The following is a 144,179-nucleotide window of genomic DNA, read 5'->3' as shown; positions in this document are numbered from 1 at the left end:
AATCATTTTCAAATTCGTCCAAAAATCTTCAATTTGAATTTCATTTTCCATATTTGAAGAAACAAAATGCATCTTGTTTAGCAGCATATCGCTTTACTTTGCATTAATTGATTTGGTTCTTACACATAGATACAAACAATAAAGTTATTTTGTTTTGTTCTTGCATCTATAATTAATATAAATAACTTGTATTGTAAAATTTGGTGTTCAATGACATTTGACGCCAAATGACATTTCATTCCGACCGAATTGAGCGCTACCAAAAAGAGAAATCTTTTGAAAATTAATTTTTTTTCACCGAAACTCACAACGGGCTAATTGAAAAAAGAGTTTTTTTTCGAGTGCAATCTTGTTCACGTGAATCTCACAATAGGGCTGCATATGTAATTCTTTGTTGTTTGTAAGTAGTTATATTTTATATAACAAAAATATAAGGGATGTAAGTTCTATCTTCAAGACTTATTCTAAAAGACTTATTAAAGATTTACATGTAACTCAATCTTCAATTTTAAAGAAGAGCAGCTGAAGATATATATTATGTATTCCCAAACCCAAGTGTGTGATAATACCCTTGTTGTTTTTGTATTCAATATATAATACAGTGAGAAATTTCCAAATTAAAACGGTAAGTAGAAGTCCGGGTTTTTATAAACGGTGTCCATCAGCGAAAATCTTCAACTTTAAATTGTGACTATCGAAATACTAGCAGATTGACGTATAAGCAAGAGTGATTATTTAAAGGAACCTACTACGCATTCGCTGGTGTTCAAAATGCTTTAATTCTAAATCCACCTTAATCCATTAGGATGATTGCGGTATCCACAGGAATACAAAATATCAACTTCCACCCTTACAAAATGCAAATTGTTTAGTATCTCAACGAAAGTGATTATCCTTTGCAAGAATCTTCTGCAAGAATAATGTTGGAATGTTTTCGGACAGCATTTACACCTGGACCCATGTTCTGTAACTCTCACATCGAATGACTTTTCGCATAAACGGTGCGAATCAGACCAAAAACACTGCGGAATAACACACAATTCTGTTTCTCACACTCAACTGTTTCTGTAACTTTTTTTCACTCGATCACGAACAAAATGGAAAAAACTATTGGAAGTATTGGAAAAATGTGAAAAAACCGTATCTGTAAGTCTGAAATCGATACAATCTTTCGATTTTTCTATCAAAATCATTCGACCACTCTGATATAAGTGAGAACAAGGCAATAATAAAAAAAATAATAAAAATCAAATATGACGGAAAATAAACAAGAGGTAAATAACTTATTATATCTCTTTTACTGGGCGAGAGACCATCGTTCTGCTGATAGGTACTAAAAAATCTTGTCCGATATCCCTTTTAAAGGACCCAGTTGCAAAAAATGCAGAGCAGCACACATTCGGATCGGCTTAGGAATAAAGGTGTTTCGAACTCCTGTAACAAAACATTAGATGTGGCTTTTGTGAGGCGGTAAAGTTCAGGAAATCTTTCTCCAGGCATTTCAAACGCATTAGTGGTATCTCGTAAATGACGTCTGTGAATGCGTATCATATTTCTATTGTCACTTTGTTCACTAATTACAAGCACACGATGCATTTTACTCGTTTTAAAAAATTTAATTACAGCAAAATAAAAAACTTGAACACTTCAACCTTTTCGATATAAAAGAAAAAATAATTTTAGTTAAATGTGAAATAAATTGAAGCTGTCAGTTTAAGGGATATGTAAACATTTCTTCCATTGGAAACTGGAAACTATGGTTTTCTCACAGGGATGTTTTTGTATCTTGTTACAGACACAGTTCATTTTCCAATATAGAGAAACGATGAAATTTTTCGTTTCACCTCTAATAGCCTGCGAAAATACTCGACCGAGTTACAGAACATGGGTCCTGAAAAGATTTTATTCAGTGACGAGGCGTATTTTCATATTGATGGATAAGCCCCAACAACTCTAGAGAATGGCATTAAAAACGTCGACTTTATTTAAAAACGAGATTTTGACGTGTCATTCCAACCCACTTTGCCGACGCGTAATCTGAAGTGGAAACGTCAGATTGAAAGTAATTTGTTTCTATATTGAATTTTAAAGTTAACAATATTCCCCTGGACACCTTTTATTTGAAAAAAGATACAATCGAAAAAATTTCAGAATTATATAAAGAATTTAGTGAAATTCAAATCAGAACTTATTTTAATTTTAATAAAATGGTAAGTTTTGAAGATTTTTACATTATTGTCTAATCAAGTAGGTGTTTCTTAAAATACAACATATAGGACTATCATTTTAGTTTTGTTAATATTTAATATTACAAAATAACTAAGGAAGCGTAGTGAGCTCAAAGATTTTATGGATTTATGCTGAGAAACGTGCAAAACAAAAAACTGTTTAAAAGACTGTTTACATTACGACCGATGAACGAATGAATAAATATGATTTTAAGCAATTTATAAACGTAATTTCAATAAAAAGAAAATATTCGTATAGAATACCATCGCGTCATCGTCGATCAACTCTTTCTACATTAATAAAAACAAAAACGCAATTAAAACAAGTATTTCCAAATTTATTTTTTTATAAAGTATTGCCACCATCAATTAACCAAATCATCACCAACTTCATTCGCGACGAATTAAAAACGCTCATGTGAAAGAAATGTCAAAATCAACGAAATCGTTGGTCGTGCTCATGTGAATAATGCTTTGGTATTCTTATATAATAAAATTTGATTGATATTTGTACACATCTATTGTGAATGAGTCCAAGGAAAAATGGATGCGTTGTGAAGCGTCGTTCTTAATTATTAAATTATATATTTGTCCCTTTCTATCAACAACGTGACCCAAACTTAGAAATATATTTTTCTCCTTTTAACTCTTTTAGCTTTGCTTGGTTTTAAAAAAGTAAGTGTCAGTTTTGTTGGCGGTCGCTCGTAGTTCTGCGAATATTTTTCTTTTGCCAAAAATAGAAATAAGATCGACCCAAATTTATTAGTTACATATTTTATGTTTTTATCTAATGATATAATAATTAACTTTTCCTTTAATCACAATATCTAAATGTTTGATAATAATCATCGAACAAATTTGAAATCCAGAAAAAACAATATTCTTAGTGTTTTTCTTTGAGGTTCTTGTGCTTGGAAATAAATATTTTTAATTGTGTACAAATAACAATTCATACAATTATGGCACTGACTTCAGTTGCCACCAATTCTGTGGTGGACTTATCTGAAGAAAATGATAATTCTGCCAATCACGCTCCAGGTTCGTCAAACACAACTGCATCTTTTGAGCGTTCCTGCGACAATCCAGAATGCTCTGCACCACGGCTGATATCTATGGTCCAGAAACCTATTGCATCTGAGTTCGTTACCGAGCCGATGGTTGTCCATAAACCAACTCTCATCAATGGATTTACCACAGTGTTCCAGATTGATGGGATCGGCACTAGAATGGAAGACATCATGAACGAATCCACAGCAAACAACAACATCGGTGGAAATCACAAACCAAAGACAGTGTTTCGTGTCGTCCCGAATACTCACGCGCATATTGTCAATTATGTTGTTGTAGAAGCTGCCGCCGAGACTATGCAAAAGATCAAAGCAAACGATCCCGAAACCATGTGTAAGCTGCTCATTTCACAACGACTAAGTGCCGAGCAAATGCTCAAGAAACTCATCGGAAAAGCCCTCGAGGTACCCTCAAGAGTGGACACTGCATCTAATGCTCCATCACAAATCGCAGTTCCACCACCAATCCTAGCCCCGGCACCAGTTGAGATCGCAAAACCCCAAGTTCCACCCAACATAACTAAGAAGCTACCCACAGTTGCCGATGCAAACAAAACTTCTAATACATCTACAGACAAACGTATTCCTAAAAAACCAACTACCGAACATAATAAATCAGTAACTACAGCAAAAGGTTTGAGTTCTTCTACCAATCGGATTGCCGTAAAACCACCATCCCAACTGAATAAACCAAGAAAACCAGTACCAATTGCTCCAAAAAAACCCATCACAAATTCTTCGCAACCCAGTGCTGTCGCAGAAACTAGTCCTCGCCCAACGACTTTAACTCCACGTGTCATTCCAGCAAGTAAGCCGGTTGTCTGGCAGGCTATTCCGCCATCTCCAAAAACTACTTCGACACCCAATATGCCACCGCCTGCCGTTCCTGCCAAGAGCACTCCGCCTGTGGTTATTACAACATCAAATCTCAACACTTCACCACCACAACAAGATCATGAATTGTTTGATGTCGAAAAAGCCATAACCTCTACCGCAATTACTGTCCACCGAAGTCCTGTCGGATCCAACATACAAGAAAACACTCTCAAGAGGAAACTTGATGCAACACAAGCATTAGAGGTAGTCAAGCGTCTTAGACCAAGATCCCCCGTCAGAATGCAAAATCTAACTCCTTTGGCAGATGACAGCAATGTATCCATAGTGAAATTTTCTACGCCACTTCACAAGAAACTACCCACACTTCCCAAACCTCCAAAACAAACAGCTCCTCCAATGAAAATTCCACCTTCTCTCCACAAACCGGCAGTTGGTAGAAACTTGGTAAGTCAAAAGAATAAAGTTAAACCAATTGAGGAAAAACAAGTCAAACCGCTGCCTACACTTTCGAATTCAATCGAGAACGAGGTCTCGGTTGAACCTAGTCCGCCAACAGAGTTGGATACATCTGTGCGGCGGAAAAATAAACCACTTATGGGGCCGGCTTCCAAAATGAAAGCTCTTAAAGCGATAGCTGAAGCAAAAACAAAGGCTTTAGAAAAGGATCCATTGCTTACATGCCAAAAAACGGCTATAACCACAGAATCTGGACAAATGAAAATTGGGGAAACGACCATAACCCGAACTGGTTCGTCGAAGGGCATCGCAAAAGAGAGTCCCAAACCTGCAATAACTCTAACAAAGCCCTGTTCTGTGGCAATAACCGATATCGCCAAAACCGGTACAGCAACGGACTCTGACAATGATTCTCTGAAGTCTAATAAGAGATTAAGGCAGAATGTAAGGCCATCTGCCGAAAAGGAAGCACCCAATACCAAAAATAAAAATGGAGGCGACGAATCGGAAGACAAGTTTAAAGGACGATTTACAATGAAAAAGGAGGATGATAAATTATCTCGTAAACCGTTTCTCAGAGCAACCAGATCTATGGCATCGCCAAAATCAACCAATAGAACACCTCATAAATCAGATGCGCCTGATGAGGATATATCTGACTCTACACTACTGACCACACCATCGGCACCATCAAGAGTCTTGAGAGTTGTACTGCCCTCAACAAAGAATGGAATTGTGAATAATCCATCGACAGCACCACATCCCAATTTGAAGATATCTTCGGTAATAAGTGGTGGTGGAACGACGCTAGCTGCACCCATGATGGAAGTCGACAGGGAAACTTCTCCTTTGAGTATCGATGATGATAGCAAGTAAATAATTAGTTTATTTTAAAAATCTACATAATATTGTACTAATGTGTAAATCATTTTTGCAGCGGACCTGGTATCGAACAATTGCAAAAAGAGTTGGCCGATTTGCGACGCACCGTCGCTAGACTTACTCAAGGAAGGAAAACGTAGGCCGGGTCAGTTGAAGAAACTGAAAATGGATAGAATCTATGGTTTTATGTTACATTCACAAAGTGTCAATGTATTTTGTTTTAATAGAAATAACATTTATATTATTCATCAGACTGAATAATTCAGTTTGTTAGTAATAATCATTTCGTTTTTTTTTTTAAATGTTTTTGATTAATAAAGAATGTGAATCAAAATTAAACTGCGCCTGACTGAAAGGACAGTATTCAAACACATAATTCAAATGTTTTTACAGGGATTTGAATGTAACTGTCGGTTGCCGTATTTTATGCCTCAATGGACTAAAAAGATTCTTTTTAATTTATTTTAGAATTTGGCTTAAAGTAGACTGATTCTCTGCTGCGTTTACGTAAGAAATGTTTCTTTGGCCATCTATAGTTAATCCATTAATTTTACGATTTAGAAAAATTAAAAAATAGCATTCGCAACAGCAAAAAACAAAATTGGAAATTAATGAAAAGTGGTGCAAATAAAAATGGTTTTATACTATAATCATAGGGAACAATTGAATTAAAACCTGCGCAAAATACAAAGTCTTTGAATCACAAAGCGCTCTATCACGTGGCTAAGGTAGGTAGAGAATGCGGTCACAAGCCAGCTGGAAAGCGCTGTTGTCATACCATTAACTTGTTAGACCTACAGTTGTGCAGCAAGTTATGGTCTAACTATTTAATTTGCATGACTCATATGAAAGCATTCTAAGATTCAAACAGTTGTCTAAATACGCCATATTTAAGAGCTAATATACAATAGCTTAGAGGGTTTTTGGTGCATTTCGCGCAGAAAAGTTGCTTTTTTTCCAAAAACAAAACACACTTTGCTTGTTTTCATTTCTATTAATGCAAATGTTCTCTGTAAAAAACTTCAAAGCCAATTCAATTTTTCTTCATCGTCCACAAAACTCACAAAACTCATATCTTCTTACTTAAATTGTAGATCTCAAGCAGTTGTTTCTAATAATTCTATATCAGACTTTCTTCCACTATCCTCAGGTGTACCACAAGGCTCGATTCTTGGCCCAATATTTTTTACTATGTACATTAATGACTTGCCTAAGTTCTTATTTAGTTCTTCGGTTGATATGTATGCAGATGATGTGCAGATGCGTAGAAGTTTTCCTTTGGGTCTAGTGGAAAACGCTGCTTGTGAAGTAAATGAAGATCTCGACAGGATTCTTCAATGGTCTCGCATGAACTGTCTCCATTTAAACCCATCCAAGTCAAAATGTTTGGTTATTTCCAGAAAACCGGTAGATACTTCTTATTTTCCGTATATTTATCTTAATAACAGTCCTATCGTTTTTGTGGATTCTGCAAGAAATCTAGGTATAACTTTTAACAAAACTCTTACATGGAATAACCACATCAGGTTGACTTTGGGTAGGGTTTACGCAGGTCTTCGCACACTTTGGGCAACACAGTCGGTAACACCTTTTAAAACCAGATTAGTTTTAGCTAAAACACTAATCATACCAATTATTATGTTTGGGTGTGAGCTATTTAATAACTGTGACTATGAACATAAGCGGAAACTCAATGTGGCATATAACAGTATCGCACGCTATATTTTTGGATTGAAAAGATATGACCACATTTCCACTTTTTCAAAATCTATTTTTGGTATTACACTTGATGATCTGTTTAAAAAGAAAACGTTGACCTTACTCCACAACGTCATCCAAACGCGCCTACCAAGGTACCTATATAACAGGATCTGTTTCACCCAATCAATGAGAACTCTTGATCTCATACCAATACGACATAGTTGTTTGATTTCCGAACGACAATTCTTTATCCACGCGATACGTTTATGGAATTCCCTTCCCCGAGCCATTAGGCTAATAAGTAGTATAACCTTGTTTGGGATTAAGCTCAGACAATACTTGGAGGCACCCAGATGATGATTAGATATTCGAGTCTTTCTTTCTTTCTTGCTTTCTTTCTTTATTACTTTCTTTCCTTCTTTCTTTCTTACTTTCTTTCTTTCTTTTCTTTTTTTTCCTTCTTTATTTATTTTTTGTTTCAAAAAGCAATGTTATACTTGCTAATTAAAAAAAAAAAAGATAATTACATATGGTGTAATAATAATTATAAATATATTTATTTGTCATTTTTACATTTAATATCTTTTATTATAAATTGTAACACATTCACTTAAATATTATAATTAGAATTATCAATGAAGCTTGCACTATCAAATGAGATATTGTATCTTACTGTGTAAGTTATGAAAATAAAGTTTGAATTGAATTGAAAAAGAGCGCTAAAAAAAATTCAGAAAGTTAGAGAGGATCTGATATGTAAAAATGTCGGGCTTTTTTTGATGTAGTTTTTTTCAAAATCAATTTCCAGGAGTCTCTTATTGCTCGCGTTATCAATCTGATTACTCGTATTTTGATCTTATAAAGGCGTCAACAAAACTTAAAAATTGTAGAGACAAAAAGGTTTGATTCTTGAATTCAAGGAAATAGCTGCATTTAAGTACATAATTTCTCTAAAAAAAAAATAGATTAAAACAAATTAAGGTACGTAAACAAATAAGTTGGGAGGAAAGGTTTTGTAGTATCACAAATTACACGTTTCAAAGCTTTTATATCAATAGATATGAAACGTTAATTATTTTTTTCACTTAGCCATTAATTTTACAAAAGTGCCACTTGAATTTTTTGGGACATTTGTATTATTAAAATTTATGTTTGAATCTCAGTTCTAGAGCATCCAAAGCAAATCCACTTCAAAAGTAGATTTATTTAATTTTTTTAAATCTTTTGTATTCAACAGAAAACCAATTTTTAAAGAAATGGGTCGCTAGAACTTAATAATTTCTTCCAAAAAGTCTGTTTAAAAATTTTTCCTATATTTTAAGATTTAAAAATGTGCCTGCAAAATAAGTTTTTCTCAAAAATTTAAATGCCATTTCATTTGTTAAAAAATCTAGATTAACCCATTTTTTTTCAAAAATCATTCTAAATTTTGTCTTAAAAATATTTTTGGTATTAGCACTTAATAAAGAGCTTATAAATAAATGCAAATTTTACATTAAAATTTCGTCAAAAAATGTTGTCCCCTTTCTGAAATATCGAGTTTTGTAAAAAAATTAGTATTTTATTAAAAATAAAAAAAAAATTACCATACAAAATCGTAATCAATTTTATTATTATTATTTATTTGCACAGAAAGGGAAGAATTTTGAAATCGTTCCATTAGTTCCTGAGAAAACTTAAAAACAAAATTTGGGTTTTTTTTAATGGTGCCTTTCTGGAGCAATACGAAAATATGTTTTTCTTGTAGAAAGAAGCCAAATTAGAGAACGTTTTAGAAAAATCACATCTTGAACCAAAAAAATTGTGTGGGGACTACTGTTATTTTTCGTATTAATAAAATAAACAAAACTCCTTATACTAATCGGCTGAAAATCTTAATTTCAATCAACACAATTGTTTGGACTGTAGGGGCCAGGAAAGACAGACAGACGACAGTTATCGAGGTACCCACTTTTTTTAGATTCTCTACCGCCGTAATGTCATATTTGATTAAAATCTCTTAGAAATTGTTTAATTATGCAAAACTTGATATATAGTTCCTATATGTCGCAGTAAAAATCACTTCAATAATCACTATTTATGTGTGTCAAAAAAATGTAAAAATAAAATTGAATTATTATACAATTCATGATCTCTTATTCAAGGTTTCTTCTTAAGAACCTGAATATTTGCTCTTTTTCTTAGAAATAATTTTTATGAAAATAATTTAAAGCATGACTAAAGTTTTTTCAAATTCTAAATTGAGCGAAAATCAAAATTGGAGTTGTTTTTGACAGCAAACCACTTTTTGGTGAATGTAGTTAAATTACTAATAAATTGTTACTTATACAACTTAACTGTTATACGCTTTTTGGCTCATGTGACCCCCCCCCTGGATCGTCAATTGGTCAAAAGTTGATAAATTTGTGTTTTTTTTTTTGAAATAAGGCTAAATATCCGATTCATATTATGTTCTTGGTCCAATGTTCAAGCAAAAGTAGAACTTTTAGTACAAAGTTTAAGGAAGTTAAATATATAAATGGTGTTTTCATATACAAAAAATATATAATTCAAAATATAATGGGGTCATATCCATTAACGCAATGCGATTAGTTTTGAATTGAAGGGAATTCCTGCGAAAAAGCAACAAAAAATATCTCCCAGGGGGGAGGGGGTCATGACCCCTACGACCCCTCCTCCTGGATTCGTCATTCCCCTATTACCATTGGCGAGTCGAATGAATAAACGTGTGAGTGTGAGAAATTTGTGTTACCGTAGGAGAATTGAGAACCGTTGATTCGACTTAAATGTCATACATTTTTCGAAGATTGATCTCACTCTATTGCCGTTATCGAAAGTTCGTGGATTTGAACGTCATTTCTTTTATCAAATAACATGAATCAATGCATTTTTATTCAGTTTCAAGAGAACTAATAAAAATTAGTACTAAAAGTTAGTCGAGCTGATGTAATCGAACCCGAATGTAGCGTGTGGTGTTGGAGAGTTTGGTTTTTCAAAACAAAAAAAACCAATAGATTGCGACCAATTTGCTACAACCCTCAACTCACTTGGGTCACCTACTCGCGATGGAAAAGACAAATTATTGAACGACGAAATAAAAATATAAATATTTCCTTGGTAGTTCTCCCCTTTGGTACCACGTTTAAAGAACTGACTTAAGATTACTGGAGTTCCATACAAAAGAATCAAAGGTTGATCCAGGATATCTTGAGTCAACATAACGAATACACATTTTATTGTCACACGCCTTAAGAACTTGCACTAAAAACCAAAAGATACTCTGGAGGAACAAACTTACTATCATTGCGTTTTAACTGTAATATTAAGGAGTTGCTTGTTTTTTTAAATTGGTCTTACAACTTGTTTAATACAAATACAAACGCTTCCTTATTCAGTTGAAAATAAGATCTGACACTTAAGGAATTAATTAGAATTAAAAGAACTTAAAGTAGGTACAAAATATTAGTTATTATATCCATTAAACATTTCCTATGACAGGACTATCGGCCTGTCATCAGATAATCTAATAGAGACAACAATCCAACATCCAGTCCATGATCCGGTTATCGCAGTTTGGATTTTTCGAGCGGATCAAAATCCTGTCATCAAATTTGACGTTTGTGTTGTGTGTAGTGGTGAGCGTCCAACAACAACTACCGACACTAAAGGTAAATCAAAAGTAAACAACAGAATAACCGTTTCTAGTGGCAAATGTGACATTTGAGGTTGCCCATGGCAAGACATAATATGCCCAGTCAAAAAAACACTGGATTGCGGATGAGATTGCTGAAGAGAAGTTGAATGGATTTTAATCTTGTGGAGCCTCAGGGTAGTGAAAATATCTCACTTCAAACGTTCGATTTGCGAAACATAATAGGGGTATAACATTCTAGAACATGTCAGGACAAGACATCAACAGAATAGTAAAAAAAGTCGAAAAACAAATGGATTCGCAAAAGTTTCCTATTAAGTTGGTATCCGCAGCAACGGCACCTAAATGCTCTCCTATCGGCCAATATCCGGTACATATTTCAGTGATACCCTGGCTATATCATGCTTTCCTTTCGATAAAACTGTTTTTCTTAAAGATAGGCAATATCTTCCTGTATACAGTACAGTCCGTTTCTAGTATCTGATTGGCCAGCTCCGAAAAATTTGGCTTCCAATTTATTGGAAAGTTAGCCAAGAAAAATCTCTCAAGTCTACTTATGTCAAAATGACACCTAATTATGATTTTTCAATTAACTGAAAGCTGAACTGTATTACTTTGTTATTCATTTATTTTCTGCACAACTTTATTAAGTGCTATCTGTAAAAAGGTTCGTTGTCAATTTGGAAAAAAATAAGCAATATTTGTTTGCCTTACTTTCAAGTAATTTATGTTTTTTTTTAATCTGCCCATTGTGTGGCAATGCACAAGTGCTCGTTATCGCTTTTGTTTCGTAAATAATCCAGTTGTTTAAGATTCTTTGTATTTCAATTATAATAAAGGTCTTAAGGAGTATTTTAAGCCTTAGCAATAAACTTACACATTTTCTAAGGTTTAATTTGATTGTAGATTATTTGTTAATTTCTCACGTTTGTACTTTTTACTTTCCTTTTCTGTTGCCTTTCTTTGACCTTGTAAGACCTTTATAGGCTTTTCACACGAAACCCAAAACCCGGTTATAGAGAAATAATCGGTTCTTGCCAAAAACTTACAATACTCGTGAGCCACAATTTTTCGTAAAGAACAAGTTTTATATAAAACATTATCGCAAACTAATAGCAACTCAAAGATAAATTAAACAAACAATCCTTTTCCAAATTTTCAGCGCTAAATTGTATGTACGTAAAATAGCTGATGTCTGCTGTTAAGAGAAATATTTCACTTAAATATATTGAATTTTGGTCCACAGCTCCTGGTGACTTCAGCAGACAGTCTTCAACCCAATACAGAGATACTCCGTTCATGGAATTTATAGAAGACGGAAAAGTTCTTTTAGATCTAGTTCCCACTTTACTCATCGTACGCAAACAGATCTAAGAACTTTGGGTCTGCCATCGTTCAATGAATAATTCGTTTTTAAAAACTTTTCCTTGGACGTTTCCATTCTGACGCATTTGATTTGTTTAGCTATGTTTTTGTTGACAAAACAAAATCCAGTTCTTTGTTTAAAAAAATAATATAATTAAATTAAGAACACGTTTTCTAAAAAAAAACAGCAACTACAAAAATGAGTACAGAATTGTACGCTTCCAATAAAACTCAAATAGAACATAATGGTTTTGAAAAAAGTACAACCTACAAAACAAAATTGGAGCCAGAACTTATGGAATGCGGGAAAGTTTTTTTATGCTTCATATCCGAAGAATTTGTTTTCTTCTGTGGCTTTTGTAAAAATGAAACTTCTAAATATACAATTTTTGAAGAATTTGCTAATCACATCAGAAAAAGTCACTTAACGCTTTCAAATGATAACCATCCAAATGATGAAGTTTATAAAATGTGTACTGAAATGGAAGATAAAAAGGTTATATCTTAAGGCAAAACTTCATAGGAATGTTTGTATTTTTAAGGTTTCTTTTCTTTTTTACAGCTATCCCCTGAACATCAAGTATCATCGGAATTTGAAATAGAATACCTTAATTATGACGAAGAAATAGAGGTATGCATAGAACTTTTTTAAGAGATTCAAATATTTATCCTTAGTTTTATGTGTTTTTTAGAAAAACAATGTGAAAGATAATTTTGATAAGACAATAGAATTGGGTCTAAGTGATGACGGTCCCCGGACACCTCCTCAGGTAGGTAATATCTGATGAATGTTGTAGATGCCAAAACTGCACTAGGAAAATACTGACAAAATTAATTATGGTGCTTAAAAAGATTAAGTCTGGAAAGCTTCCATAATTTATTTTGAATTTTCAATAGTTCCGAAGGGTAACAAACAGTTGAGCTGCCCTTTTTTGAGAGTAAGCCAAGACTGTCATAAAGCGAACTTTCTAAAACACAATATGAATCCCCTTTTTTGTTAAAAAAAAGCTTAATTTGGTAAGACCTCAAAAGATTCTCAGTCCACTAAATGGGTTGGTATCAATGTTTAAAACATAAAACTATTTTTTGTTTATAATGTTAATTGCTTTTATTTTCTTCGGCCACGGAAGAATTTATTCGTTTTGAATTGAAGCCTTTTTCGTCGTAAATTATACTTTTTGGGTATGCCCACATGAGTCTGACAGCAAATATTTGTATTTACAAACCCAAAGAGCTATGTTTCATAGTAAACATTGCAGCAGTGATATATCCAGTTCCTTTCCTCCTGTCGAAAATTCGTTATACTTTTACTTCTGAAAATACCTACTTGTCTGTTTATATAAGAGCTTAAACTTTTGTATATCTCGTCTGGACCCAGTTACTACGCCAGAAGATATAACTTCCCACTTGGTATCTACCAAGAGCATACCTTCCAGCTCCTCTATCAGGTGTTCTAAGATCAGTAAACCAAAAAGCTTTGTTTCCTCTTTTAAATTAATAACGAATCCCACTTACTTTGATTCTATTTGCAATCCAAATATATGGCCCGCAAAGACTTAAGTCAAAGAATTTACTCAAAGTCAAAAACAGGGTGTTTCTTTGAAAAACAAATCAAAAAACTTAACAGGCTTGCGCTCTTCTACCAAAACGTAAGGGGACTCCGTAGCAACACTACTCACATTTTTCTTAACTCCCAATCATTTCCACACGACGTATTCGTTTTGACAGAAACGTGGCTTAATTCAAGCTTTTCCGACACAGAACTTTTTAGTCAAGAGTTCGAAGTTTACAGAAACGATCGTCATGTTGGTAATGCAAAGGATTTAGGTGGAGGTGTTCTCATAGCGGTAAAAAAATACATATTTCTCTTCATCTGTATCTTTTCCATTTGTATTATCAATTGAACTGGTATGTGTAAAGATAATGGTACAAAAAGTTTGGAGTCTGTTTATAACGATCCCTCCTTGACATTAGACTATCTTATAAATTTGTCCAACTGTGACACAAATATCTTACTTTTAGGTGATTTTAATTTACCTCACATTGACTGGATTCTATCCGAAGACGAATCCTGCCTTAAAGCCTCTCCTTCTTCTTCACAAATGGAACTGTCTATTCTCGATAAAGTCCTTCTTACTGACTTACAGCAAAGAAGCTGTATTAAAAACTCAAAAATCGAATTCTCGATTTAATCTTTTCTTTTGACGCTTAGTACTCTTGTTCTAGAATCTTGATCAGGAATCACTAATATTGACAAATATCACCCCCCTTTGAACACTTTTTTTGACTTAAGTAATCATTTAACTAATCAGAGTAATTCTTTTGATTGCTTATATAATTTTGATTTCAGAAGAGCCAATTTCCAGCAGTTGTCTGAAGATTTAACCATTTCTGGAATTGCTGATACTCTAGCATTTTCTAACATTGACGAAGCAGTTTCAACTTTTTATAGGATCCTTAATTATTGTTTTGAAAAAAATGTACCGATAAAGAAATCAAGAAATACAAACTTTAGCCGTCCTTGGTACACGAAAGAATTGCGTTTACTACGTAACAAGAGAAATAAGGCATGGAAAACGTATCTCAAAACTCTGTCTCCAGTCAACTTCTCTTTTTATGTTGAACTCTTTAACCAATTTAAATCTCTTTCTAATTTTGTATATGCTTGTTATGTTACTGATATGGCCAGCTCTTTGAAAGAGAATCCTAAAAACGTTTGGAATTTTGTAAACTCAAAGAAAAAATCAGATGACTTTCCAGTTAACTTCACTTAGAAGAACCTTTAGTTAGATAAAACTTTTGATATCTGTAACGCTTTCGCAACGAATTTCCGTGAGTCATTTGTTAATAGCCCTCAAAAAGTTGATGAAGTATATTTTCATAATCTTCACACTTTTTCGCAAACTAGCTGTAGTCACATACCTGTGCTACAGAGTACGGTCCTTGATCTTTTATCTGCGTTGAATGATGACTGCTCAGTCGGTCCTGATGGTATTCCCCCGATAGTACTAAAAAAGTGTAGTAATGCTTTAGTTGAACCCATTACGTTTTTATTCAAACTTTCTCTAAAAACAGGCAAATTTCCCAGTATATGGAAGAAGTCATTTCTAACACCAATTTTCAAGAAAGGTAACAAGTCAGATATATGCAACTACATGCCCATTGCAAAGCTTTCTTGCATTCCTAAAGTATTTGAACAAGTTGTTTGTGAAAGCGTAGCATATTTTAGTAAAAATATCATTTGCGAACAGCAACATGGTTTTGTGAAAAAAAGATCAACCGTTACTAATCTCACATTCTCAAACATATGTCCAAAAGCTTTAGAACAAGGTTATGAAGTTGACTGTGTATACACTGACTTTTCTAAAGCTTTTGACCAACTTAGCTACGGAATTATTTTATTTAAACTTAAGGCTCTTGGTTTTCCACCATTTTTGGATTAAGTCATACCTTGAAAACAGATCCTACGAGGTAAAATTTAGAAATTGTCATTCTGAACCTTTTGTTGCTCAATCTGGTGTTCCCCAGGGAAGTCATCTTGGCCCTTTTCTGTTCATCCTGTCTATTAAAGACGTACCGTCATGTCTACGTTGAAGTGAAGTTCTCATTTTTGCTGATGACATGAAATTTTTATAAGATTATAAAGTCCACCCATGATCGTGTCCTTTTACAAGCCGACATTGATAGTTTCACATTTTGGTGTGGAAAAAAAGCCTTGCCCTCAACCCTTTAAAACGCCAGACGATAACTTTTACTAAAAAACGAATCGTTAGTGTATTTGATTATTGTATTTCACAGCAAAAACCCTATCGGGTCTCCACATTTAAAGATTTAGGTGTACATTTCTGTTCCAACTTAGAGTTTACACATCACATTAATTTAATTGTTAAAAAGGCAAGCTCTATGCTTGGTTTTATAAAACGCTGGGCAAAGGAGTTCAATGATCCCTATGTTACTCTTTCTTTGTACAATTGCCATGTTCGTCCTCATCTTGAATATGCATCGCAAGTATGGACTCCTTATTACGAAATTTAAAGAAAACGTATTGAATCAATTCAACATAATTTTATTCGCTTTGCCCTAAAAGGTCTTCCATGGGAAGATCCTTATGATCTGCCTCCCTATGAACATCGTATTCAGCTTCTTCAAATGCAATCTCTCCATCAAAAGCATGTTAATAATGACTTAGTATTTTTTCATCAATGGTGAAATTGATGCACCTTATTTGCTTTCCTGTTTACATTTAAATTACCGGGGCGGAACTCATCACCTGCGCACATTTTATTTTATACATATTGACTTCCATAGAACTAGCTATGACAAGAATGAAGCTTTAAGTCGAATGAGCATTTTATATACATAACTTAAACTGTTCATCGATAGATTTAAAGAGTTTCACATTGCAACTCAGTTTCCTTTCAAAGCTTGTCCTCAAATAAAAATTTAAAATTCTGTACACTCAATAGCTACCTTCTCTAAGTTTGTATCTAGATCGTTTAAATCTTTACAACATCATATTTTTCAAAAGTAATTCATACAAATCTAGCAATTCTTGTATATTTTATCTGTTTACACATTTAACCTCTTATGGCAGTAACGAAAATTCACTTTCTGCTGAATGTTAATATTACGAGTTCAATCTTAGAACTTTCTTTCTAAAACTCTGACCTAAACACCAACTTTTTAACCTTTTCTAATCTTAGCTGTAAGGTATATACTAAGTAAGTTATATAAAGTAATTCTCAAAAACAAGTGACATTTCATTTTTTTCCAGACGAAGGATATGCTAGCCCAATGGCCTGACCAGCAAGTTCTACAATTCATAGAACTCTGCCATCAGCAAGAGTGTCTTTGGGATGTAGATTCTAAATTATATCACAAAAGCAAAGTGAAAGAAAAAGCCTATCAACACATCTTCCAAAAATTTAACGATCTCAATCCAAACGTCCTGGATGGTGTCGGATCAGTTAAAAATGTAATCAACGAACTACTTGACTTGAGTGATATTGGCGAGGAACAAGATCAAAACAATGAAGTATCATCAAGTCGTGAAATTTTTGAAAAGCTTCAGTTACTTAAAAATTCACCTAGGGCCAAATCAATCGATATTTCTGACATCACATATGCCAGTGAAAATGACCAAAATAGTTTTGACGAAGCGGACAGCATTGATCTAGATATGAATTCTGACAATGACAGCTCAATTGAAATGAATAACTTATCCGACACTGGAAAATTGTCTTCCAAAGTGAAATACTGCCCAGTTTGTCGTGTTAGTTTTGAAAGTATCAAAGATTTAAAAACTCACCTAAGTGACCTGTTTTCTAATTTACAAAAGAAATCCTGTGATACTTGTGGGGCTAATTTCAAGGACCGAAAAAGCCTGGTAGCTCACCTTCGCACTCATAAAAAGGAAAAACCTTATCTGTGCGAAGTTTGTTCAAAAAGTTTTGCAACATTGAATGAAATGGAATTACATTCTGCAAAGCATAGTGAAGAATTGCCATTTGTGTGTGAAACATGTGGATTGCAGTTTAAATATTTGAATAATTTGGAAAGTCATAAACTACTGCATGGCGAACCGTCATTTGAGTGTACCGATTGTAATAAGAAATTTTTCTTAAAACGTCATCTTGCTTATCATCTACTTAAACATGGCCCTACAGAATCGGCAACTTGTGATATATGCAAAAAAACATTTCGAAACAAGGATTCGCTTTTGCGACACGAAAGAAAAATACATAAGATCATGAAACGGCGACGACGTTAAATAAAAATAATTATGACTTGAAGAACCAAAGCAATCTGAATAATAAAAGATTGCCGTGGTTTGAGTACTCAGCATTTGAAAATAGTTTTAAGCTCAAAAATTAATAATTGTTGATTTTTTTTATACTGAAATATAACTTTTTTAAAACAATAAAGTTATTTATTTATTAAGAATAATCATTTTTAGAAAAAATACAAGGAACCAACAATTAGCAAGTCTAAATGTTGCGAAGGGATAACAATCATTGAAATTTTGGTGAAGTGAATTGTGAGCACTTAAAAGGGCTTCATGTCTTATTTAAAAACAATAATTAATTATTTATTTTCAAAACATTTATTTTATCACTAAAACTATCTTAAGGTACATACAAAATTAAATTATATTTAATCAATTTTTAAACAGAAACACAAAGTATAAATAATAAATGCAAAACAACTTATTGAAGAAAATAATTGCCAAACCATCTCTCTAAAATGTTAACGGAATTTTTAAGCTTTCTATTAAACAAAGTATTAAACGTACGTTGATTTCCAATTGTCTCTTGTGAATTATCGTTTCGAGAAATTCTATTTCCTCGCTTTTTTTGATTTTTCGCAGCATTTTCTGCTAAAAATGACATAGATGAACTCTTGGATTTTGGCCACCAAGTCGTTGGTTTTAGATTCGAAGCAGATGGTTGATGGTCGAAAGTGAATAAATTCAAAAGATTTTGTGGTGAAAACATTGGTTGAGAATCTTCAGCATCAGAATATGAGACGGGGCTTGTGTTTTCGATGTCACTTTTAAGTTCTTGTTTATGTTCTGATAGTGATGAGGAGTCATTTAGTTCGTTATTCAAAATTGATGATTCAGTTGGTGTAAGCTCGGAATCTTCGTTTTGGAATAAACTTTTCGTTGGCTCATTTATGAAGTCCAAATTTCCATCATTCAAATCAATATTATAACCTTCGTTTTCTTCCGACAGATGATTTGCCCAGTTGTCCATGAAGAGGCTATCTTCAGAAACTGGTGGAGGAGTGTTGTGTGTAGGAGAGGTGCTGCTGCTTGTTGTTGAGACTAGATCGACTTCGGATGAGCTTTCTGATAGCGGTAAATCTGTGGAAGTTTGGTAGTTTTCTGTTGTTTCCTCGAGGCTTACGATCTGTGTGGTTGTGATCACTTGCGGCTCAGTTGTAGTTTCGATTGCGGTTGATATAGATATTTTTGGTGCATCTGCATCTAAGGTAAGTGATCTTTTGATTGGAAGTGGAGGTTGCGGTGTAGTAGGGATGGGAATTGAAACAATAATTGTTTTAGGGGTTGTTGTTTGTTGAGCATAATCCTTGGCATTTATATCCTCTGTGATGATTTCTTCCGTCGAAGTTGGTATTGAAAGTTCCTCTTCTGTGGTAGATTCTAGATGTGGGAAGGTGTCGATAATTTCTTCTGGAAGTATTTCGTTTTCGAGTTGTATTTCATCGATTATTGACATCGGAGTAGTAGTTGGCTCTTGCATTGGAATCAAGGGATCTGTTCCGATGTACATGTTATCATTTTTTGAAATTAAGTTGTCGGTAACGCTTTCTAAAGATTCTGTCGTCGAGTTATCATCGTTATCGGATGAACAATCGCTAGGTAATTCCGTTGGTATTGTTAGCATAACTTAAAAGATACATTTAGTATTTTGTGTATTAAATTTACAACTCATGAATTTAAAAGTTACAAACTTACGTTTTTGAGAACTTTCAATTGGATAAACTCCACTGTTTTCACTCAAACTCACGCTATCCGTCTGACTTAACATGAACTAGAAAAATTCAAATAAAAATGGCCAAATTATATAAAAAAACAATCACTTCTTGAAACAATTTCTAACTCACCACCAAATAAACTAAGATTAACATTGTAGAAAGGATACTAAATTTAAACACACAACTAACTAAGTTATTTTTAATATAAAACAATAACTTAGTGATCTTAATGTTTATTTTCCTTAACATCGTCTCGAAGAGAATGGGGAAATATTACTGAACTATTAACTTGAGGAACATTTTAACTTCCATCATTAAATGCAATATTTTGGTTTTTCTTGTTGACACAGTGCACACCTGTTGCACATAGTGGAATATGTACATAAATATTCACTAAGCTTAAATTATAATTAGCAAAATATAGAGTAAGGCACTTTTCGATGATTCTTCAGTTTTTTTATTTTCAATGTCTAGTTTCCGTGTTATACTTATTTTGTTTATAAGCATACATATGGCCTTGGCAGAGGTAATGTAAAAATGTTGAAAGGTATAATGAAAACAAAACATGAGTCAATTTCTTGTATTATTATAAAGTGTAAGTAAAATTGGGTTGAAATTATTAATTTTATTAGAATAAGACGTAGAAGTGACTTAACTCTAGACATTTGTTATGAGAGTCATTGCGTAAAAAGGCATCAATAACATTTAGAAGATTTTATAATAAATAACCCTTCCCCCGTCTAAAAGGGGGATATTAACCCTCCTTTTTTCTTGTTTTGGGTCAATCTTCTCACACCAGATTGTGGTAAACTTTATGTTATGGCAAATTGTCTATTTTTATTATTTAAGTTTTAATTCGTCGATTTTTTGTAATAAACGTGTCTAGCTAATAAATTGAATGAACATCTGTATTCTGAAAACCATTTCCTCTACAGGCACAACTTTAGGCTCAAATTTTAGTTAATTTATTTTCCTTAAAATCGTAGAACATGATTGCATTCAAAAATAAAAAAAATGCTTCAGGGTAAAATATACTAAAAAGCTATTTTTGGACATTTTGCGTTCTTCGCTTGAGGTCGGAAACTTGGATTATTAATTAGGCCAATAACATAAACAAGTTACCAAAAAATCAGAACTACTGGTCTGTATGTATATAGCTACTGGGCTAAGCTGTAAAAAGAGAATACTTTTGGTTTAAAAGACAAGTCTCGATTTCAATTAAACGAATTAAACACACATTTTTAAGGAAAGTTATGTCTCTCGACTTTTGCCGCGTAAACTTTATGAAAACGCGGAATTACTAGATCACGACATCTGTTTGAGTTTAAAAATTTGAATTCATTGTAAAGATCCTCAGTTTGGGGGGTTAGAAGTATGTCAGAGAACAAGGTTATTGTGCGGAATTTTATAAAATTCTCAAACGACATCCCAATAAGTTCGGATGCATACTGCGAAACTCTATCGTAACGTCGCAGCACGTGAATATATCTTATTGCGCTATTAAATGCAACCGTTAATTTCCTTTTACTCTCGAAGTCTAACTTACAAAATATTTCACAGCCGTAAGTAAGCAGAGGTAAAATCAGCGTTTTCACTAGCAGGATTCTAATTGTTAAAGGAATAAAGTGCTGGGTTGACCATAGCATGCGTAGGACACCATACAATTTCCCAATTGTGTTGTTTATGTAATGTGTCCAGGTAAGGCTGCGGTTAAAAACTACACCTACATTTTTAGCTGAGTCGACATAAGCAATAGGACAGTTATTCAAAAGGATTTCTGGAAAGTAAGACACATCAATTTTGTTTTTTGAAACCACGAGACACTTTGATTTCTTTGGGTTAAGAAGTAAGCAGTTTTCAACCGACCAACGCTCAATCAAGCTTAAGTCCTCATTTATACAAGCTGCAGAGTGTTCAATACGTCCCAATGGGCAGCTCAAATAGAGTTGGGTGTCATCAGCATACAGGCGTATTGAACGTTGGCTTATAATTGAAGGAAGTTCGTTAACATAGATTGAAAACAACAACGGGCCAAGAATCGAACCTTGCGGAACACCCCTAACGACAGGTAAGAAGTTGGAAAGAGTTCTGTTAACCTCTACTGCTTGCGCTCGATCAGTAAGGTATGAAAATAAGAGCATGACTGCGGAGTAAGAAAGGTTAAAAGTACGTAAGAGTTTTTCGCAAAGTACCATGTGATTTACCATGTCAAACGCTTTTGAGAAATCGAGGAGTATTAAAAATGTGACATTATCCTCGTCTATAGCTTTCCTTATATCTTCCGAGACACTTAACACAGCTGTAATGCAGCTGTTTTTCTTTCGAAAGCCTGATTGCTTGGGGGTTAATAGACTGAACAGATTAAGAAACTCATTCATTTGTTTTTGTATAATTTTCTCAAAAACTTTTGATAAAAATGGCAATATTGAGATTGGCCTAAATTCGTCTCCTTTTGAAGTTTTTGGAATGGGTAATACTTTTGCCCTTTTCCATTGTGTTGGGAATTCATTTTGTATCAAGATGGAATTAAAAATATGGGTAATAACGGGCAAGAGCGTTGGTAATATAATTTTCAAAAACAAAGAGTGCATATTATCAAGGCCTATAGCATTAGACTTAATAGAGAGGAGTGCTTCTACAACATCCTGCGCAGTTATTGCAGAAAACGTAAATGAATTTGAGTTTGAGGTATGCGATGAAAAAATCTCTTCACAATATTGTATGGGATCTAACGATTGCTGGATAATAGCTGGGTTAGAAACGAAAGATTTGTTGAGAGCGTTGATGTCTATGTCTTCAGCCAAACCACAAGATACTTTTCCAACACCGATATTCTTCAAATTTTTCCAAATTTGCTTACTTCCTAAAGACGCGTTGATGCGAGTTGCATACAAAGCGGATTTTGCCTTTCGAATTTTTTGAACAGTTTTGTTGCGCAAAGAGGTAAATTTTTGGTGAAAGCTGTCAAGACGAAAGAGTTTCCACCGTCTATAGGCTAGGTCACGCTGTCTCATCAAAGAACGTATGTCATTTGTGAACCATGGTTTGTTGTGAGGAGCGCAGCTTTTGGTTTTTAAGGGTACATGGCTCTCAAATAATCTATTCACCCTGCTATTTAGAAAATCTACCTGCACGCTAGGGGATCGGATTTCCATGATATTATTCCAGTTTATGCTTCTAAGATACATTTCAAGTGAAGTATAGTTGATTTGTTTGAAATCACGGTATTCGATGGAACGAATATGAATCTCTACTTGAAAGTCGAAAGTTAAAAAAATTAAATCATGCTTTGAAAAAGCTGCCGTAGACAACTGATCGTAAAGAATCACTTTGCTTTGATCGGTCACAAGAAATAAATCCAACAGAGTGGGGTCAGAATTTGAAAAATGGGTGGCAGCACATGTGTTTACGGAGTAAAGATTAAGAGAGAGAAATTCGTTGAGAAAGTTATTTTCATCAAAAAGGTTGCAATTGAAATCTCCACATAGAATAATATTAGGATATGAAACTGAAATTTGTTCTAAGGTAGAAATAAGTGGAGAGATACTAATGTTTCTGTTTGGTCTGTATGTGGTACCTATAAGAAGCTTTTCACTGTCATTAGTTAACTCAACAAAAATATAAAATATAACCCTTCCCTCACATACATAGCAACGCCCCCTCCTCGGCAACGCACCCTATCTGAACGATACAACTTATAACCCGCTTATGAGCATAACTGGTCGTTTAGCGAAACATTAAGCCAAGTTTCAGATACACAAACTACGTCAACCTTTGAATCTTCGAATGTACAACGAAATTCGTCGATTTTACACATTAAACTTTGTGCATTAATATGGCACTCTCGAAGGCCAGTTTGATGAAATATTTTAAAGAAAGTTAGTAGTAGAACAACGAAAGACCAAACATTATTAAAAAAAAAAAAACAAAGTTACAGTTGAATACGAAAGCTTAACTACTCGTAATAAAACATTAAGTTCCTGCTATAAATACTGATTTTTATAGTAAATTGGCACATTCTTCACAGTGTGTTCCTGTTGTTTGGTTGTTTTTTGAACAATTTCTGTTCTTTAAGCCTAGATTTTAAGAATATATTATTTTGTTTTAAATTACTTTACTTATTTTTATATTTATAACAATTTCAGGAATTCTAAAATCTAAATTTGGCTTTTCTTAAATCTTCACACATACAAAGTTGTCCTATTGTTTAGTCCGTCACTGTATATGTTCATGTGAGAGTATGTTTTTATTTAACAATTTGAAGTAAGAATTTGATATGCATTTACGAACATACATTTCATACAAAAATATGCTTTAATTGATACACGGTGTGTATACGCAATTTTATTTATTCTTAGTTTGAAGACTCTTTAATAATTATAAACATAGCTTCTTAAGATTTTTTTGTTTTTGTAATTGCAAGCATCTTAAAGGCACTTGACAGGCGCTGTGCAACTCATCTAGTTTACGAGGGTCGTTTGAAAAGTCCGTGCAAAAATAAATACTGCTTAATTTTTTTGGATAAACCTTTTTTATTTTTCAACGTACAGTCTCCTTTCAGGCTTATACACTTCGTCCAACTCTGTTCTAGTTTGTTGATCCCTTCCGAATAATAGGATTTGTCCAAGTCTGTAAAGTAGCCATTTTTTGAGCGGATTCCCCTTTAGGAACCCTTTGTTTAGATTGCTCTTTGGTCTCAGGAGTGTAGTAATGTATCCATGTTTCATCAACAGTGATGAAACGACGCTTAATACCTGCGGATTTTGCTGGAACAGCTGCAAACCATTCTTGCAACACTTCACACGATCTCGTTTTTGGTCAATGGTGAGCAGTCGCGGCACCCACCTGGCGGACAGCTTTCTTATGTTCAAATGTTGAGCAAAATATTATGTACCCGTTCACTCGAGATACCCACAACACTAGCAATCCCACGCCCCTTTATTCTTCTGTCATTCATCACTATATCATGGATTTTATCAATGATTTCTGGAGTTGTAACCTCAACAGGGGGTCCAGAACGTTCAGCGTCTGTTGTGCTCATATGGCCACTCCGAAAATTTTGAAAGCACTTGTAAACTGTTCTACTAGAAGGTGCGCAGTCACCATCATGTTTATCAAGCTTCTGTTTAGTCTCCTGACGAGTCTTGCCTTTCATAAAGTAATGTTTAATCAACACACGAAATTCTCTTTCGTTCATTTCTTTGACTTCCTCAATTTAAACGAATGTCAAACACGAAATAATAGACCGACCTAGCTAAAACTTGGTGTGTATTCTTTCAAGACATGCTACTAACTGTAAATAACTTCGATAAGCACCAGTAGTGCCATCTGTCTGACTTTGCACGGGCTTTTCAAACGACCCTCGTAAATGATCCTTTATTTTAATTTTAAATATCCAAAGCTTTTTATAGTTTTTAGGTAAAGCGCAAAAGGGTTAATCGAATACTTTTTTCGGAGTTGGTCTTTTTATCTAATGTCATGACTTACTCCTGAACAACGTTTGCAAATAGTGCAAATTTATAGCTAATTCTGTTGGCTGTGCCCAATTCTATCGAAGAGGTGTTCTTTAACGATGGTAAACCACTGTGTAAGCTTTTCCATCTGTCCTTTTCTAAAGGTCCCTTTTCGAGCGGATGGAAAACAGCATTTGTTCAGCCTGTCCCTAAAAAAGGTGAATTCTCCTCCCCCCTAACTATTGTCCCTCCTTTGGAAGGTCATGGACACGCTTATTAATTTTCAGCTTAAGAAATATCTTGAAGAAAAAGGCTTCTTTATGACCGGCAGTACGGCATTCGTAGCAATAGATCCAATGGCGATCTCATGGTATATCATATAGCCCAAAGGATGCTAACAATGGTGTGCCACTAAATTGTTTCGATGATGACAGTACCCTCAACTTTTCATATTCGTTTTTAGATTCGCATCCTCGTTCTTCGGATGGGGACTACCAACGGCAGGGTATCATAAGTTCATTAAACTCTGATGTTGACAGCATTGTACAATGGGGAGTCAACAATCGTGTAGAATTGAATGCTTCGACAACTCAATGCTGTCTACTTTCGCAAAAGTAAACCCCTCCCGCAATGCCACTATCCATGAATGGTACTTGCATCAGGAGACTGAACAGGTATTAGTACTAGGTAGGTATGTGCATTACAAACCACTTGTTGTGGAGTGATAACATATTTGACGTCTCCAAAAATGCTGCTAAAAAATTAGGTTTTCTGCGACGATGCAAGAAGTTGTTAACCTATATTCGTCCAAAACTCGAGTATATTTCCCATATCTGGGTAGGTGTTCCTATAACCCACTTGAGTCTCTTGGACAGAATTCAAAATAGAGAGTATCTCTCGAGAACAGTCGTATGGTTCAATGTCTGTCTTTATTTTTTCTCTACTTTTATAAGCAATGCTCTAGCGAAATAGCCAGTTGCAAACCTCCCCTCAAACAATTCAACCGTAATACCCCTTGAGCCCATTTGCGAACGTACTGTAAAGTACAGAGATTCTTTCTTTAGTCGCACTACACGAGTTTGGAATGCTCTACCAAAGTCAATATTTCCCACTCATTACAATGTGCAGACATTCAAAACCAATGTGAATCGTTATCTCCTGTCCTCCCTTCCTAATTGCTCGCACTATGTTTAATCAATTTAAGGGTATTCCCCTTGGGTGCGCGCATAAAATAAAAAAAAATAAAAACCAGAGTCGGAAATTCGGCTAACCATGGAGTATCGAAAAAAAAACTCTAATGAGTCCACCCGTCCCTTGATCTTATGGAAGATTTTGTGGTAAGATCTTGGTTTGCGTGCTCACGTCCAAATCGTGAAAAAATTGCACATTCAAAGAAAGGGCCCAAAACGAGATGACCACCAATTCCGATTTTCACAAGGAATTTTTTTTTAAGTGAAGAAGCTCATTTTTGGTTGAATAGGAACATACGTTAATAAGCTAAATTATCGTTGTTGAGTTCCTACGCGCGCCGGCCGCCCGCGCTGTTACATCTTTTAAAAGTCACTGTTTGAGGTGCTCTATGGGCAGAAGGAATCACTCCATATTACTTCAAGAATGAAGACGGACATAACGTTGCAGAAAATAAGGAACGTTATAAAGATAATATTAATGACTTTTTCGTTTCTAAATTGGAGGATGTTGATATGGCATACCTTTGATCCCAACAATATTGAACGCTATTAAAACTTGACGAATTAAATTTATGATTTTTGGCAATTCAGAATATTGTTCTGAAATATTAGTGCTTGGCAAAGTTGAAGCGATGGGACTTCTTCTAGAAGTTCATCATGATGGTGTCAACAATTTCTTTTTGAGATCACATCACACTGTCGTCAATTTTGTCTTTTAGTTTTTAATTTAGGGGGTACACATTTTTTTTAAGCATTGTGGTGTGTATATGAACTCCAGTTTTCATTCCACCACTTCTGCACGATCAGTTGTTGGAGTTCCTCTCCCATCTGAATAGCGGTCTTCTTCTACTGCGCCATCTCTCGGGATTTAATTCGAAGACCTTCCGGGCTGAAGCTTTGGTGTCCATTCGCTCTACATGAAGCAGCCGTCTAGGTCGTTGTACTTTTATTCTTTCAACAAGTTCGTTGTATTTTCTACTCCATTTTCCATCTATGTAGGCGGGACCAAAATTCCCCAAATTGAATTCTCTCGGAGCTTCAAAGACGCTCTCATCTTTCTTTGATGCTCGAGAGATGACTTTACTAGTCAATTGAATTTAAGGTCTAAAAAACCAATTTTAACAGAACTATGTTAAAAAAGTATCATCGCCTTGTCTTAAACCTTTTATGACATCAAATGTATCGGTGAGATCTTTTCCGACCTTGATAGAGCTTGTAAGGTAGACATTTATAAAACTTAAAATTGGCATGATGGTTAGTGCGTTCGACTTTCTGTTCCGGACTCCGTTGGCTGGGGCCACGAGGCATACGTGCAGGAATTGGTGCAAGATGGTCATCGTTGATCTTCATGGGCAGCCATTAGCTGCAGTGAAGTAGCTTGGTATTTGGTTAGATCAGTATTTATATTTCGAAAGACATATAAATTCAGCTCTGACCAGGGCCAGAGGAGCCTTCGCTCTGACAAAACGGCTGTTTTACAGCAGTCGACTTGACCCCAGAGTTAAGTTAATTTGCTAAATGGCCCTTATACGGCCAATGATCGTTTATATTTGTCCTGTGTGGTTCAACGTTGCCCCTTCCACATATGGAGAAGTTTCGGGTGTTCGAGCGGCAGTGTTTACGACGCTGTACCGGTTTATATCGAACAGCCGAGTCTTCTTATGTGCATTACTATTCCAACGAGGTACTATACAACGGGGCTCGAATCAAGAGCATTGACAATTTCGTGATAAAACTCGTTCGAGGTCACATTGCAAGAGCTATGTCTTCGACCACCAATTTAATTTTCGGGGCGTTCTATCCGAACGACGAGTATTTTGAAAGTGCACGCTTGAGCGGCTCATTCCACCAGAGGCATTTCTATTTTTAGATAGATGCGGTCTGATACAGGATAGATTGGCAGTTCCGCTAATCTACCACGTCAGACGACGAACCGTGGATAGGCGACTCCTATACAATCGACACGTCATGGCACAAGGCGGAGCAGAGCTCCTTCGGTTCAGTAGGGCTGTGTTTGAACGGACACGAACTGTAAAGTTTTGGTGGCTTCAATCGGCACTTGATAGCGGGTATTCGGGATAGGGTTTTAAGCCTTGGCCGGCTTGCATACTTGTTTATAGATTTAGGGTAGTTTAAGTAAGCTTAAAGTTTTATATACAAGGACCTTATTTTAAGTAGTTTAAAGTAAAAATGAAAAAGGATCTTGATATTATTTTTTTTTTCTAATAAATACAAAAATAAATAAAATTAAATGCCGAAAGGCATTAGTTTTAAGTGTTATAATTTAACTTAGAGTGTATATATGGGACCATTAAGTAAGTTGCAAGTTATGGTTATTTAGGCTAGTTTTATGAATTTTTGTCTAGCTTTAAGATAGGTTTAAGATTGAATTAATAAAAATGAATTAAAAAAAAGTGCGTTGGACTGTCATACCAAAGGTCTTGGGTTCAATCCCTGCCTGTGCCATCTAAAAGGTTTTTCACGGGAACTGCCTCTTGCTTGGAATCGACAAATCTTCCAAGAGTAATAATTGTCATAAAAATGCTTTGCCAAATTAGCCGTTCGGGCTCGGCTTAAAAGTGTATAGTTCCCCTCCCTGAAAACATTACTCGCACACAGGAATGGTTGAGAGTTGTTGTTGTGACACCCAATTTATTTATTTATTTTAAACTTTAATTTATGTAAGGCCAGACAACACTCAAAGGAGTGTGTGCAGAAATCTTCGCTGAGTTGAACCACCTAACTCAGCTAGTCAACGAGCCCACCCGAATATCGGACGTTGAAGGTCGAGCAGAAAATACTCTTGACTTGTTCCTTACCTCTGACCCTAATAAGTACACTGTTAGTGTTCTATCTCCTTTAGGCACATCTGACCATTGTGTTATATTAGCAAATTTCTCGTGTCAAAACTGTTCAGTTAAAGAAAGAGCTCCTAAGAAAACCGTTTGGCAATACGAGAAAGCCAACTGGGACGGCCTCAATAATTACTTCAGGATCTTTAACTGGTCACTATGCTTCCTCGATAGTGACGTTGACGCCAGCGCTGATATGATCACAAGTTTAATTCTCCTGGCAAACTTTTATAAAGAACATTGTTAAAAGTATCAGACCCAAGGAAAACGCTTGGTTTGATGCGAGCTGTAAAGAGGTTATTAGGGCCAAAGAGGTTAGTTTCCGTTGCTATAAAGCCAACCGTACTGAGGAAAGCCGAAATAAGTTCAAGCAAGCCAGGAAGGCCTGCAACGCCCATATTCAACGGACCAAATTTTTACATGACCAAAAATTAATGCAAAAAATACTGCAATGTCCCAAGGGCAGTAAGAATTTGTAGTCCTCGGTTTTTCCTCAGTTCCTACGTTCGTTGTGAATGACACTCCATTTGCTAGATCTTTAGAGAAAGCAAATCTCTTTGCTAGGCAGTTCGCCGCCAATTCAACGCTGCCAGTGAGTGTTATGACTCCGCCTGTACTTGAGCGAGTTAGTGATTCTATGGGACCAATCTTTTTTCGCACTCGTACTGTGGCAAGAATCCTAAGAGATCTCAGCACACATGAATCCGCTGGTCCGGATGGTAACCTCGCTATTGTTCAGAAGGCAAAACCACAGCGTAAGCTTTTTCATCTATCCTACTCCTCAGGTCTCGTTCCGAGCGGATGTAAAAAGACATTTGTCCAGCCCATTGCCAAAAAAGGCGAATCTTCCTCACCCTCTAACTATCGACCGATTGCACTAACGTCCCTTCTTTCCAAGGTCATGGAAACGCTGATTAATTATCAGCTCAAGAAATATCTTGAAGTATGGCTTTCGTAGCAATAGGTTCATTGGTGATCTCATGGTTCATCTCACCGAACAGTGGAGCAAATCTTTACATCGTTTTGGAGAAAGTAAGATTATTGCATTAGATATTTCAAAAGCATTTGATAGGGTTTGGCTCAGGCTCTTTTATCGAAAATGCGTGCTTTCGGTTTTCATGAATCCCTACTTCATTGAATTAGTAATTACCTTTCAAATCGTTCAATACAAGTAGTATTGGATGTATTCAAGTCTGAAAACCACAAAATAATGGTGTGCCCCAGGGCTCTGTTTTATCTCCAACACTCTTTCTCATTTTTATTAATGATCTCTTGTCTGCAACTTCAAATCCAATACATTGTTTCGCTGACGATAGTACTCTTAGCTTTTCATATTCGTTTTTATATTCACGCCCCTCTTTTTCGGATGTGGAAATGCAACGACAAAATATGATAAGCTCATTAAATTCGGCTCTAAACAGCCTTGTACAATGGGGAATAAGAAACCGCGTAGAATTTAATGCTACGAAAACGCAATGCTGTCGTGTATCGTTAAAGCGAAATATACCCCCCTTGCCATTATCCATAAATGGCACTATCATCGAGGAAACTGAACATCTCGATATTCTCTGTGTGTGTATCACCAACCACCTTTTGTGGAACGATCACATACGCGTCGCCAAAAATGCTGAAAGATTTTTGGGTTTTCTAAGGCGATGCAAGAAGTTTTTCTCCCCCTCTGATCTGGCTAACTCCCATATCTGGGCTGGTGCTCCTGCAACTTACTTAAGCCTCTTGGACCGTATTGAACGTAGAGCATTTAGATTGATTGGTGATATTACCATCATAAGATCATTTACGTCACTTGAACATCGTCGAAATGTTTCTTGTCTCACCCTCTTTTACCGTTATTTTAATGCTTTATGCTCTAGAGAAATAGCCAGCTGCATTCCCCTCCTTAAACAGTTGAACCGTAATACTCGCGCTTCTAGGAATGTTCATTAATATATCCTCGAGCTCAACGACGGTCGTACTGTCAAGTACAGAGATTCGTTTTTTAGCCGTACTACGCGAATGTGGAATGCCTTACCACACTCTGTCTTTCCTAGTCTTTGCAATATTCAGGAATTCAAAACCAATGTGCACCGACATCTCGTTTTAAACCCTCTCTCCTCTTCCTAGTGCTTACACCGTGCCTTTGCATAATAAGGGTAGTAATATCACCTTGAGTGAGTGTGTATTATAAAAAAAATGTTTACATGTTTCTACTTTAAAAACATCGAATAATAAAAATACAACAGAATTTTGTTTGTAAGCTATGAGCTAGTACATGTTTTTCATATCAAAACCTTCATCTTGATTTTACTGAAACTAAACAATCTATAATTTTAAAAAAAGAAAACACATAATCGATTAAGAAATGGAAAATTGTGAACCACCCTATATACCATTCATAAATGTTTGCATCTAATGTAAAAAGTACTTATTTAAAAAGGAAAGTAATTGCAAAAACTTAAAATTTTATTTTTTTTACAATGAAAATACAAAAGGTATGAATATTTATTAACATGAATTTAGTGATTATGAAAAATGTATGAATTATCTTAAAATAAATAAGAACTGTTAAGGAAATACGTTAGACCCATTGCCATTGATGCAATTTATTTTTATTTTTGTGCTGAACTCTAGACCTGAGTTATCTGCCGTAAGAGCATTTTAAATTCCTGTTGATAATAATTCGAACTAGAATTTGTAAAGGTTAATAAAACAAACAAAATATATTTGTTCTTCGTTTTAATGCAATTGTTTTATGGATGCATGATTTGGTTTGATTTTAATGGGATGTCCTTAATTTTGTTTTATATAAAATTAAGCTTGTTTTAATCCGGTAGTTTGTGTTGATAATTTAGGAAGATGTTGATTTATCAAATTTTCATTTTTAACAAACTAATAAATCTTTAATTTCTAAAGAAACCAATTCAAAGTTCCAGCCTCTTTTTGTATTAAACTTTGTGTGTGGTGTTTAGCCTTTTCTCGCATCTAATGCCAATATCAACTTGGCGTTTTATTATTCCAAAATCTAAAAACCTTATCATTTACAAATACAAACGTATGCATATAAATGTTGAACTTAAAAATCTATACCAAAACCAAAACCGGTGATTTTAAATGTTTTGATAAGAGATAGTAAAGGTTAAGAGTTCAACATAAAAATAATAGCCCATTAAAATAAAACAACGAAATATAAAACTAAAATGAAGCACAATGTTCGTTAATTCAAACAAAAGGTGAAAAAACTTCACAATTTTGCAATGTTTGAACCTATTCTTAACCAACATTTCTATAAATGATGATCAGATTCGAAGAAATGAATTCCATTTTTTAAATAAAACAGACGACAGCATGTATTGACGTATGGACTTAAGATTAGCAATAAACAAATAACTTGTTGATATCTCCGAAGCAATCCCGTAAAAATATGAAATATTTACTATACATATACATATGTATGTTTGTATGTATTTGTACTTATGTACAACATCAATAAGAATTCTTTGTACTTGAATTCTTGAAGTACTTTATTATGCTTTTCTATACTTCGTAACGTTACTAGGGATTGTAAAGGGTCCGCCATCTAACGTTTTTTTTCAACTAGTACTTATTTCGTGAATGGTAACACTTAGCTCATGTCTGATTTGACAGATAATTTGTATCCTTCCGCTAAACGAATATGGTTGTGTATACGCTTGAACAAACGTTTGGAACAACGCTTAGAGAAGATGCCCCCACGCATACATTGAAAAGCAGATACACCCTAAACATGTCACTGTTTGGTCCAGATTTTGGTCCAAAGGCATAAATCATAATTGGGCCATTTTTCTTCGAAAACGAGCAAGGAGTGGCCGTTACAGTCAATGGCGATCGTTTTCGGGCCTTTTGAACGAATTTTTGCTCACAAAAATTGAAGAGGAGGAAATTGGCAACATTTGCTTTCAACAGGACGGTGTTACGTGCCACATAGCCGAAGCTACACCCGATGTTTTTACAGCGTATTAAAAAAAAATAATTTATTCGGCGGACCCTACACTTGAATTCTCCCAGAAGTCAAAAATCACTTCAATTCCTAATTTCTTTTAAAAAAAGAGACTGGGATGCGATCAACACTGATAACTTCAAGTACCGTCTTTCGATTGGTCTTGCTTAAAAGTTTGAAGGTTTTCGTGTTTTGTTAAAAAAGTTGTTAGTTGAATTATTATTAAAAATTACAAAATTACCACCAATATTTTGGAAGACGAAAACAACTTCCCGAACGTACGTAAACACGCACGCACAGACATCTCTCTAAAAATCTTTTATTACACTCTAGGGACATCGAAACGTCGAGAAATGTCAACATTTTCCTATGGGAGGTTAAAAAGCAGTGAATCAATAGTGAAACAGGCAATAACGACTATCTTATTTGTTCATGCGTCCAATGTTTTTCAACCTTTTTTTTGGGGGAAAACTTCTTTTTCGTTATTTTGCCAAACGGCAAACAAACTCAAAACTTATCTTCACTAACCTGTAGTACATCGTACAAAAACTACAAAACACACCTCAGGCAAGCTAAAAATCCATCACGATTTGTATTTTGCATTACAAAGAAATATTACTTATTTGTTTCCAATTTAATGCAATTGAATGAAAAAACATGATCAACTGTCATTTTGACATTTGTAGACTTGCCTTTCTTTCAAATCAATTATTTCGTTTAAAAAATCTGCCAATATTTGAAGATCTTCCAATCGTGTACATGCACACTTAGCTTAATAGACATTCGAGAACGTCAGTTTTCAACAATCTTAACGTTAATCTTTTGACCACAAAAAAAAAACTCGTGGGCCATAAACTTATACGCAGTAAGTTTACAGGCATAGGAATGTATGGCTTTTAATTTATAATCGAGCATAAAACCAATTTGCCTTAAATATAAAAAGGATTATGTTAATAAATGTTTTTGAAAAAGTTTTACTTCAGCTAATTTATCTTCTTAACGTTTCAGTTTGTTTGGCCTTGAAATGTTTTTTTTTTTTAAGTAATGTTTTTCGCGCTTTGCAAAAAACACAGTTATCATTGATAAACAATTTCTTAAAGTTCATTCCATTACCCCATAAATCCGGGTTAAAAGAGTATACACATAGTCTACGTAGTGTATAGTTTTGTGCTCAAATTAATATCATTAAATTAATCACGATCGCTACAAACTTCCCGGGTTCAAAAAATTGTACTAAGCTATAGATCATAATAGTATCAAATGATGAACATTGGGACAGGGACAGAGGGACAGTGTTTATGAACCAACCGCATAAGTCAACAACAGACACAAAGTATTTTTTTTTTAATTCTAAATACAAAGTGTAATCGATCTGCGAACAATAAAGCCCCTCAGCTAATTCTATTGACTTTTGATGATAAAAATATTTAACCTTTGGAAGATCAATACACTGATACGGAAATCAAGACGAGACTATATTTTTCATCTAGAATAAAGTAGTGCATAGATGCTTTTATAAATTTTCCGTATTTGGAATATCAAATAAATAAATATATACGGGAACATAGTAACTTAAATTTAAATTGATGTTGCCCTTAAAAATAAAAAGAACAACAAAAAGCAGGGTGAGTTTGAAACTTTGGGATTTTTTTTTAAATGTGAATAAATAAAATAAAACAAAAAATATTTTTCACACGCAACTAAAAATATATGAAAGTAACCAACAAGTACATTGAAAAGTTTCAAACAATTATTGACCAGCAGCTGTCAAAAAATTGCCTTCTAATTAAGGTTAATTTATTGGAAAGTCGACTGGAAAGTAAATGAAGAAAAATCGTCATGAATATTAAGTCAAGTCTACGAATATTTATGTCAAAATGACAGCCGATTATGTTTTTTTGTTTACTTGGGGTCTCCATTAAACATCTCCGATGACAGGACTATCGGCCTGTCATCAGATAATCAAATAGAGACCAACAATCCAACATCCAGTCCATGATCCGGTCATCGCAGTTTGGATTTTTCGAGCGGATCAAAATCGTGTCATCAAATTTGACGTTTGTTTTTTATTTAAAGGTGAGCGTCGATTTTCCGCAGTCTTTTTGAAATTAAAATTTCATTTCGTTTAAATTGTCGTCGAGTGCGCTAATACCTACATACATATTTTTTACACTAAGTACGTAAAATTAATTAAAGAAAATAGAAATATATTTAATTTCTTATATTGTTTAAAAGGCATTTTTTATATAATTTGTTTTAATTTTATTTTGTTATGAAACAACAACTACCGACACAAAAGGGGAATCAACAAAAAAGTAAAAAACAGATTAAACGTTGTGTCAAATGTGACATTTGAGGTTGCTCACGGCAAAACATAATATGTACAGTAAAAAAAAAACTGGACTGTAGATGAGATTTTGGGAAGAGAAGTTGGATTGGATTTTACCCTTGTGGAGCCTCAGGGTTAACTAAAAGCTGAATTATATTCCTATGTATGTAGTTATTTTCTGAACGATTCCATTTAACTTATTTCCTTGGTCTAAATGTACGTTCAAAGATTGATATTCTTTATGTTTTCTAAACCTGTCTATTCATATGTAACATATACGTCAATTTTATCCAAAAACCTGGATAATACTTATAATTTTGTTATTTAACTTTTTTTGAAAAATATAGAGAAATAATACAACACAACTAATAAACATTTCGTATTGCATCTTAAGAGTATGTAACTTAAACATAGCTTATAAAATCATAAAATAATTTGTTGGCTCTAAACTTATGAAGGGGAATGTGCCATCAATTCAAGGGTACTTATGTCACAATATCAGCTGATCATGTTTTTTTATTCAACTGAAAGTGAACTTCATAACTCTGTAATTTATTTAAAGTTTTTGAAAAGGGTTCCTTGTCATATTGAAAAAGGAATAACCACTTTTTCTTCACAATACAAAAAAAAACAAGCTTATATGGAAAGAACATAGTCGACGGCAATGCCATGATTATAAATCATTTATTGAAATCAACTTTAAGACAGCATTTATAGAATAGATTTCAGTTAAAATTGGTACTCCAAATTTTGCAATCACCAATCATTTGGCCGACCCCATTTTATTGCAATCATTTGGGAATGCATGCAATCTACATGCATTCTCTGCACTCACTTGAAGTATTGAAATTTCACTACACAAATATTCTGAAGTGGCCAATACACCTTGTACATACATTTTAAGTGTCGGGCACCGATTTTTAAAATCATGATTTAAAAATTGTGCAGTGAAATTTCAGTTAAGAGTGCAAAACCTTCAAACAAACCGCAAAGACTTGAAGTGAATGCAAAGAATGCATAAAGACCCAAATAATTGTATTGGAAAAATTAATGCGGTCTTTTAAGCTCAAATGATTAGAGATTTGCAAAATTGTTAGTCCCGATCTTTAAGTAAATTAAATTAAAGCAATTTTTATATTGAATTCATAAAAGATTGCATTCCCAAAAGATTTTATTCTTTTATAAGCCTGTCTTTCCGTTACCTGAAAAACTGTCGGTCTATGAAAAAAAAAGAAAAACTACGAATATTATTACAAAATAGTCAACTCGGTCCGTTTTGAAACTTATTTGTTTAGAGCTTCTTAAATATTAACCATGACAATTTTGACGTTTAAAATTGTTCAAAATGAAAATATCACCACTGATATAGACATGTCTTGAAAGACGTCAGTTATTTGGATGTAAATTACTTTTTAACCATTCACATTGAAATGTTAACACATCATTCTGTTTTAAAAACTATTTGTCCACATAACCCTTAAACCAAGTCATTAAATTTATTTATTTTTAAGTTTGCGTTTTTAAACGAAAAAGGATAGGATCCATCAGAAGAGAGAACTTTTAAATGAAAAAAAGATGTCCATCCTCTCCGTATTGCTCTTGTCAGTTTTGTTTATTATTAGAAGTATTGGAATTTTGTATAAGATATTATGTTTTTGTAAATTCAATTCAGACAAAAAATATTGATTTCATTAATTGTGGCAAACATGCATTCCTTTTGAAAGCTTTTTTTGATTTACTTAATATACTCGTACAATGGTCGCATTCACAAAGCTAGTGGCTACGTAGTAAAAATTCAACTAGCTTTATGAATGCATTACAACACTACAAAGCTAATCAATCTGGAACTGTCATATTATTGACAAATGCAAATATATAACATAAGAAACATTTTTGATTTGATAACTTAAACTTATCTTTCGTGTTTTTAAATTCAATAAAATCAAACTTAAGACACAATTTGAATGATTTATATTTGTATTTAAATATGGAACAATTTATTTCATTTTGAATTCGTGTTACTTTACCGAGCAGCTGATTGTGAAACTTCAAAATCATTCTCCACTAACTTTGTAGCCGAATTTTTTACACAACGTCGGAGGGGAAACTTCAACTTCTTTTATAGTTAGATTAAGCCAATCATAATCCTTTGAATACGTAGCCACTAGCTTTGTGAATGTGACCAATCCAACATCAAGTAAGAGAGTTGACAAAAAGTCTCCCACAAATAAAATGTATTAACAAAAATTGAGTCAATTAAGCAATTGTAAAGATCAGAACATTAATTCGGACAAGTCCATAATGTAAACAACTATTTTGTTTTTGGATGTAAAACAAACTTTATTGATCAGTGTAAAAAATAACTCGTATATAATTTTACAATCATCAGTGACACCCTATTTGTTTGATTATTTATGACGACTTTTGTGACTACTAAGATCTACATATTGTAGACGATTTGGAGAAGCACACAAAAGTCTCGCATCATGCATATTATAATTATATTGTCTTATTTTGCTGATAAGTATGATTCAATTAGATTCAGATCGAATATAAAAATGTATTTCATCTCGCTTACAGACGTTAGTCTTGTGTTGCAGTTACCCGTAGACGGACTTGAAAATCATATCTAAGATGTCTGGAAAAACTTTCGTCATTATTTGCTCTCTGCTTTTCGTGCAAGTACGTCTCTTAAAAATTCTTACATCGTTTTCTGGTCCATTTTATTTACCAAAAAAAAAATAATTATTTTAGTTGGCTTTTGCCAGAGATGTTCCCGCAGCACAGGAAGCCGAATTACCGTCTTTGGCTGATTTACTTGCCAAGTCGGGTGATTTGTTGAAGGAGGTCCAAGGTAAGGTATTCGAAGCTGTTGGCGTACAGAACCAAGATCAATTTAACCAATTCGTTGCTACTGAAACTAAGGCTTACGCCACCAAGTTGGATGCCTTTGCCAAAGATTTGAAGAAGACTGTAAGTCAAGTTATTTACCTTTTTTTTCTATTTTGAAATAATAACAAAATTATAAAAATTTCAAAGGCTGATGAAAACATTGAGAAGATCGGAGAAAGTGATGCTGTCAAGCAATTGCGTTCCCGTGTCGATGAAGCTATCAACAACCTCAAGAAGGAAAACCCAGAAGCTGCCAACAATGTTGTAAGTATAGTTGTTTGAAAAAAAAACATGCTTTTCCACTGAGGTGTGAAATTATTATTAAACAAAAATGTATCTTAGGATCAACTCACCAAGACTACCAAGAGTTTAATCGAAGGAATTAGCAACCTTGGAGACAGTGAATCTGCCAAGGAAATTAAGGATATTGGTAACCAAATTTTGCAAACCACCGTTGATGCATTGAAAGATGTCAACAACAAGATTCAGGAATCCACCAAGCACTAATCATTTTTGAACTCAATATAATAAAAAAATGTACACGTCATCCGAGCATTTTTAAATTTCTTATCAAATATTTGGTATTGATTACATTTTGTTTGTATAGTCGCTTCGTCGTTCAGTTTTGGAATATGAATGCTATGTTAAGCTTATCGTTATGAGGGCTTTATTCGAAATCTTGGCTAAGAAACAGACCATGAAATAAAAAATTTGCTGTTTTAAGGGACGTTCAACCCCAATTCTAGGGTCGTTGTTGACCTTTGACCACTCGGGTTAAATTCCCAAATAAAATTCGTACATCAATTGAAAAACGGTAGGTATTTATTCCAAAAAAGACTAATTACTAACTAGTCAACTTGAAATTTTGTCTCCTGACGATAATCTTCAATCCAAAAAATGACAAAAAAAAAAATGGAGGGATTATCTTACATGCTTTTTATTTAAATATGTGCTGCCACTGGACGGAAATTATGAGCAACAGTATAATTAAATTTTTAAAGCGGAATTGCAACTATTTATGAGAATTTTAATTAACAAATCTGACAGTTGTATGGATACCTTTAACCTATTATTTTGAATAGCACTTGATGAACTGAAATTAGTCAATTAAAATTAAATGATATGTGGATCAAATATTTAATTGGCCATATACTATTAGAAATAAGAGTGTTTTGATTTAAATATGATACAAAATTAAACTATAATTAATATTGTCCTAAAATCGCCGTTCAATATTTAAAGCGTAGCTTGAAAACATCTGAACCACGTGTGTGCTGTTCTACTTTATTAGGGGCATGTTATAGGCCCATTTATATATATCTGTAAAGCGCCTTATCTAAGTTATTTGATTGAACTTCTCTCGAAGGTAGTTCTAACTAAATCCTACTAATGTAAAATTGAATTTTCCTGTGAATTTTACTTTCTGCATTGACCTAATGAATGTGGACAGCTATTGCCAACTTTGAGTTGATATAATCAATTAAAATAATGCTACTGCCCTTTTGTTGGTTCAGTTGAAATATAGAGTAACTTTTGGAACTTAAATTTCGTATTTTTTATATTGTCAGACTTTATAATAGCAGCTGTCCTCAGTTTTTTTGTTTTAAAGGTCGTTGGCCAAGACGCATTAGATGGCGTTTTATGACTAATAATTATTTTTTTCCAACAAACATACAAGAGGGGATGCATGGCAATTAGATGGAATTAGTTTTAAATGTGACTTTCTATGGAGATCCGAATGGACTAGCAGTTCAATATATATTTCAATGCTTACAATACTTAAAAATTTTACACCTAGCCAATCAGTCCATTTAGCAGCAAGTAGCTCTGTGATTTTACTCACTTTCGGAGCACTATTGTGTATGATGCCAAATTCAGTGTAGTCAAACCTTATGTAAAAGTGGTTAACATACAGTCTTTTTTGAATGCGATAATTATAAATGATTTTGTGGTATAATATTTCCTTTTTGAAGATATAACTTTTTTTTAAAGATTACAAAATCTATTTCGATTTACTTCAACTGGCTTGGGCGCGTCAGGAAAATAGAATGCCCGTTAAAATACAAATTTTACAAGAGCGAGCCAAACAACTTTTGTCTTGGTTCTATGTCTCAGGTTTCAGTGTTTCGAGCTCAGAGTGCGACATCTTTTACTTATATAAAAGATTGCAAACTTTTACATGTTTAATATTTACTTTTATGAGTAGGTAACTCCAATTTTACTACAGATTAAATGATTATGTTATTCTAAAGTGTGCTCATACCCTTAACAGATAATAACTAAATTTTGACATATTCTAAAAGGGAACGCATATTTCAAACCGCACCACCCGAACACATCCCATCAAGCATCATACAGCCATGACAGAATCAAATTTTTTTTCAATGCGACTGAAATTAGAAATAAATTCGTGACCGTGCGTGTGTTCCTCATTTAAAAGTAAAAAAAGTGGTTCAAAAATCTACAAAAAAGATAAAATAAAACGATATATAACAACTTCACTTGTTGATAAACGAAACAATCGAAAAATGGTAAATCCATTTGCGAATTTAGGCCGTGAATAGACACAAATCCAGTGACCTGCGTCAGGTTGTTTCTTTGTTTCCAAACAAAGATTATTTTCGACGACTTGTTTTGGTTAGAGTGACATTGAAATAACATCATTACTTGTGTGTTTTTCATCTTGTGCTAATAAAAGAATTTTCATTCTGTTTTAGAGAAACTAAGAGAATCAAAAGAATGGCCAATCCAGACGTGAACTACAAGTCTCTCAATGAGGGGGGCAATCCCTTTAGGAAAGATGAAAATTTGGCCGATATTGATAGTCCGAATGAAAATGAAGATACCCCTCGAACTAGTGGTATAATGATACACATCGTTCCGGAGACAAGTAGAAGTAATAATAACAATTGTATGCCTTGATTATGGTTGGTAATTTTTTGTTTTTGTTGGTGTATCATTTCAGCTAGATGGAATCATATTGAAGACCTTGATTCGTTCTTTACTCGGATGTATAACTATCACCAAAAACACGGATTCACTGTAATAGTTATGGACGGAATGTTTCAACTTATTCAGTTTGGATTTGTTGTATGGGTTCTGACTTTTACAGTGTACTGCGTTGATTATAAAGAGTTATTTGGGTATGATTCTTTTTATTATATATTTTACCAGCCCCTTCTTGTCTTATAAAGTGTCCATTTAGATGCGATTACTTTGACATATCCTCAAAGACTAATTCTCGTCATGAAAAGCGCTTCCTTAAATAAGCTGTTCGTATTTTGCATAAAAGTATGGTTGAGAGTTGTAAGTCGCCAGGCCATGGTTCACACGATCTGTTACGCAACCTACTTAATTAAATCACTAGTTTTTACCACTTCTTCATTTACTTTTTGATTTAGATAAGTACATTTTTTTCAGATTTTTTAAATAATTAATAATAATAACGATTTTCAAAACTTAAAACTCAAATTTTGAAGATGTAAATACACATACAGCAGCTTTTTTTTGTTGATTCTGAGGTAAAATATTTATTGTTTATTATTATTAAACAAGTATTTTGAAAATCTCAATTTTTTAAATTTGGTAAAAAGGTAAATTTGGAAACTAAGTTTTTTTTCAATTTTACCACTTTGGTTTTTACATTGATTCCTAGTGCTTTTTTCAAAAAACAAAAAAATTAGGCTTCTTTACGGAAACTTTTTGGACTAAGTGTATTCCTATAACGGCAAGGCATAGCTTTCATTATAAATTTTCAAAAAATAATTTAACAAAACAATCCTCTTTGCATAACAATATTTAAAGTTATGTTCCAATTTGTTAAACATATTTGGTCTGAACTTTATGAGTCTTAATTTTGGGGCGAAAAAAGCTTGATTTTTTTATAACCTAAAAGTGAAAATTCAGGGAAAACTGTTCAAGTTTTGGTTACACATGATAAAATCGTTTATGACACTTTATGAGATAAAAGAAGATATTTAAATTTAAAACTCATAAAATTTATTAATATTTTTCTTTATAGCGATGCTGGACGGAACAAAACTTCTATAAGCGACGTTACTAAACCTATTGGAGAATGTGTTCAAGGATTTACAGGCATAACATTTTTGGTTTTATTCATAGCAACTTTATTTTTTATGGTAAAGATGATCAAAATGATTTATCATATAACGCAATACTCAGATATGAAGAAATTTTATAATTCGGCTCTACAAATTGAAGATGTGAGTATTTTTTTGCAATAAAATATTAAGTTATGAATAGTTTTTAGTTAAGTTCCTTCATATCCATTCTTTAACTCGTCACTATGCTTCCTCGATAGTGACGTTCACGCCAGCGCTGATATCATCACAAGTTTGATTCTACTGGGAATGAGAACTTTTATCCCGAATGGGGTTAAAAGCAACAGACCAAAGGAAAACGCATGGTTCGATGCGAGCTGTAAAGAGGTTATTATTTTTACATGACCAAAAATTAGCAATGCCCCAAATTCAGTAAAAATGTTTGGTCATTTGTAAAAAAATATGAGGAATTCCTCCTCTTAATCGGTTCCTACGCTCGTTGTGAATGACACTCCATTTGTTAGCTCTATAGAGAAAGCAAATCTCTTTGCTAGGCAGTTCGCCGTCAATTCAACGTTGCCAGTGAGTGTTATGACTCCGCCTGTACTTGAACGAGTTAATGATTCTATCTGGCAAATCTTTTTTCGCACTCGTACTTTAGCGAGAGTCCTAAAAGATGTTAACATACATAAATCTGCTGGTCCGGATGGTATCCCCGCTATTGTTCTGAAGAGGTGTTCTTCATCGCTTGGAAAACCTTAGCGTTAGCTTTTTCATCTGCACTTATTGCACTTGATATTTCAAAAGTATTTGATAGGGTTTGGTATCAGGCTCTCTTATCTAAAATGCGTGCTTTCGGTTTTCATGAATCCCTCCTTCATTGGATTAGTAATTACCTTTCGAATCGTTCAATACGTATGTATTGGATGGATTCAAGTCTGAAAACCACAAAACAAAATGCTGGTGTACCCCAGGGCTCTGTTTTATCTGCAACACTCTTTCTCATTTTTATTAATTATCTCTTGTCTGCAACTTCTAATCCAATACATTGTTTCGCTGACGATAGTAGTCTTAGCTTTTTATATTCGTTTTCAGATTCACACCCCTCTTCTTCGGACATGGAAATGCAACGACAAAATATGATAAGCTCATTAAATTCGGTTCTAAACAGCCTTGTACAGTGGGGAATAAGAAACCGCGTAGAATTTAATGCTTTGAAAACGCAATGCTGTCTTGTATCGTTAAAGCGAAATATACCCCCCTTGCCATTATCCATAAATGGCACTAGCATCGAGGAAACTGACATCTCGATATTCTCGGTATGTGTATCACCAACCACCTTTTGTGGAACGATCAAATACGCGACGTCGCCAAAAATGCCGCAAGATGTTTGGGTTTTCTAAGGCGATGCAAGAAGTTTTTCTCCCCCTCTGATCTGGCTGTCATTTACAAGACTTATATAAGTCTTAAGTACTTAAGTCTCTTGGATAGTATTGAACGTAGAGCATTTAGATTGATTGGTGATATTATCATCATAAGATCATTTACGTCACTCGAACATCGTCGAAATGTTTCTTGTCTCACCCTCTTTTAACGTTATTTTAATGGTTTATGCTCTAGAGAAATAGCCAGCTGCATTCCTCCCCTTAAACAATTCAACCGTAATACTCGCGCTTCTAGGAATGTTCATTAATATACCCTCGAGCCCAACTACGGTCGTACTGTCAAGTACAGAGATTCGTTTTTTAGCCGTACTATGCGAATGTGGAATGCCTTACCACACTCTGTCTTTCCAAGTCATTGCAATATTCAGGAATTCAAAACCAATGTGCACCGACATTTCCTTTCAACCCGTCTCTCCCTTTCCAAGTGCTCACACTGTGTCTACATAATAAGGGTAGTAAATTCCTTTGAGTGTCCGCTTATTATAAAAAAATAATTGCTGGCCAAAAGTTGTGCTCACAAGCTAATTGACTTCAATAATTCTTAGGTTTGATTTTATGATTTAAAGATTGGGATTTTTACTTATTATACTAAGTAACACGTTGACGTAGTGAAAGTTGGATTCTTCATCCATATTTTTTGTATTGTGTTTAAGTGTGGGTAAATCGATTTCGTAATAATTAGTTTTTATGAATATTGATTGTTAATTCAGATTTTTGTATGACCCTATTTGCAAGTCTTTAATATAAAAGCCACGTTTTTAACCATTTATTTCAAATTCTCCATCTATCCAGTATAAACTAGTTCAAAATGCGAAAAGTTGCACAAACCACAATTGAAAAACTTTCTGCTATCATCAATCTTTTTAAAGAAGCAGATCATAAAGGCAAATTGCTTCGCAGTTAAAGGTATCGAAGTGCTTCGATCAACTTGCTATTGAGCCGTTTTTAGTAAAAACAAACAAACGAAACCGGCAAAAAACAGCACCGGAAATACGTGCGGAAATAAATACAATATAAAACAAGCCACTGTCATTGACAATGGTCAAAAGTTAGCTTAAAGATGTCCTGAACTATTAAGACGAGAGGTGGTTCGAAACCCTTTTCTTAAACCAAATGGCAAAGTGAAACGGTTAGAGTAGGCCAAAGAGCATGGAGACTGGATAGAAGAAGAATTTAGCAGAGTTTTATGGAGCAATAAATCTATGTTAGATGTATTTGGCACAAAAGTGACAATTTTCGTTTGACGCAACAATGAACAAAAGATTTTTCCCCGCTTTATGGTTTCTACCGTCAAGCATAGAGTTGATTTTGTAATGGTCTTTGAGTGGTATTGTAGATTTGACTCGCGTTATTGAAAGAAAATAACTATGAGGCGTTCAAGAAGATATTAGAAGAAAGTGCTGTGATCTTTGGATTAGGATTAATTGGCCAATGATTCAGATTTCAACAGGGCAATGGCCAAAAACACACGTTTGGACTTATCCGGGTCACTTAATGAGAAGACGAAGAAATCTAACAAGTCATAGCATGGCTGCGGCAATCACCATAGTGTTTTAACCTTGTTGAGTTATTGTTTGAGGAGCTTTAATGATTCGATATAAGAATCTAAATTGTTGAATATATTACAAAAGTGCTGGAACAATATAAGTACAACATAAAACAATTAAAAAACTTATTTATAGAATACTCAGAATTACAAAAACTCAATAAGCAACGTAACTCAATAAGTTCTGAGCTATATATTTGACGACGACGCCATCTTCATAAGTTTAGCAATAATCTACACTTTGAATTACATTTCGATCATAGTCAAATTTTGGACAACTGTGTAAAAGCAAAGTGTTTGTTTTTACTAAAAACCATAATTATATACTTTTTCTCTACATAATAAAATACCAAAAACAAACCTTCTTGAGTTTTGCACTTTAAAATACCCTTATAGATTTATTTTTGTATATATTTTAAGATAAGGTAGTTATTTATTTAACAGCTCAGTAGCTTCAATCTTATTTTTTCTAAAATCTTTTATTTTGTTTGTTCTTAAAGGAATAAAAGCAAATATTTATTTGACATACTTACCTTAATTTAATCTTGAAATATTCTATTTATATACATACATATGTATATATTCTATATTTTTGAATGGTTTATGTTTGTGAATGGCCTGCTATATTTACAAAGTACTTTATTTATTTTGTCAACACATTGTATATTTATATATAAGAAAAAAAGGGGAGACTGAGAAGCGCGCGTTCAAGGAGATAAAGGGATGTCATAACAAGAATGAGGCTCGTAAATTTTACCAAAAGGTGAAAAATAACACCTTTTAAGGGTATAAGGCTACAAGCCACTCACCGAAACCTGTAAAGACGATCAGAGGAATATCGTAGTACATCCGCATTATATTCTGAGAGCATGGTTAAAGGTTAAAGTGGTTGTCCATGATGGAATCGGACACACTTAGGCCAGTTTAATGGCCCATTGTGATACCACATGAATCTTGAGGCTTCCTCCTAAGCTCAATGCAACCAGTTTGAGCTGATTATGCTGATATGATTTAGATCGTTAAAGAAGAATTCTGCTAGGTAACTTGCGTTTTCGAGCCAGAACAGCGCATGTACAGAGAAGCTAAAAACTTGTTTCCTCCTCTTCCTCGTCCATACAGCTTCTATTAAAGTCATTTGAGAAAACGCCTAGCCGCGTGGTGTGCTTTCCTATTAGACAGTGTCCGGTTATGACACCTATTATCGAGCTTACATACGATTTGCTTAGAGATAGCAAGCACCGTGATCGCTTTAGATCTAGTGTTGGCCAGATGTTTTTTGTGACCTGACATGTATTCCACCTTGTGCTTGCATTGCAAGTAGCCATTAGTATGCCAGCATTTGCCAAACGTAGTAAAATGGGCTGTACTGTACCGTTCCTGGCCAGCTTATCTGCCTAACAGTTACCTGAATTTTCTATGGCCCGGCACCTAGCAAAGATCAATATTGAACTTTTGTGCCCATTCAACACGAGCGGTTTGCCGCGGTGTCCTTCCAGCCTTCTCAGCTTCTACAACTCGATAACTTCTACGTTCAAAGTAGAAGACACTATATAACGGCGTAACGAATCAAATTCCGCTGTAAGGGAGATACAAGTAGAACTAGCCTAGGCGACGCAGATCAACAATTCCGCCTACCAGGCCGAAACTGGAATCCAACAAAGCTGCTGGAGCTGACGGCATAGCTGCTGAATTGGAATTCTTCAGAGCAGCAGGCAATGAGTGAAAAGAGACCCTCTGAAATGCACCAACTACAGAGGCGTCAGTCTCCTGAACAACGCATATAAGATCATTTCTGCCGTATTATGTACACGTCTGAAGCCCATTGTCCACAGCCAGTCAGACCAGGAAAATCCACCACTAACCAAATATTTACATGACGACAGATCTTGGAAAAAATCCCAGGAACTTAAAATCGATACCCACCATCTCCTTATCGATTTCAAAAACGCATATGACAGCAATTAAAGGGAAGAGCTTTACAGAGCAATGTCTAGTTATGGCATCCCTGTCAAACTTGTTCGTTTGTGCAGAATGACGATGGAGAATGCACCCTGTTCTATCAAGGTCGCAAAAAGTCTCACCGATGCGTTTGATATCAAAAAATGTTTAAGATGCGATGCACTGCCATGTGACTTCTTTAACATCGTTCACTTCTAAAGAAGTGTGCAAAACTCTATTGTTCAAAAACTATTGAGATTGATATTTGGTGTGATGCTGTTAGTTGGTCACATCCAGACATTTGTATTTAATTGACTTCCATTGAAGATAGGATTCGCGCGCTGTTCGCATTTGTAAAGGAAAAAAAACGGTTTTATAAATAGAATGTAACGAAATTACTCCAAATTGTAATAAACTTTTGGTATGTGTTTTATGGGTTTTGTGTTTAAAATGGTATGTTTAAGGGGTGTAAATTAGTTTTACGAGTAAATACTTTTTTAAAATATATCTTCAATGATTTTAAATAACGTAAAAATAACAGAAATAGATCGCACTTCAAATTTATAAAATTAGGATATTTATTATTATTAAAATGTTTATACATACATTTAAGTTGAGGGTTGTAAGAAATTTATTTACATTTTTGATATTTGAGGGTGGGGTTTTTCAATACGTCATAGATCGATATATTTTTGAAGATTGATGAAAGGGCAGGTTTCGATGATTGACAGTTTTCGAGGAGGTGAGTTAAACTCGGTGGATTGTTTTTGTTTAGAAGGTGTTTGTGAGTTGCTGAAGTGTGACCAAGTCTTAAGTGGATGTAGTTAGAGATTTTTTGTTTTGATACGTTTGTAGGGTATTGAGGATAGGTTTTATGTTCATTAATTTTTTTATAATGGTGGTGGTATAGGATCCATTCGATATCTTGTTTTCTTCTCAAGGTGTCCAGTATTTAGGTTTTCAGGTCTTTTTTGGTGTATATATTGAATTTATACACAGGTGATTTGTTGGTAGAGTTTGCTGCTGTATCAGCTTCTTCGTTTCCACGTATTTTAGAATGGCCACATCAGTTTTATTTTATTCGGCTTCATTATTATCTTGTTCCTTATCGCGGAAATAAGATCTGAATCGTTGTTTGGACATTTAACTGCTTTCAGGACTGATATGCTATCAGAGCATATTACGAACTTATCGTTGGAATTCCTTATTGATTTGGTTGCTTGCAGAATAGCAAACGCTTCTGCGGTGAAAATAGAAGCATATTCCGGGATGCCAATATTGAGGATTTGGCCATCTTCAAATGTAACTGCAAATGATGTATTATCTTTTGATTTGGATCCATCAGTGAAGATAAATTTCCAGCCTTTAGTTTTAAGTTCTGATGAAATACTTGAGTGATTGGTATACTGCATTGCTTGTATTTGTTTTACTGTAGTGAGCGAGGCTCAATACAAATGAATCGGCTTTTATTTTCCATGGAGGATATGATATAAAATTGAGTATTTTGTAGTTTTTGTTGGTATATCCATTTCCCGAGCTTTGTCGAGGATTGTTTTTAAAGCAGATGAAATACGTTTCTTGTACTTAAGGTTCATAGCTTGATGAATGTCTTTATCGATAACTGAATTCGTGGAGAAGACCAATTTTACAACTAAGTTCGAGATGGTTTGTTCGAAACGTTGCTCAACAGAGGGAATACCTGCTTCCGCAAGAATATTTTTGAGTGGTGTTGTAGGAAAGGCGTTGATGCTCCTTCTAGCTGCTTGTTGGAAGCTTGGTTGTATTATTCATAGCGTTGTTTTTGGGGAACTGCCATAAATGTAAATTCCGATAAATTCGATTTTACTTAATAGTAACATTTTGGTAATATATGAGACAGTGTTAATGTGGACATGTACGTGGCAGAACCAATAGTCTTCGCAGCTAGGCTCTCTCCTTTTGTATGTATATTATCTTGTAATTTTAATTACTAGTTAATAAAATATAATAATAATAATAATAGGATATTTATGTTGCACAATGTAGTTGAGAATGAGAACAATTAAAACCAGCTGTAGACAAAAAATTTAAAACTTCTTTTCTAGCAATGGTCTTCGTGATCTTTTTTCGATTGTTTGTTTTTGGACGAGTAAAAGCTGATAACATATAATGTTTTTTTGTAGGCAAATATTTATGATTCATATGTAAATTATAATTCCAATAAAAACTAATTTAATTTTGACATTAAATATTTACTATATTTCAGAATGAACTTGACAATATAACATGGCATGAAATCAAAAAGAAAATCCGAGAAGTTCAATCGGAGCAGCACATGTGCATAGATAAGGAACAACTTACAGAACTAGATATTTACCATAGAATTCTTAGGTAAATTTGTCTTTATAGTTTTTTTTATCTTAAATTTGCATTGAATGTATATTCTTGTTTTCTTTTTAGATTTAAAAATTATATGGTTGCTTTAATGAATAAGAACTTATTGCCAGTACGTTTTCGTATACCAATATTGGGTGAATTTGTATCTTTAAGTCGCGGTTTGACTTATAATATAGACTTTATATTATTTCGTAAGTATTGATTTAAGTTTTAAAATATACAAATCCAAAAAATTAAAAAAAGAAGATGACTTTGCCAAATTGTTGTTCATGAATTATAACAAAAGTAAATCTAACTTAATGAATTTCAGGTGGTCCAGGGTCTCCTTTTCAAAACAATTGGCAATTACGGGACGATTACACTCAGCGAAGCAATCAAGTTGAATTAGCACAACGCCTTTCGAAACAGATTATGTGGGTGGCAATTGCCAATTTAATTCTTGCTCCAGTTATCTTCCTTTGGCAATGTATCTATTTTTCATTTCAATACGTTAATGTAAGTGAACCTAAACGATAAAAATAAACTTTCTGGTTAAAATCACATTTTAAACCATAATATTTCATAGATATTGAAAAAAGAACCAGGCGCCTTAGGAATGCGGACATGGTCAAATTATGGTCGACTTTATTTAAGGCATTTCAACGAACTAGAACACGAATTAGATGCTCGCTTAAATCGTGCTTACGAACCAGCTGACCGTTATCTTAGTTCGTTTTCCTCACCAATAATGAATGTTATTGCGAAGTATGTTTAAAGGGAACTATATTATTTGATTGTGAGCAAACAATAACAAAGCGTTTGGTATTTCGTTTCAGAAATATACTGTTTCTTTCTGGTGGTATTCTATTTCTCATCTTGGCTCTTGGTATCTATGATGAATATGTATTCCAAGTGGAGCATGTCCTTACAATTATTGCTGTACTGACTGGAATTGGAGTAGTTTGCAGGTAAGATTATATATTATTTATGGCGTGATGGTGAGGAAGTTATCGCATATCAGACAAAGAGGCCATGAGTTTAAACATGTTTCTATTTAAGTCACAAGCGTCCTATAATTTTCTTAAGTGAGGAGAAACAGTGGGAGGATGGAAATTCCATTTGGTTTCGATTGTTGTTTATTGTATTTGTTTGCAGTCGATGTTTGCGGCTTTCTGCATTCTTTGCAACACGTTGTTAGCTCAAACAATGTTTTTTCTTCTCTTTAACAGAGTGATCAGTTAAAAAATTCAGGTCTTTTATTCCGCTGTTGATATACATAAGTATAAAATTGTGTTGGTCTCATTTTTCTTTTAACCTTCAGACTAGGCAGGAATGAAGTTCGAAAGTTTAAGAGCAGGTGAAACGGAATTCACAAGTTCATAAACGTAAACATCATAGTGGAACAGCAGTCAATGGTGAGGATATGGAAAGACGACTTCTGCAGACTGTATAACGTCGATGTCGGACCGAATTCCGCTGTCAGTCAGGATGATCCATTCAAGATAGACGACGAAAACCAACAATCCCGACTTAGACGAAGTAAAGATTGTCATATCTAAGCTGAAGTCTAAAAAACCGCTGGAGCAGATGGCTTGAATGCCGAGCTCTTTAAATCAGCTGGAGTTAATTTGGTTATGACCATGCTCCAACTTATCTTTAAGATATAGTCGGAAGAAAGAATGCCCGATGAAAGGAACCTCAATATTGTTTGCCCGATTCGGAAAAAAGGAGACCCTCTAAACTGCACAAACTATAGAGGAATCAGTCTTCTTAACATCGCTTACAAAATCTTCTCTGCCGTAATATACGTCTAAAGCCAATCGTCAACAACCTGATAGGTCTTTATCACTGTGGTTTTAGACCAGGAAAGTCCACAGTCGGTCAAATATTCACATTAAGGCAGATTCTCCAAAAAACCCAAGAACATCAAATCGATACCCACCATCTTTTCATCGATTTCAAAGCCGCATATGACAGTATCTACAGGGACGAGCTGTATAGAGCCAAGTCTAGTTTTGGCATCCCTGCCAAACTCGTCCGTTTGTGCAGGATGACCATGGAGAATTCACGATGCTCCATAAAGGTTGGAAACCACTTAACAGAACCTTTCGATGTCAAAAAAGGTTTTAGACAAGGTGATGCGTTGTCATGCGATTTTTTAACATCGTACTTGAAAGAATAGTGCAGAGCTCTCACTTCAACACTAGAGGAACTATCTTTCAAAAGTCTGTCCAATTACTAGCATATGCTGATGACATTGACATAATCTGAAGAACTCAGATTGCTGTCAATGGTTCTCTTGTGAGTATTGAGGCAGTGGCGGCAAAAATGGGTTTAACGGTTAATGAGGGCAAAACAAAGTACATGCTGTCGTCAAGAAAGGACTTACAACACCGATGTCTCTTCCAAAACGCCACCATCGATTGACGTAATTTTGAAGTAGTCAAGGAATTCGTCTACCTAAGCTCCGCTATTAACGCAGAAAACAACAATAGCTCTAAGACCAAACGAAGAATAACTCTTGCTGACCCATGTTTCTTTGAGCAATTGAGTAGCAAAGTTCTCTCTCGAGGGACCAAAGTGTTGCTATATAAGACCCTCATCATCCCCGTCCTGCTATACGGTGCAGAAGCATGGACTATGACAAAAGCAGATGAAAGCACCTTGAGTCGTGATCTACGATCCCTTGTTCATAAAAAAGGAGTGGAGGAGAAGATGGAACGCTGAACTGTACGGACTATACAGCAGCGTAGATTTAGTCAGAAGGGTAAAAGTTCAACGACTAAGATGACTGGGTCACGTAGAGCGCATGAAACCCATGTTCCGGCTCGGAAAGTCTTCTAATCCACCCCCACTGGACAACGCATAGAGGAAGACCGCGGTTCAGGCACAAATGGAAAGTGACCTCACCCAACTTGGAGCGCGAAACTGGAGACATCTAGGGACCGAGCTAGATGGAGAAGTTTGTTGGGGTGAGGCCCCAGTTCACATAGGACTGTAGCGCCACCTTAAGTAAATAAGTTAAGATTATCCGAATAGACCCAAAGCAATACATTTTTCAAAAATGTACTACTCGGATATTATGAAGGGCAATATGTTTTCAATTTGTATCGTTAAATTAAGCCATAAGTAACAGAATTCGTAAGTATGTCGCAAGGTTCGTCCAAACGTGTACACAATTTCTTGCAGTTTATTTTGTATGCAACCCGTGGAACAATATAACCAGGATTGTTGTAAGATGAATCGAATATTGGTCAATGGCATAAGCTGAAGGTTTCACATAATTCTTTCTGTCGCATTTTTCAAAGTTGTTATTACCTCTTTATCAATACACCGGAAAGACCTAGAAAATACTTCGGTTGCCCTTAGACCATGACTGAAAACCTAATTTAAGAATACAAAAATGCATACAGTCTAGAGACCACCTGATCACCAAATTGTGTTTTTAGCTGCCTTTAAAAGTTATCTGTTATAAAACAGTAGTAAGCTTTCAGTAATACAACCTTTTAAGATATGTCCCTTATTGAGCAAAGTTCGCCATCTTCTTATTGACCATCTACTCGGAAAAGTTCCTCCAAATTTACCCAGGATTTCCCTTTTTTTTAAATAAACTCCAATTGGTGATAGTACAACATTTTTGGTGGAACAGTCCAATTATATTTTTTTATATTAAATAATATTTAATTAAATATAAATAACAAACAATTATTTATCTGATCACAGTCCCTTAATAAGTTTTTAAATTTCGTTATCCATTTACAGAACTCTTATTCCAGACGAGAACAGGATATGGTGCCCCGAGCAATTATTGACTGCAGTACTCGCACATGTACACTACCTTCCATCTGAATGGAAATGCTTCGCACATACAACTCAGGTCCAACAAGAGTTTGGACATTTCTTTCAATTCAAAGCGGTAACAAGCATAACAAAAAGAAATAATTCTTCACACAACCAATCATTTTTGTTTCTATATTTTTAGGCTCATTTATTGAATGAAATATGTAGCCCCCTTATTACACCATTTATTCTTCTATTCGTCTTTCGTCCTAAAGCTCTAGAAATTGTGAAATTCTTTCGAAGTTTTACAGTTACTGTAAAAGGAGTGGGTAATGTGTGCTCTTTTGCACAAATGGATGTTCGAAAACATGGTAATCCAGAATGGCAATTATTGAATGTAAACAAAGAAAAGATTCCAGCTGAAGATGAGGGTCAACACTATGCAGTGGAAAATGGCAAAACTGAGCTATCACTTGTACACTTTACATTAACAAATCCTGAATGGAGAATGCCACCAGATGCTAAACACTTTATGAAGGGTATTCGCAAGAATGCCATTCAAGACTTGATGCGCGCCAAGACATCAGAATTGGAAAATAATACCGCAATGGCTGAGAGTTTAGTTTCTTTCGGTACAATTGGTGAAGAGGTAGGAAAACGGTCTCAAATGATTTGTGTTTCAACTAATTTAATCGATACTTTTAGTATTCATCTGTTGCCAATTCGATATTTAACAATCATCACATTGTTGGAAGTGTAATTGGACGTTCGGTTCATCCTATTCGTAAGCCAACTCCTATGGCAGGTCCGTCTTCTGCTGCTGCTGCAGCAGCCGCTGCCGACTCCTCCACTAGAACGTTTGACTTTGAACAAATGTTGCAGCAGAATTTGGAAGATGCTTCTACAACAACCGAACAAGAGAACGATGATTTTTCCCCATCTATGATGCAGAGGTCTACCGCTCCAATGGACAGAAGTGTACGCTTTGGTGTGAGGAGAAGCGAAGGGCGTCCAGAGGGTCCCGCAGACAGTCTTTTATACAGGTATAAATCAGGTTTATACGATCAAAATTAAATTCTTTCTAAATTCTCGATTAACTTCAGCATCTACGGCCTGGATTCCCATTTAGGATTTAACCCAGCTGATCTGACTACAGCAGATATGTGTTTGAGTACGCTATATCTGCATGAAGTTCATCGCAGAAGGGTAAATACATAAGTTTGATGGTTAAAAGCTATTTATATATAATATTCTTTTTCGTTTAATAGATGAAATCTCGTCCTATAAGAAGAAACCTACCAGGACGGGGAGCTACAACTCAATCTGTAATAACAGCCAATGTCGCTGAAAGTACTCCGCTGCTACATACACACCGGTCATAGCACAAGGCTGAGTGGATCTGAAGTCTACTACCAAAACAAACTAAGAACAAAATAAGAAATAATATTTTTTGCTACCCAAATGTTTTATCATTAATAATTCTCAAAAATGAATCTGCCACCACTATGAATATTCGACCATGTTTTGTGGTAAGTTAAATCATCAAAAATTGCCAATTTCTTAACGATGATAAAGGAGGTTGAAAAAAAAGAAGAAGAAACAAAAAACAAACATAGAAGACGCCACAGCCATCTAGTCTAATGCTGCATTTCAAAGAAGAGAAAAGAGAATAACAAAATAATCACAATAATTTGAGACCTGTAATTGCAGCATAATATTTTATTTTCATACAAAAATATTTTTTTAACATGAGATATATACATACAAGTCAACGAAGGCAAAATAAAACATTTAGTTGCGTATTTAAAAAAAAAAGTTTAAATCAACATAAAGAATCAATCCGATTAAGATGTAATTTCAACTTATTTTTATCGTCCTGTAAATAAAAAGAAAAACGTTTATCATTAAAAAATGAATATTATAATTTGCTTTTATTTTATTATATACCAATCTGGAAAAAGTTAAACTGTAATTTAGAAGGTATGATAAAGGTGGTAGTAAGCCAGTTGCTTTCAAATTTCACGTAAACCATGGGACTTTTGGGAGTATATGGCAACAAAGGTTTTAACTATAGCAACATTTGTCCATACAGCGACAAACCTAAACTAAAGGAACTATTATACCAAAGACCAATCATAGCGAATAATTCACTTAACAATATGAAAATTCTCCTTTTTTTTTAAACGATTAACTTTGAGTGGATATAAATGTGTGTCTGGTGCCTTTCAATTTAAATTATGGACATACTATTGTAAACAATAGAAAAAAAGTATAAATAATTTAGTTTTTCCAGCTAAGTGAAGAGTTTTTGTTTTATTTTTTTCAAAAATAAACAAATTGTTCATAGTTTACTAAACGCCAAAGTACTTAGTTCTTTTCAAATATGATTTTAGTGCTAAGTTTAAAAAAAAAGTTGTTAAACCAGGTCTCAGGTCGGGCACTACGTAGACCAGGTCTCATATATTTTTGCCAGTTCTTCCTTTTACCAATACCCAAAAAATTGTATGACATTTTCATTTTTTTGATAACAGTTTTCTTTTTTTCACAATTCGTAATATTCCGATAACGATGGAATTCTTGATAGGGCTGAATTTTATTATAGTTTAGGCGCTTTGCTTAGGATGGTTAAAAGCAGATTTTATTTTAAATATTCAATTCCATAAATGACCACTCATTTACACGCCATTTTTAAACAATGAACCTTTGTAAACATTTATTTTTCATTTTTGAAGACTTCTGTTATATGTATAACAAGTAAAACACTTATTACTATGTTGTGCTCTTGACAAGGTCTTAACAGAGACTGCTCTTTATTGAGTATTCAAATAAAGCTTAACGATATCATATACATATACTTATATGTATAATATATAACATCTCCCCTTTTATATTTTAGATATAGATATTTACAAAATGAATAATAATCTTATAATAGAATAGGTAATAGTCTTAATTAAATTCATAATATTTTTTTTTTTTTAGTAAGAACATAATTAAAAGTTTTTGTAATTCAAATTAAGCCATTAAAGAAGCAAAGTTATTCATTGAACAATCTTCAATAATTCAATACAAATTTTTCCATTAAATTAAATAATATAATTAATTTTTTAATTTATCCATATTTAAATTTCTATTTTTTTTTGTTTTTAATTAATTTTATTTGTTAACATACATTTTAATATACAGTTTTTTACATTATGTATATTGCCACCGTTCAGGTTGCTTTATTAGTCGACCACTCCTTGTTGTATAATGTTTCTTTTGGTCGTTCTTGCTTGATGCTTCAACATTGACTAAGGTTGATTAATTATTTAAAAAAGATTTTTCCTTATTGACCGCAAAAATCGTTATAAAAAGACAAAATTTGTTGTTGTTTTTAAAATTTTAATGCTTTTTTGAATAATTGTCGTCCGCTGATGATGGTTCCGCAGTTGAGAATAATAATATAGATATATATAAATCTGACCACAAACCTGGCTAAATCATCACAAAATTAATTGTGAATTTAATTAATTGACTAAGGTTGGTTTAATTTTCAAGTTATCTTCAGTGACAAGGGGTGAATCGGATTGTGGTTCTGGATTAGGTGGAATACTTGAATTTAAGTTTGGAAAACTATTTTCATCTGATGTTTTTTTATGTGGCTCTAAAGATGAAGGTCTCAAATGCAAGGAAAGAAAAAACGCCTTAAAGACTTATCATATTCTGTTCTTAAAGTGTAGGATCTTGGATTTGTGTCTTTTTTTATAATTTTGGCTAGTTCCCATATTTTTCCATTTTGATATGTCACATTTTGACCTTCAGAGAATTCTTTTTCCTTATTTCGGCCTATCTTACGGCCATGGTAGTATTTATAACGATTTTGATTCTTTTTCAATTCTTCATCTATGCCTTAAACAACGAATGGAGTCAGACTTTTAGGACTAATGGGCAACTTTGGACATAATAATCTGCTCATAAGCATTTGAGATGGTGTGTATGAGAAGCCTGTAATTTGTGTATTACGATACGCTAAGAGGGCACTTTGAAAATCTTTGTTATCGTCTTCACATTTTTTCATAATTGATTTTGCAATTGAAACTGCCTTTTCAGCAAGTCCATTAGATCGAGGATATCTTGGACTCGAAAAAACAGTAGTAAAATTCCATTCTAATGAAAACTGTTTAAATTCAAATGAATTAAAGGGAACGTTATCGGTAACCATTATTTCTGGCACACCATGAGTGGAAAAGATCGATTTTAATTTTGTAATCACCTCACATGCAGTTTTGTTTTTTAATTGTTTTACATCTATCCACTTTGAATAATAATCTATTACAGTGAGAAACGATCTAGAACCATAATCAAATAAATCACATGCCACTTTATTGAATGGCAAAAGTGGTATTTCATGAGGAATCAGTGGTAATTTTAGTTTCGAAGTTTGAAACTTTTCGCATGTTCTGCAATTAGGTATGAGTTCATAAATGTCTTCATTAATGTTTGGCCAGTAAAACAGAACTCTTGCAGCACTTTTAGTTTTACATATTCCCATATGGCTTTCATGCAATTTTATTATTATTATTAATATTTATTAACAAGCAATTAAAATTACAAGCTAATATAAAATTTAACAAGCCTAGCTGCAGAGACTATTGGCTTATTTGCTTGAAAGTTCAAGTTACAATTTTTGCTTTTTTGAGAAACTCAGTAATATTATTTATATTTGTTAAGCTGGGATTTTTGAGGATTTCATATACGGGAATATTGTTGAAAATTTTTTTAATTATGGGCTGCGTCAACAGACAATGTACCAAAATATGTTTTAGATCAAGGTGGGTGTTGCAAGTGGAGCAGGTTTGAGGGTCGTTTTTGTTGAGGAGGTGTTGGTGGGAAGCAGTAGTGTGTCCAAGTCGAAGTCTAGCGAAGTTGGTTATTTTTTGTTTCGAACAGTTAGTAGGGTAAATCGGCGTAGATTTTAAGGGGTTTATATCCTTGTAGTGATGATGATATAGGCTCCAGTCGTGACTATTTTTTGCAGAAGATATCTTTCCGGTATGCTTGAGGAGATCGGATTTGGTGAAAATGTTGAAGGTGAGTACAGGTTCGTTTTTGGCTGAGTTCGCTGCACTGTCGGCATATTCGTTTCCAAGTATTCCAACATGGCCTGGAGTCCACATTAGTTTAATGTTTTTCAATTTTATGAGTTGATATCTGATTACTGATATGATTTCGGTGTTGTTGTTTGCGTTGTGAATTGCATTGATTACTGAGATGCTATCGGAGCATATAATGCATTTTTCAGAGAGATTGGCTGCAGCTTTAGTAGCTTGAAGTATGGCAAATGCTTCAGGTGTAAAGACGGAGGCAAAATCTGGGAGAATACCAATGCTTATGGTTGATCCGTTTTCATCAGTCACCGCATAAGATGTGGTGTCCGGAGTTTTAGAGCCATCGGTGAAGATAAATCTCCATCCGTCAGATCTAAAGTCAGAGGCGATACATGAAAAAAGTTGGCGATATGTGCTGTTTGCTGTTTTTAGTTTTTTATATTTGGTTAGATCCAATATCAGCGATTCAGGATTGATGAACCATGGCGGGTAGCGTGGGGCTGTGAGTCGTTCTCTTTTGGTTGGCAGGTTGTTAAGCCTTGATTCTTTAACAATTGTACCGATGGCGGATGGAATACGTTTAGTTAGTTTTTGATTCGATGTTTTTTTGATGTCGTTGTCGATGATGGAATTCTTGGAGAATACTAGTTTTGCGAGCATTCTTAAAGTTAGTGTATCTCTTCGTACTTCGATGCTGGGGAGGCCTGCTTCAGTTAGGATATTTTTTATTGGAGTTGTTGGAAAGGCGTTTATGCTTCTTCTAGCTGCTGTGTGGTAGATGGGTTTGATGATGTTTAAAACATACTTTGGGCAGTGACCATATATAACCAGCCCATAATCAATTTTACTTAGAACTAAAGTTTTGGTTATGTATGAAAGGGTGTTAATATGTACATTGCTTTTATATGTTGCTAAATATCTTATTATGTTAGTTCGTTCATGCAATTTATTTAACATTTTCCGACGCAAAATGCGAGGAACAATAATTCTATTTTTGAAAGATAATAAACTATTTTCAAAGTATATGTCATGCCGAATAGGCCAGTATTTTTTAATATAAGGGATTATTTTTTTATAATTTACAGGCCAGCCCTTACAACATGCATCAATTAAGGAAGCTAATTCCTGGTCTTTCACTGTCTCAGACTTAATCTCCTCTTGACGGTCATAACTAACATTAATGGAATAAACCATTTCATTTAGCTCGCTATCTACTTCAACAGAGTTGTCCTCTATAAATGATCTGGATAATGTATCTGCAATATATAAGTATTTTCCTGGAACGTATTTAACGGAAATATTATAGGGCAGCAACTTAAGTTTAATTCTTTGGAGCCTTTTTGAATGAACTTCACTTATTAGTTTATCAAAAATTGCCACAAGAGGTTTGTGGTCTGTTAAATCCTAAAGATTGCGCCATGTTATATAACAAGTAAAACACTTATTTCTATGTTGTGCACACACAGCATTTATTTAAACATTCCGAAAGGTTAATAAATACTCAGGTGAAATTCATTTAAGCCGAACGAATTAATGTTCGATAAAAGAGCTTTATGGTTCGGTGAGATAAACCATGAGAATACCAGTAGATGTTCTTACTCACAATGGTGCGAGAGCGGAAAAAAGTCTTTTGAAAAAGTCATATCTACCCTTTTAAACTTTATGTTTAAGTACTCTTAAATAACCCGAGCGTATGATTTAAAAATATTTTTTACACTTATAAATTGTATGTTCTGATTTACAAACCCTCAAAGTTGAAAAATAGTTTTACTCAAATCGCGAACCGTATTTTCAACAAATTTTGAGATGATATTTTCCAAACTTCCTTTAAATAAATTCTCTACCTTCTTTAATAATTTAATTGGTCCATTTTCGATTACCTAAACAAAAATATTGATTATTTGTAAAAGATACCTTCTATAAGTAGTTTGAAGCAGATGTGGAAGTTATGCTGAAAATGTTTCACTGAATCGGATTTCAAAAAACTCTTTGTTTACCAAAAAGTTTGATTTCCTCGGTTTTAATTGTCAGAATAAACTGGTTAAGCCCATTATTTGAAGAAAAAATATCAAACTTTATTTTAACAATAAAACAAAATTAATAACCAGGTCTGAGAATTTCAACCATTTATTTCTTTGAACTCAAATTTTCTCGAAAACATCACACGAAAAATAATCACCCTTATTGCGGTAGTCGTTTTACTAAAACGCCAATTGTCATTTTCAAATCGGTATTGCGTACCTTAAACGCCAGACTCCTCGTCGCTATTAAGTTCCAAATGCGATCCACTTAAACAGCTGACATTTTGACACAGACATTTTAATTTTGTTTTTGTTATTTTGTGAAATTTTTGTTTACAAATACAAATGCTTAAAAGAATGTATAGTGTGGCCAGCTATTTTTCATGGAGAAGCAGTGAGGACGACGAGCAGCAAGAGAAAAAACGAAGAAAGAAAGATTTAGTTTTGCAGAGGCAATGGATTCGATCCACAGCTAACCCTTTTTAAAGTACTCGTAGTTGTGCTCACAAAATTTTTACTGGAACTTCAATATTTAAAATATTTTCCAGGTTTAAAATGTATTTCTGACTCAATATATTTTAAACTTCATGGAAAGTAATTTTCCTGGGAGACATTCTGTCTCAGTACCGAATATTTTAAAATTAGCGGCCACCTTAAGGTTTCTTGCTGAGGGAGGTTACCAAAAAGGCGTTGGGAATGATTTTAATTTGGGACTAGCACAGCCTATAATTAGCATCATTCTTAAGGAATATCTGTGTCCATTATGGATAAAGATGGAACTCTAAGAGGAAGAAAAAATCGATGCTAAATTACACTTTTTCCACCTGCAACATATCCGGTTAGATTAACAATATCATGCAACGACAAAAGCCTTGCAATCGCTTCCTTAACGTCATTCAAACATTTTTGTTTGAAAACTCCTTCACCTGTGGCTTCGATTTCTTTTTTGTTAAATATCAGCTTTTGTTTGACCCTGAATTTGGCGTCAAACCAAACCTAAAAAAGCACTTTAATTCTTTAATCAAAAGTTTGACAATTTCTTACTTTCTGCCATTCCTTTCTATTTCGTGTCGGTGGTCCAATGCAATTTAGCTCCTTTGCCAAGGACTCCCACCCCAACTTTGTTTCCTGATTTGCGATTGCACCTCCTTTAAATTTTTTTGCGAGGTTTTCATTTGCCTCCATCAGCTCAACAAGGCGTTTCATTTATTTATGACTCGTAACTTTTACCCTAAAAAAACTTTGTATAACAATTATAAACAACAAAAGAAGAAAACCTACATTTTGAGAATAATTTAAGCTCCGTGTCGTTTGCAACTTTGTGAACTTCGAAATTTGGCTTTTTAAAAGACATTGTTATTTTCAAAACGACTTACATAATACGAAAAATAACTGCATTAAGACAAATGTCACTAAATGAATGCATTCCACACAAACAAAAACGCCAGTTGACATTAAACAACATACGTAGTAGTAGTAGTAGTAATTTTTTATTGAGTTTCTTGTTTTTTACACATTTGTTTTTCTTATAAATTTTACATTATTTCACTTAGCTATAATATTGCCGACTTAGAATTGGCCAGGCTACACAGGTTTTTATTTATATTGTTTTTTTAATATATTTGACAATTTAATTTAAGTATTTAAAGAAATGGCTTCTGCTGGGAAAAATTTATGTGTGTTCACTCAATGAGAACCACGCTTATTTTGAAGTATGTAGGGGAGGAGGAAAAGGAGATAACAATATAAATTAGAACAGGCGAGATAGATTCGATGAAGTCGAGTCTACTCTAACACAAACATGTATGTGTGTACAAGTGCCTGTGTTTTTATTTTTGAAATACAAAGTTAAGTTTAATTGGTATAAGAATTTTTGTGAGTTGTTTCACCACTCATACTATCATATTTTCATCGATTTGTAGTTTGTGTTTATGTTACTTAGGTTTTATGAATAAAGATACTTTAATAAGTTAATTTTACATCTAGTATAAGGTACTGTCAGTCTTTTTGTAGTTTGTAATTCATTTTAGTAATATATTATGTTTAAGCTAACTTAAGATAATAGTTCACAGCCCCAGTTAAGGCACTTATTGATGTTAGACATTTTCATAAGTCAAATTGGTATATATGTTCTAGACTTATAGCTATGTATACTAAGTTAATGGTTTTGTACATTTAGGTATTTGTTTTTGATTTATATATTATTTGTTTATACATTTTCGGATATATGTATATAGAAATATATTTATTTTATAAATTATTCTTTCAAGTAATTATTAGGAACCTAAGTTGCAAATGATTCACATTTTGAAAGGTATCAAATAATAATAATAAGATAAGATAAGATAAGATAAGATAAGATAAGATAAGATAAGATAAGATAAGATAAGATAAGATAAGATAAGATAAGATAAGATAAGATAAGATAAGATAAGATAAGATAAGATAAGATAAGATAAGATAAGATAAGATAAGATAAGATAAGATAAGATAAGATAAGATAAGATAAGATAAGATAAGATAAGATAAGATAAGATAAGATAAGATAAGATAAGATAAGATAAGATAAGATAAGATAAGATAAGATAAGATAAGATAAGATAAGATAAGATAAGATAAGTACTATGGTCTAACTTTAATTCTGAAATATTCTGTGATTATTCAATATAATTTTTTTTTCCATTACAAATTTTTCTTGTTTTTGTTTTTACCGGCACTAAAGACATTCAAGATGAAATCTCCTAGCCTCTAAAATTTTCTGGTGATCTTTTTTTATAAAAAGGAGCAAGAAACAAGTTGTAATCGTCAGAGAACAGAAAACCCGGGTTGGAACCCTCACTGAGAATGCTAATTGGCGAAATATAGTATCATCGATTTCAATTTGTTTTTCTGAGGATAAAAGGGAATTGACGTTAGCTGTAATTAAGTTTAGATTCATGGTGAAAGGGATGCGACAAAAAGCAAATAAGCACCAGGCTTCTCATTTTCATTCATTTTTTTATATGAAGGCCAGAATGACCTTATTTTTGAAATTAGCTGCCCAATCGGCAAACCAAACAATTTCTGAGACTCATTAATGAAATCTGAAACATCATTGCCATCAGTGGAACAAGGGAGGGGTTTATTCTGCCCTTTATCGCTATTTTTGACTATATCCGCGAAGGAAAAGCCCGTTTGCGGTAACCTATTATTATCACTGGTGCTAACTAAGTTATTTAAAACTAACTTGTTCTTTTTGTCAGGACGTGAAGTCACTTCCTCTTTTTTTTTTAGGTATAATGATCTTTTTGGGCAACCTTTGTAGTTGGCTGGATGCCCTGCCGTTCCACAATTGACACACGATGCAACTGATGTTTCATTTTTTGGTCCCAGACTACACTTGCCAACTTCATGACTGAGAAGGCATTTGACACATCTAGTTACAAACGCACAGTATTCCGAGAGATGACCAAACCTCTGGCATCTGTAGCACTGCTTCATTCCAGAGCTTCTTATTGTATCCCACCTTACTTTGTGTCTCAGTAGAGATTTGAGAGTTTTTATTTGAAGGAGACTTTCCCTATCCTCCAGAGAGCAGACAAACATGTCCAATGGGATTCCATTTTCTTTAGACCATTTGGTCTCAAAGTTTTTAACAGTCACCCTCAGTGAGGGCACCAACTTTACAATCTCCGACTGAATCTCTGACGGAGAGAACTCACTTGAAATGCCTTTTAAAATTAAATTGTATTTTTTTTGCTCCTTAGGAGTGAAAGAGAAAGCTTCTATTTCAGTTTTTCGAAATTCATTCAATAAGTAACTATGGAGATTTACATCTTTTACAAAAATTTTAAGTTTGCCAAAACCTCTAGTCTCAAATTTAACATTTTCAGAATTAAAATTAGACTTACTTATAAAATGGAGAAGATCCTTCGATGATACTCCTTTAGCAAAAATTGGGGGACACCAGTTCTTTTCCTCCACAGGTACTGAAGCTTTGATGTTTTTTGGTTGATTGATGATTAACGAGTCTGCTGTCTGCTGTACGGCTGAAGGGTTATCATTAGCGTCTTCATAATACTCCGGATCCAGCAATATAAAGCGGTTACTATTATTTTTTTCATTGGCAACTTTTTTTGCGTTGTTAACTGATGAGTATTGGCGTCTTTTTCGTGCCAAAATATTAGTGAATGTATCTTTACTATTCACAAGAATGCTTCTTAGAGTAGATACTGTATCTACATCTGTTGCTGCAGACGATCCGTCCGCTGCATTAGTATTTGTAGTAACGGCACTACCGATTACTACGCTGTTTTCAGGAAGTAGAACCTTGTCATCGAAATGACTGGCTCTCTCACTTGCACCAATAACTGACGCGCTTGCGTCTGTCTCCATTTCATTTTCAGAGGTTGGAAATGCGCTTGAAGGGGAAGCGCCGGCAATTGGCATCGACCACCATTCTAAATTTGTTAGAATCTGTTTTTTATCTTCACTATTTAATAATGATGAGGGTAAACTCGTAATTTTTTTGTTTTTTAAACACTTTGATAAAGTTTTGTCAGGGGGAACACTATATGGAGGTTTGCCCGCCTCCATGGTCAGATTTTCCAATTTCACTTTTTGTTTGTTGTTCACTTTAAAAGAGCTGCTACTAAACACGTCCTTCTTCTACAAGAGTCAAATCGAGAAACCAACAACATACGTAATTACAAATTCTTTTGACGTGTTTTGATATGTCGTTCAACGACTACCGCAATAAGGGTGAATAATAAAAAACAAGGAAGGGATCTTTTTTAAAAAATTGGCATGTCAATTGTGACACATGAATAATGTATTTGAATTCGAACTCGGGTTCGGGTTCGGTTACTTTCGGAAATTCAATTTCTGGCGTAATTTAATATTAATAGAATTGTTTGCGAAATTCTCCTTTTTATTTCAAATTGATTGGGCGTTCTGCAAGAGTTACGACCAGTTTCAATACAGCTACGTTTATCTTATTCAAAATCGAACATGAACTCTTCTAAGTGTCCAAAACCAACACCATTTTCGTTAGTATTTCCCTTGGATATCATTTCATAACATTGTCTAGATGTGGAGGGTTGCGGCTATTGTAGCTCTCTTTTCATTCAAAAAGGCCAAATGACTTGCTGAAGCTGAAGAGGAGAAAAAGGTTCTTCACCTCCTCTCTACCTGTCCACTTTTAGCTCAAAAACTTAAGCCCTACCTAGGAGAATTCTTCTATAACGATCCAAGGCACACTTATACATACATACATCAATAGTCTTTTACGTTACGAAAGTATCTTTCTTTTTGGATTCAATGAGATCAGAAGTGAATTTGGGATTTATATGGTATCGGAATGGGGAAAACAACTGGCTTAATTTTGTCCTACCCCATCGCGGACAGCCATTTTAAGTTAACGCACTCACCATCATTTCATATGACCATATGGTTTTGATAAAGGTGTTGTTTTGCAATTTGACAGGCACCGGGTTATACCCTGATGAAATAGTTATGATATTTTATCTTACAACTTTCATTATTACAATCTATATTCTGCATAAATATTCAGACAATCACAATGCATTAGAATACAGATTCAAATAAAAAAAAGCTCAGCTGAATTTAATTAAATAAAACAATTATATTTTAACTCTTATTTTTTATTACAATGTAGAATAATATTAAAAATAATAGTTTACTATAAAAAAAATATTAACTTTCTTTTATACATTTTAAATTAAAATTGAATACCAAATTGGTTTTCTTTGATTTTTTTATAAGACGATTTTTTCATACAAGTTTTAATTTTTCATTAATACACACGTTTCGAAAGCTATCTTTGTATACAAAACCACACTGGGGAAGATTCTATTTTGAGTTTTTTTTTCTTCATATTTACCCCGATTGTGTTATGTACTACTCTTTTTGTAATAAAATGGTTGGTGGGTGTTAGAAAACAAAGTAATTAAAAAAAAAAAACATATTCAAAACATCTTCTTCCTTATAAGTGGTTGCAAAATACGTGATGTGATTTAAAACTAAAAGTCATGCATAAAAAAAAAACAAAATAAGTGCTCGTGGTGCTGCATCATCATCATTATCATCATCAATCAACTAGCATTTTATGGGAAGGTGTGAAAAATACACATTTTGAGACTGTGACAAGCCCAATGCAATATTGTCTACTAATATAATTATATATTTAGAAAAAATTAAAACCTTTTGGTCACAAATTACTTATATTTAAGTATTATGCATTTTTTAAGTTATGCAAAAAGTTAAAAAAAAATATTAACTTTTGCTAAGATAAGATTTACAAGGTTTAAAAGTTTTAATATTTTAGTAACAACATTATAATCTTAGCTATATTTACGACCTAATGTTTATACACATCATACATCATATCTTGTTTATATAAACATTTTTTTTTTGTTTTTGTTTTGTTTGCTTGTTATAATTTAATTTTATTTTATTTTTATACAATCATAGAACGTTTAAAACGATTTTTTGGTTTCTGCTTCAAAATGAGTGGTGAATAATTTTTTTCTGTTTGTTTTAAGTTGAACACAAAACTACTGCTAGCAGATTATTATAATTTATTTTAAATTAAATTAAAAGAACAAAGAAACAAGAAATACAATCGAAAATACGGAATGAATATTTTTAGTTGTTGTTCTCTTTCCTTTTACTTAATACGTTCTTAATTATTATTATTAATTACAAATGAAAATAAAATAAAACTTAATGATAATAACGTTCTATATACTTTACTTTCTACTTTGAACATTTAACTGAATTCCTCGATTATCAATTTGTGGTGTGAAGGTGGTCTGCTATTTCGCTTGCTGTTGCGGGTAAGCTTGTTGAATTCGCAGTCTTTTCGGTGAGCTTGCCATTTGCTTGCATCAGGAGCTTCGCACTTTCTGAACTATCTGATATCTCACTGCTGCTAGATCTTATGTCACCAGCCATCTAAAAGGAAATTATATATGGAACAAAAATGTTTATACTTGAATTCCTTATTCTTTCGTTTGTTTAACTTACAAGTCCTTTTTTGATCGATTCAATTGCAATTTTAACAATCATATATGTCCACACTATATGCAAAAGCAGGAGAAGTATAAGCAGTCCATTGAAAATATAGTACGCGGGGAACATTGGCAGGATGGATGGTGCCTCAATAGATGAACTGTAAAAGGATTGAATATGTTGGTTACTCAATTCGAATTGAGTTTTAAAAAATACAATTCATACCTGTAGATAATCCGGGGGTAGAATCCCAGTCGGGATACAATCCAAACCACGGTAAAGACAGCAAATATACAATCACAAGTCTTTTGGAAATTAGCGTATTTTGTCAATTTAGCTGCCTGCAAGGAAATATTTTGTTTATTAAATATAATAAGATCTAAAAACTGAAACTGGTTTTTTTTGGTTCGAAAAAAATATTTAACGATTTAAAACTTAACCATCAAACAATGTCGCTACGGCCGATATAATGTATTTTTGCAATGTCGAAAGATAAGGACAGCTCGGTTCCATCTCATTTCTTTTAAACCTGTGGTTCGCAGACTACTTTTTTTTTCAAAAGTTCTTGCTATGTTTAACAAATGAATGGTTTGAAATTCACTCTAACCTGGAAACTTCAACATCAAAAATCAGGGACAAAATCAAAAATAAAGAACAATGAAAGTATTTCTCTGAAGTTCGGATTCGGTTGCTCAGAATTAAATGGCGAAGAGAAATCATAGGGTGTTTTATACTGGAATGTTTTCTACAACGAAGCTATGAAGCCTGCCAACATTTTGAGACAAAGCACAAGGAATAGTGAATTTTTTAACATAAAGTTACAGGAGACGGAGAGGAAAAAGAAATCATTACGGAAAGTTGCTACGGAAAGTATCAATGCAAATGCTGTAATTGCATCCTGCAAGTTTTAACTGATGATAGGTAAGTTTGAAAAAATTAATTTCGAGCCCAGATTTAAAATTGTTCCAAAAGAAAGATTTAAAATGGATAAACCCTATGAATTACAATTAAAAGAATCGATTGCAGTTGACTACTTCTGCACTCCAAACTTCTGCAACAGAATTGTCCGGCTGCAAGAGTGGTCTACGCGCTTTTGTTTAATGTGATAGTTTTCACACTCCAAATTTAAAAGCCCCCTTGGAAGATGCTAAGCCGATTATTATGTTTCACCCAGCTTGAAAAGCGATTATATAGTATTTGAGCGAATATTTTTCTTAGGCTACACAGAATTGATATACCTCTATAGTTTTCAACTAAGGATGCATCATCCTTTTTAAAAATCGGAAAAATAAGGGAATAAGGAATAGTCCTCGTTTAAGAAGACGTTATTAAAGAATATAAAAAGAGAATCATGAAAATTTGCAGTGATATTCTTAAAAAACTCAGCTGGTATGCCATCAAGTCCACAGGACTTGTTGTTTTCATCGTAGTAAGTGCGTTAACCAACTCATTTAATTCAATTGGTGCATCGAGATCTTCATCAACAACATTCGGAAGTGCGTATTGGAAAATTAGTGGAGAAATTCCTCCTGCCAGAAGTCCACCGAAGTATAATCCAAACGTTTCTGCTTCACCTGCAATAGCTGTCGATGGTTCACAGTGCCCTATTTCCCGAACTTTGTGCCAAAAAACTTTTGAATTTTTACAGTTAAATAACTCGTTAGCAATTCTCTTAAAGTAGTTACTTTGCTTGGTAGCACAAATGGCTTTATAGTTTTTATTACTTAAGACATAGAGATTCTTGAAATGAGTACTATTCGTTTTACGGAAAAGATTCAGTAGATTGAAGAACTTCTTTCTATATTTTATGCACTCCCAGTCATACCATTTTTCTTTATACTCCCTACTCTTAAAGTTATTTTTAGGAGAGGATATTTTTTGATGATATCTATCAGACGGTTCATTATTTGTTCACTTGAGAGATTGTGAAGACGGAGACAAGAATTTTTTTCATTAAATATATATATATATATATTTAATATTTGTATTTTCAAAATAGAAGTTGGCGGAGCTAATTATGTAAGTAAATTTAATTACAATTTTAACTGGCAGATGAGTTGAAATAGTCTCTGTGAGCACCTGAAAGTCCACAAGAACATCTAGCCACGCACCTTTTGACACACATCCGTGCTCGGTAACGAAGGTATATTCACCATTCATATCCCCTTTAGTTATACCATTTAGAAAAACAAATCCGTAATCTTCACACATACCCAAAAGGCGTCTTCCACAACTATTCGTAATTTCATCCATGGACCATCTCACTGTTGGAAAATCTTCAGGATAACCAGAGACTAACTATTGTTCATTATAGCAAAAAGATAAATATAAACAAAAAAAGCATCAAGAAAGTTCTTGATAAGTTGTTGATGCTGACTTGATTTGGAGCAAAAATGACGGAAAAAGACAATGAAAAGTATTTAATCAAAGTCTAAATTGTTAATGCTATAAATTAATTCGTTTTATGAATTTCAGGGAATATTTTACCGGCACACAAATTAAACTATTAATAGAAACCAGATTCAAACGTGAAGGTGAATTTATTGACGGCAGAAAATCAAAGTCTTGTGGAGAAAAGGTTTATGTGTGGCTCCAGATTTGAATTGCAATGAGAGTTTTTATTAGTATCACATCCATCATAAAGCAAAAGTAGTTTTTAAACGTAAAACTGTTTGTCAATCAGCATCACACCGTAATCAGCTGAGCAACGATCAGGATCGCAAAAAAGCGGTGATGCCTTATCACTACCAAAAAATTTGACATTTGTGAGTTTACCCTATGTAATAACATGCGCAGCATCCATTGACAGCTAATACTAACATGCTGAAGTTTTGAAACGGTTTTTCAAGGTTCGTTAAGAAACACCAATGTTTTTGGCAATAACAGTTAAAAAAAAAAAAAAACAATCGGTGACTTAAGAAATTGATTTCTCGGAAAGAAGATTTGAAAAAAAAGGATTATCCGCCATTTTCAACACTAAATTAATTTTTAACAAGTACCAACAATATTTAACCAGATTCAATTTTTCGAAGTTCTCTCAAACATTTCAAGGACCTGAGAAAAAATTTTCGGGAATACTTTCCAATTCCTGATAACAACAAATTATATATTAAAAAAAAAAAACATTTTAAATCGTCTTGAATCAAATGAGGACTTTATCAGCCTTGGATTCAGGTTTAAAACTTGTGTTTACAAATATGTTTACATTCTTTTTGAATTTTGGTTCAATGCTAGAAAGCAATATCCGAAAGAGCTATTAAGTCATAATTCTATTTCATATTTATGTAAAAAAGCGTTTTCAATTCTTGACTACATAAAAAACAAATATATATATAAATAAGATAAGAATCTAATTTAAGAATTCAGTTTGGTTCGTTTGTGCTAAATATAAATAACTTGGTACCTAAAAAACAACACCAGCCATCAATTACATTTATTATAAAAATAAAATAAATTGGGTGGCGCAACAGTCCGTTGAGAACTAGGGCCTAGTGACTTACAATTCTCAACCATTCCTGTTTGCGAGTAATGTTGTCACGAATGGACATTATTATACTTTTATAAAAACAAAAGGTATTCAATTTTCTAGGTATAACGATGATAATTTAAAGATTGTACACAATATAACAATCATTTTTATTAAATTCTAAATTCTAAAAACTTTTAAATTCGTTGCTAGGAGTTCGCACACTTTCAAAGGTTAAGAACTGTTTAACTCATAATATATTGTTGATAGATCTGCGATTGATTCAAAATTAAACAACATTAATTATTTTTTTACTATATTGTTTATTCTTTCAGAAAAAAAAAACCAATGACACAGATAAAAAAAAAAAACAACCCGAAAATTTACTAAAAGTTTACAGAAAATTAAAAATATTTATGCAAGCAAAATCAAGCCTGCACCAGACCAGTTGCAGGATAACCAATCACATAGATTACGCACAAATTCTACAAAAGTACATAGAAACAGTGTAAGCACAGTTTACATGACAACCTGTCTGTGCTTTAATAAACTTTTTAGTACTATTTTTCCTTAGAAATAGAAACGAATTGTTGGACACAAGAATGAGTCGACAATATCCATGTATGTATACTAATGGTTTGAAAACGGATACTGGAATAGGGGCAAATTTCATCCCTGAAACTCTCAATTTTGCCAACTCCTTTAGACTTCCCGATCAGAACAGGGTATTTTAAGACGAGGTATGGCAGTAACACACGCTTCGAAAAAGCTTCTTATTAAAATGGATTTCTGCCACAACAATCAAATCGAAGCTTGTACTGTCCCCAAAATCTAACGCAAAGCATGAAATTACACTCTTTAGGGTACCAGGTCGAACAAGATAGGTGGCGAGGATAGGTACAACACAGAACTAATCCAGTATAGACTTAACATCCAGTGATTTAAAACGCATGAATGGTAACAAGATATTCCTAGAAACCAATGAAAGATGGAAATGCCTTGAAACCTGTACCCAGTCAAGAAACTATGATCCAAATTTGACAAAATAATATCTCGTTCTATTATGCTCTAGACTAAAATCTTTACCACTACTTGCACTACTACCTGTTAGGTTACCATGACAACAAATTGCAGAGGCTGTTGTCGTTGCCCAGCACTATGTGACTCTTGAAATAAATTCTTAATCACACACTTCTTTAATAATCTTGAAGAAGATTATTAAAGAAGAAGATATTCGAGGAAACAGCCTATTAGGTTGTATCAAGCCCTCTTAAAAGCTAGAATAAGACAATCAATATATATCATAGGTCTAATCATTTATTTTTAGGGAAGTTCAATGCTTCACAATGAATATATGTACATTGATGTAAGTGTGGGGATAACCCCCTAACTTTAGGGGTAAATATTTAATAATTGCTTCAACAAAATTGATTTTTTCTTTTGTTTAATACTAGAGTCATCAAAATTACACAACGCCTACAATTAAATGCAAAGTTGTCCAAATCTCATCTCGATTCGTGTCATAAAATAAAAAAAAAACGAAATTCTAAATATATAAAAACAGGTATGAATTCAGTTGCTATCAAATTTCAACACACGAGACACCTAAATTAATAATATTGCACTTGCATGCAATAGTTAATTAAATATGGAAGTACGTTAGTTTTAAATTCATATAAATGTACTATATACGGACAATTAAATTAGCAATGGGTTTGTCATCTTTGAAGAGATTTAATTTGATTTCTCAATGACAGATACTTTATATGTAATAATAATTTATATAGACAAAGAGATATACACACAATTAATAAAGATTATTTAATGTGATATATTAAAAACAATATTGAAGAGAATAACATTTAAGACTCATGAATGCCTAAAGTTTTAGTTATTTCTTTTACTAAACGGAAAAGCTAATGTGGTTAGAAATAGATGCGAAAATTGAATTAAAACAATTGACACTGATAACAGACTGGTCAACTAAATGAATTAAAGTAGTTAGTAATTAACAAAAAACTCATAGTCCAGGCACATCAAACTTATCAACTGCAATGTTTCTAAACTGCTATTATACATGAAATTCTGTCAACTGCATCCTTTTAACTCAAATTTATTCAACTTTAGTGTATCATTAATTAATAAAGTCAAATTGATAGGAGTACGTCCAAATCATCGACTGATTCAAATCAGTCAATTTCAGCCGGCGTTCCCAAGAATTGGGTATCGCTGAGAACAAATTATGGAGTATGTTCAAAAGGAGGAGGAGCAGAGATGAAATTCCGAACTTTTATGAGCAGGTGAAACGGAATTCACAAGTCTATAAACCTAGAACCGAAGGCTGCAAAGACGAAAGTGGAAACAAGTGGAATCGCAGTCAATGCTGAGGATATGGAAGAACCACTTCTGCAGACTGTATTACGGCGACGACGAACCGAATTCCGCTGTCAGGCAGGATGATCCATTCAACTTAGACGACGAAAGCCAACAATCCCGTCCTCCCGACTTGGACGAAGTAAAGATCGCTGGAGCAAATGGCTTGAATGCCGAGCTCTTCAAAGCAGCTGGAGATAATTTAGTTAGGAATATGCACCAACTTATCTGTAAGATATGGTCGGAAGAAAGCATGCCCAATGAAAGGAACCTCAGTATTGTTTGCCCGATTCTGAAAAAAGGAGACCCTCTACATTGCACCACCTATAGAGGAATCAGTCTTCTTAACATCGCTTACAAGATCTTCTCTGTTGTAGTATGTGAACGTCTAAAGCCCAAACTGATAGGTCCTTATCAGTGTCACATTACGGATGATCCTGGAAAAAACCCAAGAACACCAAATCGACACCCACAATCTTTTTATCGATATCAAGGCCGCATATGACAGCATCTACAGGGACGAGCTGTATAGAGCATCCCTGCCAAACTCGTTCCTTTGTGCAGCATGACCATTGCGAATTCACGCTCCATAAATGTTGGAAACAACTTAACAGAACCTTTCGATGTCAAAAAAGGTTTTAGACAAGGTGATGCGCTGTCATGCGATTTTTTAACATCGTACTTGAAAGAATAGTGCAGAGCTTTTACTTCAACACTAGAGGCACTATCTTTCAAAAGTCTGTCCAATAACTAGCATATGCTGATGACATAATCGGAAGAGGCGGCAAAAATGGGTTTAACGGTTAATGAGGGCAAAACAAAGTACATGCTGTCGTCAAGGAAGGACTTACAACACCGACGTCTCGGTCAAAACGTCACCACCGAGAAACGTAACTTTGAGGTAATCAAGGACTTCGTCTACCTAGGCTCCGCTATAAACTCAAAAAACAACACCAACGCTGTTTCTTTGGGCTAAGAAATCAATTGAGTAGCAAAGTTCTCTCTCGAAAGACCAAAGTGTCGCTATATAAGACCCTCATCATCCCCGTCCTGCTATACGGTGCAGAAGCATGGACTATGTCAAAATCGGATGAAAGCACCTTGAGTCGTGATCTACGGTCCCTTATGCATAAAATGGGAGTGTAGGAGAAGATGAAACGCCGAACTGTACGGACTATACAGCGGCGTAGATTTAGTCAGAAGGGTAAAAGTCCAACGACTAAGATGGCTGGGTCACGTCAAGCGCATGGAAACTAATGCTCCGGCCCGGAAAGTCTTCGAAACCACACCCACACACCGCGATTCAGGTGGCGCGCACAAGTGGAAAGTGACCTCACCCAACTTGGAGCGCGAAACTGGAGACATCTAGCTAGGGACCGAGCTAGATGGAGGAGTTTGTTGGGTGAGGCCCCAGTTCTCACAGGACTGTAGCGCCACCTTAAGTAAGTAAGTAAGTTAGCCTAACATTATCTTAAAAAAACTATCGTAATATTTCGTTGTTTTACATGTTTGTTAGCTTTGTAGTTTTTTGTTTTGCTTATATGAACCTTGTCGTACACTAAATGTTACCCAACAAACAAAAATTTTAATTTCTTGAAAAGTGAGATGCCCACGAAGGCACACCATTTAAATTATTTGGAAAAATAGAAAACTATAAAAAAGCTATAAGGCTGACTTTTGTTTTTGCCTACTTCTTTTTGTTGGTCTTACATCTACTGACGTTAACTATAGTTTTACCTTTAGTTTGGAAATTATTAAAATACAAACTTGTATACAAAAATTGAAGTTTTTTATTTGTAGCAATCATTTTCATAAAAAAAAGGACAAACCTACCACATTCTAATCTAATAGAAGTCTTTTAATAATGATTGGGGCACAAAACCTATGGATTTTCATTCGGCGCTGTTTTAATTGCATGTTTCTATTTTTTCATTTAAATTTAATATTTTTCATTTAAAATCTATTACCTACGATAATTATCTTTTTTATTGAGTGTTCTAGTTTAATTGACCATACTTTGGACATTGAAGAAATATTTGAATTAATTAATTGCTTCGAAGACAAGAAACTGACAATCTACCATGCAGCTAAATTTAAATCGTTTTTATTGCATCATGAAGACATGTTTTATATTAAAGTAATATACTTTAAACTTTAACTTACCTCTAGGAATATATCAGCACAATCATGCACCACAAGAACCAAAGATCCAACTCGATGCAAATTACAAACCCAACTCAAGGCCATCAGCAATAACGTTACCATATGATGGATAAACATTTGCCAAAAGTCTTTTCTTTTAACATCAATAAATTGAGTTGCAGTTAGAGACCAATAAAATGACATAGAGATCATATAATACCACCAAATATCACTTTCAATTGACTGAAATTAAAATGTATAAAATCAATTAATAAAACGATAAGACAGAACAAACTAAACAAAAATGATTTACCTGATGTGGGTAGCCATACCAGCAATTTTTAATATCCCAAAACCAAGGTTTATCCCATAATACTATTAATCCAAATATAAAACTGTACGTATAATAAAGACAACGCCAAGTATTTTCACAAAATTTCACCAACGTCGATGGTTTATCTTGTGCTCTTCTAAGACGCCACCATCTTTGGATTTGTCTTTCAGTTAAATCTGTTTGTTTCATTAAACTAAGAACCTGGTTAGACAAATGAAAAAAAAATAGTGGTTTTAGGGGTGGAAAACAAAAACACGGTTACTTACGGTTTTGTGTCCCAGCCGACTTGATTTTTCATACGCTTCTTGTAAGATTGGATTTGGTGATGCCTTTTTTGGTCTCGAACTCCTGATACCAAGAGATTTTCCTATTGGAGCTATCCAAAATCTGGAAAAGAGATGCAAGTACATCAAAAAACCTATATTCTGGAGGCACTAACAATACAAAAAAAATTATTATCAAAACTATATTATTAAGGTAATAAAATTCAAAAGCTAAGAATATTTAATTAAGAGTAAAATAAGAAAGATCGCGGAACAACTTAAGTTGCGAATAATTCGCTTTTTTACAAGTTTCCTAATTCAATGAGAATTTACTTTTTTTTCATTGAATGATGGATCAAAAATTATTGATATGGTTGTTTAAGGCGTTTACTGAGTACCGCTAAAACTAGGCCTCTGCTTCCACTTTCGTAATCATTGTAGTATGTTCCAGGCTAGAGTTTTGACCTAGCTGAAAAAGATGTGATATCAACATCACCTAATCCAGCATTTCTCAGACAGTCCTGCTGATATTAGAATCTCACTAACTTTCAAACAGTTTATAACAATCATATTTACCATGCAGGATCATCAACTAACTGACTTACTTATTTTACTAGGGTTGGCTATAAGAGGACAAAAAATGCCTTTCTTTTGTTTGTATCTACAGTGCAATAGCTCGAAAACATTGGATTGCCCTGGGGTAATTCTAAAATAGTAACATAAATGATCCCATACTCAAGAGCATCAATAGCTTTTTACGGTTCTTCCCTTTAAGAAAAAGTCTATAGATTTATGTTGTAACCGTGGCGTGATGGTTAGTGCGTAGGACAGGCTTGTTAGAGTTTTTTGGTCAATCCCTGTCAGTGAAACTTAAAGTTAAAGCTGTTCAGTGATCATATTCGGTATAACGACTATGAAGGTTGACTATGACCAATATTATAAGCTAATTGCTTATTAGGGTCAAGAAGGTAAGTTTCTTTTTTTTTTTTAAAGCCAATCCAACTGAGGAAAACCGGAATAAGTTCAAGCAAGCCAGGAAGGCCTGCAACGCCCATATTCGACGGACAAAATTTTTAAATTATCAAAAATTACGGCAAAAAATACTGCAATGTCCCAAAGGCAGTATAAATGTTTAGTCATTTGTAAAAAATATGAGGAATTCTTCCTCTTCCTCGGTTCCTATGCTCGTTGTGAATGACACTTCATTTATTAGCTCTTTAGAGAAACCAAATCTCTTTGCTAGGCAGTTCGCCGCCAATTCAACGCTGCTAGTGAGTGTTATGACTCCGCCTGTACTTGAGCGAGTTAGTGGTTCTATGGGACCAATCTTTTTTCGCACTCGTATTGTGGCAAGAGTCCTAAGAGATCTAAACACACATAAATCCGCTGTTTCGGATGGTATCCCCGCTATTGTTCTTCAACGCTGTCAAAACCACTGCGTAAGCTTTTTCATTTGTCCTACTCCTCAGGTCTCGTTCCGAGCGGATCGAAAATGGCAATTTTCCAGCCTATTTCCAAAAAAGGCGAATCTTCCTCACCCTCCAACTACCGAACGATTGCACTTACGTCCCTTCTTTCCAAGGTCATGGAAACGCTGATTAATTATCAGCTCAAGAAATATCTTGAAGATCGAAAGCTTCTTAATGACCGACAATACGGCTTTCGTAGCAATAGGTCCACTGGTCATCTCACCGAACAGTGGAACAAATCTTTACATAGTTTTAGAGAAAGTAAGATTATTGCACTTGATATTTCAAAAGCATTTAATAGGGTTTGGCATCAGGCTCTCTTATAAAAAATGCGTGCTTTCGGTTTACATGAATCCCTGCTTCATTGGATTAGTAATTACCTTTCGGATCGTTCAATACAAGTGGTATTGGATGGATTCAAGTCTGAAAACCACAATATAAATGCTGGTGTGCCCCAGGGCTCAAACACTCTTTCTCATTTTTATTAATGATCTCTTGTCTGGAACTTCTAATCCAATAGATTGTTTCGCTGACGATAGTACTCTTAGCTTTTTATATTCGTTTTCAGATTCACACCCCTCTTCTTCAGCATTGTACAATCGGGAATAAGAAACCGCGTGGAATTTAATGCTTCGAAAACGCAATGCTGTCTTGTATCGTTAAAGCGAAGTATACCCCCCTTGCCATTATCCATAAATTGCACTTTCACCAAGGAAACTGAACATCTCGATATTCTCGGTATGTGTATCACCAACCACCTTTTGTGGAACGATCACATACGCGATGTCGCCAAAAATGCCGAAAGATGTTTGGGTTTTCTAAGGCGATGCAAGAAGTTTTTCTCCCCCTCTGATCTGGCTGTTATTTACAAGACTTATAAACGTCCAAAGCTTGACTATACCTCACATATCTGGGCTGGTGCTCCTGCAACTTACTTAAGCCTCTTGGATAGTATTGAACGTAGAGCATTTAGATTGATTGGTGATATTACCATTATAAGATCATTTACGTCACTCGAACATCGTCGAAATGTTTCTTGTCTCACCCTCTTTTACCGTTATTTTAATGGTTTATGCTCTAGAGAAATAGCCAGCTACATTCCTCCCCTTAAACAGTTCAACCGTAATACTCGCGCTTCTAGGAATGCTCATCAATATACGCTCGAGCCCATCTTCGGTCGTACTGTCAAGTACAGGGATTCGTTCTTTAGCCGTACTACGCGAATCTGGAATGCCTTGCCACACTCTGTCTTTCCCAGCTATTGCAATATTCAGGAATTCAAAACCAATGTGCACCGACATCTTTCAACCCCTCTCTCCCTTTTCTAGTGCTCACACTGTGTCTACATAATAAGGGTAGTATATCCCTTTGAGTGTGCGCTTATTATAAAAAAAAGGGGATGGTTTAGAATGCCTCCTCTTTAACATGGCGTTTCAGAAAGCAATTCGTGAACTCTGGCACGCTAACAAGAGGGTAACGTCACCAGGTCCAGCCAGATACTGGCTTACGCAAACGATATCGACAAACAAAGCAACAATTGTTCAAACGATTATTGATGTAGTACAATCCTTGAATACGTTGGGTCAATAGAAGCAGCCGATAACAACATACAAAAAGAAATACGCTGGCGGTTGATCATAGCCTACAAACCTACTTCCGTCTGTCAAAGCTTTTTAATAATAATAATAATTAATTACAATTACTTCTAAGCTGCAGCTGTATAGGACGATCGGTTCACCAATACTGACATATAGATCAGAGACCTGGTTGCTTAGTAAAAGGCTCCCCTACTTCTTAGGCGCGTTCGACAGGTCTTGCAGAGAATTGTTGCAACCATTATGTGAAGACGGACCGGACGGTTTCGCAGACACTCAATTAATAACTGCATGCGAGTAAAGATTGCTTATATTGACAAAAATTAAATTCGGTAGAATACGGTTGGCTGGACACCTAGCTCTTAAGATTGTAAAGTGAAAGTTCTTTAAAGTACATTCTATGGTAGTATTTTATGCCGAGGCAGACCATGCTTACGCTGGAGGGATTGCGTAGACCATGCGGTGAGCTATTGGATGGTGTGGGCTCGCGATCAGTATAAATGGAGAGTTTTGTTGTAAAAGGCCAGGACCGGATGAAAGTTGTAAAGCCGACTATTATTTTGTGTATGTCCCTCTCCTCCAGGAATGGTTGAAAGTTGTAAGTCACTAGGCCCTACTTCTCAACGGACTGTGGCGTCTCAATGGATTGCTCTATCCCTAACAGTCACTTCAACCTGCCTTCAATATTTTTTCAAGAGCAAATCGATGTAACCAATAGTTTTGTTTGTCAACCTTGAACTTTAATTCCATAAATCTTACATAATGCAATATTCCATACACTTATATGGATCATCATAAGTTGAGCATATAAGTTTCATATTAACCTTAAGCACCTGAATTTGACACTGAATCATTCAAACAGGCAAAATCAATTGAAATCTCTTGAAGCCGCCTTATGAATCATAAAAATGAATGATAAAAAAATCATATAAAACCATCGTTAACATACACAAATAAATAATAATTTGATAACAAAATAGAATCGTAAAATATGCCGAGAATAACTTCATATTAATTTTTTTTAAGTTTCGATAACGTGACAATTTATCTGTCTTAAGTTTTAATTTGAGAGTATATTGTAGATTCGTATCGGTCCTGAGAATGAAACCTATAAACGTAAGACACCCAAAAACAAAAACAAGTATTTGGAGTAAATAGGGCACCATCTATCAAATGACGGAAAATATTATGGTGATTTACAAATTAAAGGTAAACAAACATTAAAATAATTTATGTGATTCATTTTTGTATATGTAAAGTGTTTGGATATGTTTACTCACGGCGCGAACGAAAACCAAAAAGCTTTTTCTTGATAAAATAAAAAGATGGCACATTTTCGGATCTCAAATCATTTGAAACAATTTGACGAATACAAATTTTTTTCATGCACTAAAGATATTCTGCCCTTGCACAAACAAATACAAGCTTTTTAAAAAGTGGGTCTTAGTTGCCTGGTGTGTGATTGATGTTGACGAAAACTCAGATAAACGATAGGGCCTCGGGAGTCAGAAAGTACCATTCAATATTTGAAAATGTCAAAAGGTACCAAAAGCATAGAACATAAACCGTCGAGATGCTAGTTTATAGAAGTTATCTTTACTCTTAATGTGACCCTTGTTAATTTTTCGCAACGCATATACGAAGTCCTGCTTATTTGCCCAAACTTAAATCAATGGTCATTTTATATAGAACAGGTAATTTTTTTTTTCAAATTCCTTATACATGTGTCATGTGCAATATTATTATTAATATTTTATAAATATTGTATTTCCTCATAATTTACGTTTTTTGTTTTAGTAGTTTATATCGGATAATTTAATTTCTTATCAAATTGCCCCCTTTCTGTCGGAATAATTTAATTATTAGTACCTCTAAGATGACAACGCCCTCTTTTTACGATTACAAAATTTTAAAACAATTCAAATAATTTGATCTCGTTCTGAAGTAGATTAATATTAAGATGAACTTGAAATGCATTAATGAGATAAATAAGTTGGTTAAAAAAAGGGGTTATTCCTATCTTTCAATACTACCGACAAATATCAGTTGATAAGAAAATACAATATAAAAAATGTATCCAATTAATCTGAGGTACATTACGAAGATTAAATATAGGTGACACTTCATTTTTTTTGTTACAAACAAAAGACGTTCATTAAGTTTATAGTGTACTTAAATATATACTTATATCAGTTAAGGCGGTTTGGTCTAGTTATTATCAATAAATACTTAGGAAATATTTACTCTTCATTTATTTTTTTAGTAAATATGCGTAGCATTGGGATATTTTCCTGGTGTTCAAAGAAAATTATTATTCGAATACGCATTTAAATATATAAAAATATTCTTGATAATTACACTTGTGGGAGCTTGTCGAATAAAGTTTGAAAATGTTTCCTGACAAACTTGAGTACTAATGATAAGATGTTGAGGGACATCAAACCATCAACCAAAAAACAAAACAACAAATCGACTGGAACAGGTTGTTTTTTTTGTATAATTTGTAGGCACTCAAGGGGTTCTTAATATTCTTAACATGTTTACGTTCAAACACTGTGTGAGTGTTGGAGTGTAGGGAAGAATTCAAGAGGAGATACCGGTGCACATTCGTCTTAAAGCTTTGTAAGGAGGCAGGGTAGACGTAGAGGAACAGGTATCGGGAACCATTGGTATGGATGTAGGGTGCCATTTCATAGCGAGGCTGGATGTCAGCTGACATTAGGCAAATGGGGGAGGAATGAGTAGGATAGGTTTGGGCGAGGGAGGTAAATCTAAGATGGGAGCTAGGATAGGGATTGGGCCGGGGAAGGAATGTTTGTTACGGTAGCTGCGGCATGCTTGCGGTGCACAGCTGAGCTTGTCGGATGTTGGGGGGGGGGTACCCGGAACTCACCTCTTTACAAAAAACATAAATTATGCCGGATACTTCGATTTACTGAAATTAGGTGTGCACTACCACTACTTCATTTACTTTTCTCGGCGGCCGCTAGCACGTCACGGCCTGGCCTTTGCCCACCCTTTTGGGAATCTACTCGTAAAGATTCCCCTAAAGCGAAACCAGCAAAGTTCACTACCAAGGAATTACATTTCCGCCAAACTTGTTAGTTAGTTACCTAATACCGCACCCAAAAAAAAGGAACTCTGCATTTCATACCAATTTCTTTTTTTTACGAAGAGACTTTATTAAGAGAAATTTATCACTAAAAATACATATAAAACAATGAGAAAGAACAAGACTACTAGGGAAATTTCTTTGACATAAAAAAACAACAACAACGGGAGCTTTAGTCGCCGCAGCCACGCGGTGAGTTTTTGCTTCTCCAGCGTCCCGTATCTCAACCGTTCTTATATGAGTTTTTTTTGCTGTCCTAATCGGACCCTTATTTCCTGCCTACAAGGAGCTCGTTGTGGGTGGTTAAAAAAGGTGGGATGCAAAATATTGCGTCGCGAGGGACGTAAGAGGAACCCCTTTTTGCACTGGCGACATCGGCAACTTCTTCCCTGATCAAAACATCGCAATATACCCGATGGGTTCCGTCAATATAATTTATGCTAACCCAAATCTCCATCAGATGTCAATAAATCAATCGGCATACATAGTAATTTCAGTCGAAAACGTGCTTTAGATTCTGACGGACAAGACAACGTCACTTAGTTCACAACGATCTGATCGTAGTCCATCCGCGCACATTCATCATGGCGGACAGAAAAAATTGAGCAGTGTTGTAAATTCAACATCAGTGGTGGTAATTTTAGTGCGGGGATCGTTAAGATCGTCAACATCAATATTAAACTGGACACAAACTTTACCGAGCGTATCGACGCCGGGGCTCGTTTTCACGAGGTAGACCGATAACTTCAAGTTTCATATTGGCGACTAGTAGTGCGGGGGCAACGAGGAGTGCTGTTGAAAAAAAGAATCTTTATACTTGACAGTACATCCGAAATTGAGCTCAAGGGGTAAACTGATGAGCATTTCTGGAAATGTGAGTAAAAGAGCCGAATTGTTTGAGTGGTAGAATGCGACTGGCTAATTCGGCAGAACATTGTTTGTAAAAATATCGGTAAATCAACGAAACCCAAGAAACATTGCGGAGGTGTTTGAGCTTTGTAAATGTTTCGGTTATAGTTCTATCGCTTATTATATAAACTTGTTTAAGGGGAACCTTCCACAATATGCTAGCTTTGGCCTAATGATGGCTTTTTTAAACTGCAACAAGATCAGACGGAGTGAAAAATTACTTGCAACATCGTCGGAGAAATCCTAAGCACTTAGCAGCATTTTTGGCAATGTCGAATATGTGATCATTCTATAACTGGTGATCGGTAATACACATACCGGGCACTGTAAGTCGATTAGATTCCTAAATTCATGGATAACGGCATCAGGGGTGGGAGACATCGTTGAGCATTTGTAGCATTAAGCTCTATGCCGTTTATAATTCCAAATTGGAGAACTTTGTTGAGATCAGAATTTAATAAGTTTATCATACGCTGCCGTTGAAGTTCCACATCCGAAGGAGGAGGATTTAAGTATTGAAACGAATATGAAAAGCTGGGAGTACTGTTCAAACAGTTTAATAGATTAGAAATGACACATAAAAGATGAATATAAGGAAGAGAGTCGGAGACAATACGGAGTCCGCATTTATTTTATGAAATTTATTGTCTCAGAGAAATTGTTGTTTTTAGTCCTTCACATAAAATGACAACTGTGATAACGGGGTGAATGCTAATATTTTGACAGTTCCAAAATATTTAGCTGTGTTATATCTGCAAATGTTACAAATTAAATTTGAGTTTGGAGATGATTAGTCTGACATTTAAAGAAAATGCATATTTTATGGTTGAAAGAATTATTTCTTTGGCTTTTCTATCAGATTCTCAAGTTTTTTTTTGTTTAACGAATTCCTTATTCACAATTTTATACTGTCCCATTTACATCCAATACAATTCAGTGTTTTCTATAGATCATTGCCCAACGGCCTAAAAATTGCAATAAGATCCAAAAAATATATATGGGTTCAGGATTCTTGGATGGTTTTTGACGTTTCTCTTTCTTGCCTTTCTTTGTTTCTTGGCGTTGCTTTATTATTGTTATTATTACAAATTCTTTATTTGACTAAAACTCGAAATACATTTGAAAAATTATATAAGAACTTTAGCATGGAAAAATTTTAAAGACCCTCCCAACCCCACTCTCCGTTTAAAAAATTTGTTTCGCTTTCTGAAGATTGAGAAATCTTTTTGAAAAATAAAGTCTTCGGAGTTCTTGTAGAATTGGACAAACGGCTAAAAAGTGGCTGACATCTTCGATTTCATTTCGATTGCAGAGGTTACACCTGGGATTATCATCTCTGTGAGGTTTGTAATTCAGATTTAGCATCTCAGTTCTTGCTTTAAACAAAGCACCTATTTGATTTGCAGAAAGATTACTATTAAAATAATTTTTTACAAACAAAGTGTGATTGAGTTGCTTAAAGACCAATCTGCTTGGAGTGGTTCGAGCCCTATTCAAGAACTTGAGATACAATGAATCATCAACCAATGCAATACATTCATGAAACCTACCTTTCCAATTAGCAAGAGAAGTTGTACTAATGTTTAGATTAAATCCGTGCGCATTTGCTATTTCATACCATTCTTTGAACGGCGATAAATTCCTTCGGAATGCGAAATCCATCATTTGCTTATGAAGATTTTCATTTGACCTTCGCATTACTTTTACTATGTAATCGGCATTAAATTTAAGATTTTTTAAAAAAATCGGAATGATCTCTGATTCCACATGTATAGCCTAAGTTGGTGTATAGTTTGGAAGTTGAAATATTCTTTGAAAAAAGAAGCTTGCACTATCGTAAATTCATCGAGATCTTGGTAACCAAAAACTTGACTGGCATAGCATAAGCATGGCTTTATAGTAGCTTCAAAAACTCTAAATTTAGCTGAGATGCCTATGTTCTTATTGCAGAAGATTTTGTTCCATATTAGGTTTATTGCAGTTTTTGCCGATAAGCATTTTTCCTTAACATGGGGCCGGAAATCTAGATTGCTACAACATAGAACACCTAAATACTTAAATTGGTTAACCACCTCTATATGTTCACGATCAAATGACCATGCTTCTAGCGGGTTTCTCCTTCCCGGGAGCTTTAAAATATCATAATTTTTGATTTTGAGGTGTTTATATTCATGTCCCATTTATCACTAAAGTTTTTAAGTCTATTAATATGTAACTTTAATGTGGTGGGGTTGTCCGACAAAACAACAATAAGAACATTTCTAAACCTAACACCCCAGGAAAATCACGGGAGAAAAAATCATGAAAAGGGCGAAAATAATCGGGCTTAAGGGGCAACCTTGGGTGCAATCAGTGTTAAAGAAGCTGGACATGGAACTCACATTTGATACAGTAGCGCAAGTATTGGTGAGGAGAAGATTATAGAGTCTTAAAAACTTCGTCGATATACCTAAATTTAATAATTTATAAATTAGTGAATTCCGGTTGATATTATCAAATGCTGCCCTAAAATCAATGAAAAAGACAAAGTTTTTGTTTGTTATCGACGAAACGTTTTGCTATGTTGTAGAGTGCGAAGATTTGATCCACAGTTGAAAGACTGTTTTTGTTTCTAATGTTTCCGAGTAAACAAGAAATACTCCGCCGGACAAATTCAAGTGGAGCAAAGACCTTATAACCGAATTAAACGAAGGAATGATTGAAAGATTCAAGTTTGGTAGTTTAAGCTTTAGAATGTTTCACCCGTTGAAACAAAGTGATAGCAAACTTTTCTGTCTCTCAAAATTGTATTTTTTCGAATTTCGTTTTCAATAATGAACTACGAAAGGAGGTTAAAAGTTTCTTCATTCATCCCTATATATAATTTAAAAACGATGGTTTATCATTTGATTTTAGTTCATTTGTCAAGAAAATGAAGAATTCTCTCCAGATTTCAATCCAATTCCCTTTTTTTGCTTGGGTATTTTCAAAGCATCCTCACCAAGGTTTAACACATTTAACAACATTTCGGAATTATTATCCGTATTCGTGATGTCAATATTCATTGCTGTTGTAAAAATTGCAGTTTTCTTTAATTATATTCACACTTTAACTTTGTGGATGAGAACAAAAAATGAAAGAGAAGTGTCAAAAATACGCAACCGAAAAACATCCTAGTGTAATAATGTGAGATTGACGGGATAGGTGTTCAAAAGGAAATATGCGAAACACGCAGCATGCAGAAAGTTTGCTTTTATGAAGAGAAAAAGTACTGCAAGAATGCGGCAGATATATAAACGGTGATTTTTTAAGAGCTTGAGAACTTTAAAAAAAAAAAAAAAAAACGCATAAAATTACATATTATATAATATTTGAAACGTTAGATTGGTCCATGACATTTACTTTTTGAAGATAATTTCATTTAAATGTTGACCGCGGCTGCGTCTTAGGTGGTCCATTCGGAAAGTCCAATTTTGGGTAACTTTTTCGAGCATTTCGGCCGGAATAGCCCGAATTTCTTCGGAAATGTTGTCTTCCAAAGCTGGAATAGTTGCTGGCTTGTTTGTGTAGACTTTAGACTTGACATAGCCCCACAAAAAATACTCTAAAGGCGTCAAATCGCATGATCTTGGTGGCCAACTTATCGGTCTATTCCTTGAGATGAATTGTTCTCCGAAGTTTTCCCTCAAAATGGCCATAGAATCGCGAGCTGTGTGGCATGTAGCGCCATCTTGTTGAAACCACATGTCAACCAAGTTCAGTTCTTTCATTTTTGGCAACAAAAAGTTTGTTAGCATTGAACGATAGCGATCGCCATTCACCGTAACGTTGCGTCCAACAGCATCTTTGAAAAAATACGGTCCATTGATTCCACCAGCGTAAAAAACCACACCAAACAGTGCATTTTTCGGGATGCATGGGCAGTTCTTGAACGGCTTCTGGTTGCTCTTCACTCCAAATGCGGCAATTTTGCTTATTTACGTAGCCATTTAACCAGAAATGAGCCTCATCGCTGAACAAAATTTGTCGATAAAAAGCGGATTTTCTGCCAACTTTTCTAGGGCCCATTCACTGAAAATTCGACGTTGTGGCAGATCGTTCGGCTTCAGTTCTTGCACGAGCTGTATTTTATACGGTTTTACACCAAGATCTTGCGTAAAATCTTCCATGTGGTCGAATAACACAAACCCAATTGCTGCGAACGGCGACGAATCGACATTTCACGGTCTTCAGCAACACTCTCAGAAACAGACGCAATATTCTCAGCTGTACGCACTGTACGCATTCGTGTGGTTGGTTTAATGTCCAATAAAGTAAACTGAGTGCGAAACTTGGTCACAATCGCATTAATTGTTTGCTCACTTGGTCGATTATGTAGACCATAAATCGGACGTAAAGCGCGAAACACATTTCGAACCGAACACTGATTTTGGTAATAAAATTCAATGATTTGAAAGCGTTGCTCGTTAGCAAGTCTATTCATGATGAAATGTCAAAGCATACTGAGCATCTTTCTCTTTGACACCATGTCTGAAATTCCGCGTGATCTGTCAAATACTAATGCATGAAAATCCTAGCCTCAACAAAAATCACCCTTTATAAGTAATTATGGCTGAGTTCAAAAATGCAACTAGTTGCACAAGCCACGCCGACGAAATTCATGCAATGTGTGTTATTACACTCAGACGATTTTAGAAAGACGCAAATAAGTGCGAAAGAGAAATTAGGTGAAATAGAAATACTTTAAAAAGACTCAAACCGCAGAGTTCTGGGTTCAGGATTCTTGGATGGTTTTTGACGTTTCTTTTTCTTGCCTTTCTTTGTTTCTTGGCGTTGCTTTATTATTGTTTTTATTATTATTACAAATTCTTTATTTGACCAAAACTCGAAATACATTTGAAAAATTATATAAGATCATTAACATGTCAAAAAATATATTTTCCGTCTGCTTGAAAATTGCATAATATCCAAGTTTATAATATATATTTCTTCGTTACATCTTAGATAATGATACATAAATAAACATATATTTAAAAATTTAAAATAACACTAAAAAACTGTTTCGGTAATCTAAGGCATGATCAATAAAATTGTAAAGATCCTTCCAACCCCACTCTCTGTTTAAGATTTGTTTCGCTTCCTGGTAAATGAGAAAGCTTTTTAAAAAATAAAGTCTTCGGAGTTCTTGTAGAATTGGACAAACGGCTAAAAGAACTATTCAGGCCTATTCAAGAACTTGAGATACAATGAATCATCAACCAACGCAATACATTCATAAAACCTACCTTTCCAATTATCAAGAGAGGTTTACCAAGATTTAGATTGAATCCATGCGCATTTGCTATTTCATACCATTCTTTAAACGGCGATAAATTCCTTCGGAATGCGAAATCCATCATTTGCTTATGAAGATTTTCATTTGACCTTCGCATTACTTTTACTATGTAATCGGCATTAAATTTAAGATTTTTTAGAAAAATCGGAATGATCCCTGATTCCACATGTATAGTGTAAGTTGGTGTATAGTTTGGAAGTTTAAATATTCGTTTTAAAAAAGAAGCGTTGCACTATCTCAAATTCATCGAGATCTTGGACCCCAAAAACTTGACTGACATAGCATAAGCATTACTTTATAGTAGCTTCAAAAACTCTAAATTTAGCTGAGATGCCTATGTACTTATTACAGAAGATTTTGTTCCATATAAGGTTTATTGCAGTTTTTGCCGATAAACATTTTTCCTTAACATGGGGCCGGAAATCTAGATTGCTACAACATAGAACACCTAAATACTTAAATTGGTTAACCACCTCTATATGTTCACGATCAAATGACCATGCTTCTAGCGGGTTTCTCCTTCCCGGGAGCTTTAAAATATCATAATTTTTGATTTTGAGGTGTTTATATTCATGTCCCATTTATCACTAAAGTTTTTAAGTCTATTAATATGTAACTTTAATGTGGTGGGGTTGTCCGACAAAACAACAATAAGAAGATTTCTAAACCTAACACCCCAGGAAAAGGGCGAAAATAATCGGGCTTAAGGGGCAACCTTGGGGCACACCGCAATAAATGTTAAAGAAGCTGGACATGGAACTCACATTTGATACAGTAGCGCAAGTATTGGTGAGGAGAAGATTATAGAGTCTTAAAAACTTCGTCGATATACCTAAATTTAATAATTTATAAATTAGTGAATTCCGGTTGATATTATCAAATGCTGCCTTAAAATCAATGAAAAAGACATAAAGTTTTTGTTTGTTATCGACGAAACGTTTTGCTATATTTGAGAGTGCGAAGATTTGATCCACAGTTGAAATACTGTTTTTGTTTCTAATGTTTCCGAGTAAACAAGAAATACTCCGCCGGACAAATTCAAGAGGAGCAAAGACCTTATAACCGAATTAAATGAAAGAATGATTGAAAGAGTCAAGCTTGATAGTTTAAGCTTTGGAATGTTTCACCCGTTGAAACAAAGTGATAGCCAACTTTCTGTCTCTCAAAATTGTATTTTTTGTGAATGTCGTTTTCAATGAACTGCGAAAGCAGGTTAAAAGTTTCTTCATTCATCCTTATATAATTTAAAAACGATGGTTTATCTTTTGCTTGGGAATTTTCAAAGCATCCTCACAAAGGTCAAACACATTTAACAACATTTCGGATTTATTATCCGTATTCATGATGTCAATATTCATTGCTGTAGTAAAAAGTGCAGTTTTCTTTAATTATTTTCACACTTTAACTTTATGGATAATGCAGTGTATTTACATTTATGAACGCAAATCTTGCGTTACTGCTGCATTTTTACATTAATGAACTTACCCTATTTCTGTATACTGCGGCCGACTACTTACTCCCCTAAGGATTTTATCGAACAAGTTGAAAATAAGAGTTTTATTCCTAATTGCCACTAATCGTTCTACTTAAACATTTTTTTTTATTACATTTAACTTTAACAATATACGGGGAAATAAATAGAATTAAAACACTATGTTTCGCCTTTGCTGTGCTAATTTGATGGTAAAAAAAGACTTCACCAAAGCTTCTTTAAAAAGGAAACAAAACAGAGTCCTGCTTTTCTAATAAATTATACGATTTCTTATTTTTAAGAAACATCATTAAATGCAATCATGACATTTCATATTGTTCGTACCTCGTTGAGTTGACAATTTTTTTTTTATGTAAAGGATGGTTAAGTTTTAAGGGCCCATGTTAAATGTGAACCACACCTAAACGTGAAGTTTTGTTCTACTATTCATTTTTGTTTGTTTGGTGCAGATTATAGGCTGGCGGCATAATTTGGCCTTATTTTATTATTGCGAATTTTGTTCGCTACCTTGAGACGATAACGAATTTTGTATGGCTCCAATTGGAAAATATGGATGTAACAATGGCTCTTTTGCGCTACAAATTTAATGGTCGGGTTATCTAACGTGGTGCCGATGTCAATTGGTGCCAAGATCACTTAATTTGACACCATAGGTCTTCTTTGTTTGGGGTTAATTGAAAGAAAAGTTGTACTTCAATATACCAGCAAGATAAGATAAGATTAACAGATTAATGGAGTAGAACCTATTTTTGATGTTTGAACACTTTTAACCACGTTAAATAGTTTGCAACTTTTTTAAATGTTTAAGTTTTCACAACCATAAATAAAAAGGTAGCCATTTCAAGAATTCGTTTATACACTGTACGAAATAATGATAATTACACACCCAAATACGATTTTTTTAAAAATTATTATTGGATTTTTACAAACTAATTTTACTTTTAGTATCTTTACAACCAAATCTATGAGGAAAAACAAAAATATGAAAAATTAGGCTTTACTTTATTGTTTTGCTATGGGTTGTTTTTTTTTTTAAGTGAAATATTGTTAAGGCAATTCTTAGTTAAACTTAAAGTTTTTAAATAGTTGCTTGGTCCTTTTCGTTGAATAAGATCTCGTAGACGTCGGGATATTGAAATTATTATTTTTATTTGACACATATCAATTTTAGCTCACTTTTCTTGAACAATTATTGTCAAATAATTTAAAGTGTAAAATTCAAATTGCCCAAAAGATCTCAATTTATGAAACATAAATATCAGCGTTAAAAAAGCGCGAAAGATACATTCCGCAGCACATATTTCATCCGTATATTTTTGGGAATTTATTTTGATAGAAACAGCAGCTTATGGAAAACCAAACCATCTACGTACCACCTCCAAAATTGCAAGCATTTCTATGCTCTATTTCGGTTCGCTTGTCATGCCGAAATTGTTGGGCCTCCTCAAATCTGTCTCATTGGAAAAAATTGATTCTCTAAAGCTAAAGTCAACCTGTTCGCTTTTTGACGAGACATTTTGACATTGAGGTTTAAAATGTTAAACATTTTCTCGCGGCTCATCGATTAATTAATAATATGTATATAAATTATTTCGGCGTTTGATTTCTCCCAAGGTTTATACTCCTTAATTTTAAAACAGCTTTAAGAAAATGTCTATTACAGATTTACTTCTTGAAACCGATTTGGCTAGGTGTCTTCCTCTGATGTCGGTAATTAGCAACAAGATGGATTTCAGGAGGCATTACAATGATAAAATCATAACGACGTGTTTTATTCTAATAAATTTAACGTGATTAACAAAGTATTTATAACTAACAAATCTTTTTAATCTGAAGATTTTCTTATTTTTGGTCCGTTTTAGTCCTTTTTAATGATGATTCTTAAATACAATCACTTGGCCTTATAAGTTTTTCGTGTCGCAATAAAGATCAATAAATTATTGTTGGACTAACGATACAAGAGAGAGAAATTAAGTTAAACCGTTATAAAAATATAAAATCGAACAAAAGGGTTGCCACTCCTTCTAATAAATTCTCATAAAAACAGACGGAACAGCAGTGTTTTTTTGTTTGTCCTTATCACTATTTCGCAGAGTGTATCTAGTTCCAACTAACTAAAGTTAAATTCTTTTTCATATGCCAGAGGGCCCAAAGGTTAATCATTTAGGAGTATGGTTTGTTTTTTAAATGAAATGACCATTTTTTAATATACAAAAAATGCTTTATTTAAAAACTTTTCATATAAATAAATACTGCTTCGTGACAAAATCTTAATCTTATGCACTAGAAAAAAAAATGTTCTTGTCCGATGTTACATGCCATCTGATGCCGAAAATTGATTTGAGGACAAAGTTAACTCACATTCAAGCGACAAACCTGCAAAATTTATAATCTTTCCTTCATCAACAAGACCTGAACCTATGCAAAATTACAAAATTCTACTTTGCCGAGAAGTTCTTTCAGACAGTCACTGTTGCTAAGTTATTTAAATATGGTAAGATATTTAACCTGTGCTTGATCAGTTGATCAAACATTTATAGGAATCTAAAAACGGGTCAAACATCACTTGAGTAAATAAATAAATATGGTGCTACCAACAATTTGTGAAGAAAATAGGCCTAGTATTTAAAAATTGTCAATTCTTTTATTTAGAATGTTTTTATTCTGGTAATGATGCCAGAAACAAAGGAACCTACAATTGTATGCCTAATTTAATCCCAATCGATAATAAAGATTGGAAATAAGCCCTCTAAACCCACTACAAACGACTTCAGTTCGATCTACGGCGGCGTTTGGAGTAAGCTTATGTTAGGTTAGGTTATAGTGGCTGTCCAAGATGGAAACGGACACACTTAGGCCAGTTTAATGGCCCATTGTGAATCTTGAGGCTTCCTCCCAAACTCAATAGAACCAGCTTGAGTCCCTTACGAAACGTGAGAGGCTGATTATACCGATATGATTTAGATCGTTTAGATCGTTAAAGAAGAATTCTCCTAGGTAATTCTTGCGTTTTCGAGCTAGAGCAGGGCATGTGCAGAGAAGATGAAGAACCGTTTCTTCCTCTTCCTCGTCAATAAAACTTCTTCATAAGTCATTTCAGAATACGCCTAGTCTCGTGGCGTGCTTTCCTATTAGACAGTGTCCGGTTATGACACCTATTATCGAGCTTATATGCGATTTGCTTAGAGAGAGCAAGCACCTTGTACGTTTCAAATCCAGTGTTGGCCAGATGTTTTTTGTGGCTTGACACGTGGAGATGTTGTTCCACCTGATGCCTGCCCTCCTCGCAGCGTCTTGCATTAGCAACAATTTACAAGTAGCGATTGGTATGCCAGTACTTGCCAAACGTGGTAGGATGGTACTGTACCGTTCCTGGCGAGTTCATCTGCCTTACAGTTACCTGGAATGTCTATGGCCCGGCACCCACCAAAGGTGAATATTAAACTGTTGCGCCATCTCCATTAGAGATGATCGACAGTTATGGACTGTTATAGAGTTTGTAGAGACAGGCCGGCTGTCAGAGAAAATACGGATATCAGATGTTGATATCACGTTTTCTTTGAGACAAGACAAGACTTCCTTAATCGCCAAAAGTTCCGCCTGGAACACGCTACAATGATTGGGAAGGCGGAATGAGAAACTTAATTTCAGTCGTTCGGAGTACACACCTCCACCAACCCCTTCTTTGGTTTTTGAGCCATCTGTGTAAAAATGGATTGACTCATCCTCCAAGAATGTCCTACCCCCCAAAAAGATCTGGTAGGTATAGAAATCTGGAAGTTTCTGTCGATTGTAGTTGGGGGATGGTGTAGTCTGTGTGCTTTGGAATTGATTCTAAGTACCTTACAATTACGGAGTGGCCAATGCAAGGTAAAGCAAGGTGTCCAGTGCGGCAGACGGGGTCGTGCGAAGCGATCCGCTTATACATAGGCAGGCTGAACGTTGGACTTTATTTAACTTATCCCTGTTTATACCTTTCTCTAAAGCAGTCCACCATACTGCCACACCGTACGTTAAAATCGGTCTCATTACCGATGTGTATAGCTAATGCGTGATTCTGGGCTGTAAACCCCATTTATTACCAATAGCTTTTTTGCAAGAAAAGAGGGCTACAGTAGCTTTTTTGACTCTTTCCTGTACATTGCGTTTCCAATTTAGTTTTTTGTCTAAGACAAGACCTAGGTATTTAGCCTCGTCTGAGAATTTTAATTGGATTCCTTTAATATAAGGATGGTTGACAAATGGAATTTTGTATCTCCTCGAAAATAAGACCAGATCGGTTTTGTGTGGGTTTACACCCAGTCCACACCGATCAGCCCAAACTAAGGCATTTTGTAAGAGTTCTTTTATGATATTAAGATGCTTTCCTGAAACTGCTATAGCAACGTCGTCCGCATAGGCTATTACTCTGAGTAAGCTTACTTCATGCAACCTATTTTGGTATCTCATAATTTTCTCATCTATCATCTTATAGTGAAATAAAGGAAAGAGTGGGCAAATGCTGTTATGCTGAAAGACGAAAATAAGACGCGCCAAGTGAGTCCAATCGAACTCTGTTTCATATTTTGTCTGCGAGTTGCTTGCTCGGGTGTGTATTGTTTGTGGTTTTGTTGCCATAGCTTCCATATTTTTTTATTTTGAAATATTCTGAACTAGGACACATTTTGTTGATGATAATTAAAAAAATGTCTCATGAGTACATTTAAGAAACTGTCTAGTGCTGAAAACAACTACACTTCATTAAGTTACTCCATTATAACGAGATTCTTCTTTACGTATCCAATCAGCTACAGTCCACCTACTCATTTTTGACATCATCATACTCATAAAGCGATTCGCAAGCTCTTTAAGCATTTAACTTAAAATAGATTGCCAAAATAATTTGTTTTCAATTTGTTCTCTAAAATATTCCACAGGTGCTCAAAAAAGAACGGCAACCTTGCTTTTGTCAGTAAATTATGTGTGTCGGAGCAATTAAACTTTTAAAAAATTACCTATCTATATTTTTTATTGAGTCTGATTGGTTGTAAGTTCATAGAAACACCACACACATTGCTAACTACTCTTAGGTAGATATGCTGTACAATTTTAGTGAACCAACATGAATGGTCAATTAGAATTAACTTTATGAATCATCATCCATTGCCATCATCATCACCATCACCATCGCCGGCAATTGCACCTTTGCCTTTGAAAAGCCACCAAAAATCTTTTTATAGACCACAACACATACAATTTCAAAAGTAATTTTAGATAAGAAGTACTCCAAAGTTTAAGGCCATTATCATCTGTGCTGTTGTGCTAAACTTATCTCATTAGACCGCAAGAACAACAAATATGCAAATTCAAATAATTATTCTACAATTATTATTATTATCAACCACCAGCGACACACACACAAACACACACATCACCATTGCATCGTCAATAGGTCAACGTATAGAACGACCTAGTTTGTTTTTATAAGATTCAATTTAACATCAACAGTAAAGTAAAGTAATAGAAGCTGCCACTGCCACCTCCATGCAAATATGTAAAATCTTTTGGCAGCTCAAACAAATCTGTCACGCATAGCACGATTCAAGAAATATAGAATGTTTTGATGTGAATGAATGTAGCTACCTACGGCTACATAGAAACATATTTTTTCAACTTTAGCTAGACAGGCCGCACAAATAAATAAGATTTAGCATCATCAGCAGACATTCATCGGCGTCGGCTTTCAGCTTCGGCTGGTAAAACAGCCAGGTCACCATGCAACGTGATTGCTGCAGCGCAGCGCCAGCGATCGCCGTGCACAATCAGCATTTGCGACATTGAAACGAATGATAATTTTTATAACTTCGATTCGATCGGCAAACGAGCGGCCGCGGCGCGGCGACTGCATGTTGCACAGAAAATGTGTGTTCTTTTTTTCAATTTCAACAAGATCCAGCAAAAGAAAAAAATAAGAAAAACCCAAAGAAGCCTCTCAATGTCTCATTACCTTTAAGAATGTTTGGGCGTTTCCAATGCAAATGGCTAGGTTATGATGGTCCCCAAGACGAGGAGAGAGCACGTACCTAAATAGGCAGTCTCGCGTCGTTTGTCAAGAAAACTAAAACTTAAACTCAACGCAATTCAAGGCGGAACAACCTCGCCAGAATCCAGGAAACAATCGCAGAAAGCCATATTTCGACTAATAAGTAATTCTGATAGATTCAAGTACATACCTTTCTAGGGTGTAGCGTATTGCCATTACAATTAAGGCTAATGGAAGCGGCCATATCAGATGCCTGTAGTCGGCGTGATTAACATCTGGACGGGATCCCGGTGCTATGTCCTCCCACGTTACGTTCGGCGGAAGCCATATATTTGTTGACCAGAATGTGTCCCCAATTATTCGTACTATATCCATTTTGTTTTTGTATTTTAATATAAAAGAAGCAGGTTTATAACTTTTTCAGGGGTTTGTTTCCTTTTTGTTAATTTGTAAATTTTATATTGTAAAACTTTTCTATTCTTTCTTTTCTTCTTTTTGTTTTGAGTGGTGAGAATTGAGACAAGTGGTTGTTGGGGGTTATGCGCACAGTTTATATTTACACAAGAGTTTATTAATGTTTTTATTTAAATGGTTATTCATATTTTTTTCTTTTTAATAATTGTTAATGATTCATGTTAAGCACACATCGCGTGAATTTTTGGTGACTTACGATTTCAAGAAGCAAATTTGATAAGCAGCAGCACACAACCGCTGAAAATTGGTGCTGAAAAAGTACTCATCGACTCGCCGCGCTCCGTTGTTGGTTTTGCAGTTTTCGTCGCATGGCAACGTGTGGCATCGCATGCATGATACGTGACAGCTGTCAGTGTGGCATTTGACAAGGGTAGTGAGTGCAGCTGTGATGCCATTTTGTTTATTTAATGGGCCAGTTTATATTTCTAAGAACTCAGAGATATCCATATTCTCAGAAATTTAAATTTATGTTTGTCAGAGAAACTTTTCACTTTTTCTGTCAGAATTCTGAGAACAGAAATTTGTATATTTCAATTTTTGAAGAACTCCCTCCACAAAAAGGATGAAATGAATGCAGGGCTTATTTGATTGCTAGGTGACAACGAATAGTGAATTGTTTTTATATTTAATTTTCCTGACAAAGCAACAATCCGTCTATGAAAGTTGTCAGAAATCTTAGAAAATAAACTGGTCAGTTGTTATTGCTTATATTCTCTTTGAGTTTGTCAGAAATGTTTTTAAAATGAAGAATTTGAAAAATTGCTCTCCACTTCGAAACAATTACTGTGAGAAAATACACTAATAGGAGAAACAGATTGACAACGCAACTTTAAAAGTAACGAAAACTTCAAATGAGATAACGAACTGGTTTTGACAGCATAAAAAAGGCTTGCACCTTTTGTCGAATAAAATGAGTTTTATTTAAGTAATTCTAAAACCTAAAATGTTCTTCCATTCTCAAAACCAAAAAAATAGACGACACAAAATGATGGTTGTCACATTTTGATTTTAGTGCTGATAAACCTGTAAAAATTCGCCTTAAAAGTTGGTAGTATTTGGACAGCGTTATTGATTTTAGGGTTTGGGTCTGTCTTACGTTGATGTCGATGTTGTTGTGTTAATGTATTAAAAGCCACGTTTATTTGGACTAATTTTTAGCTACATTTGAGTCAAGTTGACTATATTTATTTAAGATTTATCTTACAAAAATTAATAAAATTGATCATACAGTACAGAGTACGCATTTTTATGGAATGAAAATGTGCAAATAAACAATTTTCTTTTGTACTATGGAATAGAATAAAGCTTGATAAGAACTTTAAACTTAAAAGGAGTTGAAGCAAAACATTAAATACAAAATTTAAAGGGAATATAAGCTAAAATCTGTTCTGTAAAATTGTGTACATTTTGTTGTAAAGTAGAGTCATAACATTTTGCATTCATTTTTAAATACGCTTAATGAAATTTTAAGCGAAACAGAGGGAAGTTAACGATATGGAACTATCGCTATATCCATTATTTACCTCCGGAGTAAAGAAATATATTTGTTTTTGAAGGATAACGTTGTTCTGAATTTGAATCTCCCTTTAAAATGTTTCTATTACAAAATGTTTTTAAAAAATTACCCTTTAAAAATGGTAAAGACGGTGTTTTTAAGATTTACCTAAAAACAAAATATCACTCAACGATAAATTTACAAATCCTCGTCTTCTTAGCATTTAAATTTTTTATTATGTTACTCAGCTTCTGGAAATTCTCTTTGATCATGGGTCTTAATTTCTTGAAATCTTGAGTTTAACATTATTTTTTAAATATACCCGTGGCGTGATGTCGACTGTCCTTCTTAAAAGTTTCACGGGTACTCCCTCTTGAGAACAATTGAAGAAGAGAAGAAAATTCTAAAAGAAATTCTTGTCATGAAAAGTTCTTTCTTATATAAGTGGTTAATTTTTAGGGCTGATTTCGAATATCCATCTTCAACATTATTTTGAATTGACGAAGACTTGTTTAGAGGATAAAAACAAAATAATTACTTTCAAACCAGGCAAACAGATTTGACTTTTTCTGTTAAAAAATAGTGTTAGCATCGCGATCGCGATGTCATTTTCCGTTCTTAAAATTAATGATAATATACAAAAAAAGCAGGAATATACAAAAGTCAATACGTGCATTCAAAACTTTTTTGTTTTTAAATTATAAGCTTGACATAACGACCGAGTCAATTGGCTCCAAATTTGCCCGGCATACATGACAAAGCCACATCCACTTTGATAGATTGATTATTTTTATGTTTTTCATTTCGAGAAAAAACAATTATATTTATGTCTGCATATTTTTCAACATAATAAAGGAGTTTTTATAAAATAAATAACAAAATTCGAGCCATTTGTTAAAAAAATATCTTACAATTATGAAACTTGTAAGCACAAAAACATGGTCGAAAATGGCAACCAATTTGGGGTTGTTTGTAACTGATTCGGAAAAAATAAAAAGGGGAAAAGTGGCATTAAGGATTCGTTCCCTTGAATTTTTGTATGAAATTGACTGCGATAGTTAAATAAGTATTAGACAGCAAGCTAATATTGTGTAAAGAGACAGAACTATTTGCCTCGTTAACTACACAGGGCAGATCCGAGTCTGGCTCAGGGTCGTTGATTTTTGTCTTGCTGAAAATCCAAATGAATCGACTGAGCCAAATTGAGCCACCTCAGTTTTTCCACACACGGTCGATTTTGGATCGACTGGAATCCATTTAGATCTGTCGTTCATGGCCAGCCTAAGAGACTAAACTATTTTTAAGAAGCTGATCACTAGTAAATAACACGTAATTTTCTTGAACTATCAGATTTTAAAAACACGTAACTCTATAACATGTTTCAACTCTTAACTTTTTGCGAATGTTACAAAAATGTTTTTAATGAAAAAGTGCCTTAAAAATACAATTCGAAATATATGTAAGTTCTTACATTTTTAAGAGGCTTAGTTTAGCTTTAGTTTGCCTTGACTTTTAATGTTGTGGTAAGGTTCTTTGTAAAATTTCCATACCACTTTCCGTAATTTTAAAATATATTTTGACACAATTAATACAAAGACAACTTTTTTATACTTATTTTTAAAAATTATAAACATGACGTGTTTTTTTTTGCTGTTTTAAATTCAACATCTGTCAAACTGGAATTCGACATCTGTCAAACTAATGGATCGCTAATCTACCGCACAACGCATACAAATTATTAAAACCTATTACAAAAATGGTGATTCTACCACAGCCACATATCGTTCCTTAAGAGGAGGTTATAGCTTAGACAATCTTCAAAGTACGCAAGCAATTGGCAAAAAGATGAAGAAGTTTTAAAAGACTTGATTGGTTACAGATATTGTAAATCTTGTGCATCATCGTTTTGCTCGTACCACTTAACTGCAGTAAGTGAAAGTGTTGCAGAAGACCCGAATGAGTCAATTCCTCTAATTAGGGCTGTTTAACAGCTTATTATGGGGTATTTTGCATGGATCTGTACCTTCATCCATATAAAGTCCAGTTCACACAACAACTGAAGCCAGCTGACCATTCACCATTCAAATTGCACCGAAGAAGGCGGTGCAGTGGCCGGTGATTTATTAAAAACTTTTTCTCAACGACGAAGCACATTTCTCACTCGGTGGGTTTGTTTATAAACAAAATTGTCGTACCTATTTGTGGTTCTGAGAATCCGGAAGTAAATGAAGACAGGCCATTACATTCACAAAAACTCTCTTGTTTGGTCCGAAATAGCGATTGGGCTTTACTTCTTCAAAAACGACGATGGAATCACTGTCACAGTTTATTCGGTAGCCTTATGTTCATATGAAAACCGATCTTTTTTATGTATTGAAGAATACGACTTGAATATATGGGTTTAACAAGATTTTGCCACATGCCGCACAGCTCGAGTGAATATGGCTTTATTGCGACAGAAATTTCCTGGTAGCGTAATTTCTCGTCGTGGCGATATCAACTAGCCACAAAGATCATGTTATTTGTCACCGCTGAACTCTTTTATGGGGCTACGCGAAAGGGCGATTTTATGCAGATAAATCTTTGACTCTTCAGCACTTAAAAACCAACATTCGCAAAGTTTATTTTATATTTGTTTAACTACCACAAAAGATTCGAAGCTTGCAAACAATTCGCCTGGTTGCCATTTAAATGGTGCAATGTTTCACACGTTTTCAACGTTCGAAATTTATAATAAAAAAGGAATATCATGAACAAAATATTTCATGTGTTTTATTTAGGCTTACTTTTCAAACAGCAAAATTGATAACCCTGTACTTTTTTAACATTGTTAACTTTTCCTAAGACTCTGGCATATTATTCCAAAGGCGATTAAAATAAGAATTAGAATTTTCCTAGCGCGAAAAAATATACAAATATGACACAGTCATTCGCTGCGTTCAACCTCAGACAGGTTGGGTATCCGAAAACCTTTTTGTTAATGTGTTATGTGAAAAATAACAGCTGGTCAAAAACAGCTGAGATGTCAAAAAAAGAATCTTAGACCTCGATTACACGGGATGTTTTTTCGTTCGTTTTCGTCTTTTTGACAGGTACCTACTCTCGTGATTACACCTTTCCTTTTGTCGTTCCTTTCGTTATTCCTCTTTTTGACGTTTCTGAAAAAACTGTGGGGGAAGAATTTAATTTTGTTTCGTTGTCCGGGCAGTAATAATCAGAGAGTACCTACAAATTATAATAATAATTTAGTGAAAAATAAAACAAATTTATGGAAGATAATACCAATAAAATTATTTCTTGCTTATGAGCTGCTATGTGTTTACTAGCAAAGAAAAGAAAGAAAAAAAAACGAGAGTGGGTAAAGAAATGGAAAATGAGGAGGGAAGATCGTGGTTGCTATACTTTACTCACGAAAGAACTTTTAATTGAAGACAAAAATGCTTTTAAACAGTACTTACGAATGGACGATATTTGCCTTTACTACACCGTACTCTGGAACACTGAACATATAGCTGTAAATTATGCATTTTTTTTTATTGGTTGTCAAAGAATAAACCAAAAAAAGTCCATACATTATCAGGGCTCTTTTCACGACTTTTTTCCCCCTACGTTTCTACACCCCTCACCCGATCTGTCAAAAAGACAAAAGAGGAAACAACTGAAAAAACATCTCGTGTAATCGGGCACTAAATTGGTAGGAATAAAATGTCAATTTTGACATTTAGCCCATAGCTAATGGACAGGTTCAGACAACATTAGGGAGGTCATTTGCAGTCAACTGCATTCTTTGAACGTGAATTTTGACAAAGGCAACTAGTTAATTTTCCAAAAGCCATGAATTTCAAATTTAGAACTTTACTTCACAAACCTCTACTTTAAGTTCATAGTAAAAAAAAAAAACAAGCAAAAACATTAGTGTCTACAAACACTCCTTGTATTTGTATTTTGTATTGTAAAGAAATATTACTTTTTTCTTTTGCATTTAACCTTACACCTGCTTCAAACCGTATAGTGTTAAAGTTCAATAAAATCAATTTTGGAAATTTGGTCTTATTTCACTCCGAATCTATCTTCAACTCATTCATCAGATTTTGTAATCGACATGAGTGTCAACCGGAAGTGACAATCAACATGGACATATTTTTCTGTAAAATATACATAATAATAAGTTACGTGCAAGACCTTACATTCGTTAAGGTAATTAATGTTTTCCAAAAATAAAAATAAGGACTGATAAACTATGAAAAGTTAAATATTTTCCGTATCAAAGAATTTTTGAAAAAGTCGACTTTTCCTCTTCATATCATATCTAAACTCAACGGAATTTTGTATATCTGAATAGATTATACGTTCGTATGCATAGAATAATAAATCTTGAATCCTAATTTATCATGATAGCAAATAAATCTGAAAACTTCATCAAACAAACCACTCAGTGTGCTAACTACAATATTAACAATTCATTACGAGCTAATTAGTTCATAAACAACAAATCTCATTAGAGACCTACTTGTCAAGCGTTTAGCTTTTAGCGATAAGATTAACAATTCATATATTATTACAAGACATGAATGAAAACAATCTATTAACGTTCTACATATTATATCCTTGTCCAAGTCCATGTCCCTATATAACTATACAACTAACTCTATCTATATGACAACATTGAAAGCTTATAAACTCTCCTGATTCTCATATGGACTTCTCTTTATTTTAATTGTTGTTAAAATTAATGCGCAGGTCCAATATTAAGTTCACCCTAAGTTTTGTAGTTTTTTTTTTGTTTGTATATAAAAACAAAAATCCGTTTTTATTCATAGGCTTGGGCAATATAGGCTAGGCATATATTATAGGTACGAGAGCTTGTTTGGGAAACATTAAAATAGAAAATAATGTGGTGAATCTAAAAGATGTTTATATTTTTCGCTCTTCGTAGGAAAAAGCTGCCGTCGTCAGTACAGTTCTTCCATCTCAAATGGCCGATTTGACGTTCCAAAACGTTTCCGTCGTCGTCGTCGTTCTAGTTTTCGTCGCCTCGTATTGAAATATTCTTCCTGTTTCTATGTACATAGTGAAAGTTATGTATGAAAAAAATTACTATCGCAAAATGGCATTATTCAATAAGGACTTAAATAGTTCTTCCTGCTGAAATTGTACACTCAAGGAATTAATATCACAAATCTTTCCTGCTAGAGCTGCTGCCGCCATCCACCCTGCCACACAGTGAGTTTCATTATTTATAAAGAAAAAGTTTAATTTTATGTTTTATTTTTCAAAAATGTTGCCCATTTATTTTTAATCAAAAACTTGGCTCATTTTATCTTAAAAAACAAAAACAAAAATGATTCGTAATTTTATGTACTTTTCTAAAGGTTTGTGATAATAATTGCTAAAAAGTGTGCCAATCAATAAAAATATAATAATGTGAGAATAATGAAAACATTTTAAAAAACTTAAATTAGAGAACTTAAAGGTGTGGCAATAGTGTTGACGGCAGATGAACATACGTGTATAGATTATGTGAATATTTTTTAAACATACATAACATTTGTATGTATGTATGTACATATTTTAAATATTTAAAACAAGGAAACGAAAACAACAACACGACATCTTCGTTTTCAATTTTGCATGTGATTTGAATATTACGAAACTTCCGTTCTTCCTGAAATCCTTTTAGAATCCTTCAAATATCCTGAAGCCTATGTATAGTATTTTCTGATTTTTCTTGTTGCTGTTGTTTGTGATAATATCTTTATATACATATATGTATATACATAAATGTAGGTAGGTAGGTGTATTTGAAGAACAAAAGTTTTATAGTGGGTTTTAAGTTTGACGAGTGTTTCCTTTGACTTAAGAGGCAAATGGATACTTTTTGCAAGCCTCTCACATCACAACAAATGTTATATTTTTCAAGGCCACATAATCTTAAAGGATATAGCTTGGGGCATAAAACCTAACAACAATAAAGAATTTGTGCATGCAACAGTATATGGATTCTTGATTCTTATATAAAAATCGAGTTCCATACAAAAACAAAAACAAAAAAATACAAAAGAGGAAGTCACGAGTTGTAGATAAAGGTGTATGTTTTCTTTTTGTAGTCCTTCAGGATTTTCTTATATGGAGTCTTTTGAGAGCGGTTGGTTTTATTTTAAGTGTTTTAATGCTTAAGGAGAGTGACAGGAAAAAAGTTGACTTTGATAAACCGAATGAATGTACATTTGCAGTTTTTCCTGGTTCCTGGAAATACTCTAATGTATTCCTACTCGTATATTTTTCAAAAACTTTGATATGATAAGGTTTAATTAATGAGGTCTTGAGAAAATGTTACTTTTCTGGCCTTACAAGTTAGAATATCACTTTTCTCAGATTTTCTTAAATCTGATTTTAAAAAAGAGGCTAGGATGCGACCCACGCAAAAAACTTCCAATGCCGTTTTTCGATTTATCTTTCTTGAAACTTTAACAAAATATTCATATCAACATTTTGAAGTCAATATCTTTCTTTGTTCTCCTAATATTTGAGTCGAAAATCATTTCTTGTCAATCTTTTGTTGTTTTTTGTAAGTTTTCGGGTTTTGTTAAAAAAGTTGTTAATTGAATTTTTCTAAAAGATTAAGTATATATTCCCTATTATAAAATAGATTGATTCTAAAATCTGGTTTGGTTTACGAGACTTTTAGTCGAAACCCAATTTTTAACAGATAGATGGTATCATTTATTGAAAATGTGTATTTCTTGTAAACGGTGATTTTTTAAGAGCTTGAGAACTTTTTTAAAAAAAAAAAACGCATAAAATTTGCAAAATCTCATCGATTCTTTATTTGAAACGTTAGATTGGTCTGGTTTGGTTTACGAGACTTTTAGTCGAAACCCAATTTTTAACAGATAGATGGTATCATTTATTGAAAATGTGTATTTCTTGTAAACGGTGATTTTTTAAGAGCTTGAGAACTTTTTTAAAAAAAAAAAACGCATAAAATTTGCAAAATCTCATCGATTCTTTATTTGAAACGTTAGATTGGTCTACGACATTTACTTTTTGAAGATAATTTCATTTAAATGTTGACCGCGGCTGCGTCTTAGGTGGTCCATTCGGAAAGTCCAATTTTGGGTAACTTTTTCGAGCATTTCGGCCGGAATAGCCCGAATTTCTTCGGAAATGTTGTCTTCCAAAGCTGGAATAGTTGCTGGCTTATTTGTGTAGACTTTAGACTTGACGTAGCCTCACAAAAAATAGTCTAAAGGCGTCAAATCGCATGATCTTGGTGGCCAACTTACCGGTCCATTCCTTGAGATGAATTGTTCTCCGAAGTTTTCCCTCAAAATGGCCATAGAATGGCGAGCTGTGTGGCATGTAGCGCCATCTTGTTGAAACCACATGTCAACCAAGTTCAGTTCTTCCATTCTTGGCAACAAAAAGTTTGTTAGCATTGAACGATAGCGATCGCCATTCACCGTAACGTTGCGTCCAAAAAAAATACGGTCCAATGATTCCACCAGCGTACAAACCACACCAAACAGTGCATTTTTCGGGATGCATGGGCAGTTCTTGAACGGCTTCTGGTTGCTCTTCACTCCAAATGCGGCAATTTTGCTTATTTACGTAGCCATTCAACCAGAAATGAGCCTCATCGCTGAACAAAATTTGTCGATAAAAAAGCGGATTTTCTGCCAACTTTTCTAGGGCCCATTCACTGAAAATGCGACGTTGTGGCAGATCGTTCGGCTTCAGTTCTTGCACGAGCTGTATTTAATACGGTTTTACACCAAGATCTTTGCGTAAAATCTTCCATGTAGTCGAATAACACAAACCCAATTGCTGCGAACGGCGACGAATCGACATTTCACGGTCTTCAGCAACACTCTCAGAAACAGACGCAATATTCTCTTCTGTACGCACTGTACGCATTCGTGTGGTTGGTTTAATGTCTAATAAAGTAAACTGAGTGCGAAACTTGGTCACAATCGCATTAATTGTTTGCTCACTTGGTCGATTATGTAGACCATAAATCGGACGTAAAGCGCGAAACACATTTCGAACCGAACACTGATTTTGGTAATAAAATTCAATGGTTTGCAAGCGTTGCTCGTTAGTAAGTCTATTCATGATGAAATGTCAAAGCATACTGAGCATCTTTCTCTTTGACACCATCCCGCGTGATCTGTCAAATACTAATGCATGAAAATCCTAACCTCAAAAAAATCACCCTTTATAAAAAAAATATAGATTCGATTTTTCTAAGAACAATATCTTATGTTAACAATAAAATTTAGAACAGAATTATATCATTTTGAAGGCAATAACTTTATTTATTCACGAGTCTTAAGTTCTAACTTTAGTTTGTTTAACGAATTCAATAAATAAATAAAAAGAGGCTGAAATGCGACCCACACTGATAACTTTCCATCACGTCTGTCGATTTTTCTTGCTTAAAAGTTTGTCTATATGTACTTGTATCAATTTTTACCAAATATGCGTACTATTTTTTTGTAGATTTTATTTTTAATTTAATTTTTAAAGCCAATGTTTTTAATTCTTGAAATTCTATTTGTGTCGAAAGTAAATTTTTACCAAGTTGTTTTTGTTTTTTTTAGAGTTTTATTTTTTGTAAAAAAAACTGTCAATTCAATTTTCTTCAAAATTTGTCCTAATGTTCAAAACGATATTTCTTATGAGTAAAAATTAGTTAGAATTTATTATCTCAAATTTTTAAAAAAATATTTGAGTCAAAAATCATTTTTTACCAAATTTTGTAAATTTTTTTCCGGTTTTTAATTTTTTGTAAAAAAACTGTAAATTCGATTTTTCTCAAAATTTGTCCTGATGTTGAAAACAATATTTCTTATAAGTGAAAATTAGTTAGAAGCTATTATCTTAAATTTTTGAAAAGATATTTGAGTCGAAAATCAATTTTTACCAACTTTTATACATTTTTTTGTTTAGGTTTTTATTTTTTGTAAAAAAATTGTCAATTCGATTTTTCTCAAAATTTTATCAGATGTTAAAAACATTATTTTTCGTTGCACAAAATTGTTTTGGAGATGAAATCATATTTTAGTCGTAAAATTTTGGAGGTGACAAATTTTTTTTTAAGTTTTATTGATTTATAAAAAAAACCGTTAAATGGATTTTTTTCAAAAAATATATTTCTTTAATATCACGCTTCAATATATTATTTAAAATTTAGTTCAAGTCTCTAGCGTTTTTGGTTCGTAAGATATTTAGGGTTAACCAAAATGTTCACCTTTTTTTCAAACTGCTATGGTAAAAAAAACCACCAACGCTATTTGTTTCAGAGCCCTTTCTGCATCTTTCTGCCTTATTATCTGTATAACAAAATGTATTTGAAGTTGATATCTCTTCTGGTTCTTGAGCTATGGACAACGAAAAAAAAATCGCAAACGTACGGACGTACGAACGTACGCACGCACAGACATCTTTCTAAAAATCTTTTATTTCGACTCTAAGGACCTTGAAACGTAGTGAATGTCAAAATTTTTAATTTTACAAATCGGACCATTTTCAATAACTTCCTATGGGAAGTTAATAAATAAAGATATCGAACACCAATTTTTACGACTGTTGGATTTGTATAGCAAAATCCGTACAAATAAATGTACGGAAGTACGAAATTACGTACGAACGCAAAAAATTCTTTTATTTAGATTCTAGGTACCTTAAAACGTCGAAAAATGTCATAGTTTTCAATTCGACAAATCGGACCGATTACAATAACTTCCTTGGGGAAGTTAATTAATAAAGCTGTGTACAGACAATTGTTAGAATTATACTAATTTGTTTGTTTGAACGCGTTAATTTAAGAAATTACTTGTCAATTTCTTTCAGTGTTAGATAGCCCCTCATTTATTGAGAAAGGCCCTTGGTTATACAACATCACTCTAAGACTAATACGAGAAGAGCACCAATAAACAATATTTCAAAATAGGGGATTCTTTTGAAAGCTTCCACTGCCTGGTTAAAGTTTTTTTTAAATAATATATTGCAGAATTGTTTCCCTGTAATCATTCTAAAAATAAAGTCCGCTATAACATGGTTAGCTTCAACGGTGGCCGAAAATCATCGGTGGACTCTTTCATCTCTATGGTTTGCCCATCCGCATTCGGAAAGCCAGAGTCGAGTCTTTTAAGAAAGTTCTCTGACCCTTCCTTGGTCATTCGGGGCCCGTGATGTTAATTCGGACTTTTGGTTCGTTTTTGAAAGCCACATTGAGGTCTATTTAGATTTTCAACCAGTTAGATAACAGCAAATGTCTATCTATTAAAGTTGGATCACTATAACTTTAATTTTTTTCTTACCAAATTTGATCTTAAATAAAAGATGCGAGTAAAACTTCAAGACACAGCTAGTCTGACAAATTAGATGAATGAAATTAATTCGAGAGACATCAAGAACTGAACATCAATTTTTACTAAGTTTGCGTACTATTTTTGTAGATTTTATTTTTTATGAAAAAACGGACTGTTGGATTTTTATACAAAAAACTACTCAATATCGAAAACAATATTTTCTGTGAAATAAAAAAAGTTTGAAGACAATATTTTTAATTTTTAAAAAGCTATTTGAGTCGAAAGGAAATTTTTAAAAAGTTTTAGTATTGTTTTTTTTTAGTTTTTTGTAAAAAACTGTCAATTAGATTTTTCACAAATTTTTACTGAATGATGACAACAATATTTTCAAAAAGATAAAAGTAGGTTAAGGCCAATATCTTAATGTTTTGAAAAGATATTTTAGTCGAAAATCAGTTTTTACCAACTTTTATTAATTTTTTTTGTTTATGTTTTTATTTTTTGTAAGAAAACTGTCCATTAATTTTTTCTCAAATTTGTTTAGAATGTTTAATTAATTAAATATTTCTTATAAGTACAAATTAATTGGAAGCCATAATATCAAATTTTTGAAAAGAATTTTGAGTCGAAATTCAATTTTACCTACTTTGAGTAATGTTTTTTTTAGGTTTTCATTTTTTTATAAAAAAAACTGTCAATTCGATTTTCCACAAAATCTTACCAGATGCTGAAAACTTTATTTTTTGTTGTACAAAATTGTTTTGGAGATGAAATCATTTTTTATTCGTAAAACTTTCCAGGTGACACATTTTTCTTTCAGTTTTTTTGATTTATAAAGAAACCGTTAATTTGATTTTTTTCCAAAAAATAAATACTTGTTTGGTATCACGTTACAATATATTATATAAAATTTAATTTAAGTCTCTAGAGTTTTTGGTTCGTAAGATATTTAGGGTTATCCAAAATTTTTACCTTTTTTTAAACAGCTATGGTAAAAAACAACCCACGCAATTTTCTTGAGAGCCCTTTTTGCATCTTTCTGCCTTATTATCTGTATAAAAATAATTATTTGAAGTCGATATCTTCTCTGGTTCTTGAGCTATGGACGACGAAACAAAACAAAACATGGCGAACGTACATACAAACGCACGCACAGACATCTTTCTAAAAATCTTTTATTTCAACTTTAGGCACCTTGAAACCTTGAGAAATGTCAAAATTTTCAACTTGACAAATGGCACCCATTACAATAACTTCCTATGGCATATGCACACCATATAAAGACCGGAAACCAATCTGTAATTCTGGTTTGCCTACAAGCTGAAACGTCAATTTTCACGCTCCCTTAATTCTAACATCAATTCCCCACAGCTAAAGTCAATTCTACACGAAAATAAAGTAGAGTGATGAGAAATTCTTTAGGGGAGACACCTAGCGGCTACGGTAACATTAGATATTGCATTTTTTTTGGGAAGAGTACAATAACTCAGCCGACAATATTTAATGACGGATTTGTATAGAACAGTTAAAAACAAGCATTTTTTTTACTATGGGAGGGGGTCTATTACCCTGTTTAGGAGGTAGGGGCAATTAAAGAAATATGTACATACATTGAAACTCACTTGGACGTGTTCTTAATTTTTTTTTTTGATTTTTACAAAAAAACTTATAAGAACACGTCCAAGTGTGAGTTCCAATGTTCGTATTTTACTATCAAAAATGTTTAAAAATGCAATTTTGGAATTCATTTTTTCATTTGAAAGCTAAAATCAAATCTAAAGTTCCCACCACAGCAATCTAGTACAAAAAAACATCTGCCAAAACAAGTAAATACACCGCATCGAATTGTTGTTGGATTTCACATTTTAAAATGGACGTAATGTCAAAATTACATTATGTACAACAATGTAAACAAATGGGTGCTGGAGGGTAAAACATACGAAAGATTCCGGTCTTTATATGGTGTGTCTATGTCCTATGGGAACTTTAAAATCCCGACTGGGTTGTACGATCTTCTCATGCATCAAGAGACTTTTTGGCATTTTCAAAATTTCATGTATTTTATTATTTAAAAATGTACTTGCAAAAACAGTTTGTTTTAAAAAACTTTAGGGCGTTTCTTTTTTACTTTTTTGTTTTACTTTTTAAATTTGTAAAAAAATGATGACCCATTCTCAAGATATTGATTTTCTAAGAAAACGAAATTTAATGTTTTTTTTTTTTTAACTTAAAAACGAAACAACAGTTTTAAGGGGGGTGCCCTTTTGGATCAATTCAAAAATATTTTGTTATATTGAAAGCAACAAAATTAAGAAAAAATCATTTAGAGACAGTTTTAAAAAAATATGTCCGTTCGTTTTTGAGAAAGTTTGAATTTTTTTTTTTTGAAAAAATATGAATGAGGATTACTGTTATTTTTAGTCTTAAAAAATAAAAAAACGCCTAACTCGAATCGGCTCAAACCCTTAATTTCCACATTAGAAGTCAATCGGGATAATGCTTTGAGCCTTTGGGACGAGGACAGACAGACGGACGGAATCGGTGGACCTACTTTTTTTAACTTTCTTAACATCGTAATTTTATGTTTGATAAAAATCACGGGTTCAAAATCTTTTACGAATGCAAAACTTGCCATATAGTTAAGCAAAAATCTGGAACGCAAGACAACTAAAAGTCTCAGTAGCAAAATTTCGAAAAAAATTGTATTAGAGATGTTGAGCTAACTTTTTTTTTTTAAGTTTAACGTAGGTTTTATTCTCAGTATCAACAAGAATACATATTTTCAATAATTAAATACATTTAACATACGCGAGCGCGTATGTAACTGTTTTTTCAAAATTTCATAAATTCATTCTAGATTTGGGCATTTTTCTATCAACTTTGACATCTATAAGCTTACTCAAAGTCCCCCACAAACGAAACAAAACACTGGACACAATGTTGGTCTAGTTTTTTAAATGCTATAGATTAATAGTACCTGCTTTGATGTTACGCGAGACACTTGCAAAAATTCTGCCTTTTTCCGAGAAAAGTAATAATTCTAACTGTATTAAAAGTCGAAAAGTTTATTGCCCCGCACAAAAAAAAAACAAAACAATAAGAAACAGGTACACTTTATTAAGTTATTCTCTTTAGCAAAATTATGTATATTTTCCCTTGCGCACTTTGATTTACCTCAATTGAAATGTGTGTTATTAATTAATCTGACGGTTGCCACCTACATAAAAATACCAAATGAAGTCTCACTATAGTGCTGTGTTATGTAGAGTGGTTTTTAAGCTGTATAACTTTTATTGATTTCATATACGTAACTTGCAACCATATTTGTCGCGTGTGATGTGTTATGTCGTAATTTTGTCTTTTCTGATTGAGTCATACTCTGGTAGCACAATGTTTCCCAGAAATATTGTCTATTTGTTGAAAATGAAAATAGTGTGTAGATTGGGAAACATAATTTCATAAGTTAAAGAGTTAACACAGCTGACTTGATAACGGTGGACATAATGAAGACTTGAACACGCCTCTTTGAAATAATAGATAACATTAATGTATAGTTTCAGTTTAACGTTTGTCCAAACCCAGTTCTATGTAGCTATAAGATTATTCAAAGTGTTTTTAATTGTTTGTGTTGACTTAAAATCAGTTTAGTAGTTGTTTAGTTATCAAAGTTTCATCAATATCTTAACATTTATAATACTCTAAATATAGATTTTGAGAATATAACACAAAACGTTTCAAATCTGCTTTTTTAAGCAACATCATTAGGTATGAATTTAGAGTTAATGTTTTTTTTTTTTTTTTAATAATAAGCGCACACTCAAAGGGATAACCACCCTTATTATGTAGACACAGTGTGAGCACTAGAAAAGGGAGAGAGGGGTTGAAAGAAGGTGTCGGTGCACATTGGTTTTGAATTCCTGAATATTGCAATAGCTGGGAAAGAGAGAGTGTGGCAAGGTGTTCCACATTCGCATAGTACGGCTAAAAAATGAATCTCTGTACTTGACAGTACGACAGAAGTTGGGCTCGAGGGTATATTGATGAGAATTCCTAGAAGCGCGAGTATTACGGTTGAACTGTTTAAGGGGAGGAATGCAGCTGGCTAATTCTCTAGACCATAAACTATTAAAATAACTGTGAAAGAGGGTGAGACAACAAAAATATCACCAATAAATCTAAATGCTCTACGTTCAATACTATCCAAGAGGCTTGAGTAAGTTGCAGGAGCACCAGCCCAGATATGGGAGTTATACTCAAGCTTTGGACGTATATAAGTCTTGTAAATAACAGCCAGATTAGAGGTGGAGAAAAACTTCTTGCATCGCCTTAGAAAACCCAAACATCTTGCGGTATTTTTGGCGACGTCGCGTATGTGATCGTTCCACAAAAGGTGGTTGGTGATACACATACCGAGAATATCGAGATGTTCAGTTTCCTCGATGCAAGTGCCATTTATGGATAATGGCAAGGGGGGTATATTTCGCTTTAACGATACAAGACAGCATTGCGTTTTTGAAGCATTAAATTCCACGCGGTTTCTTATTCCCTATTGTACAATGCTGAAGAAGAGGGGTGTGAATCTGAAAAATAATATGAAAAGCTAAGAGTACTATCGTCAGCGAAACAATGTATTGGATTAGAAGTTCCAGACAAGAGATCATTAATAAAAATGAGAAAGAGTGTTGGAGTTAAAACAGAGCCCTGGGGCACACCAGCATTTATTTTGTGGTTTTCAGACTTAAATCCATCCAATACAACTTGTATTGAACGATCCGAAAGGTAATTACTAATCCAATGAAGCAGGGATTCATGTAAACCGAAAGCACGCATTTTTTATTAGAGAGCCTGATGCCAAACCCTATTAAATGCTTTTGAAATATCAAGTGCAATAATCTTACTTTCTCCAAAACTATGTAAAGATTTGTTCCACTGTTCGGTGAGATGAACCATGAGATCACCAGTGGACCTATTGCTACGAAAGCCGTATTGTCGGTCATTTCATTTCGATCTTCAAGATATTTCTTCCATGACCTTGGAAAGAAGGGACGTAAGTGCAATCGTTAGGTAATTAGGGGGTGAGGAAGATTCGCCTTTTTTGGGAATAGGCCGGACAAAAGCGGCTTTCCATCCGCTCGGAACGAGACCTGAGGAGTAAGGCAGATGAAAAGCTAACGCAAAGGTTTTACCAGCGATGAAGAACACCTCTTCAGAACAATAGCGGGGATACCATACGGATCAGCAGATTTATGTATGTTAAGATCTTTTAGGACTTTAGCTACAGTACGAGTGCGAAAAAAGATTTGCCCCATAGAATCACTAACTCGCTCAAGTACGGGAGAATTCATAACACTCACTAAAGATCTTACAAATGGAGTGTCATTCACAACGAGCGTAGGAACCGAGGAAGAGGAAGAATTCCTCATATTTTTTACAAATTACCAAAAATTTGTACTGCCTTTTTGGACATTGCAGTATTTTTTGCCGTAATTCATGTAAAAATTTGGTCCGTCGAATATGGACGTTGCAGGCCTTCCTGGCTTGCTTGAACTTATTCCGGTTTTCCTCAGATGGATTGGCTTTAAAACAACGGAAACTTACCTTCTTGACCCTAATAACCTCTTTACAGCTCGCATCGAACCATGCGTTTTCCTTAGGTCTGATGCTTTTGACCCTATTCGGGATAAAAGTTCTCATTCCCAGGAGAATCAAACTTGTGATCATATCAGCGCTGGCGTCAACGTCACTATCGAGGAAGCATAGTGACCAGTTAAAGATTCTAATATAATTATTGAGACCGTCCCAGTTGGCTTTCTCGTATTGCCAAACGGTTCTCTTAGGAGCTCTTTCTTTGACTGGAGAGTTTTTACACGAGAAATTTGCTGATATGACACAATGGTCATATGTGCCTAGAGGAGAAAGAACACTTATAGTGTACTTACCATGGTCAGAAGTAAGAAACAAGTCAATAGTGTTTTCTGCTCGGCCTACCACGTCCGATATTCGAGTGGGCTCGTTGACCAGCTGAGTTACTATATTTTAAAAATAATAAGGAAAAAATATCCAAACGGCTAGTTTTACAAAGCACTTTTGTTGACAAGAATTACTCTTGGAGGAAGCAGTACCCGTGAAAAAAAATGTAGTTTTCAAAGCCAGGGACAAAAACACAAGACCTCTAGCAAGACAGTCCTACTAATGAACTGTAAGTATGACATGAAGTAATAAAACCTTCTGCCCGGTTTTAGTTTAAGTTCAGCTAATAATTTCCAATAATGACCTAAGGCATAAATGGTTTCTTGGAGCAGCAGTTCCCTTTAATTTGTCGTCAAAGATAGAAGTATTTTTGGAGTTTACGATAATTTTGCGAAAAGGTCTCAAAATATTGATTTTGAAATTGACATCATTTGCCTAAACCTTCTTAAGAAAGCATAACTTATTTTAACTCATAAAACGCCTCTTTTATTGAAACCCTTATTTTAAAGAGTAATTAATTAAGAACAATAAGAAATAGAAAAGGTATTAAATTCGAAAAATTCATTAAATCTTAATTGGAATCGATGTAATATCGTCAATATAACTTAATGTTTAATATTCTCTCAAATGGTCCAACCATTTATTCCAATTTTGGCATGCAGAACACTAATGGCTGAAACACAAACACGCTCCAGCTTCGCCTGACAGTTCAGCCATAGGAATTCAATGCACGCTATTCATTTGACAATCGTAAGGATATAACGTAATGTTACGTAATGGTTATTTTAGGCTGTGTAAGCTAATTCCGCGATAAATTTAATTTTTTAGATTTCAAAACTCATATTTTTTTTTATTTTGAGCAAAAAAAAACAGCTGCTAATGACAAAAGTTCCATTTTAGAAATGTCATATTGGAAGTGTCATTCAAAGCAACATCGAAGCAGGCCCAAAGTAACGAAGAAGTTGCCGAAGGTGGATAGTGTTTGTGTTTTAGCCATAAACGTGTGTGAATTGTCAAAACCACTTTTTACCAAACAAGAAACAATCCAAAAAATCATCCTATATTTAATAATACTCACTTTTAAAAAGAACAACTTTAGGCAAGCATATTTAATTTGCGTAATTATAAATTAAAAATGTTTCAGAAATGCTTTTTTACAAATTCAGTTTTTCCTAATTGTTGTAATAGGGGAATCTTTACAAAGTCTAACTAAAGATTTAAGTCAAGCATGACATTGCGATTTTCTCAAAAACGAAGCATTTGATTGTTATGAAATTCTCTGTACATTTTGTTTTTCTTAGCTGGGTTCTTTCAATAAAAATAAATATACATATATTTGTGTTACTCCAGAGCGCCATAAAAAATACACATTTTGTTTTTAGGTTTTCTCAAGAACTAATGGATCGGTTCATTATTAATATTTTTTGCACAAGCTCTTATATTGTCTTAGTAATATTTGACGACTAGAAATGTCAAATTTTACATTTTGGATTTTTTAAAATACATACATAAAAAATTCAATATCTCAAAATTATCTAATTTTTGTCTAACCAAAAATTAAGTGATTAGATTTAGATTTAGATTTTTATTGGTTCATATTTTTTTCTTTTTAGAGATCGAATACAATATTTAAGATACATAAAATTTATCTCTTAAATGCTTATCCATTTTCATATTTTGTGTGAATAGTACACCAAGATATTTGTATTCTCTTACAACCTCAACAGCATTCCCTTCGTAAAACCATTTCTCGTTTGCGCTAGTTCTGCCTTCTCCCTTTCGAAATACCATAACTTTGGACTAACCATAAGATTAACCATAAGATTCCATAACTTACAGAATTCTTGGAGCTTATTTAACATTAACTGTAGAGTTTCAGATGAGTTTGCCATCATCACTACATCATCTGCAAAAAGAAGGGCTTTCATTTGCAGTCCCGTAAATTCTATGCCACCAGGTAGACCAAGTCGTTTATAAAAAGTGCAAATAGATCGGGGTTAAGAAGACAGCCTTGTCTGACTCCTGTTTTGGTTGCAAACCACTCTGATCTATCAGCACCATTCCAAACTGACGATTTCGTATTTCGATAGATATTTTGAATGAGTTGACCAATTTTTAAGGACATTCCAAGCCCGTACAGCTTGTACATTAGGGCATCCCGGTCGACCGTATAGAACGCTACTCTAAAATCCACGAAGATGACATACAACTTTTTACTTCTTGCAAGGTATGAGTCAGCAATAAACTTTTGAACACGAAAATGTGATCAATAGTAGAGTAGCCGGATCTAAACCCCGCCTGAAATTCACTTAAGAGGTTTTTTGATGAAATTTTATAGGAGGCATTTAGAAAGGAAATACCTTTGTAGTTCGCAGGATTCATTGCACAATCTTTCTTGTAAATAGGGAACACAAAGCTTCCTCAAACTGTTCAGGTATTACACCATTTTCCATGACGCTCTTCATTAGGCCGGTTAGCGTCTGAATGAGATTTTCGATCCGTACTTGTAAAATTCTACAGGTATCCTATCCGATCCAGCTGCTTTGCCATCCTTGAGTCCATTGACGATAGAAGAAACCTCTTGCATAGTGATAGGTGAATCTTAAATAGGCTCTTGAAAGTTAGGTGGGCGTAGTGGTATTTGGATATCTTGTTTGATGTTGGGTTTAAAAGTTGCTGAAAATGGTTCTGCAAAACTTGCGGGTTTAAGCTGTTGTCAATAATATATTTAAGTGTAAAAAGTACATTAATAATTTTTTAAGAAACTGCATACTAAAAATATTTTTAAATTAAAATTAAAAAATTGTATGTTTTACTTAAAAAAACTCACTATAATGATTTTCGAAAAAAAAATAAGAAATGCCTTAGTTTTGATTATTCAAATGGTATTCACATTTTTGAAGACAAATTTATTTTATTGGTAAATTTTAGAATTTTTAAACATAAATTTTATTAGTAAACAGAGTCTTTGGATACAGAAGTATGTTTGTGCACTTTATTGTCTACTAGTATTTTGATTGAACAGTTGACAGTTGAGAAATGCTCGAACGGGAAAAAGAACAAACAGGGCCGCATTTAGAGGTCCAGAGGACTCGGGCAATAAGGGAGCGCAGGCCCAATCGCCCAAAATTATTTTCAAAATTAACTATTTCAATAAATGCAGTACCCGTAGCGTGATGGTTAATGCGTTGGACTGTCTTGGAAGGGGTCTTGGGTTCAATCCCTGCATGTGCCACCTAACATTTTTCACGGGTACTTCCTCTTGCGAGGAATTGACAAATTCTAGAAGAGTTAATCTTGTCATGAAAAAGTGCTTTCTCAAATTAGCCGTTCGGATTCGTCATATAAACTGTATGTCTCTTCCATCTCTGACAACATTACCCGCACACAAGAATGGTATGTTACTAGGATCTGGTTCTTCATAGACTGTTGCGCTACCGGAAAATTTTTGTTTTAAATTCCAACTAGTAAACACTAATAAACATCGATATCTTGGAGCGATTAAATAGAAATTCAAGCAAGATATAATACCCTGAAGCACTTCTATGAATTCTTCTATGCTATCGGCAAAATTGAATATGAATTTAACGCATGGCCTATGAAAAACCAAGGACTCGAGGCCAAAGTAAGGACGCCTTATTCACAGGGCCGGATTTATTGGCAAACGGGTCGGAATCCCCGGGGCTTCCACAAACGTAGACAAAATAGAGACTTCAGACAATTTTTGTTTCAAATTGCAACTAGTAAACACTAGTAAACATCTTTACCTTTGATATGTATTTTTTTGCTCTTTTACCTTTACCTACTGTCTTCAGTACATTCTACATACATGATTATTCAATTATACTAATCTTAAATAACAGAAATCATTGATGATTTAGTTGAAATCCAGTTCTCGGTGTAAATCGCTTTCAATGCTCAGAATAAAAAGCTTTGATAGACGGTTTTGTCCCATCGTGGTTCAAGGCCTTTTTTTATAATTTTCATTTTTGAAAATGAGCGCTCTCCAGTGCAATTTGTTACCATCAAAACCAAATACATTCTCAATGCAATTTTGAGATTTTGGAAAGTAGCTCTGAAATTTTGATTTTCGAGAATTTGGTAGTAAAATAGTTCCGGCGATTGATCTGTTCCATACTCCTTTTCCTTTTTATATGAGTCAATCAAAGACACAAATTGAACCAACTCATTACCAAGACTAGGCTCTAACTCATTCGGATACACTTTCACAAATGAATCTGCTGCAGCGTGCAAATTTTCAGCATCCATCTTCTCGATGTGATTCAGGAATCCAAATCTCTGACGCACAACTTCATAGGCATAGGCAATCTTTCAGTAAGAGAAACGGATAGGTGGTCTATAAATGAAGGCGGATACTTTGTATTTTTGCTTGAGTGATAGATTTGCATCTTATGCTTTTCCGTAATAGAGCGGATTCAACCTCATATTTCTCGCTCTAGTGCGGGTGCGTGACTGTATATTCATCAGTATGGAATATTTTTTTGGCTGCTTCCTCGTATTTATCAAAATAATTCCGTTTGGATGCCACGAATGATTTCAATGATTCTAGTGCCATTGCCAATTCAAGAATAATTTTCGGGTTTTGCAACATCTTCTTTGTAGCGTTGAATCGCTTGAAGATATCGTTCCAAAATGTTGTAAACAAAGCGGTTTCGAGACCACTCATCTTCTGTAGAAGGTGCGTTGCTTTCAGTCTTCACAATGTCTTTTTGCTCTTTATTGGAAGATATGATGGTTAGAGCTTCTTCGATTACCGAATAGCCGTTGACTAAGGCTTTCGTAGCTTCAGCTCAACAAGACCAACGAGTGTCGCTGAGTTTTTTCAAGACTAAAAACTGTCCGCTTTTCTTCTCCGATAATTTCTCAATCAGAATTCGGTGCCACTCTGTACTGGCTGTGAAAAATCGTGTACAAATTCTGCACGAAAAAAAAGGATTCAACAGCCGATGGACAAGATTTAGCAGCTGCCTTTCCCACTGAATTTTCGAGACACGGAATCGAATATCCAACCTCCGAGGTTGTTGCGTGCAAGTACCACCCCACACAGCCACTAAGCGATTGGGATACTCCCTCAAGATGAGTAGTGAATTGGAAGTGCTTCGTATCAGGGCCATTTGAGATTTAGATGTTTCAATGATTGCCTGATTGGAGCGAACAAATATAGATCAATGATTTCTGTTATTTAAGATTAGTATAATTGAATAATCATGTATGTAGAATGTACTGAAGACAGTAGTAAAGGTAAAAGAGCAAAAAAAATACATATCAAAGGTAAAGATGTTTACTAGTGTTTACTAGTTGCAATTTTAAACAAAAATTGTCTGAAGTCTCTATTTTGTCTACGTTTGTGGAGGCCCCGGGGATTCCGACCCGTTTGCCAATAAATGCGGCCCTGTGAATAAGGCGTCCTTACTTTGGCCTCGAGTCCTTGGTTTTTCATAGGCCATGCGTTAAATTCATATTCAATTTTGCCGATAGCATAGAAGAATTCATAGAAGTGCTTCAGGGTATTATATCTTGCTTGAATTTCTATTTAATCGCTCCAAGATATCGATGTTTATTAGTGTTTACTAGTTGGAATTTAAAACAAAAATTTTCCGAAGTCAGAGTACAAATTTACTAACTAAAAATCAATTTATAATATCGGACGCATTCATCCTTACCCATATTAATCTTATATTCTACTTTTATCAACAAACAATTAATTTGAAAGATTTTAATGAAAACAAAATTAAGTCAACATTAAATCGTCACAATATCACTCTGATGTTAAAAGAAAAATAATTTCAAAGAAATTGAAATTCAAAATTGTTTGAAAAAAATCCTTAAAAAATGTAATTTCATTGCATGAGATCCGTTGCATGCAATAACCCAACTAACTACATAAATTAAATGTTCAAAATCATTCAAGGAAGAAGGAACAATTTTCAATTCAAAACTCATTATAATAGGAAACAAAAATACCAAAAAGTTGTTGTTAAGGCTATATCTATTTTCTATCACACATTTACAACTTAGTTTGGTCGATAATATCATCATACTCGTAGACTAATTTACAATTCAATTGAAATGAAGCATATCAATGTAAGTTCAGTGTCTTTGTTTTTCAGAACTTATTAACTATTTGGTATAAGAACAGTTCCATAGACGTACATTAAAGACTGCAAGAATAATGCGGAATGGCATTGTATGGATGGCGACTAGTTGGAGTTGCATGCACCATCGTTATGTACATAGCTGGTATCCTGTTCCTTTCAATATCGAATGTACCAGGACCCCACCCAAAGCGAGTAAGGATCGGACGTTTCGGAGAGGTAAGAACACAAATATACATCTACTATCTATAGCTAATATAAATATAATGTTTGATTTTGATTAAAAACCTATTCTTCCTTGGACAACTTTGTTTATGTGTATAGTTACTTTATAGTGGAAGGTTTATGTGTTGTGTATATGTGTGCATGTTTATAATAATTGAATTCAACTTCAGATACATTCGACTGTGTTCAGTCAATTATCATCGTCAACTTTAAAATGATTGAAAAAACGACCCCCTTTTTTATAGACAGATTATAATTCAAGGATTTGATTAGTAGGTACATTGTTGAGTCTGGTCTTGTATCTGGCTAACTGTAGCTATTGGATGTATTGATTTTCAAAGGTAACTAACCTTTTTGCAATGATGAAGCTCACTTTACCTTAAGGGCCTTACCAATAATCAAAATTAATGCTCACTTAAATATTTAACTGGGTTTTAAATATTTTGCCATACCAACAAATATTTTAATAGTTAGGTTAAGGGCTAACGCCCAGTTAACTTTATTGTTGGGAAACTTAACTATAAACGGACAGTTAAATTAAACTTCATGGTTTGCACTGTCACTTTGACAGCACACGCAACAAATACTTTTCAGGTCACTAGAGTTGAGATTGTTGTCTGTTTATTGTTCGTGGAAATATTTTATAAAAAAGTAAGTAGAATAATATTTGTTTTAATATATAATTTTGTTATGTTTTTAAGTTTATGCTGAAAAAAAACATTTACCTGTAGCGCCGATAAAACTTTGTATCGTCATATTTTGAATATGGTTTAATTTTGTCTTTATATACTTTTTGCCTTCTTGCTCCGGCCATACTTTCCAAGATATTTATACCTTCTGTTATTGAATCGTTCGAATTCATTTCGAAATTTAATTTTAATCAAATATTTTTGTTTTGTTTATGTTTTCAAATTTTACAAATGTCAATTCAATGCTGTCTTTTTGACAGAGAATGTAGTAGATATTGTAATAGAAGGCTAATTAGTAAAAGACGTGTTTATTTTGGTTGTAAAAATTGTAATTTAATTGTTGTTTTTGACCTTATAAAGTGTATAAAATTAAAAAAAATCTTTAGTGAGATCACTTCACGTAAACTTTTAAATTAAATTAAAACCGCTGATCCTTTGCCTTAAAATTTTCAAAAATACAAATACATGAGGCAGACAAAAATAAAAAATATACAGTTACTGTCAAAATTGAGTGTACACCAGCAAAACAAATCTGTTTTGCTGTTTAAAATTATTAAAATGTTATGTTTTTGGAATTTTGTTTTCAATTTTCTTTTATTTAATATTTTATGTTAAATAAACAAGAGGAAAAACAACAAAAACAATTAAAGAACAAAATTAAGCGTACTTTTGGAATTCAAAGCATACAAAAATGTAAATGAGAGGTCAAATTAAAATTTTAATATTTTGTAGGGCCACCTTTACACATAATCACAGCTTAATCTGAATTATTTGTTTTTGTAAGCTGCATTCCTCCAAAAAGTAATTTAGATTATTATAATATTCATTTAAATAACTCAAAATCAGTTTTAGAAAATCTTAAATTTTCACAACATGTATTATTTACAGGAGATTTTAACCTTAGTAATGTTGAAAAGACGTTTGAATCCGAAGTCAAGTGTTTAATTCCCTTTAATGTTTCAACTGAAATAGAATGTACAATCAATATAATTTAATCCAAATCAATTCGCAGTTTAATTGTCTTAATCGAATTCTTGATTTGATTTTTGTTGATAATGATTTTTATTTTTGTATCGATAAGTGTAATTTCCCAGTTATTGCAAATTCAATTTATCATATATGTACATTGTACATAGCTATTGATGGAAATATTCATTTCTATGAATATATAAAGAAAGTAACTAACGATCAAAATATTTCATATGATTTTCGAAAAGCTAATTATGACGGTATGGTTGATTATCTTTTATCTTTTTCTTGGAATGAGATTTTTTGTTCATCTGAATTATGTAGTGTGTACTCTAGTATTCTGAGCTTCGCGCAAACTATCTAAATCTTCAACGAGAATTTGATATTCTCAATAAATTCTTATATCGAAATTACATTTTTTCTATTGAATGTGACATCAAACTAAATGCCAATCGTTTTTGGAATTTTATAAACTCAAGGCGTAAATCGAGCGGATTACCTAGTTGTATGAGGTATCAAAATACAATTATTAGTGATATACCTACAATTTGTAATTTATTCACGGACTATTTTTAATCGGTTTACTCTTAAGATACTCCCATTATCCAGAAAATACCTTATATGAGTAGATTGGTCAATATAGGTTCTTTAGTTTGTAGTCCTTTTGAAGAAAAAGAGGTTTTATCTAAATAAAATAAAATAAATAAAAGCTAATAAAAGTGCCTTATGGGATCGTTGCTATTTTGTTAAAAATGTGAGGTATTGCAATAGCTCAACCACTTTCGTGGATTTTTAATCTTTCAATAGCCAAAGGGCAATTCTTGGATTGCTGGAAGTATTCATTCTTATCGCCAATTTTCAAATCGGGCTCGAAGCAGGATGTAACTAATTACAGACCCATTTGTAAAATTTCTTGCATTCCAAAAGTATTTGAAAAGTTAGTTTGCAACAGGTTAACTGTGTTATTTCATAACCATATTTCGGTTTCTCAACATGGGTTTGTAGCATGGAAATCAACCGCAACAAACTTAGCCTAAATAAGTAATAACATTATTACAAATATGGAAAAAGGGTTGCAAACAGATGTTATTTTTAGAGATTTTGCAAAGGCATTTGACAGGGTTAACCATAAAATCTTAATAAACAAACTAACTTCTCTAGGTATTCACTCTTCCCTACTAAAGTGGCTCGAATCATATTTAGCTGGTAGAATTCAAATAGTAAAAGTTGATAGCTCCCTCTCTAAATATATCTTGGTCCCATCTGGTGTTCCACAAGGAAGCCATTTGGGTCCATTATTATTCTTGTTATTTGTAAATGATATACCTGATATTTTTCATAATTCAAACTGCCTTCTTTTCGCCGATGATCTCAAACTTTATCGTGAGATTTCTTGTCAAGCCGACTGTGTTCTTCTTTTGGAAGATCTGGCTCGATAATTGGTGCAAGCTAAATCACCTACTGTTAAATGCCTTTAAATGTCAAGTCTTGTCGTGTTTCCGAAGTTCTAATCCCATAGTGTTTGATTATACTATCAACCATGTAAGTTTAGAGCGTGTAACAAGAAAGAAGGATCTAGGAGTAATCTTAGATACTTTCCTTCTTACCGCACTAAAAAGAAACACCAAGGAATTATCAGATTCATATACCTTAAAATCTTTGTACAATTCACTAGTAAGGTCAGTTCTTGAATACTGTAGCAATATTTGGAACCCTTATTACAATAATTCAATAGACAGGATTGAAAAAGTTTAGAAACATTTTACAAGGTACGCATTTTATAAGCTTAACTGGAGGATTGTAAGGACTTCTTATTATACGCGATGCTTATTATTTGTTATGCAATCTCTTTATGATCGTAGGACTTATTTTTCAGTAATGTTTATAAGAGACATTGTAACATTTCATATCAACTGTGTAAATGCACCCTCTAGAACTACACGCTACCGGTTTCATTTGTATGAGCAGTTTCATCGTACAAATTATGGCAGAAATGAACCCATTACGCGTTGCACAAAAGAAGTGAATTTAATTTGCAATAGGATTGATTTTAATCTTGATGTTTCGAGAGAATCATTAAAAAAATATGTTTTAAATAATGTTTAAACTGTAGCATTCTCAAAAATGTTAAGACTAAATATTTTTTTTTTAATCATTAAGTTGTATTTATTAATTTTAAATTATAAATAAAAATGTAATACTTATTTATTTATATTAGTATATTTCCACCAACAATTATATTATATTTTGTATTAGTATCTAGTCTATAAGATTGTAATCTGATTGATGAAATAAACTAAACTAAACTAAACTAAACTACAGTCGCCGCGGCATTGATTCAACAATTTTGTAGTAAAAGACGGGGATATGCTTTTCCACAATTCCTAAACCTTATTTTTTTTCGTCCTCTTCGAGGCTTGTTTAGGGTCTTACCTTTATACCGATATTTGTTAAGTATTTTTTTTTGAACCGTTGAATGTGTTTGACCGACGATTTCGCCGATTTCACAAAGAATTATTGTTTAAATGTAGTTTTAAAATTAATTGTCTTATTTCTTTTCTTTTCTCTACCATTTATACAAAAAATGAGGAAGTGAATATTAAAATTTGATTATTGAATATTGGTTAAAAATATAATTTGAAAAACAAGTAAATATAGCAGTACATTTTTTGAAAACCTGATTTAAAAAGCCATAAATACAAAGTGTAAACTTAATTTTGTGTGATGAAATGTTGAGATAATGAAGTTTTTTTTTAAATATTACCTTTGTTTATTGTTTAAATAATGTTTTTTGTATGTATTCGTAAACAAAAAATTATAAAAAATAGAAGTTAAAAAGAATTTTGCAAAAACATTGCACCTTAAATATGAAAAGTTGTTGGGAGCAACAGTTGATACACAAATGGAAAAAAATTTCAAAAATGTTGCTCAAAGCGTCCACAGCAAAAAAAAAAGAAATCAGAAACATTTCTGAAATGTTTTTTTTTTTAAACAAATGGATAACATTTCAGAACAGTTTTTAAACGTTTCTCTGGTGTGCATACACCATCAAAAATAAAAACAAAATTTCTCAATTTTGCTGTCAGAAATCTGAGAAAAGAATGTTTATGATTCATTTTCTAAAGAATTCTCTATCGCACCATTCAAAAAGAAAGAAAGGAAATACAAAGATATTTTGATTGTTATAGTTGAGAATGAATAGTGAATTATTTTTATATTTCATTCTCCTGTTCTGTCAGCCCGTCTGAAATATAGTGCAGGGCTGGATAGCTCGAACTTGCTCCTTTATCCAAAAAGACTAGTTTACAAACACAACTTACATAATATATTTAAAAATTAAATTAAGTTTGCTTTTTGCTTATTAATAAACGTTTAACATTAAATTTGTGTTGTCAAATATTGAACTGTTTTTAAGTAATCGAATTTTGGAAAAAAATTTATATTTTTTAAAAAATCAAAAATTAAAATTTGAGATTTTTGTCTTGAGAAAATAAGATAACGGTTCTTTGGAAAGGACTCGTCATTGAAAGAAGCCAAGTTTTAAAACAAAATTGGAGAAAGTTTATTAAAACATATCGGTTAGTTTTTGAGAAAATTGGATTTTCTGATTTTTGACCAAAAAATAACGCTTGAAATTGGGAGACTCATTTGTTTCGACTTATCTACCATCGTTATGTCGTCTTAGACATTTTTTAAGAATGCAATACTTGCCATATATGTACATAGTTCCTATATGTCACAAGAAAAAATTCTCAGAAAATTAAAAAATATAAACTGGCTAAAAAAATCTGGTTTGTCAATTTGAATGACACCCATATTGCGGTGATTAACTATCAACAAAAAATGATATTTTCAAATCAATTAATGTCATGTAATGTGAATGTCATGTAATGTCACTGTCAGTTACCAATAACTGTGTGTTGACCCATAGTGAATAATCTGTTTATGATGATCTTAGAAATATAAACTGGCCAAACAAAATTCTAAAATCTCTTATAGTCAAAACTATATGAATATAATTTTTATGATCTGATTTCTCAAGCATTCTGCATCGCATAAAGCTCAAAAAAAAGCAAAAGAGATACAAATTTAATTTGATTCCTGTTTTGTATTTCTTTGTCTGTCAATCTGACTAACACTACAACACAAAACCGAAATATTTCAATCAATTAAAATTAAATGACATTATGACTGTCATTTAATGAATGACTTTCAGTTGAATTTCCATTGTAATTAAATTGTTTATGATTATCAAAAAATCGTTATTGTGAACAAAAGTTTCGACCAGTTTTCTGGTAAGTTGTCAATTTTTCTTTCAGTCGATGAGAATCAATTGCAGAAAACAATAAAAATTAGCTGTGCATATTGGTCCAGTTAATAGGAGAGAATTTCAGGCAATTTAGTATTCTAGCCATTTTTACCAAAAAAAGAAACAGAATAATTTAAGTCCTCATCTTCGTCAATTAAGAGTTCAGTTGAACCCACTTTTGTTTTCAAGTGTATTTATTTTCGAGACAATTTTCTTTAAACTTTCTTCTTCCTCTAGGAAAATAAAACAAACATATTCACAGTTACAATTTTGATTGCTGCGAAGCGCATTCTTGGAGCTATTGCTGTTAACATTGATGTTGTTGTTGCTGATAATTTACATATTGATCAACTTTGTGTTCGTGTGGATGCTGTTGGCTTTGGTTTCCTGATATTCTTGAGTTATGTTCCACCTAAAAGCTCTTTATTTATATACGAAAAACATTTGTCAAATATTGATATGGTTACCTCCATGGCAGAATATATGAATTATAAATTTTGTGTAATTGGTGATTTTAATTGCGGTGATATAATTTGGTCATTACAAAATAACAATTGCCTTGATCGATTTTCTCTTCCATCGGATATTGAAGTTTTATTAATTGATTCATTGCTTTCGAATAATCTTATGCAAATAAATAATGTTACTAATTCGCTTGGAAGATTTTTAGATTTAGTATTTATTTCTGAAGATTTACAATCTTCTGTCATGGAGAATTGCCCTTTGTTTTCGAATTCTGTTCACCATAATTTATTGATATTTGTCTTAAAAACTACAATTATGATAATTTTAGCAAATTTAATAGTTCCAAAATGGTTTATAAATTTAGTTTCCATAATTTAACCTTGATGATGGATAAAAATATACATGAAATGTTCCAATGTTTTAAATTCTTTTTTAACAATGTTTTAAATGATTGTATACCTATGTTTAGCAGAAAAGATAGCTCTCATCCGGTTTGGTATAATAAAGGAATATTAAATTTGAAAAATGCAGCGTTTAAAAAATATAAAGAAAAACCTTCCGATGATTCTTATGCAGTTTTTTCTCGTCTCAGGAAAGAGTTTGTTTTTCTTTCAAAATTTCTTTATTGTAATTATATTCATTCTGTTGAAAGCAATCTAAAGCAATCTCCAACATCTTTTTGGAAATTTATAAATACTAAACGAAGTACTACTGGATTTCCAACAACTATGTTTTTTGGTAATAATAAAACTAGTGATCCGAAAATGATTGTAGATTTTTTTGGACAGTTTTTGAAAGTATTTATACGAGAACTCTTCTACATTTTCAACAATAAACTATCAATACATTAATGCCTTGCCATCTATTTTTGATTGTTCTAGCATATCATTTGACTTAACTGAGATTGAAGATGCTTTGCATAAACTTAAACCCTATTGTTTTTCGTCATTGTGCAAGTTCTCTTGCTGTTCCGCTAGTACATCTATTCAATGAATCTATTTCCAATGGTATTTTCCTGAATAAGTGGAAAGTCTCTATCATTGATCCGATTTTTAAATCTGGATCAAAAAACTTAGTAACGAACTATAGGCTAATAACTAAGCTACCTGTTGTTCCAAAGCTTTTAGATAGCCTTGTTCAAGGTAAATTTAAATCTATCATAAAGCAAAATGTAAGTAAATATCAACACGGTTTTTGGAAAGGTAGGTCTACTAATTCTAATCTAGTAGAATTCACAAATTTTGTCATTAATACTCTAGACAATCGAAAACAGTTTCATGTGATTTATACAGACTTTTAGTAGGGTTAATTTAAACATACTCTTAAAAAAACTTCAAGCATATGGCTTCCATGAACCGCTACCTCAATGGCTTTCTTCATATTTACTTGGTCGAAAACAATATGTAATGATCGGGGACTTTTTCTCAAAAGAGATTAAAGTAACTTCTGGTGTTTCAGGAGGTAGTCATATGGGTCCTTTATAATTCTTACTTTTTATTAATGATCTTCCAAATGTTCTTAAAAATTCTCATTGCCTTATGTATGCGGATGACATAAAGTTCTTTTTTGGAATTTCTATAATTTAAATGATTGTTTTCTGCTTCAAAATGATCTAAATTCATTTGTTTATTGGTGCAAGTCAAATGATCTGTTGTTAAATGTTGACAGGTGTGCTTGTATGGCCTACAATAGAACTTTGTTAAATATTATTCCAAACTTCATAAAATAATTTTCCGCTACAAGTTGTTGAAAAGTTCAAAGACTTGGGCTTTATATTTGATTTTAAATTGAAATTTAACTTACATATTAATTATATTGTATCCAAAGCATATTCTTTACTTGGATTCATCAAAAGAAACTCATTGGAATTTAAGGACCCTTACACCATTAAATCTTTATACTGCAGTATTGTGCGTCCTGTTCTTGAATATAACTGTGTTGTTTGGAGCTCTACAACTGATTTTAATAAAAAGAGAATTGAAAATGTTCAAAAAAAATTTCCCAGATTTGCTCTCCGAAATATTTTTGAAAACAATATAGAAGGTTTCCATCATTCTTATAATTCGAAATGTCTATTACTTGTAATACAAACTCTTGAGTCGAGAAGAAAAATGTATAGTGTCATGTTTATTCGTGATATTTTGACTTCAACTCTTGATTGTGAGAGTTTGCTTAACCGCTTTTGTCAATTGATTCCCATCATACGCTGTATGGACAACGTGAACCGATTTCCGGCTGTTGTAATTTATTTAATATGTTTTATTCTAGTTTGGATATATCAATGTCCAGAAACTTATTTAAAAGTAGATTGTTCAATTTAATTAATTAAATATTTTTTTCCAATTTTTAATTTTATATATAATATGTAATATTATGTATTTTATAAACTGAATTGTATTATACATGTACTTAATTTGAAATCTGTTGAATGCAAATTCGTAGATTGGTTACTTAAATAAACAAAATAATATCTTATTAATTCAATTTAGCAATACTGATTTCTATTTCAATTGATACATTCTATCAATATCAATCGATAGTTGATTTTCGCAATAACGACGGGAGAAATTTTTTAAAAAATCCTAAAAATATGAGCTATCCCACTTCTAGTTCGTTTTCAAATGTCATAAACTTGAAATTTGACTGAGTTCAAAAATACAACTAGTTGCTCAAGCCATGCCGACAAAATTCATGCAATGCATTTATGAACAGAAAAACTACTGCAAGAATGCGGCAGATATACAATATCAAAAACCAGTTCATAAATGTCATCAAATTAGGCGCCTATAAAAAAGTATGACAGAAATAATTAAGTTTTTTCTTTGACTTACGCGGGTTTTAGTTTTTTAGTGTCTTAACGAAATTCTTTCAAAATGTCAAATAAAAATATTTTATTGGTACTTATTTTAAATATTTTGAATGGAACAAATTCATTCATTTTTATTTTTATTCATTTTTTGCCAAAAATTTAATAAATATACAGTTATTGACGTTTTCCTGCAGAACGGCAACAGAAATAAAATGACTGCAGTTTTGATCACATTTCAGCTGTCAGACTGTTTTTTTGAACAGAGTTACCGACTACAGTAATGCAGTGTATTTACATTCAAATCTTGCATTACTGCTGCATTTTTACATTGATGAACTTACCCTTTGTTTCATATTCTATTGATTTTTTTTTTTAAATTTTACATTTTTTTGACAGAAGCACATTAAGGAAGATTTCCTTGGGAAACGGTTTTAATACGTGTAAATAAACGTTTCATTATTTCTTCATTTTTAGTAAAGAATTTTTCATTTCTCTCCGAAATTGGGTACAAACTTTGTGAGCTTCGATTTCTACATTGATGATATTTCACAATAAGATGTACATAAGGAGATCAGCTGAAAATATAATATCAGACATATTTCCAATTACTGTCATTGCTCTTCTCTCAATTTAATAATTTGATTTTATTCAATAAGTGGTATCACCTTTCAATCAGATTAATTTCTCTAACTAAAAGGATTGTGAAAATAATAACAGTGTAGTTATATGTATAACTACCATATTGATATCTCGAGCTATGGAAATGAAAAAGGTATCACGAACCGGTATACATTCACAAACATATCTTTCGGAAAGTGATAAATATCAAACTTTTCCAATTGAAAACTGCACGAATTAAAAAATAACTCCCAATGCGCAATAAAAGAAATAATTATGGCAATAGGGTTATCCAACTTCGATATTAGTCACACGCTTTAATAAACAGTAGTTTTCCTATTTTTGTATTGATTTCTGTTTTTATAAATATGTGTCATTAATTTTTGGGAAAATTGTTATTTCGTATGAACATTGTACCCATAATACTACCCTATGTAGTTATAGGGGTGGATATTGTGTTAATTTCCAGATGCGCCTTTTTACCTACATAGGGGATATTTGTATTGTGTTTTCAACTATTCCTTTATAAACTATGACCCTTAACCATTATTTGGTTTAAGTATACTTATGTCCCAAAATAAAATAATTGTCCTGTATATATTTTTTGTAGATAGCAAATTATCGAACGCAATTCATTGGACTACATCGAAAACAAACAATTCACTGGTGCAAGGAATTAACATTTTTACATAGTCAACCGGCCGCTGCCGCTCCCGAAGAGAAGGACAAAAAAACTCATTCCACATTCCGTACAAGGATAACAAATCATGAAAAACTTAAAACCGATAAAAATCCAAGCAAACATAATAATAACAACAATAACAATAATAGCTTAGTAACGGAAAGTTCAAAAATGGAAACCTCCAATAATTCTCATTCGAATAGTACTGTTAGTGGTTTAACGGCACTGGCATCGTTTCCAGGAAGTGGCAACACTTGGCTTCGATATTTGCTTCAACAATCTACTGGTATAAAAATAAAAATTAATTATTTTATTTGTTTATAACTAACAACAAATTCGTTATATTACAGGCATTTACACCGGAAGTATTTATAAGGATTATGGTCTTTTGAAAAGTGGATTTCCGGCTGAAAATGTGTGCAATAAATCAGTTTTAGTTGTAAAGACACACGAATGGGGCCAAAACGCTTGGAATGTATTTTCGAAGGCAATACTTTTGGTCCGGGATCCGGATAAAGCGATATTAGCCGAATTCAATAGACAGAGTGGCGGACATGTTGGATTTGCTTCTCCAGATCGCTATAAGCGCACAAAGGGAAGATGTAAGTGGAAACTTTTGTGTAACTTTCAAGTGATATCGGATTGGTAGTGTTTACTTAGAGGGCACTTATCATTGATCAATAATAGCTCGTCTTATAGGACTCCTTTAGAGATGTTGTCGTTTTCCTTGTAAGATCACTTCTGTTGTTGAGTAGATTAAACGTTGCATTTTAAAGTCGAAATATAGAATTTTCAGGCTTTTTCTTTTTGGTTTGACAAAGTGATTCATGCCGACCGGAATGTGATTATGATTCAGTGATAGAGATTTATCGGAAATTCTTGAATTTCTCAGTGAAAATTTAAATTTGTGAATTCTTTAATGGTGGTAGCATCATTGTGCAAGTATTTTCCGACTATGCTATGAACTCAAATAATCTAAACATATAGATTATAGGTTTTGCCTAGGTTAGGTTAGGTTATAGTGGCTGTTCAAAATGGAAACGGACACACTTAGGCCAGTTTAATGGCCCATTGTGATACCACATGAATCTTGAGGCTTCCTCCTAAGCTCAATGGAACCAGCTTGAGTCCCTTACGAAACGTGAGAGGCTGATTATACCGATATGATTTAGATCGTTTAGATTGTTAAAGAAGAATTCTCCTAGGTAATTCTTTTGTTTTCGAGCTAGAGCAGGGCATGTGCAGAGAAGATGAAGAACCGTTTATTCCTCTTCCTCGTCCATACAGCTTCTGCAAAAGTCATTTGAGAATACGCCTAGTCTCGTGGCGTGCTTTCCTATTAGACAGTGTCCGGTTATGACACCTATTATCGAGCTTATATGCGATCTGCTTAGAGAGAGCAAGCACCTTGAACGTTTTATATCCAGTGTTGGCCAGATGTTTTTTGTGGCTTGACACGTGGTGATGTTGGTCCACCTGGTGCCTGCCTTCCTCACAGCGTCTTGCATTAGCAACGGTTCACAAGTAGCGATTGGTATGCCAGTACTTGCCAAACGTGGTAGGATGGGCTGTACTGTAACGTTCCTGGCAGTTCATCTGCCTTGTGTGAAAGGTAAATATTAAACTGTTGCGCCATCTCCATTAGAGATCATCGACAGTTATGGACTGTTATAGAGTTTGTAGAGACAGAGTCCAGAGATTTGATAGCGGCCTGGCTGTCAGAGAGAATACGGATATCAGATGTTGATATCACGTTTTCTTTGACAAGACAAGACTTCTTTAATCGCCAAAAGTTCGCCCTGGAACACGCTACAATAATTGGGAAGGCGGAATGAGAGACTTAATTTCAGTCGTTCAGAGTACATACCACCACCAACCCCTTCCTTGGTCTTTGAGCCATCTGTGTAAAAGTGGATTGACTCATCCTCTAAGAATGTCCTATCCTCCCAAAAAGATCTGGTAGGTATAGAAATCTGGAAATTCCTATCGAATTGTAGTTGGGGGATGGTGTAGTCTGTGTGCTTTGGAATTGATTCTAAGTACCTTAGAATTACGGAGTGGCCAATGTTGTTGTTAGTCCACTGCGACGAAGCATTGAGGCGGATAGCAGAGCTTGCAGCTATTTGTTTACTAAATATGTCAAGAGGTGTAAGGTAGAGCAAGGTGTCCAGTGCCGCAGACGGGGTCGTGCGAAGCAATCCGCTTATACATAGGCAGGCTGAACGTTCGACTTTATTTAAGTTATCCCTGTTTATACCTTTCTCTAAAGCAGTCCACCATACTGCCACACCGTACGGTAAAATCGGTCTGATTACCGATGTGTATAGTCAATGCGTGATTCTGGGCTGTAAACCCCATTTATTACCAATAGCTTTTTTGCAAGAAAAGAGAGCTACAGTAGCTTTTTTGACTCTTTCCTGTACGTTGCGTTTCCAATTTAGTTTTTTGTCTAAGACAAGACCTAGGTATTTAGCCTCGTCTGAGAATTTTAATTGGATTTCTTTAATATAAGGAGAGTTGACAAATGGAATTTTGTATCTCCTCGAAAATAAGACCAGATTGGTTTTGTGTGGGTTAACACCCAGACCACACCGATCAGCCCAAAGTATTAGTCTGTCTTAGGCTTTTCTTAAGAGTTCTTTTAGGATATTAAGATGCTTTCCTGAAACTGCTAAAGCAACGTCTTCCGCATAGGCTATCACTCTGAAACCCTCCGCATCCAGACTAGTTAGGATTTCATTCACCACTAGGTTCCAGAGGAGAGGGGATAGAACACCACCTTGCGGTGTCCCTCTACTAACGAATCGTCTGCTAGAAGAGTTGCCCAGTTTTGAGTTAATTATTCTGCTAGTAAGCATTAAATGAATTAACTTTAGCGTCTGCTAGAAGAGTTTTAATTAATTTAATAAAATGAATTAACTCCCGAAGCGAACTCTCTACATTTAGAGATGTCAGTGCAGATGTGATTGCAGATATGTCCACGTTGTTAAAGGCACCTTCGATGTCAAGGAAAGCAACCATAGTGAACTCTTTATGATGGAGGGAATATTCCATAGTGCGTACTAAAGTGTGTAACGCTGTTTCCACCGATTTACCTTTACAGTAGGCATGTTGAGACGAAGACAGAAGTCTTGTATCGATATGTGGCCTTAAATGGATATCAATCAATCTTTCCAGGGTCTTAAGAAGGAATGATGATAGACTTATAGGTCGTAGATCTTTAGGATTGACTTGGGACCATTTACTTGCTTTAGGTATAAAAACAACTTTAACTTCTCTCCATGCCAAGGGAACATGGACCAGGTAAAGACAGGATTGGTACAATTATATCAGAAGCCTTTTGTAATTCGACTGGTATTATACCATCTGGTCCTGCAGCTTTAAATGGTTTGAAGCTGTTGAGAGCCCATTGTAGCTTATCCTTTGTGATCAGACTTTGTGGATATGTTGTATTTGAACTTGAACGTATAAAACTGTTGCAAGTTTCGGTAAGAGAACTACCAGAAAAGTGAGTGTCTATTAGGTTTTGATTAAGAACTTCAAGAATATGTGATTCATATTTTATCTTTTCAGCGATTTAAGCTTTGGTGCAGATAATCGTGAGATCTTCAATTTTCGTATACAAACTTTATGAAGAAAAAAAATGCAACAAATCAGGCAACGTAGGAAATCAAAGGTCAAAAAATTGCACGTACAGTGATAAAAAATTAATTATGTATATATGTAAGATTTAGTAGCGAGTGTGATAACCTTTCGCTTTTATAACATCCTGAAGGCGATTCTTAATAGAGAGAACTAGTTTTGAAGTGGCTTCCGGCAAAATTTTGTTCCATTCTTCCAATATAACGGCTCTTAGCTGGTTTATTACTTATTTTCGATTCTCGGACCTTTCTTCCGGAACAATCCCGAAGATGCTCAATGGGATTAAGGTCACGGGATTGGGGATGATGAGGCAATTGCGATTTAACATTATAGAGAAGCCACTCCTTTACTATCCTTGATGAATGGATCGTTGTCTTGCACAAATAAAAAGTCGTCTTTAAGACCAATTTTTAAAGCACTGGCTTCTTTTAGAATTTGTAAATATTGGTTTTTATCCATTGCTGTTTTTATAAAAACTAAATTTTCTACACCATTGGACCCCATAGCTCCCCACACCATAACATTTTCGCCTCCATGTTCCACCGTTGATTGCAAATTCTTCACATCTAATGCTGTGTTTGGTTTCCTCCACAAAAATCTGCGACTGTCCGACCCAAGGACATTAAACTTGTTCTCGTCAAGGAATAACACATTCTTCCAAAAATCATCTGGTTTTGAAACGTATGCATTCGCAGAGTTCAAGCGTTTTGAAACGTTTGCTTTGAAATATAGTTTTTTTTTGTACCGTACGACCATTACATATATCCCTTTGAATACAGAAAGTTCCGAACAGTTTAATGGTTAAGCGATATTCCATCATTTGCTTGAATGTCAGCAGCTATTTTAGGAACACTTAACTTGGGATCAGCCTTTACCATTCTTTTAATTTTTCGTTCGAAATGAGTGTCTTGTATTTTTTTTATTTTCAATTGCTGTACGTGCAATTGTGTGATGCAGTGTAGTTTCGTGAATGCAAAATTGCACTACAAAGCTAGGCAATCCGGAACTGTCATATTAATGACAAATACAAATATATTACATAAGAAACATTTGTGCTTTCAGTACTTTAAATAGTTTTTTTCTTTTTAAATTCAATTAAACCAAATAGATTGATATATATTTGTATTTAAATACCAGAAGATTAATTTCATTTTGATTTCTTGTGTCCTTACCGAGCAGCTGATTGTGAAACGTCAAAAACAGTGTGTACTACGTCCAAGGGAAAATGTCAACTACTTTTGTAGTTAGATTTTGCCAATCAGAATCCCTTAACTACGTAGCCAGTAGCTTTGTGAATGCGACCATTGACTTAAAGAAGATTGATATTCTCAAATGTCAAAATAAGAAAACAACATATTTTCGAACTGAATATGGTCTACTCCAATTTTACTGCTACATGTGGCCTTGTTATTCATTTGACAGATAAGATCATCATTCCATGAAATATAATATTACGGATGTGTCCAAAAATGATTTGGATGCAAAGGCTTCTACTTTAAATAAATCTGTTTTACTCTTAGACCGATGAATTGAAAATGTATTTAATCTTTTTTATTGATTATATTTGTAATTGTTAATTTTTAATCTATTTCAGACTGGCAGCAGTTTGTGACAAATAAACTAAACGGATGGGAAAACATGAATCTTGGATGGGCAAGATTTTTCACCGGGGACTTGCTTATTGTATACTATGATGATTTAGTTTCAAATTCTGAAAAGAAACTAAGAGAAATCCTCAACTTCCTAGAATTTCCTATTGAAGAGGTATGTACATTCGACATGTGAAATATGTACTAATTTGATTTTGTCTTATATTATTTAATTCTAGTCCCTAATGTCATGCGCCCTAATAAGAAAAGAAGGAATTTTTCGAAGAAAAAAGCGTGTATTATCCTTTGATCCCTACAGTCCTGCGATGCGTCATCAACTTGACGAAAGAAAACGAAAGATCTATACACTATTAGGACGCTATACAGCGAAAACTAAAAACTTCAACGACTAAGTTGCGTGATAAATGTTAGACACAAATTAAAATTTTAGCACATAATGTAATTTAGTTTAAACAAAAGAATAAAAACTAGAATGTATTTAAGTTAGATAAAATTCTGTTTCATAACGAAGTAGGATACAAATTTGTTATATAAGAAAGAAAATATAAAAATAAAACAAAAAAATTTTGTACTTAAGAAATCAAAATTTCCACAATAAAAAAATTGAACTGAAATGTATTACACAATCTACAATTCTTCGTTAATTTATGTTTTATTTTATTTTTAAACGGAGTTGTGTTATTGTTTGGTTTCCGGATTCTTCCAAAAAAGTTATTTAAATTAACTAAGTTAAAGTATTCTCAGTCTTATATAAATAGAATACGCTATACAATAGTTTTGAAGTGCATAAGAATTTATGTAAGCTCTTTGTAACGTTACATGTATTCATATTTATACAACATTTTTCTATTGATTACTGTCAAAAAATTTGCATTTATTGTAAAGATAATCAGCCTTATCACAGGCCCCGTCGCGTCGTTATAGATTCGTAGTACGAACCCCGAATAAAAGTATCATTGCTCCCGTCGGTCGACAAAAAAAATTTGCTACGAAATTCGGAGTTCGTGAAAAGTGGTATCACTAGCCCCGAATAAATAGGAAGTTTGGCAGTTTTTTCTACGAACAGATTTTTTGTATTAGCAATTCAAAACTAGACACAACAGTTTGAATGAATACAAATTGACAAAAATGTAAGTTCAAATACAAAATTATTGTGAAAATATATATATATATGTTATAGTTGAAAGGTACTTTGTTCTAAACAACTTTATATGATTACTTTCAAAATGATCGTACGAACATTGAATAAAATTTGTATGAAATGTCGTTCAGAATTAATATAAATAAATGAATCTGTGCTCCTGGAGTTCATTAAAAATTGGACTGTGAAAGGAGTAAGCCAGAAGTTGGCACAGAATCAATTGCTAGGAACCTATTATCAGAAGTGGGATAACCCTAAAGGAAGGAATAAAAAGAAATTTTAAAGAAAAAAAAAAAACAAAACAAAATATTTTATAAGTGATGGAAAATAAAAAGAATTTGGACAATGAAGAAGAAGAAATCTTGGAGGACGTTTGTCAAGAAAAAAATAACACAATGCTCATCACAGCTGATGCACTGTCGAAGTTTTTGAAGACTGTTCAACTTAAGGAACGGAAAGAAGATGGCATCATTGGATTTCCCATTTTTGATCCCGATCATTCACGAGTGGACATTATCAAATGGTGTTCTGACATTGACACAAGAATTGAGCGTGACAATTTGAAGGATTTTGATGTTCTACCTCGTGTACGTTCTTCTTTTATGGGGCAATCAAAAGCTTGGTTCGACAAATATGGATATCAGCATTACTCTTGGTCTGACTTACGATCATCTATTATTCACGCATTTTCAAGTGGGACGGACATTGTGGCTCAACTCAGAAAAGTTGCTAATTCCGAAAGCAAAGAATTTGGATCTTATTCTGATTTTGTGATGGAAAAAGTATCACAGATAAACCGGTTACCATTTGAAGTTCCAGAAGATAAAATTGTCAAAATAATTATTGGTTGCATTACAAATTTGGGATTAAAAAATTCTTTGATGTTTGTCATGCCAACCTCGATTCAATGTTTAATAGATCATTTATCATCTATTAGTGAGCCACCTCGAAGACAACAAGATGCATCTGTATTGAACGATGGAAACAATAAAAGATTATTCAAGACCAAACCTAGTGATAAAGACAACTTTGGGTTTCAGAACAAGAGGCCTCGCTTAGAGACAGAAAAAAGTGCTTCAAGTGTGGAAAAGTTGGACATCTCAAATTGCCCCCGATTGAGTTCAGGAAATCGTTTTAAGCATTAAAGACTTGAGAATGTTAAAATATGCTCATATTGCAATAAAGCTGGACATGAGGAAAGAACTTGCTGGTCTAAACAAAATGTTGATCAAAGAAAAGTTAATTTGTGCAATGATGTTTTGATGGCTGACAATACCACAGATGTGTTCATTAACGGAAGATTATACCATTGCTTATTGGATACTGGCTCTGATTGCTCATTACTAAGAGGGGATATTGCAAATCAAATGTCACTGAAGAGGGTTGCACACTTTCTAAGCATTCAAGGTATTTCCAAGCATCCAATCCTTTTGACAGAAAAAGTGACTCTGCTGGTTGAATTTGAAAAACTGAACACTGAAATAACCTTCTATATAATTGAAGAAATTTATCTGAAGAACGAAATAATAATTGGACGAGATGTTTTAAGTGATTCATCACTAGAAATTAGAGTTGATATGCATGGATCAACTTTGCAGCGAAAAGACCATCTGATTTCATCATCTAACGTATTAACAAAGAAGATCTGTGAAGCCACTCCCGACCAAAACTTTCAAGTTGAAAGTTTGTTAAACAAATATTCTGCATCCATTGTGAAAGGATTTCCAGTAACAGAAGTACATTTGGACTTGCCAATGCTACGGCTGTTTTTCAACGAGCTATCAATAAAGCACTGGGGACCTTGAAGGACAAAACAGCTCTTGTCTATATGGATGATGTTTTAATACCATTATCAACTGTTGAGGAAGGAATCAAAAACCTGGATTTAGTATTGAAAGCATTGACTCAAAGTGGATTTTCGTTGAACATTGAAAAGTGCAAGTGTTTGAAAACCGAAATCGAGTATCTTGGCCGAGAGGTTTCTGTTGAAGGAATAAGGCCTGGAAAGTCAAAAATAGAAGCTCTCGTCAAATCAATTCCACCTGCAAATGTGAAACAAGTTCGACAATTTATGGGACTATCCAGCTATTTTCGGAAATTTGTTCCAGAGTTTGCTGTTAAAACTAGGTGCATATCCGCATAAACAAAAAATGATGTTAAATTCAACTGGACAAGTGAGTGTGAAGAAGCTCGGCAATATATAATGGGGCAATTGACTAACAGGCCAGTGTTAGTGTTTTTTGATCCAAATCAACCTACTGAATTACACACTGATGCGAGTGCTTTGGGTTATTATGCTATCTTGTTCCAAAGAATAAATGGACAGCTGCATGTAGTAGCTTACTATAGCCAAAGTACAAAACTTCATGAAGAAAAATATCACAGTTACGAGTTGGAAACGCTTGCTGTAGTAAACGCTGTCAAAAATTTCCGAAATTATTTGCTAGGAATCAGGTTTACTATTGTAACAGACTGCAATGCATTGAAAGCAACAAAAGAAAAAAAAGATCTCCTGTCCCGAGTTGCTAGATGGTGGATCTATTTGCAAGACTTTGAATTCAACATTATATATCGTAAGGGCAAGACTATGCAGCATGCCGATTATTTAAGCCGCAATCCACCACAAAAGACTTGTTATCAACTTAACAGTTTATCAGAAAATTGGCTTAATATAGAACAGTATTCCGACGTTGATTGCATTGAAATAATCGAAAAAATTAAGGGGGAGACTTGGATACTACTTCACAATACGTCATCAATATTGGATTATTGTACCGGAAAATTCAAGGGGGAAATAATAAATTACTGGTGCCACAAAATTGTCGTTTATCATTAATGAGACGTTATCATGAAGATAATTGTCATATTGGATGGGAAAAAACGCTTGCCAAGATGAAAGAACATTTCTGGATGCCTATAGGATGTCAAGAAATGTACGAAAATTTGTAGAATCATGCTTGATTTGTCTGGTAGCAAGAAGACCCTCTGGAAAAAAACAGTGTGAACTGCATCCTATTGAAAAAAAAAACCGATACCTTTCCACACCATTCATATCGATTGTATAACCGTTACATTTTAATATTCGTTGATGCCTTTACAAAATTTGTAATTTTGTTTCCGTGCAAGACTTTACAAGCAAAAGAAACTATTCAACATTTAAACAACTTTGTAATGCTGTTTGGAGTTCCAGCTAAAATTATTAGTGACAAGGGAACGAACTTCACAAGCGAACATTTTCAAAATCTTTGTACATCATATGGTATTGAACACCACACAATTGCACCGGGTATAAGTAGAGCAAACGGACAAGTTGAGAGATACGTTGATACAGTGGCAAATCTCTTACGGACTAATTTGGAACTTCACATGGAATGGACAAGCTATGTCAGTCGAGTTCAACTGGCCCTTAACACAACAATCAACAAAACAACTGGACTGTCACCTTTAAAAGTTTTAACTGGAATCAGTGTTTGCAGACCTAAACATTGAAACTGGATATGACAATTTTGATGCTTTACGCGAGTTGGCAGATAAACGAATTCGTGAAAATGCTGGAAAAATGAAGATGTACTCCAACTAAACTAGAAATAGGTGCTACCGTTCTATACAAAAGCAATCAAATACGGAAGTCTAAGCTAGACGTTCACTTTAAAGGCCTTTACGAGGTCATAGGCGTGTTGCCGAATGACAGGTACAAGTTGAAGAAAATCAATTCCAAAATTGTTATATTTGCTGCAAGAGAAACTATTAGACCAGTTCCAAAAGAAAATTAGAAACATTATGTGATAATGTAAGTTTTATGTTTCATTATTAAATTTTATTAAATTGTTACCAAGTAATTGGTTGAAGTTTGAAGAACTTTTGGTTTTTGTTAATTATTATATTATGTGTGCTTGGGCTAAATGGTGTAAGACAAGTTTATGATCGAGAGCTAAACCTCTGAGCTTATAGTTGGTTGATTGTGGATTGTTTTGCGAATATTAGTAGACAAGCTGTTTGCCTCTGAGTTACTTAGGTTTTGTGGTAAAATAAGACAAGTTTACGCTTGTGAGCTAAACCTCTGAGCTTATAGTTTGCTGATAATGGATTGTTTTGGGAATATTAGTAGACAAGCTGTGTGCCTCTGAGTTACTAAGGTTTGTTGTTAATGGTACAAGACAAGTTTACGCTTGCGAGCTAAAATCCTGAAATTTCTCAAGGGTACAAAAAAGCAACAAAAGAGCAAGTCGCTGCCTTTTGGGATAAAGTAAAATAAGAACTAAACAGCCTTGTCCCACCTGTAAAGGATGCCAGCAGCTGGACGAAGGTACATTTAGTTTAGTTTGATTGAAAATGAGAACACACACGGGTCCAGTTCTTGATCCAGCTCCTCCAATAAGTATTTAAAAGCTGCTTTGTTAACTCTATAGTTTTTTCTGAATTTGGATATGGACCATATGTATACAGTTTAGGAAGATAGATTTAAATTTTACTTACATTTTGTCATCATTGTCAAATGGTTTAAATGCAACCCTTAAAATATTCCTTTGTATTTTTAATCCGCGTTTTCGTTGCAAATTTTCTTCATTTATTGCAAAAATTGCGATTGCAAATGAATCCATTTTAAAAAATACACAAACATCAAGATCCAAGATTAAATTTCAATTTTGATTTTCACATTTTGACGTTTACCAGCTGATTCCGAAAGTCCGAATAAATGGTTTCTGTGTGGCAATGCTTTTTCACATTTCGTTCCGCGCCTATGATATGAATTTGTTCGGAGCTTTGCTACGAGGGAGCTTGTAATAACGGTGAATTGCAAACCATTTCAAAATGATTTTGGGCTAGTGCCATCCGTGGCTAACTTGAATAATTTCCAGCCAAACACTTTTTGCAGCAATTCGGACCGTACGTCAGAAATATTACGCTCAGACTTCAGTGACATCATATAACCAAAACCAAAATGTCCAGCGGTATTAAACAGTACGATCCTAGAGGCACGACACACGAGATGATGTACTAAATTTGCACGGTTTGCAAATGTTGCTCAGGAGTACTTTTATATTCTATTCATTATGAAATGGAAAACCAAATTGTGCACAAATCAAGTCACAGCTGTCAAAAAGACCAACTTCAAAAAAGTAATGCCAGATTTAAAAAAAAAACTTAACACGTATAAAAAACACCCTTTAGTTATACATTTCTATTACATATTAAAGTGGTGCAATATATTCCAACTACTTTTGGGTTATGATTGAATAAAAAGAAAAAAGAAAATAAAATAGAAACCTTAGAGAATTCGTATCGGAAATTTACAGTTTACAAGTAGCATACCAATCGCTACTTGTAAACTGTTGCTAATGCAAAACGCTGCGAGGAGGGGAGGCAACAGGTGGACCAACATCACCACGTGTCAAGCCACAAAAAACATCTGGCCAACACTGGATTTAAAACGTTCAAGGTGCTTGCTCTCTCTAAGCAGATCGCATATAAGCTCGATAATAGGTGTCAAAACCGGACACTGTCTAATAGGAAAGCACGCCACGAGACTAGGCATATTCTCAAATGACTTTTGCAGAAGCTGTATGGACGACGAAGAGGAAGAAACGGTTCTTCATCTTCTCTGCACATGCCCTGCTCTAGCTCGAAAACGCAAGCATTACCTAGGAGAGTTCTTCTTTAACGATCTAAACGATCTAAATCATATCGGTATAATCAGCCTCTCACGTTTCGTAAGGGACTCTAGCTCTAGCCTCAAGATTCATGTGGTATCACAATGGGCCATTAAACTGGCCTAAGTGTGTTCGTTTCCATCTTGGACAGCCACTATAACCTAACCTAACCTAACCGTACCGGAAATTGGGATACAAATGTATGCATCTTTAAACCTAAGTGCTTATTGGATCAAACTATTCAATCAAAATGTACTAGGACTAGGACTACCTTTGATTTTTAAGGCGCCATCCAGTTATAGCTTTAATTGGTTTTCATCATTAAAAACGAACATTGGAAATTTTTTGACAGATCGCTATCATTTAAATTTAAATGTCTGTCATTGAAAAAAATCCTGATTGAAATCCACCGAAGAAGTTTTACAGACAGAAATCTGCAATTGGAACTTTTTTAAATTGAAACACAAATCAGTCGAACGATTCGTTTCAATTTTGAACATAAAAGTATCAGCTGTTCAGGAAAATGAACAGCCGTCCGGAAAATAAATGTGCAATTACACTTTTTTTCTCAAAAAAATCCTTGTTCTGATCGATCAGTACATATTCACTTCCCATAGGAAGTTATGGGTCCGATTTGTCAAATTAAAAATTTTGACATTTCTCGACGTTTCAAGGTCAAAATGAAAGATTTTTAGAAAGATGTATGTGCGTGCGTGTGTACGTACGTTCGCGACGTTTTTTTTCGTCGTCCATAGTTCAAGAACCAGAAGAGATATCGACTTCAAATAATTTTTTTTATACAGATAATAAGGTAGAAAGATGCAGAAAGGGCTCTCAGGAAAATTGCGTGGGTGTTTTATTTTACCATAGCAGTTTAAAAAAG

At 33.8% G+C, this 144,179-nt stretch overlaps 6 protein-coding genes across 9 annotated transcripts; 5 read left to right on the top strand and 1 right to left on the bottom strand.

Moving 5' to 3' along the window:
• The first annotated feature begins 2,910 nt into the window (after positions 1-2,910).
• Positions 2,911-5,750, top strand: LOC129946884 (mucin-2). Its single transcript, XM_056057252.1, has 2 exons — positions 2,911-5,460; positions 5,526-5,750. The coding sequence occupies exons 1-2, from the start codon at positions 3,188-3,190 to the stop codon at positions 5,608-5,610; spliced, it is 2,358 nt and encodes a 785-aa protein (XP_055913227.1). The 5' UTR covers positions 2,911-3,187; the 3' UTR covers positions 5,611-5,750.
• A 6,521-nt stretch (positions 5,751-12,271) lies between these two features.
• On the top strand, positions 12,272-18,007 carry LOC129947925 (myoneurin-like). Its single transcript, XM_056058691.1, has 4 exons — positions 12,272-12,684; positions 12,751-12,819; positions 12,881-12,958; positions 16,963-18,007. The coding sequence occupies exons 1-4, from the start codon at positions 12,388-12,390 to the stop codon at positions 17,956-17,958; spliced, it is 1,440 nt and encodes a 479-aa protein (XP_055914666.1). The 5' UTR covers positions 12,272-12,387; the 3' UTR covers positions 17,959-18,007.
• A 20,004-nt stretch (positions 18,008-38,011) lies between these two features.
• On the top strand, positions 38,012-38,924 carry LOC129945791 (uncharacterized). Its single transcript, XM_056055711.1, has 4 exons — positions 38,012-38,167; positions 38,240-38,458; positions 38,525-38,641; positions 38,720-38,924. Exons 1-4 carry the CDS (start codon positions 38,120-38,122, stop codon positions 38,882-38,884), a joined length of 549 nt encoding a protein of 182 aa, XP_055911686.1. The 5' UTR covers positions 38,012-38,119; the 3' UTR covers positions 38,885-38,924.
• Positions 38,925-40,743: 1,819 nt separating this feature from the next.
• LOC129946486 (autophagy-related protein 9A) lies at positions 40,744-55,292 on the top strand. 2 transcript variants are annotated; one of them, XM_056056699.1, is made up of 14 exons: positions 40,744-41,014; positions 41,095-41,273; positions 41,343-41,520; positions 42,399-42,600; positions 49,613-49,737; positions 49,807-49,934; positions 50,054-50,238; positions 50,309-50,487; positions 50,559-50,690; positions 53,485-53,638; positions 53,705-54,151; positions 54,208-54,545; positions 54,606-54,708; positions 54,771-55,292. In XM_056056699.1, the coding sequence occupies exons 2-14, from the start codon at positions 41,117-41,119 to the stop codon at positions 54,882-54,884; spliced, it is 2,442 nt and encodes an 813-aa protein (XP_055912674.1). In that variant the 5' UTR covers positions 40,744-41,014; positions 41,095-41,116; the 3' UTR covers positions 54,885-55,292. The 2 variants fall into 2 exon arrangements, with proteins under 2 accessions (XP_055912674.1, XP_055912675.1); XM_056056700.1 differs by having other exon boundaries at positions 41,076-41,273.
• A 10,920-nt stretch (positions 55,293-66,212) lies between these two features.
• On the bottom strand, positions 66,213-96,859 carry LOC129945445 (ceramide synthase 6). The gene is made up of 7 exons (XM_056055201.1): positions 96,306-96,859; positions 76,206-76,326; positions 75,919-76,140; positions 75,627-75,848; positions 67,850-67,965; positions 67,640-67,784; positions 66,213-67,567 (listed from the first exon to the last, which is right to left on the bottom strand). Exons 1-7 carry the CDS (start codon positions 96,488-96,490, stop codon positions 67,403-67,405), a joined length of 1,176 nt encoding a protein of 391 aa, XP_055911176.1. The 5' UTR covers positions 96,491-96,859; the 3' UTR covers positions 66,213-67,402.
• Positions 80,333-137,148, top strand: LOC129945446 (WSCD family member GA21586). 3 transcript variants are annotated; one of them, XM_056055205.1, is made up of 6 exons: positions 80,333-80,475; positions 120,502-120,705; positions 131,181-131,538; positions 131,603-131,854; positions 136,489-136,658; positions 136,723-137,148. In XM_056055205.1, exons 2-6 carry the CDS (start codon positions 120,571-120,573, stop codon positions 136,894-136,896), a joined length of 1,089 nt encoding a protein of 362 aa, XP_055911180.1. In that variant the 5' UTR covers positions 80,333-80,475; positions 120,502-120,570; the 3' UTR covers positions 136,897-137,148. The 3 variants fall into 3 exon arrangements, with proteins under 3 accessions (XP_055911180.1, XP_055911179.1, XP_055911177.1); XM_056055204.1 differs by lacking the exon at positions 80,333-80,475 and adding an exon at positions 102,975-103,307 and having other exon boundaries at positions 120,486-120,705; XM_056055202.1 differs by lacking the exon at positions 80,333-80,475 and adding an exon at positions 102,976-103,307.
• Positions 137,149-144,179: the final 7,031 nt, after the last annotated feature.

This window comes from Eupeodes corollae, chromosome 2 (genome assembly GCF_945859685.1).
Source record: "Eupeodes corollae chromosome 2, idEupCoro1.1, whole genome shotgun sequence".
NCBI lineage: Eukaryota > Metazoa > Arthropoda > Insecta > Diptera > Syrphidae > Eupeodes > Eupeodes corollae.
Note: the sequence above shows the minus strand (reverse complement) of the source record. Positions and strands in the feature narration are given on the sequence as shown.

Excerpts from the sequence above, each read along its gene's own strand:
- LOC129946884 (XM_056057252.1), top strand. The coding sequence starts at position 3,188 with ATGGCACTGACTTCAGTTGCCACCAATTCTGTGGTGGACTTATCTGAA. Across the intron at positions 5,461-5,525 it reads AGTATCGATGATGATAGCAA|CGGACCTGGTATCGAACAAT; the intron begins GTAAATAATTAG and ends TCATTTTTGCAG.
- LOC129947925 (XM_056058691.1), top strand. The coding sequence starts at position 12,388 with ATGAGTACAGAATTGTACGCTTCCAATAAAACTCAAATAGAACATAAT. Across the intron at positions 12,685-12,750 it reads CTGAAATGGAAGATAAAAAG|CTATCCCCTGAACATCAAGT; the intron begins GTTATATCTTAA and ends TCTTTTTTACAG. Across the intron at positions 12,820-12,880 it reads ATTATGACGAAGAAATAGAG|AAAAACAATGTGAAAGATAA; the intron begins GTATGCATAGAA and ends TGTGTTTTTTAG.
- LOC129945791 (XM_056055711.1), top strand. The coding sequence starts at position 38,120 with ATGTCTGGAAAAACTTTCGTCATTATTTGCTCTCTGCTTTTCGTGCAA. Across the intron at positions 38,168-38,239 it reads GCTCTCTGCTTTTCGTGCAA|TTGGCTTTTGCCAGAGATGT; the intron begins GTACGTCTCTTA and ends TAATTATTTTAG. Across the intron at positions 38,459-38,524 it reads CCAAAGATTTGAAGAAGACT|GCTGATGAAAACATTGAGAA; the intron begins GTAAGTCAAGTT and ends AAAATTTCAAAG.
- LOC129946486 (XM_056056699.1), top strand. The coding sequence starts at position 41,117 with ATGGCCAATCCAGACGTGAACTACAAGTCTCTCAATGAGGGGGGCAAT. Across the intron at positions 53,639-53,704 it reads ATTTCTTTCAATTCAAAGCG|GCTCATTTATTGAATGAAAT; the intron begins GTAACAAGCATA and ends CTATATTTTTAG. Across the intron at positions 54,152-54,207 it reads TCGGTACAATTGGTGAAGAG|TATTCATCTGTTGCCAATTC; the intron begins GTAGGAAAACGG and ends CGATACTTTTAG.
- LOC129945445 (XM_056055201.1), bottom strand. The coding sequence starts at position 96,490 with ATGGATATAGTACGAATAATTGGGGACACATTCTGGTCAACAAATATA. Across the intron at positions 75,849-75,918 it reads GGTATGGCTACCCACATCAG|TCAATTGAAAGTGATATTTG; the intron begins GTAAATCATTTT and ends TTTTAATTTCAG. Across the intron at positions 67,785-67,849 it reads TACCCCCGGATTATCTACAG|TTCATCTATTGAGGCACCAT; the intron begins GTATGAATTGTA and ends ATCCTTTTACAG.
- LOC129945446 (XM_056055205.1), top strand. The coding sequence starts at position 120,571 with ATGGCATTGTATGGATGGCGACTAGTTGGAGTTGCATGCACCATCGTT. Across the intron at positions 131,539-131,602 it reads TTTGCTTCAACAATCTACTG|GCATTTACACCGGAAGTATT; the intron begins GTATAAAAATAA and ends GTTATATTACAG. Across the intron at positions 136,659-136,722 it reads TAGAATTTCCTATTGAAGAG|TCCCTAATGTCATGCGCCCT; the intron begins GTATGTACATTC and ends ATTTAATTCTAG.